The 144,179-nt window shown below is 41.6% G+C and overlaps 1 protein-coding gene and 1 non-coding gene across 2 annotated transcripts; both read left to right on the top strand.

The window, feature by feature from the left end:
- Nucleotides 1-48,704: 48,704 nt before the first annotated feature.
- On the top strand, nt 48,705-103,785 carry PIWIL4 (piwi like RNA-mediated gene silencing 4). Its single transcript, XM_069554937.1, has 20 exons — nt 48,705-48,818; nt 50,468-50,546; nt 52,783-52,914; nt 57,084-57,298; nt 60,517-60,638; nt 62,945-63,025; nt 66,404-66,601; nt 68,439-68,550; nt 73,892-74,015; nt 75,268-75,385; nt 76,126-76,237; nt 83,596-83,780; nt 85,735-85,807; nt 92,178-92,378; nt 93,339-93,442; nt 95,284-95,354; nt 96,711-96,864; nt 102,089-102,214; nt 102,321-102,468; nt 103,142-103,785. The coding sequence occupies exons 1-20, from the start codon at nt 48,705-48,707 to the stop codon at nt 103,256-103,258; spliced, it is 2,586 nt and encodes an 861-aa protein (XP_069411038.1). The 3' UTR covers nt 103,259-103,785.
- TRNAW-CCA (transfer RNA tryptophan (anticodon CCA)) lies at nt 55,069-55,141 on the top strand. Its single transcript has one exon. It is a non-coding gene; the product is annotated as a tRNA-Trp (tRNA).
- Nucleotides 103,786-144,179: the final 40,394 nt, after the last annotated feature.

Genomic DNA, 144,179 nt, shown 5'->3' with positions numbered 1-144,179 from the left:
TAAATGTTACAGATACTCTTCCCAGAAATATGTGCATGTAAAAATATAACATTTAATATGAAATCTCTCTCTCTCTCTCTATATATATATATATACACACACACATATATATATACACATATATATGTATGTATATGTATATATGGACTTCTGCAGTGGCTCAGATGGTAAAGAATCTGCCTGCAATGCAGGAGACCCAGGTTCAATCCCTGGATCAGGGAAATCCCCTGGCGAAGAGAATGGTTACCCACTCCAGTATTCTTGCCTAGAGAATTCCATGGGCAGAGAAGCCTGGCAGGCTATACTGTCCATGGTGTCGCAAAGAGTCAGACATGACAGATATCTGAAGTGTTATGGATCTTAGTTTTTTAATCCTAGCAAGGGACAAGGTGCAAAAGAAGATTTTGAGTGATCATTTCATCATTCCACAATGTCTGTCCACTTATTTGTGAATATAAACTGCAGAAGCCAAAGGCGGACCCAATAACAGACTATCAGGAAGATATGTTGGAAGATGTCATTTATTAGTCACTTGTTCATCCAACCAAACCCCTCATCCCCAGAACCTGTACCCTCTTCCCACACTGGATAATTTAATACTTACTTGCACACTTAAAGACTCTTGGTAGGAGGCAGAGACCACTTCCTTGCATAAGAGAGGAAATCTCACTTTCCCAAGCGTTCTTGCAGATGGGCAGGACATGAAGCCCAACAGGCAGGTGACCACATGCCAGTTCTCTGGCTCAGGACTTGGTAACAGAGAAAGCTGTCCTAGGGCCAAGGCGCAGTGTCCAGCATCAGGGGAGTCAGTGGTGTGAGCACTGGCATCTGGGCCTAACAGCATGGGCAGTGGTGCCTTTGTGGGACCCGACCTGGGGTGAGATTTTGCATCCAGTTCTTAGCTATGTAGTCTTAAGACTATTTTATGGCTTTCCCTGAAATAAATAAAGGCCCCAATACATATGTGTATATATACACATCCCTGAAAAAGGAAATGGCAACCCACTCCAGTGTTCTTGCCTGGAGAATCGCATGGACAGAGGAGCCTGGCAGGCTACAGTCCATTGGGTCACAAGAGTAAGACATGACTTAGTGATTAAACCACCACCTTATATATACACACATATATTTTCACTTATGCTTCAATTAGAACAATTTGGAATCCATTGTTCACACAAGAAGTGAGAAATTCATGTAGGGAATAGTCTCAAAGAGCAAGGATTCTGAGATTTTTCCCCAGATTTATTGAGATATAACATTGTGTAAATTTAAGATGTATAACCTGTTGCTTTTTTTGGGGGGGGGAGGGTAATTGCTTTACAATGTGGTGGTGGTCTCTGCTGTACATCAATACCAATCAGTCTTAATTTATATATATATATATATATATATGTATATATATATATGCTGCTAAGTCACGTCAGTCGTGTTCAACTCTGTGTGACCCCATAGACGGTGGCCCACCAGGCTCCAGTCCCTGGGATTCTCCAAGCAAGCATACTGGAGTGGGTTGCCATTTCCTTCTCCTATCTATCTATCTATCTATATGTATATATATATCCTCTCCTTCTTGAGCATTTCTTCCCCCAACAAAAGAAGACACATAGAGAGCCATTAAACACATGAAAAGATGCTTAGCATCTCTTATTATCAGAGAAATGCAAATTGAAACTACAATGAGGTTATCACCTCTCCCCAATCAGAATGCATGTGTGCTAAGCCACTTCCGTCGTGTCTGACTCTTTGCAACCCTATAGACCACAGCCCGCCAGGCTCCTCTGTCCATGGGATTCTCCAGGCAACAATAGATAAAATGTAAAAAATATAAAATAAAAATATGAAAATATTTTTATATTAAAAAATATAAAAACATCAGGATCTTCCTGACCCAGGGATCGAAACTGCATCTCTTGTACCTCCTGTATTGGCAGGCAGGTTCTTTGCCACTAGTGCCACCTAATCAGAATAGCCCCTAATCAGAAGCCCCCAATCAGAATGGCCATCGTCTAAAAAACTATAAATAATAAATGCAGGAGAGGATATGGAGAAAGGGGAATCCTCCTACACTGTTGGTGGGAATGTTAATTGGTACAACTTGTTGCCTTGATACACTTACATTTTACAAAATTACTACCACCATAGCACTAGCTAAAACCTGTCTCATGTTACATTATTACCATTTCTTTTTTTTTTTTTAAGTTTGTTATTTATTGTAAAACAAACCCATACATAAAATGTTCTAGAAGCATACAGGACAGTGCGGGGAGGGGGGAAGAGCTATTTTTTTGGTCCCAACACCTAAACATTACCTGTTTACATTTCTGTTTACAACCAATGTGATCTTTTGTTATTTGTGTGGGTTCCACAGAATCATCCCTCCTGGCCAATGCTATTGAGGTCCACAGCTTGAACCAATTTAGATTCAGAAATGGCATTCTCTAGTATGTGCAGCTCATGCTGAAACACGTGCATTCATTTGGGTGAATCATTTATACTATTGTTACTCCAGTGTATGTTCCTCGATTCTTTGTCTCATCACAACAAAGATTTGGAGTGACGGACATTAAAGCCCTCTTGGCGTGTCGCAGCTCTCAGCTCTTGGATAGACCGTGTTATAGCTCTCAGGTCTTGAATGGGCCATGTTATAGCTCTTAGACAAATCAGTGTTACAGCTCTATTTTATTTATAAAATAGCAGGAAAATCCATCTTTGAGGCGTGAGGGCACGCCGATCTTTGGCTCTTCTATTTATATGTTTATCTCTCCCTGGGCCTGTCCTATGTAAATTGGGCCAGCCAGGAGTGTTGTTGGTTTTACCTGAGGTCCTTGGACCTTCTTTTGTTTCATTTTCGAAGGCTTTTCCCTTCCTTGTCTTGTAGCCACCGCCATTTTGGACTCCTTTTCTCTGTTCTACATACCTAACATTCCCCCCTCAAGAGATGGGAGGCCCAGTTATTTGGGAATAGGGGCGTCAAGGTCTTTCTGGCTACTTCCTGCTGAACTGGGGCGGCGAGGGGTATTGGGCCTCTCCCTCTTGCTAGTCTCAAGCCTCAGAGTCCTTATAGCAGTGTCCATCTAAGGGTGTGTGATATTTTCTGTGGTCAGCTGTTTTTACATCTTTGTTTTACATCTTTGTTGAACTGGAACTGTATGTTGTAGCTTGTTGCCCCGGCTCTTCTTTTTCCATCCAAGACAAAGCTGCTTCCATCAGTGTACCAGATTTCCTCAGGATTGGTCAGAGGATCTTCTGACAATCCTCGGGGTTTTGTCCAGTGGTCCAAGGTTTCTTAACTGGAGGTCTTCTGGGATCTGAGACTGGGCCGCGTGGGCTTTCCGCTGTCCCGGTTTCCAGAACGATGGGCCTTCCCCTGCGGTGGATTTTCTTCGCGTTCCGCCTCTACTGTGGGAGCTTCGCTGAGTTGGGCTCCGGCTGTGCTTGGCCTCTTCCACGCGGAGGTTGTTTCAGCCAGGTTATATCCGAGTCACGGTACCATAGATGGTACGCGAGTGTGATTCTTTGTCTCGTCACAACAAAGATTTGGAGTGACGGACATTAAAGCCCCCTGGGCATGTCGCAGCTCTCAGGTCTTGGATAGACCGTGTTATAGCTCTCAGGTCTCGAATGTGCCATGTTATAGCTCTTAGACAAATCAGTGTTACAGCTCAGCATTACAGCTCTATTTTATTTAGAAGATAGCAGGAAAATCCATCCTTGAGGCATGACGGCAAATCTATCCAAAGACAGGAGAAGAGCGCCCCAGGGCACGGGAGAGTACCATTTCTTTTTTGCGGGGAGCACATTTAAGATCTAGACTCTTAGCAACTTGAGTTAGCATAAGATTTTTCTTTATGCTGAGCTGATAACCATTTCCTAAATCTTCCACTTACCTCTACCCTACAGTAGAGAAAACAACATACATCCTGTCTTTTTTTTTCCTCTGGAAAAAAAAATTTCCATGTTGATTTAAGACCCCCTCCCTGCCCTGAGTGCTCTTTGATCTCTGAGCTCCCTGGATCCCAATCTGGCTGGATTACCTGTGGGTTTATTACAAAACATTCAGGCCTGTCCTCAAACCCCCTATCTTAGAATGTAGGGCATGGAGCCAGGAACACATAATTTAACAAGGCCTACATAGGAGGCTGATGCACAGCCATGTGGGAATTCTGGTCTACGTTCTTGCTTCTAAATGTGTGACCTGAAGCCCAGCAGCATCAGCATCTTGTTATAAATTCAGAATCTCATGCTCTGCTTTAGACCATCTAGATCTTAATAAGATGTCCAGGTGATTCTTGTACGCAGTAACATTTGGGACTCCCTTGTCATCATCCCTTTAGATGTGATGTCAGAACTGTGCAGTCTGCTTTTGGTGTGTGGTCTGATCAGATCCCTCAGCACAGGGCAGGGGCGTTCCAGGGTTCAGCCCTGTTCCTTTCTCTCTACAGTCATTACTCCCTTGGTTAACCTCATCCATTCTCAAGGCTTTTTTATTTTAAAGCCAAAGTTAATTTATTTCAGCATATTAAATTCAATGGAATTTTACTTATTTCTTACCAAGACTGTACATGAAGATGAAGCTAGAATCAAACCTAGCTTGCTTTTCTTTCTCCATCTTATTATTGTGAACAGTTAAAACCTTTAGAAAAGTTGCAACAGTACAATAAATACCAATGTATCTTCATCTGGATATAGCAGATGTGAAGATTTTGGCAAGTTTGCTTCTCTCTCTCAGCTTTTCTTTCTTTCCCTTCTCAAGGCTTTAGATATAATTTACATGGTATCACCTCCCAAATGTATTTATCCGGCCAGGTTATCTGCCTAAACACTTGTATCCAACTGCTAACCTCACTTGTATTTTCTAATAGATTACTTAGTTTCAGGGCTTCCCTGGTGGCTCAGATGGTAAAGAGTCTGCCTGCAATTCAGGAAACCCAGATATGATCCCTTGGTGTGAATTACCCCCTGGAGCAGGCCATGGCATGACAACCCACTCCAGTATTCTTGCCTGGAGAATTCTGGTGGACAGAGAAGCCTGGTGGGTTACAGTCTATGGGGTCACATAGAATTAGACATGACTGAGTGACTATCACATCTTAGCTTCAACCTTACTAAATTAGATGCCTATGATGTCACCATTTCCACAGAAGTCCTCCTATATTTCTACTCATACTGTCTGAAGCTTTGAGTATCCTCCTTGATTCTTTCTTCTCAGATTTAATCCATCAGGAGATGCTGTAAAGTCCATCTTTAAATATATCCAGAGTTCTGTCACCTTCTGTTATTTTCCCTGCTCACATCCCAGACAGGCAACCAATATCTCCAGCCTGGACACTGCATCTTACAGTTTCCTCTGCAGGCCACTCAACCTTCACCTGTCCATTTTGTGCAGTGGCCAGACTACTGGCCGCTGCTTCTAAAGAGAAGTTGTACTAGATCCGTCTTCTGTTCAAAACTATCCGGTAACTTCATGTCTTACTTAGAGAAAAGTCGAAATCTTTCTAGTATCATTGAGGCCTACGTGATCCAGACATCGGACCTCATCTCAGTTCCTCTCTGCTCTGGCCACTTGAGCCTCCTCACTTTTCTTGAACACACAGACTCACTCCTGCGCTGGTGCACTTGCACTGGAGATTTTTCCTGTCTGGAAAGAACTTCCCCTTGATATCCTCTTGGACAATTCATGTCCTTCAAATCTTTTCTCAGTGGTCATCTTATCAACGAGAACCACACTGACCACACCCGCAAAACAGCCAGCTACACTGTTCCCACACATTTATACTGAGTCACCATCCTCAAAATACTACACAGCCTCTAACATAAGCACTTGCCCATTTACTATGCTTATGGTATAGCCTGCTTCTTACCAATAGAACATGCCCCACAAGGTCAGTAATTTTTTTTTTTGTTTTCAGTTCACTGAGGTTTCCTACATGCAAAAAATACTATGTCATATATCTGACACCCAAAGAGTATCAGTTGAATGAATGATTAGTGTAGAGCACCTCCCTATTCTAGAGATAATATCTTTATTAATGTAGCCTTAGGCCAAATACTGTTGTGAGGCAGCTCTACGGTACAGCAGCCACTTACACTGACATCAGTGCCATCTGTACTTTTCTCGCAAGTGCTGCCTTCTCCTCCCTCCACGAAGCACCTCCCTCCCACACCAACCCTCCTGCACAGTACAGCACACAGTTATATTCATTTATATTTCTCTTTTCAGAAAAGACAAGCCTAGGCTTGTAGGTCCCATTTTCTGACCAACTGTGAGTCAAAATCAGAAGCAAATCCAGGAGTTCACACTGGAGCCAGAAATCAGATTACTAGAGCTAAGGCAGAGAGAAGGTGTAGGTTGCAGAGAAGACAGAAACCCAAGAGGAATTTAATTAAGATGAGAAACTATCAGATCTCTCTTCTCTGCTTGTCTTAAAAAATACATTGGTAAAGAATGAGAAGAAAAATCCAGGGAACACCCCTAGAAATAAGGCAAGAGTTGGATTAGTCTGGAATTCATTGCGATCTCACAGAGATGCCTGTGTGCAGGGGCTGCCCTGAGACTTGTGGGGACAGTGACTGGCAAAATGAGTCCTGCTTCTGTCAGAGAGATGGCAGACCCACAGGAGAAAGAGACCTGAACTCCAAACATGAAAAACCACAGGCACAATCCAAAGAAATACTGCAGGGGAAAAATATGAACACACAAAAGATGGGAGTCAGGGGGCAGGACCCAGGCATGAACCTAGGCTGACCCAGCTACACGAAGCCCTCACTGTCCATGGTCCTGGAAACAAGACAGGGCCTAGGTGATATTCAAGCCCCTGTGACCACAGGTGCAAGTGGGACGAGGCTCTACTGAAGGGACAAGGACAAAGGAGCAGAGAAGATGAGCCAGCTGAGGAGTGACCACACTCAAGCCCAGGATACACTGGACATTGACTAGGCACTCCTGCCTGTCCTGAGAATGTTCAGGGCAATTGGTTTAGAAGGAAGAAGCAGAAAACCCAGATATCAGCCTGGACTGGGGAATCTGGGTTAATCTTCAGCTCCTTGGAAAGTTCTCAGATTAAAGTGAGAGCCCATGGTAGGAGGCCCCAAGTCTCTAAGACAGAGAATACAGACTGCTGGTCCTGATCTGGGTAGAGGGTGAATGACTTAAAAATGCTGGAATGAGGCCTCCAAAGGCATTCTCAGGTAGAGAATAGGCCTTGAGAAAGAAAGTCCTGTTTCCCAAGCCAGCTGCTAGGGTTAAAAGGAACCTCTGATCAGTCGTTTCAGGGACCATCTCTCCCTCCATCCTGAGAGACTGTATCCCTTAATAGTCCCTTAAAGAAAGCCAATGTCAAAAATTATATTGTATTTTTGTTGTTGTTGAGTGGCTAAGTCGTGTCTGACTCTTTTGAGATCCCATGGATGGTAGCCTGCCAAGCTCCTCTGTCCATGCAATTTCCCTGGCAAGAATACTGAAGTGAGTTGCCATTTCTTTCTCCAGGGGATCTTCCAGGGATCAAACAGTCTCCTGCTTAGCAGGTAGTTTCTTTACCGTTGAGCCACCCGGGAAGCCCAACTATTTTGTTTATACAACATTCTCAAAAAGTCAAAACCATAGTGATGGAGAACAGATCAGCGGGTGCTAGGGGTTGGGTGCGGGAGGATGTGAATACAGAAGGGCAGCTGAGAGAGTGTTTCTGGGGTGAAGGAACTGCTCCATATTGGATTGTGGTGATAGTTGCACTAATCTATACATGTGTCAACATTTATGAAACTGTACATCAGAAAGTGCCGATTTTAATGTATGAGAAATTAACTCTGGTAAAGAATCCGCCTGCAATGCAGGCGACCCCCTTTCCATTCCAGGGTCGGGAAGATCCGCTGGAGAAGGGATAGGCAACCCACTCCAGTATTCTTGGGTCTCCCTTGTAACACAGCTAGTCAAGAATCCGCCTGCAATGTGGGCGACCTGGGTTCCATTCCTGGGTTGGGAAGATCCCCTGGAGGAGGGAAAGGCTACCCATTCCAGTACTCTGGCCTGGAGAATTCCATGGACTATAGGATCACAGAGAGTCGAACACGACTGAGCGACCCACACTTTAATGTATGAGAAAAAAGAAAAACAAAAATAGAAAAAAGAAAGAACGGAGGGCCCTCTGGGCCAGTCACTTTCTGGTACAGAAGATAAACGTCCAGACAGAACGGAAGGAGGGCTGTATTCTGACGCTGATTTCACTTTTCCCCCCAGTGGGAAGCTAGCGTCAGCCCAGAGGGAGGTCGGGGAGATCCGCTTCAGCGTCTCCTTCCAGTAGGTTTCTCCAGCTGTCTGGGGTACCAGTCCACGCAGCATGGCCCCTCCAAATAGCTCCTGTGGCGCTTCGCCTCACCGGCTGCGTCTCGCTCGCGTAGGCGGCACGAGCCACCCTGCCCTACGCGACCCCAGACGGCGCCCTCTTTCGGGGCCTGGGAACACTGTTCCCCGCGGAGGAGGCGTCTGTCAAACCGCCTCCACCAATCCCCTGCAGGCTCTGAGGTCCTGCCCACGCCCCAGGGGCCGGCTACGGCCACATAGCCCCGCCCTGACGCCAGCCCCGCCCCCGGGGCGGTGTCTCGGCCGTGACTGAACTCTGTACTTAAAAGGAAACCTAGGGGGAGAGGCCTGGGGCCCCTCCCGCGGGGACGGGGATCGTGACCTGCAACCTGGAGATAACTTCCTCCGCCGGCTGTAGGAGCCGCGGGTGTTCAGGCACCTGATGAAGTACCAGGGCTCTCCGCAACCATCCCCCTCCACAGGGCAGCAACTGGAAAGGTTGGGGCGCCGTAATAGGGATCGTGGGGGTCTGGGGACAATCGGTCCTGGCTGGTGCGGACTTTTAACCAGGAGCCTCGGTGACCCCGGACTTCCCGGGTGGCTCAGTCGGTAAAGAATCCGCCTTCAACGCAGGAGGCCCAGGTTTGATACCTGGGAGGGGAAGATTCCCCTGGAGAAATATTCTTGTCTGGAGAATTCCATGGACAGAGGAGCCTGGGCGAGTCACAGTCCAGAGGCTCCCAAAGAGTCAGACGCGACTGAGCGACTAACACTTTTGGTGACCCGGATTGACAGCCCCAGAAATGGGACAGGGAGTTAAGACCTGGGGCAAAGTGGTGAATACTCTGGCAGGACGATCCGACACAGGTTGTGAGAAAAAATGAAACTCCTGGGAGACGGGGACACCGCAGCACTGAGCTTCCTCTATCGGAAACACCGCCCTGGAAGCCTGAGACCTGACACCCACACCAGGGGGGGGGCCTGGGGCTTAGCCCTGAGCCCTCTCCTCCCGTCTGAAACATTCTTTGTCACACTGTCACCCTGAGTCCTGCCCCAGGAGCTGATTCATCATTCTCAAAACATTTTGGTTCAGTATTATCTATACAGTCTCAGTCAGAAAGTGTTAGTCCCTCAGTCGTGTCCGACTCTTTGTAACCCCGTGGACTGTAGCCTACCCTCCAGAATCCTCTGTCCATGGGATTTTCCAGGCAAGAATACTGGAGTGGATTTCCATTTCCTTCTCCAAGAATTAGTGAGAACCCTAAGGATAATTTTTTTAAAAATTTTTTCATTGAAATATACTTGATTTTCAGGTGTACAGTAGAGTGATTCCAATATACATACACATATCTTCATTCATTTTTAGATTCTTTTCTCATATAGGTTATCACAGAATATTGAGTAGAGTTTCCTATGCTACACAGTAGGTCCTAGTTGGTTATCTTTCCAAGCTCCTGATTTACCCCTCCTCCCTGTTTCCCCTTTGGTAACCATAACTTTCTTTTTGATATCTGTAAGTCTGTTTCTGTTTTGTAAGTAAGTTCCTTTGTAACATTTTAAAAAATTAGATTCCACCTTTGAGTGATATCACATGATATTCGTCTTTCTCTCTCTGACTTACTTCACTTGGTATGATCATCTCGAGGTCCTTCCATGTTAAAGCAGGTGGCATTATTTCATTCTTTTTATGGCTGAATAATATTCCATTGTATATAAATACCACACTATTTTTTTTTCTTTTTTTTGGTCGTCAGTAGCAGCTTGTTCAAATCTGTGATCCCTAAAGTGGAAGTGCAGAGCCCTAACCACTGGACAACCAGGGAATTCCCAGTATATCTTTATCCATTCCACCATTGCTAGACATTCAAGTTGTTTCCATGTCCTGGCTATTGTAAATAGAGACGCAGTGAACTACATGGGGTGCTACGTGGGGTGCATGTACCTTTTCTATTATGGTTTTCTCCATATATCCAGGAGTGGGGTTGCTGGATGATGTGGTAGTACCCTAAGGATAATTTTGTTTATGTAGGTTTTATCAAGCAATATTTACCATGCTAGGAATAAAAGGTTTTTTTTTTTATTTTGTCAATTTACTTAGAATGGTATTAATAACCCATTACATCTTTTTTTGATAGATCTATTCTTTATCGTAATATTTGTAATAAAACATAATTGCAGAAACTTCCCTGGAGGTCCAGTGGTTAAGATTCCCAGCTTCCATTACAGAGGACATGGGTTGGATCCTTGGTTGGGGAGCTAAGATCCCGCAAGCTGCAAGGCACAGCCACGAAATAAAATAAAGTTGTATTAAAAAAAAAAATTGTGGGACTTCCCTGGTGGTCCGGTGGTTAAGAATCTGCCTGCCAATTCAGGGAATCTGGGTTTGATCTCTGGTCTAGGAACTAAAATTCCACATGCCACGGGGCAGCTAGGCATGTGTGTTGCAACTACTGGAGCCCAGGTACCCGAGAGCCCGGGTTTTATAACAAGAAAACCCACCAGAACAAGATGCCTGTGTACCACAACTAAAGAGTAGCCCTCATTTGCCACAGCCAGAGAAACTCTGGGGGCAGCAATGAAGAGCCTAGGAACTGCAACGAAGATCCAGCACAGCCAATAATAATAATAGCAATTGCATTCAAGTTAACTGCCTTTTGTGATATAATTGATGGTGTAATTGTAATGGTTTGGGTGAGCTATTTTTTATGCTTCTCCCTTATGAATGCCAGGCAAAAAGAGGAGAGAATATTTGCGATAAATATATTCTGAAGGAAAAGCAGAGGTATGGCAGTTAGGCTTCTGGTGTCAGCCGTCCGCTTTGATATTTGCTGTCCTGTTGATCCAAAAAGTGGTATTTTGCAAATACTTTTCTACTTTAAGCATGTCCCAGGTAGTACAGTGGGAACCAGTTATAAAACCATCAGTAAATATTCATCTCTAGTACTTTGACACTGATTTCTCTCTCGTTTTTGCAATAACCCCCCATTTCTTTAAGATTTTCATCTCTTCTCCATAGCTAGTTGCCTTCTGACTTTGCCTGTGGGTAGTAGACACTATTCCAGATTTTTGTAAAGTACATTTTTTTTTTTTTTTTTTTTAGCTAACAGTTGTCAATTCTTTGAACTTATTCAGTGATTGATTCATAGATTCAGGAGAACTCATGGAACTGTATTTACTTTAACTCTCTCTATTTACCATTCCCTCCTTTCACTTTCATGCATTGGAGAAGGAAATGGCACCCCACTCCAGTGTTCTTGCCTGGAGAATCCCAGGGACGGGGGAGCCTGGTGGGCTGCCGTCTATGGGGTTGCACAGAGTCGGACATGACTGAAGCGACTTAGCAGCAGCAGCAGCCTTTCAAATAGGAGTTCTAACTGGAAGAGTGCAGTAAAATGTGACTCAGATGGCAGCTTCTCTCACTGTGCCCATGGCAGAGATTTCTCATTGACCTTGGGTCATGGATCTTGAGTCAAATCACAAACTAATACTGTACTCATGATAGTGCACCAGGAATCCACAATCAGTTGTTAAAAACCATTTTGCCATTTTTGCTTTGAAATAAAAGAATGATAAACATTTTTTGTGGTTGTGTTTCTACTGTACATTAAATAATCTTATTGGAGTTTCGTGTGTATCATCTCTAATTCTCACAATAACTATACAAGATAGATTGTAATATTCCATCCTTCAGTTATGGAAATTGAAGCTCTGTTGTTTAAGTAACTGAAATCTAAAATGACTCTTTGTCTTTAAGTGGCTAAGTCATGTCTGACTCCTTGCAGCTCCATGGACTGTGGTACTCCAGGCTTCCCTGACCTTCACTATCTCCCAGAGTTTGCTCACACTCATGAGTCAATGATTTCAAATGAAAATGAAAATGACTCTACCTGACTCTAAAATCCTTCTTGTTCCAAAACAAACCTGTTTGTTTTAAAGGGCCAGGTCTGGGGCAGCTGTGGGCTCAGGGGTTCTTAAGCAGCATGTCTGCTGATGGGCAGGACTATATCTCCACCTGGCTAGTAGCTTGGCTGGAGGCATCCTAGTACTGGCGCCAGCAGGCTGGTGAGGGTTGGGGGGTGGATCCCAATGCTAATAAGCTAGGGAGAGGATTCCAAAATGGCACCAGGGCCAGTATCCGTGTGGTAGAAAAAGTACCCCCAAAATGACTGTTGCCAGTGTCTGTGTCCCCAGAATGAGTTCCAGTTGCTTCCTGCTTCTCTGGGAGGCTTCCTGAAATCAGCAGGTGGATCTGTGTGTGTGAGTGTCTGTGTGCTCAGTCCCGTCCAACTCTTTGTGACCCCATGGACTGTAGCCCACCAGGCTCCTCTGAGCATGGAATTTTCCAGTCAAGAATACTGGAATCGATTGGCATTTCCTCCTCTAGGGGATCTTCCTGACCCAGGGATCAAAATTGTGTTTCATGCAGGAGAAGTGGTGGATTCTCTACCACTGTGCCACCTGGGAAGCCCTATGGTGATCTGACCAAGGTTCATTTCAAATTACTGCTTCTGTACTAGGTCCCAGAGCAGTGAGATTTGATGTGTGCTCTTTAAGACAGATCGTCTATTTCCCACAGCCCTATGGATCTCCCTAAATAAGCCCTGCTGACCTTAAAAACCAAACAGTTTGTGGTCTCTTCCTCCTGGTGCAAGATCCCCAGGCTGGGGAGCCCAATGAGGTGCTTAGACTCCTTGTCACTTGGGAAGAATCTCTAAAGTTGTAATTATCATCCCATTTGTGGGTCACCCTGGTGACTCATATGGTAAAGAAACTGCCTGCAATGCAGGAGACCCAAGTTTGATCCCTGGGTGGGGAATATCCCTGGAGAAGGGGATGGCAACCCATTCCAGGACTCTTGCTTGGAGAATTCCATGGACAGAGGAGCCTGGCGGATTACAGTCCACAGGGTCGCAGAGTCAGACATGACTGTATCATGACTCTACCCCACCTACCTGTCTTCTTGAGGTTCCTTCTTTATATTTTTAGTTGTAGAAGATCCTTTATGCCCGTTCTGCCCGTCTTCTGGTTTTTCTTATCAATAGTTTCTCTGTAAATAGCTGTCATTTTGGTGTGCCTGTGGGAGGAGGTGAGCTCAAGTCCTCTGACTCCACCACCTTGGCCGCTCCTCAACAGTGCTCCTTCTTGATGAATTAATTTGCAACAGGAGTCAGGCATTTCTGTGTTCTCCTTGTGGGCTGAGCAATGGGGTGATGGCCAGTTTGGAACTGTTTCTTTCTTTACTACCATCCTCCTGAGTTCATGAACACAGGGTCTACTGGCCACCTGGTCCAGGCAATCAAGGGGCATCTTCCAGGGAAGTACACCCCGCCCCCCCCCCCCCCCCCCCCCACACACACACACAGCTGGGCACCAGATATATGTACCAGCAGCTGGGACTCAAAAGAGGAGGAAAACTGTGACATAGGACTTGTCCTTTGAGGTCTCAGGATGGATTTACAGTCAGCCCTTAGATGTGTGTTTGATTAGAAGCCTGGCCCTCAGGCCACAGCTGTGCAGAAAGGCTAACAGGCCTTGGGGCTCCTCCCTCAGTCTGTTGCCTCTGTGCTGAGTTCTGAAGGTGTTAGCCGTTAAAAAGCTCTTTCCCTGTTGGTTACAGTCGTGCGGGATCCATAAGCATACGCCCCACTCACCACCAGAACCAGGCCATCTAGAAGTGTCTGCTGGGCTGCAGCCACTAAAGTGGAACTCTAGATGACAGTGCAAGCTCCTCTCTGGGAGATATTAGCAGTATGGAGTAAGACTCAAAAAAAAAAAAAAAGTCACTCAGTCATGTCCAACTCTTTGTGATCCCTCAAGGACTGTAGCCTACCAGGCTCCTTGGTCCATGGAATTCTCCAGCCAAGAATACTAAAGTAACCATTCCCTTCTCCAGGGGATCTTCCTGACCCAGGGATCAAACCCAGGTCTCCTGCATTGCAGGCAGATTCTTTACTGTCTGAACCACCAAGAAAGCCCAGGAGTGAGACCCAGGGAGAATACCAGGATAGCACCCAGCAGCCGCAGTCCCTGAAGACTTCGGCAGCCTCTAAATGTGTACCAAACCAGAAGCCTGCCCCTCAGGCGAAAGCTCCAGGATGAGCAAATAGGCCTCTTTCACAGAAAGGCTGAGCCTGTATTTCAATAAGCGGCCTGTGCTACTACCTGCAGGTGGTAGATGGCTAAGAACTGCCCCTCTGTAACAGCCCCAGGGGACTCACAATCTGAAGCTGAGAGGGTAACAGGCGGGAAGGCCAGGGGTCTCCAAAAGGAGGAAATAACAAGTGTCAGACATTTTTATCTCTCTTAAGGGGCAGGCTGACTCGACGGACGCGAGTCTGAGTGAACTCTGGGAGTTGGTGATGGACAGGGAGGCCTGGTGTGCTGTGATTCATGGGGTGGCAAAGAGTTGGACACGACTGAGCAACTGAACTGAACTGAACTAAGGGGCAGGAGGAAACAAACTAGTGATATTTTTTTCTTCTCTATACAAATTTAAAAGGAGGTTTCTCTTAAAATACTATGTTGCCTTAATAATGCCTGGTTTCACCTGAAGTTAACTATTCTCAAACCTTGAGATAACCAATGCATTTTTCTTCTTAAACTATGCTAATGTGCTATGCATTTACTCCAAACTCTGTCTTCAAGTCAGTTCCGCCTAATGGCTCAGAACCTACTTGACAAACCAGTATGTTATATTCAGATATTGTTTCCCTAATCTATGTAAACAAAACTATTTTTATGGTAATCTGTCCTTCTACGCGATTCAAGTTAATCATTTTATGGCCCAGGATGAATCGTCTGGTGCCAAGATTATCCCAAAATGCATCTTATGGGTGAGGGGCCTGGTGCCATTCTGAGTTTTAAGACATTCTTTTCTTTCATTAACAGACTGCTAGTGACTATATAACATCCAGCTGAAGACTAGCAGGGGGGTACTCTTTCTGCCCCCTTCTGATGCCTATGTCAGAAGCTTTCTCTATCTCCTTTATACTTTAATAAAACTTTATTACACAAAAGCTCTGAGCTATCAAGCCTCGTCTCTGGCCCCAGATTGAATTCTTCTCCTCCAGAGGCCAAGAGTCCCGGCATCTTTTCGTTCAGCAGCAACCTTTCAAAGCTTTGCTGGCCACTGGAGCCAAGTAATCAAAGATCTCACACTAAGCCCCAGCCATAAAAACCCAGGCACAACGCAAGGGTACAAATTCCTTTCTAGGTGGTACCTGGTGGCTCAGTGGTAAAGAATCTGCCTACCAAGCAGGACATACAGGTTCAATCCCTGGGTGAGGGAGATACCCCAGAGAAGGAAATGGCAATCCACTCCAGTATTCTTTTTTTTTTTTAATTTCCAAAATCTAGGTGATTTTTTTTTTTAATTTTTATTTTTACTTTATTTTACTTTACAATACTGTATTGGTTTTGCCATACATTGACATGAATCCACCACGGGTGTACATGCGATCCAAAACATGAACCCCCTTCCCACCTCCCTCCCCACAACATCCCTCTGGGTCATCCCCATGCACCAGCCCCAAGCATGGTGTATCCTGCTTCGGACATAGACTGGTGATTCGATTCTTATATGATAGTATACATGTTTCAATGCCATTCTTCCAAATCATCCCACCCTCTCCCTCTCCCTCCGAGTCCAAAAGTCCGCTATACACATCTGTGTCTTTTTTGCTGTCTTGCATACAGGGTCATCATTGCCATCTTTCTAAATTCCATATGTATGTGTTAGTATACTATATTGGTGTTTTTCTTTCTGGCTTACTTCACTCTGTATAATCGTCCCCAGTTTAATCCATCTCATCAGAACTGATTCAATTGAAAGAGACACATGTACCCCAATGTTCATCGCAGCACTGTTTATAATAGCCAGGACATGGAAACAACCTAGATGTCCATCAGCAGATGAATGGATAAGAAAGCTGTGGTACATATACACAATGGAGTATTACTCACTCCAGTATTCTTGCCTGGAAAATCCCATCGACAGAAGAGCCTGGTGAGCTACAGTCATGGGGTCAGAAAAGAATCAGACGTGACTTAGTGACTAAACAATAACTAGTAAGCTATTACAGAGCAGAGCAGAAAGAGAGCGCTAAAATGGCACACACTAGGCTCTGTCTTTGGAGACTATTTCAGTAGGCCCCTAGATGTATGTTGAAGTAGATGCCTGTACCTCAGGCTAATGGTGTAAGCTGAGCAAACAAGCATCTTTCACAGAAAGTCTGGGCACCTTTCAGCCGGCTTCTGTGCTGGGTCCTGGGATGGGCGAATCTGCATGGGCAAGTCCTTTAAGAACAGACTCTCAGTTCTCTATTCCTTGTAGGTCTCATGACTTTCAAAGCTATATATTTTAGGGGCTTGTCTCTCAGGTATACTTCTTAAAAATTAGAGTGCCAATTGTGGGTTTCAAGCCCTTCACTCCTCAAAGAGAATCCTGGGTTTGTGAGAGTTTCCTCCTGATTGTGGGTGATCGTACCAGTGGGGAGGTTTATGGCAAGACTGTGTCTCAGCCTCTCCTGACCACTTCGAAGTGGGTATTTCCCAGTTTGCCCAAAGCACAGAAGTCACTCAGCTACTTTCAGTTCCTGGTTTTGTTTTTTAGTGTCAATTATTCCATATATAGCTATTCCATATATAGATTTTATGTGCCCACTGGTGGAGGCGTGCGAAGGATCCACCTACGTGGTCGTTGAACCAGAACCTATAGTCTTGATAAAAAGACGCTTACTCCTTGGAAGAAAAGTTATGACCGACCTAGATAGTATATTCAAAAGCAGAAACATTGCTTTGCCGACTAAGGTCCGTCTAGTCAAGGCTATGGTTTTTCCTGTGGTCATGTATGGATGTGAAAGTTGGACTGTGAAGAAGGCTGAGCACTGAAGAATTGATGCTTTTGAACTGTGGTGTTGGAGAAGACTCTTGAGGGTCCCTTGTACTGCAAGGAGATCCAACAAGTCCATTCTGAAGGAGATCAGCCCTGGGATTACTTTGGAAGGAATGACGCTAAAGCTGAAACTCCAGTACTTTGGCCACCACATGGGAAGAGTTGACTCATTGGAAAAGACTCTGATGCTGGGAGGGATTGGGGGCAGGAGGAGAAGGGGACGACAGAGGATGAGATGGCTGGATGGCATCACGGACTCGATGGACGTGAATCTGAGTGAACTCCGGGAGATGGTGATGGACAGGGAGGCCTGGCATGCTGCGATTCATGGGGTTGCAAAAAGTCTGACACGACTGAGCAACTAAACTGAACTGAACTGAACTGAACTGAATCTCTGTTGTTGTTGATGAGAACAGAAGGATAATCAGTGTTCCTTACTTGTGTTCCATGAGGGCAAGTTGTGTTTCCTTTTCTGTTTGTTATGCCCTTTGTCAAGCTTCCCTGGTGGCTCAGACAATAAAGAAACTGCCTGCGATGCAGGAAATGCAGGTTGGATTCCCAGGAAGGAAATGGCAACCCACTCCACTATTCTTGCCTGGAGAATCCCATGGACAGGGAAGCCTGGTGGGCTACAATTCATGGGGTCGCAAAAAATCAGACATGACCGAGCAATTAAGCTTTTTCCCCTATTGCCATTTTTGTAGGCTGTGTCTTCTTTAAGTTTCTGCTTTCCTCTGTAACAAATCTTTACACTTTTAAAAGCCAAACTCCAATTCAAGTATTTAAACCAATGTTTATTAATCGTTTACTGTATTTAAGGAACTATTCTAAATTTAGGATGGTATTAGAAGCCAGACTGGTTCCTGTGCTGGAGGAACTCATGATTCAACAACTTTGAAAAGACAGCCTTACCAATAACTATTGCGCATACATGCTAAGTTGCTTCAGTCATGTCCAACTCTTTTGTGACCCCATGGATTGTAACATGCCAGGCTCTCCTGTTGATGGGGATTCTCCAGGCAAGAATACTTGAGTGGGTTGCCATGCCCTCTTCCAGGGGCTCTTTCAGACCCAGGGATCAAAGATGTGGTCTCTTACATCTCTTACATCAGCAGGTGAGTTTTTTTTTTTTTTACCACTAGTGCCACCTAGGAAGCCCAATAACTATTGTGGTCAGCACTAAAAAAAAAATATATATATATATATACGAAATGTTAACGAAATTAAAGAATGAAAAATGTTTTCTTGGAGATGCAAGAAGCTTTCAAAAAGGAAGAGACATTTGAATTGAGTTTAAAAAAATAAGGTGTTTTAATTAGGAAAGGATTTATCTTCTGTATGTTTGTGCATGTGTGTATTTCTTTCGATTTATTCATTTACATTAGGAAGGGATTTAATTCAGGAATGTTGGACATGCTGAAAGAGTATGTTCTAGACCTTTCTGGCATAAGTCATGGAATAATGCAGAAGTAGCCCAGTAAGACAACAGCTTCCTCTGGGTTACTACTGGAGCTGTAATTTCTTGGCTCAGGAACCCACTGCTACACAGCAACCCTAGATACCAGGAAACCAGGGAAAAGAGAGACAGGTCAAGTAGCCTTAACTACCCTGACAAAGTCTGGGATGTGGTTGTTGAAAAGAACCCGTGCCAGGGAAACTAGTTGCAAAAGTCTTTGAAGAAACTGTTTTGGAAGAGGATGCTATGGCTGTTGGATAGAGGCATAGTAACTCAGATGAGCGAGGCCCTCTCCCTTGAGCTGTTGTTTGTGGGCAGATCTGCGTATGAATATGTCATTACTCTTGGCTGCTTGCTTCGTGTACCTGTTCTTAGTTGGCCAGGGAGAGCTCACTCAGGGGAAGGAGGAATACTACCTCTAGCATAGTCATGTGCTTCTTTTTTTGATGTGGACCACTCTTAAAGTCTTTATAGAATTGGCTATAATGTTGTTTTTGTTCTATGTCTTAGGTTTTTGGCCACGAGGCATATGGGATCTTAGCTTCCTAACCAGGGATTGAACTTGAACCCCCTGCAATTGGAAGGCGAAGTCTCAACCGCTGGACTGCCAGGGTTGGACTGCCACCTAAAATCTTATTTCTAGTCACAAGGTTTTGAGTAAGTATTTCTCCAGCGGACAGATGGGTCTGTCATAGTCAGAAAATGGAAGACAAACAGCTAGTTCCAATTAGCCAGGGTTTTAGCAACTTCTTTAGGGCAGCTAGCTCAGTTTAGGATCTCAATGCGTGCCTGGGACTTATTTTTCAATATTGCAAATGATAGAACCTTGTCCAGTTCATGCTTATCTATAAAATATCTCTGGTAAAAAGAATAAGAAAACAAATGATCACATAGAGACACCTGTCTGGTTATTAAAATCCTATCAAAGCATAAGAAGTATAGCAACATCAGCATCATGTGGTTTGAGTTGTTCTTTTTTTCCCTTCCCTTTGATTTACAATTAACTGGACATTGATAACTGAACAGGAGTCTCTGTGCAGTAAATTAGGACGCCATGGGCTTCCCAGCTGGTGCTAGTAGTAAAGAACTCACCTGCAAATGCAGGAGACATAAGAGGCACAGGTTGATCCCTGGGTTGGGAAGATCCCCTGGAGGAGGGCATGGCAATCCATTCCAATATTCTTGCTTGGAGAATCCCCGTGGGCAGAAGAGCCTCGAGGGCTACAGTCCATGGACTTGCGCAGAGCTAGACATGGCTGAATCGACTTAGCACCCAAGCAGGACCTTGGAGGGGGCTGCAAATCAAAGAGTCAGTAAGCCTGCCCCACCCTACTCACTGTAATTGGGAAAATGGAAGCCTGGAGTGTGCAAAGCTGGGCAGACACCCACAGGAGATATCTTGTGGAGGTCCAGCTTGCCTGTTGGGAGAATCTGACGTGCCATCAGCGCAAGACAGAGATGAGTTTGGCAGCAGAGGAGAGGGAGGAAAGGGCAATCCCCTTCCCTAGGGTGACACAGCAGCACACTGGGCACTGAGCCCCTGCAGCAGCTGCCTCTCCAGCAGAGGAGGTGGAAAGCAAAAGTGGTGAGAGACGGACTGCTTGACTGCACTCCTTGTAGCTGGAGGGACCCACTTCTCTCTAACAGAGCTCAGATTTCTGAGGAGGGACGAACGTCTGTGACTGGAGTGAGAGAAGAAAGGGGAAGGAGTCAGATAAGAATATCAAAGGGCCTTGAAGGAACTCATTTCTTGCTGTATGCTTGGGGCCTTCAGCAGGATGTCTACCTCTGAATTCTGGAAGTACCCTGTGAGGCCTGTGGGTACCCCAGATGAGAAATCCCAGATGAGAAAGCCACACCTCTCCGCATTCTGCTGAGGGTTCCTTGTGTGTGCACTTGAGTGCAGCTCCTAGAACCAGCTCAACAGAAATTTTTTAAATGAGCAATTGCGCCACCTTCTGGAATGCAAAGGTTGAAAGTTGGAAAGTGTTAGTTGCTTAGTCCTGTCTGACTGTGATGCCATGGACCCACCAGGCTCCTCTGTCCAGGGGATTCTCCAGGCAAGAATACTGGAGTGGGTAGCCTTTCCCTTCTCCAGAGATCTTCCCAACCCAGGGATCAAACCCAGGTCTCCCACACTGCAGGCAGATTCTTTACCGTCTGAGCCAAAAGGGAAGGTTTCTAATTGTCAGCCAGTTGAAATGTAAGAACCACTGTAAACAGTATGAAAGCAGAAACTCATACTATCAGTTCAGTTCAGTTCAATTCAGTCGCTCAGTCGTGTCCGACTCTTTGCGACCCCATGAATCGTAGCACGCCAGGCCTCCCTCCTTGTCCATCACCATCTCCCGGAGTTCACTCAGACTCATGTCCATCAAGTCAGTGATGTCATCCAGCCATCTCATCCTCTGTCGTCCCCTTCTCCTCCTGCCCCCAATCCCTCCCAGCATCAGAGTCTTTTCCAATGAGTCAACTCTTTGCATGAGGTGGCCAAAGTACTGGAGTTTCAGCTTTAGCACCATTCCTTCCAAAGTAATCCCAGGGCTGATCTCCTTCAGAATGGACTGGTTGGATCTCCTTGCAGCCCAAGGGACTCTCAAGAGTCTTCTCCAACACCACAGTTCGAAAGCATCAATTCTTCGGAGCTCAGCTTTCTTCACAGTCCAACTCGCATCCATACATGACTACTGGAAAAGCCATAGCCTTGACTAGATGGACCTTTGTTGGCAAAGTAATGTCTCTGCTTTTCAATATGCTATCGAAGTTGGTCATAACTTTTCTTCTATCAAACACTATGAAAAATAAAGGAAATATGATAATTTTCCTTACAAAAAGAAAATGATAATTCTCTAGCAACCAAACTTAAAGACACCGAATATTGGTACCTAAGAGACAGGGAATTTAAAATAGCTGTTATGAAGAAATCTAACCAGCTACAAGAAAACTCAGGCAATTTAATGAAATCAAGAATAAAATTATTGAACAGGAATTCTTTCCCAAAGAAATTGAAGTTATAAAAAAGAAGCAAATGAAGGTTCTGGAACTGAGGAATTCAATGAATGTAATACAGCATGTATTGGAGAACACAGATAACAGGGCAGATCAGATGGAAGAAAGAATAAGTGATGATTCAGTTGGGAGAGGATTAGGTTTCTAAAAAGTGAAGAAACTCTACAAGATTTATCAAATTTGATTGGAAATATAGATAAAAGTATAGATGGTTTACCAGAAGAAGAAAGGGAGAAGGACCCAGAAAGTTTATTTGAAGACGAGAAATTTCCAAACCTGGGGAAAGCATTGGACATCCATAAAGTTAATAAAACACCTGTTTTCTCAATGCAAAAAGACCTTTTCCAAGATGCATTACAATGAAATTGTCAAAAAATAGTGATAAAGAAAATTACCTACAAAGAATCACATTAGAATATCAGTGAATTTCTCAGAAGAAATTCTGCTGAAGCCAGGAGAGGGTGGAATAACATATTCAAAGTGTTGAAAGAGGAAAAGCCGCCAACCAAGAATACTATATCTGGCATAGTTATCCTTTATGCATGAAGAAGAAATAAAGGCTTTTTTAAAGACAAACAAAAGCTGAGGGAGCTCACCACCACTAGATCTGCTGAAGGGAGTTCTTTAATTTGAAATGCAATGATGTGAGTGACATAAAAACAGAGGACAGTACACAACATTCTGGTATAGGTGAAAAAAAGTCAAAGTTAGAAAATTGTAACTATATTAGAATGGTATTTTAATCACTTCATTATAGTAAAAAAGTTCCCTAGTAGATAGATATTAAAGCAAATTATAAACCCATTAAAAGTAAGACATTGTAGAGACTTCCCTGTTGGTCCAGTAGTTAAGACCCTGCACTCACACTGCAGGGGGCGCGAGTCAAGAAACTGTAGTGTTGGCACAGTGAAATAAACAAACAAAAACTTCAAAATAGACTGAAGAATGGAATATAAGATAAAGGAGACTGGTAAACAATTATTTTTTCATAAGTGAAAATAAATTTCAGAACTAAATGTTGAAAAATTTTGAAGTATGAAAAGGAAAAAATTATGCTAAATGTTGCTTTTTGTTAAACATAAAAATACAGATTTGATAACCACAAAGAGTAAAACTATACATTAAAAATGATATAGCCAGACTATAAATCACCAGAAAGGCAGAGATTTTGTCCTAGTCATTGCTTAATCTCCAGAACTTCAAATAGTATCTGATACACTGTAGATTTGTAAGCAATTTACTTTTTCCAAATGAAATCATTTGAGTCCATTCCTTTGGATCAAACATATGCTTTACATTTAAAAAATGGTTTAAAATGTCTACAATTTCTGCCCAAAAAGCCAGCTGAATTGTGATAGGGATTGCATGCAACCTATTGATCAATTTGGGAGGTACTTCCATCTTAGCTTAGCATTAAGTCTTCTAATCAGTGAACATGGGATGCTTTTCAAATTTATGAAGAATTCTATATTTTTATATTACTCGGCCATATAAAGGATTTCCCAGGTAATGCTTTGCTAAAGAATCTGCCTGCCAATGCAGGAGACATAAGAGATGCAGGTTTGATCCCTGGGTCAAGAAGATCCCCTAATGGATGGCATGGCAGTCCACTCCAGTATGCTTGCCTAGAGAATCCCACGGACAGAGGAGCCTGGTGGGTCACAGTCCCCAGAGTCACAGACACAACTAAAGTGACTTAACACACATGTGCGTTCCCTTAAAGAGGAACACATTTGATTCAGCTCTAATTAGGTGGATGAACCTAGAGCATATTACACAGAGTTAAGTAAGTCAGAAAGGGTAAAACAAATTATCATATATTAATGCGAATATGTGGAATCTAGAAATATGGTACTGATGCACCTATTTGCAGGGCAGCAATGGAGATAGAGACAAAAAGAGACTTGTGAATACAGTGGGGGAAGGAGAGGGTGGGACGAGCTGAGAAAGTAGCATTGACGCATATACTTTGTTTGCCCTGTGTAAAGTAGACAGCCAATGGGAATTTGAGGTGTGATGCAAGAAGCTCCAACCTGGTGCTCTGTGACAATCTAGATAGGTGGGATGGGGTGGGGGTTCAGGAGGGAGGGGACATATGCATACCTATGGATGATTCAATTTGATGTATGGCAGAAACCAGCACAATATTATAAAGAAATTATCCTCCAATTAAAAACAAATAAATTTAAAAAAATTAGAAATACCTCAAATAAACAACCTAACTTTATATCTCAAGAAACTAGAAAAAAGAATAAATTAAGCTCAAATTTAGCAGAGGAAGGAAAAGATAAAGATCAGAGTAAAGATAAATGAAATAGAAGACAGAAAAACAATAGGACCAACAAAGTAAGAGCTTTCCCCAAAAGATAAACAAAACTGACCAAGCTTTAGCTTAACTAAGAAAGAGAGAGAAAATACAAATAAAATTAGAAATGAAAGAAGAGACATTAAATTAACACTACAGAAATACATAGACTACTAATAGAAATACTAATACAGAAATAAGACTACTAATAGCAAATATTAGCCAACAACTTGCATAAATTTGACAAGAAGAAATGGGTAAAGTTCTAGAAATACACAACCTATCAAGACTCAATCAAGACAAAACAGAGAATCTGAATATAACAATATTTAATAACCAGATTCAATCAATAATCACTGTGTCCCACCACAGAAAACTGGGACCAGAGGGCTCCCTGGAAAATTTGACCAAATATTTAAAGAAGAATTAACATCAATCCTTCTCAAACTCTTTCATAAAACTAAGAAGAACGGGAGACTTCCAAACACATATTTTGAGGTCAGCATTACCCTGATACCAAAGCCAGAAAAGGAAACCACAAGAAAAGAAATCTATAGACCAATATCTCTGATTACATATGAATGCAAAAATTCTCAACAAAATATTAGCAAACCAAATTCAAGACATATTAGAAGGTTATATGCCATGATCAAGAGGAATTTATCCCTGGAATGGTTCAACATATTCAAATTGATAAAGTAACAGATCACATTAATCAAAGGAAGATAAAAATCACATGATCATCTCAACAGACACAGAAAAACATCGGACAAAATATGTTCTTTCACTACAAAAACCTTAACAAATTGGGTATAGAAGGAACATGTGCTGTGCTGTGTGCTTAGTAGCTCAGTCGTGTCGGACTCTTTGCAACCACGTAGACCTTAGCCAGCTGGGCTCCTCTGTCCATCCAAGGAATTCTCCAGGTAAGAATACTGGAGAGGGTTGCCATTCCCTTCTCCTAGAAGGAACATGTATCAATATAATAAAGATATATCTGTTATATATGACAAAAGCACAGCTAACATTATGCTCAATGAAGGAAAATGGAAAGCCTTTCGTCCAAGAACAGGAATAAGACAAGGATTCCCGTTCTCACCACTGTTACTCAGAAAGGTAATGAAAGTCCTAACTAGGTCTAGTAGGCAAGACAAAGAAATAAAGGACATCCGCATTAGAAAGGAAGAAGTAAAATTATTACTATTTGCAGAAAACATAATTTTTTATAGAGAAAATCTCCAAGATTCAGCCAAAAAATGATTGGAACTAATCAATTTCTGTAAAGGTGGAGAACACAAAATCAAAGTACAGAAATGCAACGTACACTTGCATTTCCATATACAAATGATGAAACATCTGGAAAAGAAATTTTAAAATCTATCCCATTTATAATTACAATCAAAAACAATAAAATACTTAGAAATAAATTTAACCAAGGGAGCGAATGATGTATACAACAAAATTCCAAGGCAAACCATTCAATATCACAGTAATCCAAGCCTATGCCCCAACTAGTAATGCTGAAGAAGCTGAAGTTGAATGGTTTTATGAAAACCTACAAGACCTTCTAGAACTAAGACCCCCCCAAAAAGCTGCCCTTTCCATCATAGGGGACTGGAATGCGAAAGTAAGAAGTCAAGAGAAACCTGGGGTAACAGGCAAATTTGGCCTTGGAATACAAAATGAAGCAGGGCAAAAGCTAACAGAGTTTTGCCAAGAGAACGCACTAGTCATAGCAAACACCCTCTTCAAACAGCACAAGAGAAGACTCTACACACAGACATCACCAGATGGTCAATACTGAAATCAGGTTGATTATACTCTTTGCAGCCAAAGATGGAGAAGCTCTATACAGTCAGCAAAGCCAAGACCAGGAACTGACTGTTGCTCAGTTCATGACTCTTTATTGCAAAATTCAGAATTAAATTGCATAAACTAGGGAAAACCACCAGACCATTCAGGTATGACCTAAATCAAATCCTTTGCAATTACACAGTGGATGTGACAAATAGACTTCAGGGATTAGATCTGATAGACAGAGTGCCCAAAGAACTATGGAATAGGAGGTTTGTGACAGTGTACAAGAGACAGTGATCAAGACCATTTCCAAGAAAAAGACATGCAAAAAGGAAAATGGTTGTCTGAAGAGGCCTTACAAACAGCTGAGAAAAGAAGAGAAGCTAAAGGCAAAGGAGGAAAGGAAAGATATACCCATCAGAATGCAGAGTTCCAAAAAACAAGGAGAGAAAGGGAGAACAAGATGGTGGAGGAGTAGGTGGGTGTGGAGTACTTCTCTCTCCACAGATACTTCAGGAATACACCTTCAGACACAGAAGTGCATGCAGAACACCAGTTGAGAGTGGCAAAGAATATACAGAACCACGCAAAACTCGGTAGGACAAAGGAACAAGGGGGAAAACAGGAGTGTTAGTAGGACTGGACCTGCCCTCGGTGGGTGGGGGAACTGAAGCAGGGGTCTGATCCCCACATCAAGGCAATTATCTGAGTCAGAGGAGAAACATTTGAGGCTGAGAGTGAAACAGCTGATCTGTGGCAGCATAAATGAAATGAGAATCAGACAGTCCTTGTTGCAGCCATACACACCCCGGACAAGGACACAGGTCCCCTGGAAGGCGCAGTGGCTAGGATCTGGAGTTTAGGAATTGTAGAGGAAACCCAAGGCAAGGGCTGCTGTTGACTGTGAAAAGACAGATCAAGGGGATGTGAGGAAGGAGATTGTGGTGGGAAATGCTGGTGGAGGAAAGCCAGGCAGCCATGGAAGCAAGGCGATACTGCTGTCACACGTAGTGGGTGGAGCCATCACCATAGCTTCTCTCTCCCCACACACCAGCATCAGTGGCTGAACAACAGAGAGGCTGGCCCATCAAATGCCTGACACACTTTACAGAATAGGATCCTAGCCAGGGGGCCCCTCTATGTGCCTGATGCACCGAACAATAGAGAAAGATACCAGGCAAAGGAGCCCTCTAAGTGCCTGAATGACCGGAGCTACAGAGAAAGACTGGGCAAAGAGGCCAAACAGTAAAGCTCTCACTGTTTGCAGATGATGTGATACTGGACATAGAAACCCTAAAGATAGTATTGGAAAATTACTAGAGCTAATCAGTGTATTTAGCAAAGTAACAGGATACAAAATCAATACACATAAATCACTTGGATTTCTATATACTAACAATGAAAAATCAGAAAGAGAAATTAAGAGAAATCAATCCCTTTCACCATTGCAACAAAAATAACTAAATATCTAGGAATAAACCTACCTAAGGAGACAAAAGAACCGTACACAGAAAATTAGAAGACACTAATGAAAGAAATCAAAGACAATATAAACAGATGGAGAGATAGTCCATGTTCCTGGGTAGGAAGAATCAACATTTTGAAAATGACCATGCTACCAAACACACTTTACAGATTTAATGTGATCCCTATCAAATGACCAATGGCATTTTTCACAGAACTAGAACAAAAAACTCCACAATTCATATGAAAACACAAAAGACCCTGAATAGCCAAAGCTGTCTCGAGTAAGAAGAATAGAACTGAAGAAATCAATCTCCCTGACTTCAGATTATGCTACAAAGCTACAGTCATTAAGACAGTATGGTACTGGCAAAAAACAAAAAAAAAAAAACCAAAAACAGAAATATAGATCAATGGAACAAGATAGAGAGCCCAGAAATAAACACATGCACCCATGTACCTTTTTTTTGACAAAGGAGGCAAGAATATATAATGGGGAAAAGACAGACTCATCAATAAATGGTGCTGGAAAACTGGACAGCTACATGTAAAAGAATGAAATTACAACACTTCCTGACACCATACATAAACTCAAAATGGATTAAAAACATAAATGTAAGACCAGAAACTATAAAACTCTAAGAGGAAAACATAGGCAGAACACTCGATGACATAAATCAAAGCAAGATCCTCTATGACCCACTTCCTAGAGTAATGAAATTAAAAACAAAAGTAAATAAGTGGGACCTGATTAAACATAAAAGCTTTCGCACACTAAAGGAAACTATATGCAAGATGAAAAGACAACCCTCAGAATGGGAGAAAATAATAGCAAATGAAACAACTGACAAAGGATTAATTTCCAAAATATACAAGCAGCTCATACAACTCATACCAGAAAAACAAATGACCCAATCAAAAAGTGGGAAAAAGACCTAAACAGACATTTCTCCAAAGAAGACATACAGATGGCTAATAAATACATGAAAAGATGTTCAGCATCACTCATTATTAGAGAAATGCAAATCAAAACTATAATGAGATGTCACCTCACACTGGTCAGAATGGCCCTCATCAAAAAGTCTACAAACAATAAATACTGGAAGAGGGTGTGGAGAAAAGGGAATGGTCTTGCGGTGTTGGTGGGAATGTAAGTTGATAGAGCCATTATGGAAGACAGTATGGAGATTCCTTAAAAAACTAGGAATAAAACCACCATATGACCCAGCAGGACCGGAAAAAAATCACTTTTCATTCCAATCTCTAAGAAAGGCAATGCTAAAGAATGTTCAAACTACCACACAATTGCCCTCATCTCACACACCAGTAAAGTAACACTCAAAATTCTCCAAGCCAGGCTTCAACAATACATGAACCGTGAACTTCCAGATATTCAAGCTGGTTTTAGAAAAGGCAGAGGAACCAGAGATCAAATTGCCAACATCTGCTGGATCATGGAAAAAGCAAGAGAGTTCCAGAAAAACATCTATTTCTGCTTTATTGATTATGTGAAAGCCTTTAACTGTGTGGATCACAATAAACTGGAAAATTCTGAAAGAGATGGAAATACCAGACCACCAGACCTGCTGTTGAGAAATCTATATGCAGGTCAGAAAGCAACAGTTATAACTGGATATGGAAAAATAGATGGGTTCCAAATAGGAAAAGGAATATGTCCAGTTTGTATATTGTCACCCTGCTTATTTAACTTATATGCAGAGTACATCATGAGAAACACTGGGCTGGATGAAGCACAAGCTGGAATCAAGATTGCCGGGAGAAATATCAATAACCTCAGATATGCAGATGACACCACCCTGATGGAAGAAAGTGAAGAAGACCTAAAGAGCCTCCTGATGAAAGTGAAAGAGGAGAGTGAAAAAATTGGCTTAAAGCTCAACATTCAGAAAACTAAGGTCAAAGCATCTGGTCCCAACACTTCATGGCAAATAGATGAAGAAACAGTGGAGACAGTGGCAGACTTTATTTTTCTGGGCTCCAAAATCACTGCAGATGATGACTGCACCCATGAAATTAAAAAACACTTGCTCCTTGGAAGAAAAGTTATGACCAACCTAGACAGCATATTAAAAAGCAGAGACATTACTCTGCTGACAAAGTTTCGTTTAGTCAAAGCTATAGTTTTACCAGTGGTCATGTACGGATGTGAGAGTTGGACTACAAAGAAAGCTGAACATTGAAGAATTTATGCTTTTGAACTGCGGTGTTGGAGAAGACTCTTGAGAGTCCCTTGGACTGCAAGGAGATCCAACCAGTCCATCCTAAAGGAAATCAGTCCTGAATATTCACTGGAAGGACTGATGTTGAAGCTGAAACTCCAATACTTTGGCCACCCGATGCAAAGAGTTGACTCATTTGAAAAGACCCTGATGCTGGGAAAGACTGAAGGCGGGAAGAGAAGGGATCGACAGAGGATGAGATGGTTGGATGATATCACTGACTGAATGGACATGAGTTTGAGTAAACTCCGGGAGTTGGTGATGGACAGAGAGGCCTGGCATGCTGCAGTCCATGGAGTTCCAAAGAGTCAGACATGACTGAGTGACTGAACTGAACTGATGACCCAGCAATCCCACTCCTAGACATATACCCTGAGGAAACCAAAATTGAAAGAGACACATGTATCCCATTGTTCATTGCAGCACTGTTTACAATAGCTAGTACATGGAAGCAACCTAGATATCCATTGCCAGATGAATGGATAAAGAAGTTTCGGTACATATAAACAATGGAATATTACTCAGCCATAAAACAGAATGCATTTGAGTCGGTTCTCAGGAGGTGGGTGAACTTAGAACCTATTATACAGAGTGAAGTTAGTCAGAAGGAGAAAGATAAATACCGTATTTTAATGCATATATGCAGAATCTAGAAAAATGTTATTGAAGAATTTATTTACAGGGCAACAATACAAAAACAGACATAGAGAATAGACATATGGACATGGAGAGAGGGAGGAGAGGGTGAGATGTATGGAAAGAGCAACATGGAAACTTACATTACCATATACATGTAAAACAGATAGCCAACAGAAATTTGCTGTATGGCTAAGGAAACTCAAACACAGGCTCTGTATCAAACTAGAGGGGTGGGATGGGGAGGGAGATGTGAGGGACGTTCAGAAGGAAGAGGATATGTTCATAACCCAGATGATCACGATGGTGTGATCACTCACCTAGAACCAGACATCCTGGAATGCAAAGTCAAGTGGGCCTTAGGAAGCATCACTATGAACAAAGCTAGTGGAGGTGATGGAATTCCAGTTGAGCTACTTCAAATCCTAAAAGATGATGCTGTGAAAATGCTGCACTCTATATGCCAGCAAATTTGGAAAACTCAGCAGTGGCTACAGGACTGGAAAAGTCAGTTTTCATTCCAATCCCAAAGAAAGGCAATGCCAAAGAATGCTCAAACTACCCCACAATTGCACTCATCTCACATACTGGTAAAGTAATGCTCAAAATTCTCCAAACCAGGCTTCAACAAAATGTGAATCATGAACTTCCAGATGTTCAAGGTGGTTTTAGAAAAGGCAGAGGAACCAGAGATCAAATTGCCAGCATCCGCTGGATCATTGAAAAACCAAGAGCATTCCAGAAAAACATCTATTTCTGTTTTATTGACTATGCCAAAGCCTTTGACTGTGTGCATCACAAAAAACTGTGGAAAATTCTGAAAGAGATGGAATACCACACCACCTGACCTGCCTCTTGAGAAATCTGTATGCATATCAGAAAGCAATAGTTAGAACTGGACATGGAAAAACAGATGGGTTCCAAATAGGAAAAGGAGTACGTCAAGGCTGTATATTGTCACCCTGCTTAGAGTACATCATACAAAATGCCAGGCTGAATGAAGCACAAGCTGGAATCAAGATTGCTGGGAGAAATATCAATAACCTCAGATATGCAGATGACATCACCCTTTTGGGCTTCCCTGGTGGCTCAGAGGTTAAAGCATCTGCCTGGAATGTGGGAGACCTGGGTTCAATCCCTAGGTCAGGAAGATCCCCTGGAGAAGGAAATGGCAACCCGCTCCAGTACTCTTACCTGGAGAATCCCATGGAGAGAGGAGCCTGGTAGGCTACAGTCCACGGGGCCGCAAAGAGTCTGACACGACTGAGCGACTGCACTTTCACTTTCACTTCACTTTCACCTATGGCAGAAAGCAAAGAATAACTAAAGAGCCTCTTGATGAAAGTGAAAGAGGAGAGTGAAAATGTTGGCTTAAAACTCAACATTCAAAAAACGAAGATCATGGCATCTGGTCCCATCACTTCATGGCAAATAGATAAAGAAACAGTGGAAACAGTGACATACTTTTATTTTGGGGGGGGGGGCTCCAAAATCACTGCAGATGGTGACTGCTACCATGAAATTAAAAGATGCTTGCTTCTTTGAAGAAAAGTTGTAACCAACCTAGACAGCATGTTAAAAAGCAGAGATATTACTTTGCTGACAAAGTTTTGTTTAGTCAAAGCTATAGTTTTACCAGTGGTCATGTATGGATGTGAGAGCTGGACTATAAAGAAAGCTGAGCACTGAAGAACTGATGTTTTTGAACTGTGGTGTTGGAGAAGACTCCTGAGAGTCCCTTGGACTGCAAGGAGATCCAACCAGTCCATCCTAAAGGAAATCAATCCTGAATATTCATGGAAGGACTGATACTGAAGCTGAAACTCCAACACTTTGGCCACCTGATGTGAAGAACTGACTCCTCGGAAAAGCCCCTGGTGCTAAGAATGATTGAAGGAGAAGGGGACAACAGAGGATGAGATGGTTTGATGGCATCATCTGACTCGACGCACATGAATTTGAGCCTGCTCCAGGAATTGGTGATGGACAGGGAAGCCTGGTGCTGCAGTCCTTGGTGTCACAAAGAGATGGACATGGCTGAGTGCCTAAAATGAACTGATAAGACTTTGCTGAAAAAACTGAAGAAGACACAGATGGAAAACATTCTGTGTTCATGGATCAGAAGAATTAGAACTGTTAAAATGTCCATATTTCTCAGAGCTATCTATAGATTCTGGAGTAGGAAATGGCACCTCACTCCAATATTCTTGCCTGAAGAACCTCATGGACATGTAGCCTGTGGGCTACAGTCCAGAGGGTCACAAAGAGTTGGACACAAGTGAGATGACTTAGCAGCATGTCTATACATTCAACACAATCCCCATCAAAATACCAATGGTATTTATCAGAGAGATAGAAAAAGCAATCCTAAAATTTGTATGGAACTACAAAAGACCTTGAATAACTAAAGCACTCTGGTGGAAACAAAACCAGAGGTATCACACTTCCTGATTTAAAACAAAATTATCAAGCCATAGTAATAAAAACTGAATGATACTGGTCCAAAAGCATATGGGACTACATCAAGCTTAAAACATTTTGCATAGCAAAAGAAATAATTAACAAATTTAAAAGGCATCCATGGGAAAAGATTTTTTGCAAAGCATATTCAGATAAGGAGTCAATATTCAAATGTATTAAAAATTCATACAATTCAATAATAAAAAAGCAAACAATTTGATTTCAAATTGGCAGAGGACATTTTTCCAAACAAGACACCCAAATAGTCAGTGGGTACATAAAAAAATGCTCAGCACCATAAATCATCAGGGAAATGAAAATCAAAACCACAAGGACATATCACTTCACACCTGGTAAAATGGCTATCATCGAGGAGATAAGAGACAACAAATGCTGGTGAAGGTATGGAGAGAAAGAAATGCTTGCATAGTGTTGGTGTAAACTTAAATTGGTTCAGTCACTATGCAAAGCAATATTGAGGTTCCTCAAAAAATTGAAAATAACCGATCACAGTTCAGTTCAGCTGCTCAGTCATGTCCCACTCTTTGCAACCCCATGAATTGCAGCACGCCAGGCCTCCCTGCCTGTCACCAACTCCCGGAGTCCATCCAAACCCATGTCCATTGAGTCAATATGCCATCCAACCATCTCATCCTCTGTCGTCCCCTTCTCCTCCTGCCCCCAATCCCTCCCAGCATCAGGGTCTTTTCCAATGAGTCAACTCCTTGCAGCAGGTGGCCAAAGTATTGGAGTTTCAGCTTCAGCATCAGTCCTTCCATTGAACACCCAGGACTGATCCCCTTTAGGATGGATTGGTTGGATCTCATTGCAGTCCAAGGGACTCTCAAGAGTCTTCTCCAACACCACAGTTCAAAAGCATCAATTTTTCAGTGTTCAGCTTTCTTTATAGTCTAACTCTCACATCCATACATGACCACTGGAAAAACCATAGCCTTGACTAGATGGACCTTTGTTGACAAAGTGATGTCTCTGCTTTTTAATATGCTGTCTAGGTTGGTTATAACTTTCCTTCCAAGGAGTAAGAGTCTTTTAATTTCATGGCTGCAATCACCATCTGCAGTGGTTTTGGAGCCCAGAAAAATTAAGTCAGCTGCTGTTTCCCTATTTATTTGCCATGAAATGATGGGACCGGATGCCACGATCTTAGTTTTCTGAATGTTGAGTTTTAAGCCATCTTTTTCACTCTCCTCTTTCACTTTCACCAAGAGGCCCTTTAATTCTTCACTTTCTTCCATAAGGGTGATATCATCTGCATATCTGAGGTTATTGATATTTCTCCTGGCATCTTGATTCCAGCTTGTGCTTCTTCCAGCCCAGCATTTCTCATGAGGCATTTTGCATATAAGTTAAATAAACAGGGTGACAATATACAGCCTTGACGTACTCCTTTTCCTGTTTGGAACCTGTTTGTTGTTCTATGTCCAGTTCTAACTGTTGCTTCCTGACCTGCATCCAGGTTTCTCAAGAGGCAGGTCAGGTAGTCTGGTATTCCCATCTCTTTCAGAATTTTCCACAGTTTATTGTGATCCACACAAAGGCTTTGGCATAGTCAATAAAGCAGAAATAGATGTTTTTCTGGAACTCTCCTGCTTTTTCAATGATCCAGTGGATGTTGGCAATTTGACCTCTGGTTCCTCTGCCTTTTCTAAAACCACCTTGAACATCTGGAAGTTCACAGTTCACATATTACTGAAGCCTGGCTTGGAGAATTTTGAGCATTACTTTACTAGCGTGTGAGATGACTGCAATTGTGCAGTAGTTTGAGCATTCTTTGGCATTGCCTTTCTTTGGAATTGGAATGAAAACTGACCTTTTCCAGTCCTGTGGCCACTGCTGAGTTTTTCAAATTTGCTGGCATATTGAGTGCAGCATTTTCATAGCATCATCTTTTAGGTTACGAAATAGCTCAACTGGAATTCCATCACCTCCACTAGCTTTGTTCATAGTGATGCTTCCTAAGACCCACTTGACTTCACGTTTCAGGATGTTTGGCTCTAGGTGAGTGATCTCACTGTCTTGATTACCTGGGTTGTGAAGATCTTTTTTGTACAGTTCTCCCATGTATTCTTGCCACCTCTTCTTAATATCTTCTGCTTCTGCCAGGTCTCTACCATTTCTGTCCTTCATTGAGCCCATCTTTCCATGAAATGTTCCCTTGGTATCTCTAATTTTCTTGAAGAGATCTCTAGTCGTTCCCATTCTATTGTTTTCCTCTGTTTCTTTGCATTGATCGCTGAGGAAGGCTTTATTATCTCCTCTTGCTATTCTTTGGAACTCTGCATTCAGATGCTCATATCTTTCCTTTCCTCCTTTGCTTTTCACTTCTCTCCTTTTCATAGCTATTTGTAAGGCCTTCTCAGACAGCCATTTTGCTCTTTTTGCATTTCTTTTTCTTGGGGATGGTGTTGATTCCTGTCTCCTATACAATGTCATGAACCTCTGTCCATAATTCATCAGGCACTCTATCAGATCTAGTCCCTTAAATCTATTTCTCACTTCCATTGTATAGTCATAAGGGATTTGATTAGGTCATACCTAAATGGTCTAGTGGTTTTCCCTATTTTCTTCAGTTTAAGTCTAAATTCGGCAATAAGGAGTTCATGATCTGAGCCACAGTCAGCTCTCGATCTTGGTTTTGCTGACTGTATAGAGCTTCTCCATCTTTGACTGCAAAGAATATATCAGTCTTATTTCAGTATTAACCATCTGGTGATGTCCATGTGTAGAATCTTCTCTTGTGTTGTTGGAAGAGGGTGTTTGCTATGACCAGGGCGTTCTCTTGGCAGAACTCAATTAGCCTTTACCCTGCTTCATTCCGTACTCCAAGCCAAATTTGCCTGTTACTCCAGGTGTTTATTGACTTCTTACTTTTGCATTCCAGTCCCCAATAATGAAAAGGACATGTTTTGTGGGTGTTAGTTCTAGAAGGTCTTATAGGTCTTCATAGAACCGTTCAACTTCAGCTTCTTCAGTGTTACTGGTTGGGGCATAGACTTGGATTACCATGATATTGAATGGTTTGCCTTGGAAACAAAGGGAGATCATTATGTCAATTTTGAAACCTACCACATAATTCAGCAATTCCATTTCTGGGTATATACGCAAAGGACATTTTTTAAAAACCAAGATATCAAAGATATATATATATGCATTCCTACATGTATTGCAATATTATTCACAATAGCTAAGATATGGAAATAATCTACTAGCCAATCAATGAGTGTATAGATACAAAAGATGTTGTGTGTGTGCAATAGTACTAGTGCTAGTTGCTCAGTCATGTCCGACTCTTTGAGACCCCATGAACTGTAGCCTGCCAGGCTCCTCTGTCCATGGAATTTTCTAGGCAAGAATACTGGAGTGGATTGCTATTTCCTCCTCCAGGGGTCTTCCAAACCCAGGAATAGAACCTACATCTCTTTCATCTCCTGAATCGACAAGTGGATTCTTTACCACTGATCTATCTGGGAAGACTTAAATATACACAGTGTTGCATGTCAGATATATTTCAATAAAAATATGTTAAAACCACACACACACACACAAAACAGAAAGTGTACAAGACAAAGACAGGAACAAAGAATGACTGCAATAAAAAAAAATCAGTAGATATAACATGGTCGATATTAATCCAACTATGCCAATAATTACTCTGAACATCAATAGTCTAAATGCATCAATTAAAAAAACTCTGTCTGAAAGTTTTTTTTTAAAATGAGATCCAACTATTTATATGTTGTCTACAAGAAGCCCACTTTAAATATGAAGACATATATAGACTAAATGTTAAATGGATGGAGGAAATTGTACCACGCTAACATTAATTTCAAAAAGCAAGCGTAACTGTATTAATTTCAGACAGTGAAGTGAAGTGAAAGTCGCTCAGTCATGTCTGACTCTTTGTGACCCCATGGACTATACAGTCCATGGAATTCTTCAGGCCAGAATACTAGAGTGGGTAGACTTTTCCTTCAGACACAGCAGACTTCAAAGCAAGGACAGTTATCAGAAATAAAGGAGCACATTCAGTTCAGTTCAGTTCAGTTGGTCAGTCATGTCCGACTCTTTGCGACTCCATGAATTGCAGCACTCCAGGCCTCCCTGTCCATCACCAACTCCCAGAGTTCACCCAAACTCTTGTCCATCGGGTCGGTGATGCCATCCAGCCATCTCATCCTCTGTCATCCCCTTTTCCTCCTGCTCCCGATCCCTCCCAGCATCAGAGTCTTTTCCAATGAGTCAACTCTTCACATGAGGTGCCCAAAGTACTGGAGTTTCAGCTTTAGCATCATTCCTTCCTAAGAACACCCAGGACCGATCTCCTTCAGAATGGACTGGTTGGATCTCCTGTAGTCCAAGGGACTCTCAAGAGTCTTCTCCAACACCACAGTTCAAAAGCATCAATTCTTTGGCACTCAGCTTTCTTCACAGTCCAACTCTCGCATCCATACATGACCACTGGAAAAACCATAGCCTTGACTAGACAGACTTTTGTTGGCAAAGTAATAAATAGCTCTGCTTTTGAATATGCTCTCTAGGTTGGTCATAACTTTTCTTCCAAGGAGTAAGTGTATTTTAATTTCATGGCTGCAGTCACCATCTGCAGTGATTTTGGAGCCCCCCAAAATAAAGTCTGACACTGTTTCCACTGTTTTCCCATCTATTTGCCATGAAGTGATGGGACCAGATGCCATGATCTTCATTTTCTAAATGTTTAGCTTTAAGCCAATTTTTTCACTCTCCTCTTCCACTTTCATCAAGAGGCTTCTTAGTTCCTCTTCACTTTCTGCCATAAGGGTGGTGTCAAAGGAGCACATTACATAATGATAAAAGGGTCAATTCTAGAGAAGACACAACAATCCTTAATGTGTGTGCACCTAACAACAGACCATTAAATTATATGAGGCAAAAACTGACAGAACTGCAAAGAGAAATAAATGAATCCATTTTCATGGTGGGAGACTTCAACATCCATCTCTCAGAAATGGAAGACTGTAGGGAGAAAATTATAAGGCTATAGCTGAACTTAACAGCATTATCAATCAACTGGACATAATTGACATCTATAGGCTTCTTCATTCAATAACAGAAAAATATACATTCTTTTCAAGCTCACATGGAACATTTGCCAAGATGGACCATGTTCTTGGCCATGAAACACACTTAACACGTTAAAAACAATAGAAGTCATACCATGTCTGCTCTCCAACCACAATGGGAATAAAGAAGAAATCAGTAGCAGAAAGATAATTGTAAAATCTCCAAATACATGTAGGTTAAACAACACACTTTAAAATAATACATGTGTAAAGGAACAAATCTCAAGAGAAATTGAAAAATGTTTTGAACTAAATAAAAATGAAAATATAATTTATCAAAATTTGTAGGATGCAGTGAAAACAGTGCTGGAGAGAAATTTATGGCATTGAACACATACATTAGGAAAAAAGATCTTAAATCAATCACTTAAATTTCCCCCTTAAGAAACTAGAAAACAAATAGCAAATTATATCCAAAAGAAACAGAAGAAATTAGAGCAGAAATCAATGAAATCAAAAGCCGGAAATCAACAGAGAAAATCAACAAAACTAAAGAGTTGCCATAATTAAAGAAAATAAGCTGACATACAGCTCACACCAAGGGGACTGCTGTAAAGGAAATCTGACCTGGAGGACCCATATCTGCCCTTGACTATTAATCTTTGGCCTGGGATCCACCCTCACCCACCTTCTGTGTACTCCTGGTGGGAGTCAGGGGCCATCCCTAACTCTGCTGATGTAGGACCTGAGTATGCCTCCACATGAAATCATTCAATCTGGCAAGCGCATATGGATTTGAGAGTTGGGCTGCCTCATCCATTAGATGCAGGAAGCATAGTGTCTAAAGCCCACAATAGTTTGGTGGGGGGGGGGGGTGCTTGAAAGTGTTTCATTTCTTTTAAATTGGAAAAGGTAAAATTTGAGTTCCAAGAAAATGTTTTAATATATAATGTTGATATATTCATCTTTATATCATCTAAGTTTTAAGATATAATTTTAAATATCTTTTAAGTGAAAAAGGAGCCCACCAAGGTGAAGGTGCTTTTTGCCAAGGAAAGTCAAAATGATGCTCTGAAATCACTGGGGTGCAGTTTCTTATTGGACGGATTTTCTCAACCAAACAGTGCTTTAGGTGAAGGAAGTCTGTAAAGCTTATGGCTAGAGAACTAGGGTAGGAACTAGGAAATAGAGATGCTCTCCACTGTAAACATTTTCCTTTTTTTTATCTTGTGCATGGATAAGTAATCTTAAATCCTTCCTGGAGCACAACAGGGCACACAGAGATTAAAAAAAAAAAAAAAAAAACCTCTGCAGCATGGGACACTCAGTGCGAATCAGTTTGTGTCTCCAGAAGGAGTTCATTGGCCTTAGAGCATTCACTGCAGACCAAGAGGCAGATGCAATGTGTTGGAAAGATTCCCATCACAGTGGCTAAGCAGTTAACACACATAGTGGGAATTTTTCTTTCTCTGGATATTTTAGTAATGACAGTAGTGTATTTTTTACAATTTGCTGAGAGAGGGAGAGACAGTGAGAGGCAGTTCACGTCACAAATAAAAGACTGAGACAGGGACTTCCCTGGTGGTCCAGTGGCTAAACTCCATGTTTCCAATACAAGGGACAAGGGTGGGTTCAATCCCTGGTTGGGGAACTAAGATCCCACACGCCACATGGGGTGGTTAAAAAATGACAATAAAAGGAAAAAACTGAGGCATAACAACCAAATGCATCGTGTTACCCTTACCTAACTGTACTCTGGAGAAGCGAAAAAAAAAAAAGTTTTAAAGGACATTTGGGGAATATTGTCTAAATTAAGTATTGATGATACTTGGAGAACAGTATTTTATCCATGTTACATTTGGGGATTGGACTGGTAGTTATACAAGAAAATTGGAAGATACTATTATTCTTAACAAACACACACTAATATTAGGGGATCAAAGGGTGTGATGTCTACAGCTACTTTGTAAATGGGTCAGCAACACACACACACACACACACACACACACACTGATAATGAGCAGGGCCCTATGGGACTCCTGGGCACAAAGCTTTTCTGTATTCCCCCATTTCTTCGATTACAGAAAATAGTCTTCCTTCAGCATGACTTTCCTGAGTTCCAATGGGTAGACAGAAGAAGTTGTAAATTAGGGAAGAAGAGGGGATGTGGGACAAAGGAGAAACAAAGTCAAGTGAAACAATATTGCAGCCCTGGGACAAGGTCCTGGTTCCCCATCAAGGGATTCAGACATCAAGAATTTTTGAGCTGTCTTGCAGATACTGAAATCCCTACTAGGTGGAAAAAATTAATGGCTGAGGACGGTATGCCATAGACCCCAGGCTGGTTGGAATCAGAAGGTTAATGATGCTGATTCCCACTTAGCTCACCACCAATAAATCAGAAGAATGTCCATCAACTGATCATGCTCTCTTTGAGCCTTTACTGTGAAACTTCTCACTATCCCCTCCAAGTTGGGGGACTCACAATTTTGAGGGCATTAGCTCACTGTGACCCCCTTTGCCTGGCCAAGCACTAAAGCTATTCTTTCAGTTTTGAACTTCACCTAAAACTCTGCCTCTAAGATTTAATTTGACCTTGGGACACAGAGGCCAGATTTAGCTTCAACACGATAAGAAAAGAATAAAACAAATATGTCAAAATATTAACTGGTGAACCTTGGTGAAATGTTCTTTGGGCTAGCCTTGCAACTTTTCTGTAAATGTAATACATTTAAAAATAAGAGGTTAAAAAAATGAGACTGTTTAAAATTAATCCAGTGTTTAATTTTAAAGTGTTGAAATAAGGTCCAAAGAAGACAACACCACTAATACACTAATTTCACAGGTATTCAACCACGTATCTGTACTAGTAGGTTGTCATTGTTTGCAGGGCTTTCCTAATAAAAATCATTTCAAAAATTCAAGCTACAACTACTGGAATGAATAACTGAAAAATAACTAAAAAACTTTACGACTGACTTGCAGGATAAAATTCAGATACCAATGCTTGTGTTCAGAGTGCGCATGAAACATGTTTTAAATGAATAAATACTGCATTTGCTTTCTGAATGAGGCTAGCCTAGTTTGAATAAAAAATGTTGCCTAAAAAAAGAGAAAGAGAGAAAAATGTTGCCTGATATATCAGTAAACATAGAATGTTACAGCCATGAAGTCAGCGTGTGTGTTCCTTGCTCAGTCGTGTCGAACTCTTTGCAATCCCATGCAGTCTGCCAGGCTCCTCTGTCCAAGGGATTTTCCAGTCAAGGATACTGGAGTGCATAGCCATTCCCTTCTCCAGGGGATCTTCTCAACCTAGGGATGAAATCTGGGTCTCCTGCATCCCAAGTGGATTCTTTACTGTCTGAGCCACCAGTGAGGCCCAAAGAACAGGATAGTGGCCCTAAAAAGTTAAGGGGCATATCAAAGGAATAGTTTCAGTGAACACAGACTCTTGAGAAAGCTCATAGGTAAAGCAAGAGGGTTCCAGAAAAAATCTACTTTTGCTTTATTGACTATGCCAATGCCTTTGTCTATGTGGCTCACAACAAATTGGAAAATTCTTCAAGAGATGGGAATACCAGACCACCTGACCTGCCTCCTGAGAATTCTGTATGCAGGTCAAGAAGCAGCAGTTAGAACTGGACATGGAACAACAGACTGGTTCCAAGGAATATGTCAAGTCTTATATTGTCACCCTGCTTATTTAACTTACATGCAGAGTACATCATGCAAAATGCTGGGCTGGATGAAGCACAAGCTGGAATCAAGATTGCTGGGAAAAATACCAATAAGCTCAGATATGCAGATGACACCACCCTTATGGCAGAAAGCAAAGTGGAACTGAAGAGACTCTTGATGAAAGTGAAAGAGGAGAGTGAAAAAGCTGGCTTAAAATCCAACATTCAAAAGACTAAGATCATGGCATCTGGTCCCATCACTTCATGGCAAACGGATGGGGGAACAATGGAAACAGTGAGAGACTTTATTGTTTTGGGCTCCAAAATCACTGCAGATGGTGACTGCAGCCATGAAATTAAAAGACATTTGCTCCTTGGAAGAAAAACTATGAACATAGACAGCACATTAAAAAGCAGAGACATTATTTTGCTGACAAAGGTCCATCTAGTCAAAGCTATGGTTTTTCCAATAGTCATGTATGGATATAAGAGTTGGACCATAAAGAAAGCTGAGTGCCAAAGAATTGATGCTTTTGAGCTGTGGTATTGGAGAAGACTCTTGGGAGTCCCTTGGACTGCAAAGAGATCAAACCAATCAATCCTAAAGGAAATCAGTCCTGAATATTCATTGGAAGGACTGATGTTGAAGCTGAAACTCCAATACTTTGGCTACCTGATGTGAAGACCCCAATGCTGGGAAAGGTTGAAGGAGAAGGGGACAACAGAGGATGAGATGGTTGGATGGCATCACCGACTCAGACATGAGTTTGAGCAAGCTCTGAGAGTTGGTGATGGACAGGGAAGCCTGGAGTGCTGCAGTCCATGGGGTCACAAAGAGTCAGAAACAACTGAGCGACTGAACTGAACTGAACAGACTCTTGATACCTCTTCTCTTAGGAGCAGTCCCTCTGAGCTGAGAGACTGCCTCCCAGGCCTGAAGTCGGCAGAAAGACTGCTATCTAAAACAAATTCTCAGCTGTTAAACTGTACTTTTTTTGTTTCAGTTGACACTAGGTTCCATCCAAAATAGAACCTGAGACAAGGGTTTGCATGCAAGTAGTCTATTTAGGGAAGTGATTGCAAGACACAGTAGAGAGGGAGAAGGAAGAGTGAAACAAGGGAGGATGGAGTCCACAGAAGAGTGAATTACCAGGTGGCCACCACTGTGACATTTGATACTTGACCCCACTCGAACCTTCTGTGAAGCCATAGAAGGCACCACAAAACAGTCTGCCCAATGATGGAGAAGGGAGTATTTACCCATCATTTCCTATGACACACTGGCCAAGTGTGACATGAGATGTGAACTTCTTCACACTTCCAGGTTTGCTCCTCTGTTGGAATGGCTGGGTGAGTTCCTGTGGGTATCCTGCAGTAGCAGAGAAGCCCCAGGATAGAAGCTGCGGGGAGAGAGAGGTACGGTGCATCTGAGGTTACACGGTGTGTAGCTGATCACCACAGCAAGGGCTGGAGCTAAAAGGTGGGCAGAAGAGAATGTGATGGGTGGCACAAGGTAAGACTTGTCCAGCACTAGGAACATTATGAGCCAGTATGTGCACATAAACAGACTTGACACAGATATGAACCATGGCAGAAATTATATTAAACAAACTTTTGTAAAATGTGTTCCTCACACGTGCTTATGATAATAATGTCAAAGGAGGCAGTTAGCTAGACATGAGCAGAGAAAGGGGACATGGGCCAAATGGCAAGAACCCACATGCTTTGCAAACAGTGGGGGTCAGTGGGGATCCCTGGGCGGACAAGGAAGAGCAGGAATCTCTAGACACCATGACAATTCCAATCAAGACTAAATAAGAACAAAAATTCCTGCATCTCTCAGGAAGGTGGAGCTGGGATGAAAATCAGGGAATATGACTCCCAAAACCTCCCCTCCCCAGTGAATATTCTACGTCTTCATTTCTACAATCCACATAACCAACCTGCCAAAGCAGCTCAGGACAGCCACTCACCTGAGTCTGCCTGCTTTCCCCTAAGAGCATATCCCCTATACAAACCCTCATTTTGCTTTCCTGACCTCCTTCTCTTATCTTTGAATTCTTTATGCCATGATACAAGAACCTACTCTCTGGTATCAATAATAACTAATTATACAATTTGTTATTGTTGTTCAGTTGCTCAGTTGTGTCCGACTCTTTGAGACCCCGTGGACTGCAGCACACCAGACTTCCCTGTCCTTTACCATCCCCTGGAGCTTGCTCAAACTCCTGTCCATCAAGTCGGTGATGCCATCCAACCATCTCATCCTCTGTCGCCCCCTTCTCCTCCTGCCTTCAATCTTTCCCAGCATCAGGGTCTTTTCCAATGAGTTGACGCTGCATCTGGTGGCTAAAGTACTGGAACTTCAATGTTTACTACATGCCACATACTACACTGTCATTATTATTATTTCATTTAATCCTCAAAACAGTCAAAACAACTTTAAGAGGTAGCCGTATCTTGGTGGGTCTTCATTTGTGTGTGTGTCTGTGTGTGTGTTTTTAAGATTTTTTTTTTGATGTGGACCATTTTTAAAGTCTTTACTGATTTTTTTTTACGGTAATGCTTCTGTTTTAGGTTTTCGTTTTTCAGCTGTGAGGTATGTGAAATCTTAGTTCTCTGACCAGGGATTGAACCCACACTATGTACACTGGAAGGCAAAGTCTTTTTGCTGGGGGTGGGGGGGGGGGAGGCGTTGCTCTGGGTCTTCATTGCTATTCATGGGCTTTTCTCTAGTTGTGATGAGTGGGCGCTACTCTCTGGTTGCAGGGCTCAGAATTCTTACTTCGGTGGCTTCTCTTGTTCCAGAACATCAGCTCTAGAGAGGCGGCTCAGTAGTTGTGGCATGTGGGCTAAGTTGCCCCAAAGCATATGTGATCTTCCTGGATTAGGAATCAAATCCATGTCCCCTGCGTTGGCAAGTTGACTCATAAACACTGGGCCACCAGGGAACCCTCAGTGGTTCTTAATCTAGGGCAATTTACCCTGCAGGAGACATTTGTCAGTGTCTACAGACATTTTTGGTTCTCACAATAACAAGAGATACTGGTGTCTAGTGAGTAGAGGCCAAGATTACTACTAAACATCCTATAATGTATAGGACAGGTCCCCCTCCCCCCAAATAATGCATTATCTGGGCCAAAATGTGAATAGTGCCAGGGTTGAGAAATCCTGGCATACCTTTATCTCCATTTTACAGCTGAAGAAACTGAGGCTAAATGGGATTAAGTACATGTTCTTTAGACAGAAAGCTAGTGGGTTGAAGGAGTTAAGATATAAATTCTAATCTTTAGAACTCTAAAGCCCACGTGTGCTTGTAACCATGCTGTGAATTCTCGGTTACAGGGAATACACAAGTGCCTTTAAAAATCATATGTGGAGGTCACAGTGTGAATTTGTATGTCAGTTATTGTAATAATTATAGTAGAGAGTTGAAAATGCAGATGATGATTGGAAATAATCAATGTTTTCGATTTCATAATGAGTTACTATTTGGAAAATTGAAAGGATTTGACTGTTTGAAGTTGTCTGTGGTGTTCTCAGCGTTTCTTGTCACTGTTAGTGTTCTCACATCAATACAAGTTAAATTTATTTGAGGTGATCAATTTGGAAAACATTACATAAGGATTATTTTTATATTCACAACAAAGCTCAGATTTTTCAAAAGTAGATTCCTTGTCCAGATTCTGTTCTTCACCTGCCTTATTTTTTTAACATGCAGTTCATGATCATTCACAACTTTCAGACTCATTCATTTTCAAAGAAACATATTTATTACAGTGGCTTCACTAAGCCAAGACTAGACTGGTCATCTCTGTCCAAGGCTACTATACCTCTTGCACTGCCAGCCCTCAGGGCTAATGGTTTCCCAAGACAACTTAATAAAAGAATATTCTGATGTGAAACATATAAATAAATAACTTCAATAAAACATCTATACAATAAGCAGTCTATAACCTCTGCACAAGCTTTCAATACATCCATAGATATATTTAATAAAGTTCTACACATATTCATGATTTAAGTAATCTTTGAAAATTAAGATTAGAGAGGAGCTTCCTTAAAATGTGAAAGATTATAAACCTGATATTTATGGCAAACTCAGAATGGAAACATTTCAGACAGTCTCCTTAAAGTCAGGAAGAAAACAATATCAGCTATCACAGTCACTTTCAAAACTATACAGGAAAACTTGACCAACATGATAAGACAAGTAAAAGAAATAAGAATAAGAAGGGATGAGATAAAATTACTATTATTCATAGATGACATGATCATCTAAATGCAACCTTAATGAAATCAAAGGACAAGCTATATAAACTAAAGAGTTCAGCAAATCGGATAAACAATATCAACTTACAAAAATCAATATCCTGTATCTATATTAATAATAACCAATTAGAAAACATGATGAAAAAAGATATGCTTCAAACTAGTAATAAAACTATGTTCCATAAATTAAATAATATACAAGGCTTTTATGAAAAAAAGTTAAATTCTATTACAGGATATAAAGAGACACTTGAATAAATGAAGCAATATAACACTATAAGAGTGACAGTTCTTCTCAAACTAATTTATGTATTCCATACAATACCCACTGGAAATTAATCAGGAATTTTAAAGAAGCTTGACAAACTTATTTTAAAACTTATATGGAAGAATATAGTTTGCAAAAAATAAATCAGAGAATCAAAAAAAATATCAAAGAATAAAGACTAACCCCACCAGATTTTAGGAGTAATGTAAAGAAACAATGCCGTCTATGGGGTCGCACAGAGTCAGACATGACTGAAGTGACTTAGCAGCAAAGAAACAATAATTAAAAGAGGTAAAGTACTGGGACTTCCCTGGTGGTCTGGTGGTTAAGATTCTGTGCTTCCACTGCAGGGGCTGCAGGTTGATCCCTCCTTGGGGTACGAAGATCCCACATGCCATGCAGTGTGGCCAAAAAATAAAAATAAGTAAATGCTAAAGTCATTGAAATTCTTTTAAAGAGGTAAAGTATTGATTCTCTGAGCAGATATAAATAAGTAGAATAGAAATGGAAGATACAAAATCAGATCCAGATACATATGGGAATTTGCTATTTCTTGACAATGCCTCCAGAAACCATTACATAAATTTAATATATGATGTTAGGGGTAAACAGCTTGCCATAATGAGATAAAGTTAGATCCCTACCTCACAGTATACATATCATATAAATAAATATTTATATGTATAAATATAAATTCTTAAAGGATACAAGGTAGCTTATGTGACTAGAAAACATAAAATTAATAAATGTCATATGAAAGTGAAAGAAGTGAAAGTGTTTGTTAGTCCCTCAGTCATGTCCAACTCTTTGCAACCCCATGGACTGTCCATGGAATTTTCCAGGCAAGAATAGTGGAGTGGGTTGCCATTCCCTTCTCCAGGGTATATTCCCAACCCAGGGGTCAAACCCAGGTCTCTTGCATTGCAGGCAGATCCTGTACCATAGGAGATACCAGGGAAATACAATGTCCTATGAAGTCCTTGTAAATTCAAGGCAGGGAAAATTTTCTTTCAAGAAAACCTGAAAAGCATAAACAATAAAATAAAACATTAGTAGATTTGACGACATTGAAATTAAGACTTGATTAGATAAAGAACGTCATGGTTAAAATTAACAAGTGATAAATCAAGAGTAGGTATTTGCTATGTTATGAAAAAATGTCTTCCAAATGACAAGAAAAACATGAGAAGTACAATTTAAAACAGCCAAGGATATAAACAGACAATTCACAGAACAATAACAGAAAAGCCTCACATCTATCACATAGATGAAGAGATGGCTACCCCCCCTTTTTTTTAAAGCATTTCTGCACATTTTTCTATTAATTTAATTTTAAATGAATTCTCCCAGTGCCCCAGTAGGCTAATCAGATACTTCTCAGAAACAACACTAACATGAAATATTCAAAGACATCAAGAAGCAGAAACAGAAGTGAGCAGATAACACAGACAAAAAAGTGTGATGCAACTTTATATACACATCTGATGGGCAAAAACTAGAAAGCTGGATAAATTTGAGGAGGGGCAGTTCAGTTCAGTTCAGTCGCTCAGTCGTGTCTGACTCTTGGCGACCCCATGAACCACAGCACGCCAGGCCTCCCTGTCCATCACTAACTCCCAGAGTTCACTCAAGACTTATGTCCATCGAGTCCATGATGCCATCCAGCCATCTCATCCTCTGTTGTCCCCTTCTTCTCCTGCCCCCAATCCCTCCCAGCATCAAAGTCTTTTCCAATGAGTCAACTCTTCGCATGAGGTGGCCAAAGTACTGGCGTTTCAGCTTTAGCATCATTCCTTCCAAAGAAATCCCAGGGCTGATCTCCTTCATAATGGATGGGTTGGATCTCCTTGTAGTCCAAGGGACTCTCAAGAGTCTTCTCCAACACCACAGTTCAAAAGCATCAATTCTTCGGCACTCAGCCTTCTTCACAGTCCAACTCTCATATCCATACATGACTACTGGAAAAACCATACCCTTGACTAGACGGATCTTAGTCAGCAAAGTAGTGTCTCTGCTTTTGAATATGCTGTCTAGGTTGGTCATAGATTTTCTTCCAAGGAGTAAGCGTCTTTTAATTTCATGGCTGCAATCACCAACTGCAGTGATTTTGGAGCCCCCAAAAATAAAGTCTGACACTGTTTCCTCTATTTCCCATGGAGTGACGGGACCGGATGCCATGATCTTCGTTTTCTGAATGTTGAGCTTTAAGCCAACTTTTTCACTCTCCTCTTTTACTTTCATCAAGAGGCTTTTGAGTTCCTCTTCACTTTCTGCCATAAGGGTGGTGTCATCTGCATATCTGAGGTTACTGATATTTCTCCCGGCAATCTTGATTCCAGCTTGTGTTTCTTCCAGTCCAGCGTTTCTCATGATGTACTCTGCATAGAAGTTAAATAAGCAGGGTGACAATATACAGCCTTGACGTACTCCTTTTCCTATTTGGAACCAGTCTGTTGTTCCATGTCCAGTTCTAACTGTTGCTTCCTGGCCTGCATACAGATTTCTCAAGAGGCAGGTCAGGTGGTCTGGTATTCCCATCTCTTTCAGAATTTTCCACAGTTTATTGTGATCCACACAGTCAAAGGCTTTGGCATAGTCAATAAAGCAGAAATAGATGTTTTTCTGGAACTCTCTTGCTTTTTCCATGATCCAGCGGCAGATGCAAAAAGTCTCGCTGCAGTCTCCCACCCCTTCCGGCCCACGCGCTCCCCGCCCCCTCTGGGCGCCCGGCTCCACCCACGCGGGAGCCCCAGCTGCGATTCTGCGTAGATCCAGATCCACCCCCTCCGCCCCTGTTGGTGCTGTGCTGTCTGGACGCCGGTGAAGAAGCGCCCTCACGGAGACTTGGCTGCCTCTGGGCTCCGCGGGGACATGAGCGGCCGCGCCCGCGGGAGGGCACGGGGCACGGGCCGGAGCCCCGTCGCCACGGAGGTGGGGCGTGCCCGGGGGCCTCCAGCTGAGCTGTCTCCCTCCCTCCGCGCCTCCGTGGACACTGCCTTTCTCTGCACATATCTTTCCCTCTTTGCTAGAAAGCAAAGACTTCTCTTCTCTTCTCTTTCAACTTTGAGTCTTTCCAGGGTTTCTCATATATATGTATATGTATTTCCCGTTGGGAAGCTTATCCGAGTAAGATGTTAATGTAGATGTTTTGGCCGCTGAAAAGGACTGAAAGTGGGAGGCGAGTGGATCACTCTTTTCTGTTTTCTGAGTTTTAATTACTTTATTCGTTTGCAAGTCTCCTGGTGAAAAAGACTATACCTTTAAAAGTACTATTATTTGGTATGTAACTTAATATGACCCATCTCCCTAATTTATATAAAAAAGAAATAATTTCAAACACAAATGGCTGGTGCACTGGGATGACCCAGAGGGATGATACCGGGAGGGAGGTGGGAGGGGGGTGCAGGATTGGGAACACGTGTACACCCATGGTGGATTCATGATGATGTATGGCAAAACCAATACAATATTGTAAAGTAAAATAATAATAATGATAATAATAATAATATAATTTTTAAAAAAAGAAATTTAGAATCAGCCACTGTGCATAGGGCTTCTTATTAAACTTAGGCAGCTTGGTTGGATTGAGAAGCCTATCTGCAATTTCTGAGTGATGTTACACTTAGTATTTGGAGCAATACTTAGCAAAAACTTAGTATTTGGAGTAACATCTTAGACCAGAAGTGCCGTGTGAGTAGTATGTCTTTATTATGGCTTTACTTTCATAAAGAGGTCTTCTGTTGATTTTTCCCTTTTTTTTTAAAGTAGACTGATTTATACCTTCTTCCACAGAGAATTACTGTAAAGAGAAAATATTAATGGTTCTCTTCATCTGTTTTGTGAACTAGTTTTGGACCAGTTTTTTCAGAAGTGTCATCATCAGACTGGTGGCCCAGATCCTCTGGGCTCAGTTTATTTTCTTGCTACAAACTTGTTCACATCAGAGTCCCTATGTCTGAGGGCTACAGAAGTGTGAGGTCTTTGATCATCTGTGTGTGTGTTAGTCACTTCAGTCGTGTCCAGCCCTGTGCGATCCCATGAACTATAGCCCAGCAGGCTCCTCTGTTCATGGATTTCTCCAGGCAAGAACAATGGAGTGGGTTGCCAGTTCCTTCTCCAGGGATCGAACCTGTGTCTCCTGCATTGCAGGCAAATTCTTTATCGTCTGTCACCAGGAAGCTTGTGACCACCTGTACCACCTTCCATTTGGTGACCTTCTTGGAGAAGGAAATCCAACCCACTCCAATATTCCTGCCTGGAAAATCCCATGGACAGAGGAGCCTGGTAGGCTACAGTCCGTGGGGTCCCAAAGAGTCGGACACGACTGAGCAACTTCACTTTTGGGTGCAAGGCTCACACCTTTGCCTCTGGAGGCTAAAGGCCTCTGGCTCACAGTTAGCATTGAAATCAAAGTTTAATGAATGGGGAAAACTGTGGCTCTGCTTTATCTTCTTTTCTAAAATGGGCAGTCTTTTCTCCTCTCTCAAGCATCTTACCTGCAAACCTTTTCTTTTCCTAGCTCATGGTACTCTAGTGACATAGGACATGATGCCATTCTCATTCTCGTCTCGTGATAAGGTTTTAGTTTATGACTTAATATCTTAACTCTGACCAAATGTCTTTACTCATTTCAGCCTCCATCTATTGCGCTAATTGATAATGAAGCATCGTCTAGCAGTGACTGTGCGAGAACAAGCAGGATGTCACAGAAATGTAAGTGCAGCTCCGTCTGTTCCATTCAGTTCCATCCCATCTGAATGAAATAGGAGTGACTCAACCGAGCCTCTGAGCAGCAGATTCGCTTCTTGAGCATCCTGTCTTCCTTTCCTTGAAGCATCCCTCTGTGTTTGTTGTGTTTCTTTGAGACCTCCAAACACAGAGTCTGCCACTGAATTTCCTGATAGTGTTCGGCAGCTGGGAACCCCCAGACATTAGGAAGCGAGTTTTTCTGATTTCTGTTTCTACTGAATAAATTTGGAAAAAAAATCTTTAAAAATACTTTATGACATACAAATGTCAATACTATTGCCTTGCAGAGATGGTAGAAACCTGGCATGCCTGTTTCCCATTCTGTCTTCCTTTCCCACCTGTGGTAGACATCACCCTTTGATGGTAGCCCTCTTCCCTGCAAGTCCAGATTTGACCTCAAGATACTTGTCGACATGCTACGCTAAATAGCCCATAGCACACAGTGCGAGTTGGCTGCCCAATAGGCTAGTTTCCCAGGGCCACTGTGATAGAGTACTGCAGACCAAGTGACTTAGACAATGTAAATGTATGGTCTCATAATTTCAGCCCTGTTGCCATCATGCAAGTGTTATTCCAGCTTTTTTTTGAGAATTTCTTTCCACATCTGCTGCACATCCTTGTGACTAGCAAGTGATGGAAACTGTTCATTCGTTGAGGGTAGACTGAATATTTTTACTTTTAAAAATTGTGGTAAAATATGTGGAATGTAAAATTGACGGTTTTAACAATGTTGAAGTGCACAGTCCAGTGGTATTAACAATATTCACACTGTTGTGCAACCATTGCCATTACCCATCTCTGGAACCTTTCTGCTCTTGCAAAATTGAAACTTTGTACGAATTTAACAATATTTCTCCATTTGCCCCTCCTCCTCAAACTCTGGTGGTCTTCCCTGATAGCTCAGTTGGTAAAGAATCCGCCTGCAATGCAGGAGACCTGGGTTTGATCCCTGGGTTGGGAAGATTCCCTGGAGAAGGGAAGGGCTACCCATTCCAGTATTCTGGCCTGGAGAATTCCAGGGACTGTATAGTTCACGGGGTCGCAAAGAGTCAGACACGACTGACTGAACGATTTTCACCAGACTCTGGCAACTACCATTTTATCAGTTCAGTCCCTCAGTCGTGTCTGACTCTTTGCGACCCCATGGATTGCAGCATGCCAGGCTTCCCTGTCCATCACCAACTCCCGGAGCTTGCTCAGACTCCTATGCATCGAGTTGGTGATGCCATCCAACCATCTCCTCCTGCCTTCAGTCTTTCCCAGCATCTATGGTAGACTGAATTTTTAGAAACCACCAGACAGTATTTGAACAGTAAGTTATATGGATAATTAGCAAGAATAATCAAATTTTTAAAAATGAAATAAATTATGTTATTCTCCTGGAAGACTCCGACTCCACTGAAAAGGGTATGGACAGCAGTTTTGGGTGAGTGGGTAGTGCCATTTGGGGTAGTTGCATATCATGACTATATCAAAGGAAAGAAATTTGTATATTAATAGTCATGTTACTTTGTAGTAATTATTTTGTGATGTAAAATTTATATTTTCATATTATCTTCAAAGTGTCAAAGTTATATCCAAAATCGGCATCGCTATACTCGTTTAACAAAGGAAATAGTCATCTGGAAATAGACTTCAATTTCATGTTTTCTAGATCCTAAAACACTGACATGCCCCAAGGTGAAGTGCTGACTTTCATTCTCAGAGGAATGCTCTAGCATAAAAACTGATGACAGCCTCTGGGCATTTCTCTTCCTGTGGTTGGGAAAGTTGGGAGATTTTCAGCCTCAATCTGTGCAGAAGTTGATGTGGACAGTCTTAATTTGTAATTCTTCAGGTGTTATACAAGAGCTACAGGAGGGAGACAAACCCTCCATCAGTGGGCATGGAGCAGAATGTAGGGGAAGAGAGCCTCCTCCTTAGTCAAGAGGAGAATCACAGCAGCCCCATATGTTATATGAGGTGGGACTAACCCAGGGTCCGTTATTCTTAAGAAAACATACCATGCTTCCTTCACAGTTTTCAATTTTCAGGCCGCAGACTTCTGTGCATTCCCCATTGTTTTCAGCAGTATCGGTCAGTTTTATTAAAAGCCACAAAAAACTGAGTTTTGGTTCTAGATGCACTTTTTATATAATAGTTGTAAGCAGTATCACTAGCCTGAAATATGAGATGTTATGGTGTTTTCTTCATACTTTAGATGCAGGTGGTATATCTTCGAGTGATCCTGGATGTACCTCCGAGGAAAGAGGTGGGAAAGTCAGACGAGACGTCATGGATTTGTCTGTCTGTACCAGGGAGAAACTGACCCATGTGAGAGACTGCAAAACAGGTACTCACTCTTCACGTTACTTACCTTTCTTTCTTTTTAATATTACCAAATCTTGCCTAAGGAATTTTAATTTCCAGATCTAAAATAAATTCATATCTTGACTTCAAAGATATGTATTGAACATCTGCTATATTTAAAACATTATCTAAGGGTGGCAGGAAGGTTTAGGAGGGAAGGGACATATGTATACCTACGGTTAATTCATGTTGACGTATGACAGAAATCAAACCAATATTGGAAAGCAGTCATCGATCAATTAAAAATAACTATAGAAAAAGAAAGGCAAAAAACCCAAACCAAACAAAAACATTATCTAGACACTCGTTGTTTTAGCCTTAATTATCTCTTTTATTAATAGGAAGAATAACATTTTCTGTAAAACTACATTTCATACATTGAAAACATTTTCTCCTTACCTCTGAGGTAGGGGCCTGCAAAGATGCTTTGTCCCTTTCTCAACTTTTTCTTATATGGGGAAAAATAACCTTTCTGGACTTAAGCTCTAAAAAGAAAAATGTAGCCTGTTTGGGGAATTCTTTACGATGATTCTAGGTTTACCCTTGAAATTGCAACCTAAAATTTTATGTGTATTTTTGGAAAAGTAGGCCTACTGTTTTTATAGGATCCTCAAAAGACTTTGTAATTCCCTCCAAAAAAAGACTCAGTGATGCAGAAAGCCTGCAGATCAGTCTTTTGCAAACTCTTTCAAACCATGCAACAGACATAAGTAGATAAATCCTTATCCATCATACACACAATTGAAACAAAGTTTCATGCAGCAGTGTTGCCCTTCCAGTGGCAGGGCTCTTGGATCCATTCTGTTGTATCCTAGTCTTTCTATGAAATGTGATGCTTTGCCTCACTTATTTTCATAACTGGAGCACTAATGAGACAGGATTACAGTTTGAACACACTTGGTTAAGTCATCTCAAAGGGTTGCTTGCCCACTCGGACATTGTAGATGACTTCTCTTTGTCCGTTAATAGGAGCAGCTAAAATATGTTGGCATGACCTTTGGGAGGACAGTGACAAAAAAGCTTTCCTTTGAATAAAATAGCACAATGATTCCTTGTTCCTACTGGGTATTTACACATGTCAATGAAAAAAAGCATTGCCTACTGTATCAGTAAATTAAGGATGTTGTTAATTTACATTAAGGATGAGGCTGCCCACTGCTAAGCCCTTAGTTACTGCAGCCACTCTCCAACAATGTACCCTAAGGAGACTTGGGGTGGGAAAGAATAGGATACTGGCCCCTGTAGCTGAGGTGCATGGCAAAGAAATGATTTCAGTGAACCCTGACCTTTGCATCTTCCCATGTAGAAAGAATCCATCTGCAATGCAGGCAACCCAGGTTTGATCCCTAAGTCAGGAAGATCCCCTGGAGAAGGGAACGGCAACAACCCACTCCAGTGTTCTTACCTGGAGAATTCCATGGACAGAGGAGCTGGGGTGGCTTACGGGGTTCACAAAGAGCTGGACATGACTGAGTGACTAACACTGTCACTTTCATACTAACACTGTCACCTTTCATAGAAAGGTGCTAAAGTCATTAACACAGGATGTCTGGCTTTCTTTAATTACAATCATCTTTAGAGCTTCCGACTCCCTGGTCTTTGTTGCAAAAACTCCTATCTGGCTCTTCCCTTGCCTCCTTACAGGCAGACTCTCAGGAGTTATCTCCTGAGATATGTATCCCAAGCTTAAGCCCTCAGTTTTGCCCACTGAATAAAACATAATTCTCATCTTTTAAGTTGTGTGTTATTTTTCAGTCAATACACGTGTCAAAACTGAGGGAATATTTCCTAAGGTACACAGGATACTCTTTTATCCTCATGACCTCAGGGTTCATGTTTCCACTTCCTCCATGAGAAATGCAAAACAGTGACTCTTTGGTAATTCTGTCTTGTTAGGCAAACACTGGATAGTTCCGTCGGAGGAGAGGTGAGAGTATTTCCTTTGTGCCCTCCTAGAGTCACTCCTGGTGGAGTTTACAGCATCCTGGGCACAGACCACTGTGTCACGGCCATCTCTGAATTTGTCCTGTAGAGTTTTTTAAAACAATTTTTAAAATGTGTATTTATTCTTCGGCTGTGCTGGGTGTCTTCATTGCTGCATTCAGGATCTCTGGGTGTGACCTCTAAACTCATGGCTTCCCTGCTGGCTCAGAGGTTAAAGCGTCTGCCTCCAATGCAGGAGACCCGGGTTCGATTCCTGGGGCGGGAAGATCCCCTGGAGAAGGAAATGGCAATCCACTCCAGTATTCTTGCCTGGAGAATCTTATGGACGGAGAAGCCTACTAGGTTACAGTCCATGGGGTCGCAAAGAGTCGGACACGACTGAGCGACTTCACCTTCACCTTCACCTTCTAAACTCTTGGTTGTAGTGTGTGGGATCTGGTTCCCTGACTGGGGATGGAACCCAGGTACCCTGCATTGGGACCTGGAATCTGCCACTGACCCAGGGAAGTCCCTGTCCTCTAGATTTTGAGGAGGTGAATAAAAGTTCTGTAGGGCCTGGAGTTCCAGGAAGCTCACATGACCTTCCTATGCCTGCAAAAAACAGAAGCCCAGAGTCCTGTCTGTTCTCACACAGGGAAGATGTGAAATTTCTTCTTCTGTTCCTTCTCTGGGGCTTACAGAGCCATCTAACCACTGACTGTAGTGTTTCAATATTTTCTGAAATATGGTGAACTTTTTATTATCTGAATTTCCAAGAGAATGGGGTGGGGGGCTATATTCATGGTAAAAACTGGAGAGTTTCTTTCTAATCTGAGAGCAGCATCTAAAGCTGTTATCAGACCAAGCAGGTCCCCTCACCCACGTGTAGTAAAGTCAATCTACTGACACACTGTGTTGTAGTGAAGGAAATTACAGTGTTTATTGTGAGGCACTGTACAAGGATCCATTGACTACACAGTCCATGGGATTCTCCAGGCCAGAATACTGGAATGGGTAGCCTTTCCCTTCTCCAGGGGATCTTCCCAACCCAGGGATTGAACCCAGGTCTCCTGCATTGCTGGCAGATTCTTTACCAGCTTAGCTATCAGGGAAGCCCTATAATTTCAGAGCAGCATCTGAAACTTATCAAACCAAATGGGTCCCCTCACCCATGCGCAGTAGTCAATCTGCTGACACACCAGGTTGCGGTTAGGGAAAGTGCACTGTTTATTATGAGGCACTGAACAAGGAGTCTAGGACAGCTAATGCTCAGAAAGCCCAAACTTCCTGGTGTGTGTGTATGCTCAGTCGCTCAGTGTCCGACTCTTTGCAACCCCATGGTCTATAGCCAGCCAGGCTCCTCTGTCCATGGGCTTTTCCGGGCAAGAATTCTGGAGCAGGGGATCTTTGTGACCCAGGGATTAAACTCATGTCCCCTGCGTTGGCAGGCGGATTCTTTACCACTGAGCCACCTGGGAAGCCCTATTAATCCTTAGGTGCCAGTAAGTCTAGAAGCTACATGATCACTTTTAGCATCTGTAAAACAGTTCAGGAAATGTGCACTAGATACTATTATCTAGGTACTTAGAGAGGAGCGAAAGCAGACGATAATGGAAGAAGGGTCTGTCCCAGGAAGGCCCCATGGGGTCTTGCTCAGTTACAAAATTTTCACTTGAATGATTTGAATTGCACAGAATCAGCGGGAAGGCAGTATTTGGAAAGAGTTCTAGGGTAGTTGAATTCAGATGTTTCTCTTCTCCCCAAACAAGGTCACTTCCTGCTCTTTGGTTCTTATGAGGCCTGCTTTGCCAGTGTGATCCTTTTGTTTGTAGGACTCTGCTTTCCAGGTGGCTCTAGTGGTAAAGAATCTGCCTACTGATGCAGGGAACATGAGACATTGGTTCCATCCTTGGGTTGGGAAGATCCCCTGGAGGAGGGCATGGCAACCCATTCCAGTATTCTTGCCTGGAGAATCCCATGGACAGAGGAGCCTGGTGGGCTACAGTCCATAGGATCCCAAAGAGTCAGACACGACTGAAGTGACTTAGCATGCATGCATGTAAGGTTATCAGGCTGCTGGTTACTCAAGCTTACTTCGTATCACTGAACAAAAGTCCTTGCTTTCCAGTAGCAATTATGCATATGCACATAAATTTTTGAATGCCACGATTAATATGAACATGATGCATTTTTTTTCATTAGAAAATATTTTCTATTTGTTTTCTTCAGGTTCCAGTGGAATACCTGTGAAACTGGTCACAAATCTCTTTAATTTAGACGTGCCCCAGGACTGGCAGCTATACCAGTATCATGTGACATATAGTCCGGATATAGAATCTAGAAGGCTGAGAATTGCTCTGCTTTATAGTCACAGGGAACTCTCCAACAAAGCAAAAGCATTTGATGGTGTCATCCTTTTTCTCTCACAAAAGCTAGAAGAAAAGGTATAGTATGGTTAATTTTTAAACACACACATATGCATATATTTATACTCCTCCATATAGATCTTAGAGGTTAGCTGATTTTCATGACAGCTGGAATAAGTGGGTCACTCGCTCCTTTTCTTTCCTATTCCCATGCCCGAGAGCAAAAGACTTCTTAATTAAGACCTCATCAGCAATTGATTTCCTAATTAAGAAGCTGCTGGTCAGGCATTTCAGAAAGAAGAGCTGTAATACAAATACTGCTTTTTTGACAATTTTTTTTCAAGGCAAAGTGTCCTTGAGAGAGGAATCTTTTTTAAACTTTTCCCAAAATAGGCAAGAGTTTAAGAAACAGCGTTTACCCTGTGGCCTCAGACCTTTAAATTTACTTTTTTTTCCTCTCCTGTGCATTCTGTCCATCTGTCCAAAGGACTGACTTTACATCAATCCTGATTCTAAAACTGTCATTTTTCATGACTTGTTCCATCATATGAAATAGCAGTTACTTATATCAATCTTGCTCCTTGAAAGAAAAGCTATCACCAACTTAGACAGCATATTAAAAAGCAGAGACATTACTTTGCCAACAAAGGTCCATCTAGTCAAAGCTATGGTTTTTCCAGTAGTCATGTATGGATGTGAGATTTGCACTATAAAGAAAGCTGAGCGCCGAAGAATTGATGCTTTTGAACTGTGGTGTTGGAGAAGACTCTTGAGAGTCCCTTGGACAGCAAGGAGATCCAACCACTCAATCCTAAAGGAAATCAGTCCTGAATATTCATTGGAAAGACTGATGCTGAAGCTTAAACTGCAACACTTTGGCCACCTGATGCAAAGAACTGACTCTTTGGAAAAGACCCTGATGCTGGGAAAGATTGAAGGCAGGAGGAGAAAGGGACGGCAGAGGATGAGATGGTTGGATGGCATCACTGGCTCAATGGACATGAGTTTGAGCAAGCTCCGGGAGTTGGTGAGGGACAGGGAGGCCTGGTGTGCTGCAGTCCGTGGGGTCGCAAAGAGTGAGACAAGACTGAGTGGCTGAACTGAACTAGCTGAACTGAACTGATGTCGATCTTAGGGCTGCCCTGGTAGCTCAGCAGAAAAGAATCTGCCTACAATGCAGATGTAGGTTCCATCCGTGGGTTGGGAAGATCCTCTGGAGGAGGGCATGGCAACCCACTCCAGTATTCTTGCCTAGAGAACCCCATGGACAGAGGAGCCTGACAGGCTATAGTCCATAGGGTCGCAATGGGTTGGACATGGCTGAAGCAACTGAGGACACATGCGTATATCAATCTTAAGGATATTTTTGAATGGTTATGACCTTTGGATATGGCAATTGCATGATTCATATCTATTTTTTTACACCTTCCCATTTTTAGTCCTAAAATCAAAATACAAATATTGAGGTTTTTATCATATGCTTTGTTCTAAGGCAATAGTAAAATTATTACAAAGAAAAAGAACCAGTTTCTGTATGAAAAACTAAAGCAGAGTATTGAATTAAAACTTGATGCTTCTGTCCGTTGGAAAGTGTAATCATTTTAGTTCAGCATCTTGAACAGGATGACAGCTAGAGCATAAATGTAAATTTCTAGATTCCCTGTTAACCTTTGTGAATTTCCTCAAGAAGTGCTTTTCTGAACACTCTTGGAGCCTTTATCGGTTCATGAAATTCTATTTTTAGGAGCTACCTGAGTGTTTATTTCATCTGAATATGGAATTTTAAATTATACCATATGATTAGATTTAAGAACATGTAAAATCTGGGTCTATAAATTTAGAAACATTTTCATTCATCCTAAGTCCTTATTGGTCCCTCAATATTTTGTCCCATGACAGATGTTGATAGCCTGCTAGTATAGTCTCATACTTAAATGACATATTTCAAGGGTATTACTGTCATTGAAGATCGGCAGATTCTTAATCACTGGACCACCAGGGAAGTCCCAGACTTTTGTACAGTTTTACCTGAGGCAAGAAACACTTCAGTGAAGTATCTCATCACTTGTGAAAGGGTGCATTTCTCTTTGTTTCCATCCCTAACCCTACATTCTTGGTTCAGCCTGAAAGCCATTAAAACTACACTTTCACTATAGAAAATACATAAATGCCTGCTAATGAACTGGCCTCTTCTAATTCCTCACCCTTCTGAAAAATCCTCGACCATTGATTCTACTGGCTGATCTATTCATTCTTTTATTCCGAAAAAAATCTCTACTGAGCCTTGCTTGGTCTAAGGAGCTTTACATTTAGTTAGGCACCTGGTATAAAGACCATGCATTCACTATACTGTTAGCATGTGGTTCCGGATTATTAGAGCTCTAGGGCTTTCTCTAGACCTTTTAAAAATGAAATCAGATTTCCTGTCTAAACTGTCACGGTTTTCTTCTCTCTTTCCACACTTACTTTCCCTATGGTCTGTTCTCTATCCTTTGCTTTCTTTTCCTCTGCTCCTCTGTTGTTTTTTGGTTTTTTTTTTAATGAACTTTTGAGAGGCTTCTTTCTGAAATCCATGAACTCAAAGTGGGCAGTGTGCAACATGCATGCGTCCTCAGTCGTGTCTGACTCTTTGTGACCACATGGACCATAGCCTTCCAGGCTCTTCTGTCCATGGTGTTCTCCAGGTAAGAATACTGGAGTGGGTTGCCATTTCCTACTCCAGGGGATCTTCCTGACCCAGGGATCAATCACTCGTCTCCTGCATCTCCTGCATTGCAGGTAGATTCCTTACTGCTGAGTCATGGGGGAATCCCCAAGATGAGCAGGACACTTTATTAGTAGGCTTTTGGGCATCCATGAACTCTTATAAATGGGTACATGATATGCCTTGCTGTGGTATTCAAATACGTGACATTTTCTTGGGAGAATATCTGTAACTTTCATCAGACTCTCAAAGTAGGTGGTGATCTGTTTTCCTGTACCTCCCCTTCCCCCCAAAAGGTCAAGAACCCTATTCCTGAATTCTCTTTGGATTGAATCTTTGAACCTTGAGTCCGGTTTTGATTCTCAATTAAGAAATCTGAGACCGGAGAGGTGTGTTGCTTTTCTGGGATTAGCAAAATACAGAGGAAAAAACCTTCCAAACCTAACCCGATGATTAGATTATCACTCCCATCACTAACAGCTGCAGCTTTGTTTTTGGTAGAGCTTGTGAAGTTTTGACGGCTTTAGCAGAGCCACATTCTGTGCATTGGAGGATAAGCTATAGAGTCCATTTTAAGTACTTCTTTTTCCAGGTCACGGAGTTGTCAAGTGAAACCCAAAGAGGCAAGACTATAAAGATGACTATCACTCTGACGAGAGAGCTGCCGGCAAGTTCTCCTGTGTGCATCCAGGTCTTCAATATCATCTTCAAAAAGTAAAGTGCCTCCAATGTGAATTTAATTTAGGCCAATGATGCCTTTCCGCGTAGAGCCTGGGTATTAAAAGTATTTGCAATTTTGTAGGTGGTGTGCCAGCAGCAATGTCCTCTTCAGGGCAGTTTTCTGTGTACTTCTGTGTATTACTGCAGTAATACTCACCACAGCCCATCACAGCCTTGAACTGGCACCTCTGTCATTATTCAGTATCATCTGTGTTGAGACAAGGGCCTCAAGGGTTGTGATGTCTCGGGGACCAGGGCAGGTGCCTTTGCCCTTTTCCTGTACCCGCTCCCAGCCTCCATCCCCAGACTTAAAAACTGGGTCAGTAAACTGAAGGAGTGGCTTTTCTCCTGGCTGATTTGTTTTAGGTGTGAAAGGTCATCACCGTCTGCTTTCAATGCTTTCAGACCCCTTCCTTTCCCCACTTGTCCCTGGGGACAGAGGAAGGGTGTCACTAAGCTTTTCAGTGTTCTTCAGACTGACCTGAGGATCACTTGCTTCAGCGTCAGCTTGGGTGTTAGGTGCAACTTGACAAAATGCAGGTTCCCTAGCCCCTCACTGGACCTAGTGAACACAATTTTGTGAGTGGGGCCTGAAAAATCCATATTTTTGGCAAGCTTCCCAGATGGGAGCTCAGAAGCTTGAGAACCCCTGTTTTCCATGCTGTTGGTGTGGATCACTAGGGTGATATGTTAAAAACCTAAGATTTTAGCCCTTTGCTCTGGACAGGATGAGAGGAGTTTGGGTTTACTGAGTAGAACACATAGACGAATTTCCATCACACAGATACACTGATTCCTAATTCTAGTCAGAAGTCTAGGCAAGTGTCTTCTGATCTTATCTGGGTCTCAGCTCAGCACTGTAAAAAACGCTCTTCAGAATCCATTTTTTGCATATGCCGCCCTGATTATTTTAAGTCAGCTGACATTTGGAAGGTGCTTTGCAGTGATAGAGCTCTTTCTCTGGCACTAGAGTTTCCTTGATCTTTACTCAGTTGCCCTGAGGCAGGTATGATTAAACTCCCCATTTTACAGATAAGGAGGCTGAGGCTCAGGTGACTGTGGGTAGCCAAAAAGCACACAACTGAAACCTGTTTTCAGACTCTTCCGTTTCCCCAATGCACAGGGCAGCTTCAGATAGTAATGTGTCTCGTTCCAAAAGCAGCCAGAGTTAGTCGCTGAAGAGGCAGCCTTGTCATTTGGTAGCAGTGAAGAGCTAGAATAGACTCATTAGAAACAAACTCCTCAGGAATGTAAATTGGTGCAGATACTGCGGAGAACAGTATGGAGGTTCCTTAAAAAACTAAAAATAGACTACTGTATGATCTGGCGATCCCACTTCTGGTATATACCTAGTAAGAACTCTTAATTCAAAAAGATAACGTGCACCTCAGTGTTCATAGCAGCACTATTTACAATAGCCAAGACATGGAAGCAATGTAAATGTCCATCAGCAGATGAATGGATAAAGAAGATATGTACATGTATGCAATGGAATACTATTCAGTCTTAAAAAGAATGAAATAATGCCATTTGCAGCAATATGGATGGATCTAGAGATGATCATACTCATTGAAGTAAGCCAGAGAAAGACAAATATCATATGATATCACCTGTATGTAGCATTTAAAAAATGATGTCAATGAACTTATTTACAAAACAGAAATAGGCTCACAGACAGAAAATAAACTTATGGTTACCCAAGGGGATGGGGAGTTAGAGGTAAATTAGGAATTTGGGATTAACATATACACAATACCGTATATAAAATAAGCAACTAGGACCTACTGAATAGCACAGGGAACTGTATTCAATATCTTGTAATAACCTATAAGGGGAAAGTATCCGAAAAGGAATATACATGTATAACTGAATCACTTTGTTGTACACTGAAACCAATACAACATTGTAAATTAATTACCTGTACAAAAAGAAAGAAAGAGGAAACAGCGTCCTCATTTCAAAATAAGAACGGGGCCAGAAGAGCCTGTGGACATGGCTTTTCTCGCCTCAGCCACGGCAACCAGAATATTACCGTCGCAGTCATATCTGCTAAGGGACCACTTCCTTTTGCAGTTAAACCCAGAAGAATAGAACTATTTTCAATTGTGTCATTCCCAAATATGGAGTGATAGTTCTTGTATATACCCTCATAGGTATATACAGTAGCTAACCTTTCAGCATTATAACAATAAGAGTTCCGGGCTTTTCTACTAGTTTTTATTTCAGCGTGGGTAACAAACTTAGAAGTATACTGTTATAGACAGATGTTTAACACAGATTTAAAATATATATACTTTCAGGGTCTTAAAAAAGTTATCCATGTACCAAATTGGACGGAACTTCTATAAGCCTTCTGAGCCAGTGGAAATTCCCCAGCACAAGTAGGTTTATTTATGTTTTCTGTTACTCTGAAATTGTTATAATGTGAGCAGTATCATTTATGATGCAATATTATACCATTATGCCTCCTCTGAGAGACTCCGTGGTAAGAAAAGTCATGGATTTTTTTTAATTTTCAAGTTTTTTTTTAATAGAATGGTGAATGTCAAAAGGTAGCAGTCTGTTTTCTTATATTATTGTGCTAGATCATTATCATAAATCCTAGAATTTAGAAACTGAGCTTCCTGTGTGTGACAGTAATCATGAGAGCAAAATAAACTCTCTTATGTTATGCCTCATAACTTGGGCTCTGTTTTCCGGCTGACAGAAAGTTAACACAGGCAGGGTGGTAGGTAGGAAATTATTGGGTGAAAAGATGTCAGATACCCAAGCCAACTAAGCTGCCCTAGTGAATGATAGAACCATTAGGAACTCTTGCAGAATCTTCATCCTAAACTAGGGAGTAGAGACTGCAGCGAAGGTGGTCTTGAGCTTTCCAAAACATGTGGTTGAGCCCAAAACAGAGGCAACCAGTGACCCAAAGGGAGAAATACAGATGTTTCCACTTAATGACATTTTGGCTTTACAATGGTGTGAAAGCGATACACCGTCAACAGAAACCACACTTGGAATTGCGGATTTTGGCCTTTTCCGGGGCTAGCGATACGCAGTATGGTACTATCTGGTGATGATGGTTAGCTGCCACAGCCACAGCACCCAGGCAGCCACCCAATCCCGAGGCTAAACGATTGATACGCTCACAACCCTTCTGAACCCATACAACCATTCTGTTTTTCACTTTTAGTACAGTATTCAGTAAATGACACAAAATATTCAACACCTGATTGTAAAATAGGCCTTGTGTTAGATCATTTCATCCAACTGTTGGCTAATGTAAGTGTTCTGAGCACACAAGGTTGGCGATGCTCTGATGTTCAGTAGGTTACTGAAGAAAAGGTTGGGTGTATTAAATGCATTTTCAACTGAGGATATTTCAACTTATGATGGGTTTGTGAAGATAAAAACCCATTGCCGAGGAAGGTCTGTTTATAAAAGATAGAAAATGGATGCAGGGTGTTTGGCTTCTGCCAGGTGGAGGAAAAGGGCAGGGTGTCTGTGTGCTGGTTCAGTGGGTCAGACTGTTCTGTGTAAAGCACCTAATCATTCACCCTGTCACTTATATCTCCACCTGGATTAGAAATTCTTGGGTCCATTGTTGTGACGAGCTGTCGTTGGTACTGTTACCAACCAGGATTCTTTGTCTCCTTAATCAATAGAAATTGATCGGAGACCAGACAGAAAATTCAGGCAAGGCTTTATCAGGGACCCTGCTGCAACAGGGAGGAACAAGAACAAGTAATAGGTTCCCTTGCTCACTTACTCACTGAGGGGAGCAGCTGATTGCTTATGTGGGGTGAAAGTAGGGATATGTCCAGAGGTCGGGCCAGAGGGTTGGCTTAGGTGGTTTGCCCATCCCTTTGGTGGTGTTGAGTGTAGTGGGCACGCACAGTACCCTGATTTTGCTCCCAGCTCTTCAGAAGAGGCAGTTGGCTTTTTGGTACATTTTTGTATGTTATTGTCCATAATTTGCCTCAACTGTGCACGCATCCAATTACTTTTAGTCCATGATAGTTTCGCTGCATTTTGTTGCTCGAGGAGATGTTTGTCCAGGTGCCAGAATTGCAGCAAAAGGCCCCAGATCCCAGCTTCTCTCAGTGCTAGTGCATATGCTGGTCCTGAAGCTGATATTTGGGGCTTCCCTGGTGGTTCAGATGGTAAAGAATCTGCCTGCAACGCAGGACACCGGGGTTTGATCCCTGGGTTAGGAATATCCCTTGGAGAAGGGAATGGTTATTCACTCCAGTAGTCTTGCATTAGTATCACAGTCAATGAAGTCCACAAAAATATCAACTGAAATGATTAAAAAAAATAATTGTTCTTTCTTGCCAGCTCCTGTAACTTTTTCTTATTCAAGACTTCAGACTATGATGTTCATAAATATGGAAAGGAGATGTAGCCACTGCTGCAGTTTCTCTTGTGTGTCCATATGTGACGTCACTTAGATTATTTCTTTCTTACTGTGAAGTCTCGTCACTGTCTTCGCCATTGAATCAGTGTGCTTTTTTGAACCTAGATGTTTGCATGCTGGGACAGATCCCTCCATAAACACTTCAGTCTTAACAGCTATGCTCTCAGCCAGGGGCGATTTTGCTCCCCAGTGGACATTTGAAAATATCTGGAGATATTTTTGGTTGTCACAGCATGGGAGTTGCTGCTGGCATCTAGTGGGTAGAGGGCCAGGGGTATGCTACACATTCTGCAATGCCCAGGCTTTCCCGGTGGCTCTGGTAAAGAATCTGCCTGTGAAGTAGGAGACGGAAGAGATGCAGGTTTGGACCAAACCCAGGGATCCTAGGTCAGGAAGATCCTCTAGGGGAGGAAATGGCAACTCGCCTGGAGAACCTGGTGAGCTAGAGTCTATGGAGTTGCAAAGAGTCAGACATGACTGAGCACACCACACCACACCATACCCCCCCCACACACACATACACACTGCAGTTCACAGAACAGCCCCTAACACACACACACACACTCACACACACTGCCTGGAGAACCTGGTGAGCTAGAGTCTGTGGAGTCACAAAGAGTCAGAAATGACTGAGCACACCACACCACACCATACCCCCCCCCCCACACACACATACACACTGCAGTTCACAGAACAGCCCCTAACACACACACACACACACACACTGCCTGGAGAACCTGGTGAGCTAGAGTCTGTGGAGTCACAAAGAGTCAGACATGACTGAGCACACCACACCACACCACACACACACACACACACACACACACTCACACACACACACACTCACACTGCAGTTCACAGAACAGCCCCTAGCAAAGAATTATACAGTTAAAAGAAACGAAGCTCTAAAGAAATGTATTTTATCCTAAATATATGTTTAAATTTTACCCTTATTTGCTTCCCTTGTGTCTCAGCTGGTAAAGAATCTGCCTGCAATGCGGGAGGCCTGGGTTTGATCCCTGGGTTGGGAAGATCCCTTGGAGAAGGGATAAGCTACCCACTCCAGTATTCTGGCCTGGAGAATTCCACATGGGGTTGCAAAGACTCAGACATGACTGAGTGACTTTCACTTCATTTCACTTCATATGTTTAAAGACACTCCAGCTGGAAATAGCTGAAGTGTTAAGTCAGCCGCTGAAAGAAATCAGATTTAAAGAAAAATTGTTTCATAAAATTGAGAGAATTAGAATATAAAGTCACCATTTTAAAACATTTATTGTTATCCTGATATAACATTTAAAATATTTATTTAAAAATTTTTATTTATTAAAAACATTTTATTTTTTTGAAGATTGTCCCTTTGGCCTGGGTTCACCATTTCTGTATCACATTTTGAAAGCAAACTCCTGTTGAGTGCTGATGTGAGTTACAAAATACTCCGGAACGAGACAGTTCTGGAGTTCATGACAGATCTCTGCCGCAAAAGTAGCGTGTCCTGCTTTACCCAAACGTGTGAGAAACAGCTGATTGGGCTCATTGTCCTGACAAGGTAAAAGCCTGCCTTTAAATAGACTTTCCTCTCAAGAATGCATTATGTATGCCACGTAGGACGAGGAAGAGCTGCGGGCACTGGCTGGAGCCCAGATCTGATGAGTCTGCTCCCTGCTGTCAGTTGCCTAGAGCTGAGGCTCCCTGGAGGGGTGTGCTGGGCGCCCGCCGTCTCTCCTGGTCCTTCCTTACCTCCTCCAATACCCTCCCCTCACCCCCAGTGGTCTGCACTTTGCTGCTCCAGCCCCTCTGCCTGGGTCCCCTGCCTCTATTTCTGCCTTTTAGATTTCTGCTCCCACAGAGTCCACTCAAAGGTCCACTCAGCTGGAATTCATTTCTCTGCTCTATGCTGCTCCGGAAACTCAGTGCTTATCATCACCTCTTTAGGGCCCTTTTATTTCATTTTATTACATCACCGTGTAACTGAGCAGGACCCTGTGGGGCCTTCCCGGGCAGACCCCTGCCCCATATCCTCTGCTTTAGCTCCTCTCTGAAGTACCCACATAGCAGAGTCTGATGCACTTTCCTTCACCACAACCTGCTGTCAGGAGACTGGCTTTACTGTGCTGGGCAAGCTGACCCAAATTTGGTTCGGTAGCAACAAGACAGAGCATCAGGTCTGCGTCTCATTTTCACTGTAAAGTTATGAGGTCCTTTTGGCTGAGGACTTTCAAGCCTCTCGCTGTGTCTGTGTATAATTTGCCCGCAGTGCCTATTGAAGCAAATGAAACATGGACAGTTAGGTGACTTCCTGAGGAACAAAAGTCCACTCTACGCTGCTGCCAGCCCATGGACACTTTTTACGGAAGACCCTCTCGCCTTCTCCTAGTCTAGGTTGCAATTTCCACTTGAAGTTGTTTTCCTGGGTTGTAGAGCAGAGAGGTGGCACCGGTTGAGTTCCCTTTATCCTCTTGTCATGAGCTCTGTGAATTAGCTTACCACACTATTTCCAAGTCAGCTTGCAAGGTACTGAGAGCCTAGGAGAAAAGTGACAAGGAGGTTTCTGTCCCACGGCTGGGTTGGCATGAGAAGATGTTCCAGGCCACATGGTACCTGATGAAGGGGAGAAAGAGCTTAGAAAGATCTTAGCTGACCTGTTTTGCAGTTTTGCCCAGGGCCAGCCTTAGATGGAAGATGAGTCAGGCTGCCAGAATAGCATGGTTCATCAGCCTCCTTAGGATTTTTTTTATGAGAAAAACTAGCTGGGAGTTCAAAAATTCTGAGTTGAAAACAGAAGCTGACAGGAAGGTTTGGAGCCATACTTCAGCTTTTGAACATTTAAGCATGATTTACCTGAAGCTACAGTGTCTCCTGGGCGTGCCTCAGTTGGCTCAGCTGGTAAAAAACCTGCCTGCCAATGTAAAAGATACAGGAGATGCCAGTTCAGTCCCTGGGTTGAGAAGATCCCCTGTAGAAGAAAATGGCAACCCACTCCAGTATTCTTGCCTGGAAAATCCCATGGACAGAGGAGCCTGGCGGGCTGCAGTTCATGGGGTCACAAAGAGACTGAGTGCACGCACACACACACACACGCGTGCACACACACACACAGACAGTGTCTCTCAGCAGAGACAGTGTCTCTCAGTGAGAAAAGAGATGGTGGGCCAGCGATTATTCCTTTGGTTTTGTTGCGATATGGGGGTCCTCTCATAAACAGAAGAGTTCATCAACGCTCTTAGATAAAAGCTATCTTTTTTTTAAGTGACTATTCTTGAGTTATTATCTTTCATAATATCTGAAATTCTGGAAGATAACACTTTGAATTAAAGTGTAGTGAATTAGCCACTTACCGTGTAGGATTTCAGAGAGGAACTTAAAAGATTTCTTGTATTTGCCAGATACAATAATAAAACCTATCGCATTGATGACATCGACTGGTCGGTGAAACCCACACACACCTTCCGGAAGCGGGACGGCGCTGAGATCACCTACGTGGATTACTACAAGCAGGTAGTGCTTGTTTCTTCTTTCAGCCTCATCTCCCTCCTGCCTCGCTCGGGGAAGGGCTATGGTCTGACTCCTGCCCGCCTCTTGAGCCGCATCGCATACCATCCTGTTTTCTTGGAAGGTTCTACTGTGCTTATGGTTCATAGTTCCTCAAGTCCATCACTCCCCTGTGCATTTTCTCACACCCCGCTTCCTCGTCCTTGACACCATTCACAGTTGGCCAATTACTGAACACCCTTCAAGACTCAGCTCAGCAGTCAACTCTTTTTTTTAATAAGATTTTTTTTATGTGGACCATTTTTAAAGTCTTTATTGAATTTGTTACACTATCGCGTCTGTTCTGAGCTCTTGGCTCTGAAGCGTGTGGGATCTTACCTCCCTGACCAGGGATCCAACCTACACTCCCTGCTTTGGCAGGTGAAGTCTTAACTACTGGACTGCGAGGGAAATGCCCCTAGCAGTCAAGGGAGCCCTAGGACTTTCTCCCCCAGGTCCCCTCTCTGTACTTAATTTCTTGCAGTTATCACAGGCAGGTATGAATGGTCCGACTCTCCCTCTTCAACTTTGAGCTCTTGATTTCTGGACACCTAGGGCTAGCATCTAGTAGATGCTCAAACACTTACTGATGAAATCTCGTGCTGACTCTGGGAGCTGGGTTCACAGTGATGAGAATTTCCCCATCCCCACTGTCCAACTTCAGTCCCTTTCAGAGGCGCCTTCTCTTTATTGCATAGTCAGTCATATTTCTGTCTCCAAAATCTCACCACTGTTTTACAAACAGAAAGAGAAAGCAAATGTGTTGACCTTTCTACACTTTCAAGAAAAATGATTTCCTTTTCCTCCTTAGCTTATTTCTTTAGAAGTTTCTCTAAACTAGCTCCAAGCACCTCTTCCATTCTTCCTTCAGGAAGCCTCAGCAATCTGGTATCCGGTTCTGCTGCTATGGAACTAGCTCTCCAAGGTCAAAGTCAGCTACTGACCTTATTCGAAGGAGCTTTTGGTGGCTCTGGACGCTAGTGACAGCTCCTGTGGGCTGAACTCCTCTTCCTTGGGCCCACGGCACATCCCTGGTGGTTCCCTGCCGGGTTTCAGGTGGTTTCTTCTCAGCCTCCTTCAACATTTTACCCCTTAACTTCCCCCAAACATGAAATTCTGTACCTCGCCACGGCCCCTTTGCAGAGGATCTTTTCTCCATATTCTGAGATAGCTTCCAATATAGTATTTTTGTCTTGCCGTCCTTCCTAAATTATATCCTCCTCTCCATTTTCTGGCTGCATTTGCATGAGTATCCTGCAGGCATCTCAAACGAACAAAACTCAGACTGAATTCATTGTCTTTCCCACGCCTGTCTCTCCTTGGGAATTCTGCGTCTCAGGAAATCATTTTGTATCCTTCTTTGTCTTCCCCCTGTCCACCTCATTCAGTTGTCCTTACAGAACACATATCACTTTGGGCATTTGGCAAAGCTTTTTGTGCAGAAAAGTGTTCTCCATTAGTGTTTATTAAATACAGAGTTTGTTAAACATTTGGGATTTTTCCTGCATGGTTAAATTCATTTTTCTTTGATGTGTTTGAGAACCTGTGACATTCTGAAAAGGGAATCATGATAAAAATCCTTCTCACTTTCTTTGTAATGAGTTGTGATTCCCTGCATATCTATTGTAATTAGGGAGAAAGTAAAAGAAAATGGCACCAGTTTCTAGAATGCTTTCCTCTTTGTCTCAGGAAAGGAATGATAAATTACCATATAGTCTACTCTCAAAGTGGAAGACATCCTTTTTTTCACTTCAGCCATAATGTTTTAATTTTTTCTATTATTTTTTGTGTTTTAATTTTTTTTGGTGTTGGTTTTTGCCAGTATTTGTTTGTAGATTTTTTAATGACCATTCTGACTGGTGTGAGGTGATAACCTCATTGTAGTTTTGATTTGCATTTCTTTAATAATTGGTGATTTTGAGCATCATTTTATGTGTTTATTTTCCATCTGTATGTATTCTTTGGAGAAATGTCTGTTTAGGTCTTCTGCTCATTTTTGATTGGGCCGTTTGTTTCCTTGATATAGAGCTGTATGAGCTGCTTATATATTTTAGAGATTACGCCTTTGTCAGTTGTATCATTTGCAATTATTTCTCCCATTCTGAGGGTTGTCTTTTAATCTTGTTTATTGTTTTCTTTGCTGTTCAAAGGTTTTTAAGTTTAGTTAGGTCCTATTTGTTTGTTTTTATTTCCATTACTCTAGTAGGTGGGTCAAAGAGGATCTCACTGTCATGTATGTCAAAGAGTGTATTGCCTATATTTTCCTCCAAAAGCTTTCTGGCTTTACAGTTAAGTCTTTAATCTATTTTGAGTTTATTTTTGTATATGGTGTTAGGAAGTTAGTTTCATTCTTTTACATTTAGCTTTCCAGCTTTCCCAGCACCACTTATTGAAGAGGCTGTCTTTTCTCCATGATGTATTCTTGCCTCCTTTGTCAAAGATAAGGTGCCCATAGGTGCATAGGTTTATCTCCCGGCTTTCTACCTTGTTTCATTGGTCTGTATTTCTGTTTCTGTGCCAGTACCATACTGTCTTGATGACTGTAGCTTTGTGTATCGTCTTAAGTTGGAAAGGTTGATTCCTCCAGTTCCATTTTTCTTTCTCAAGATTGCTTTGGCTATTGGGGTCTTTTGTGTTTCCATACAAACTGTGAAGTTTTTTGTTCTAGTTCTGTGAAAAATGCCATTGGTAGTTTCATAGGGATTGCACTGAACCTGTAGATTGCTTTGGGTTGTATGGCCATTTGCACAATATTGATTCTTCCAGTCCAAGATCATGGCATATCTCTCCATCTTTGTGTTGTCTTTGGTTTCTTTCATCAGTGTCTTATAGTTTTCTGCAGGTTTTTTGTCTCCTTAGGTTGGTTTATTCATGGGTATTTTTGTTGTTGTTGCTGTTGCAGTGGTGAATGGGGTTATTTCCTTAATGTCTCTTTCTGGTTTTTCATTGTCAGTGTATAGGAATGCAAGTGATGTCTGTGTATTGATTTTATAGCCTGTAATTTTACTGGAAGACATCTTGATATTGACCTTTATACTTCTCTATTTTATCTTATCACAAAAATTATTGCCAAATGCTAAGAAAATTAGGGCATGAGAGACAGTAAAATTCACCTGATTACACAGCATAGTGGGTAGAATTCTTAACCATACTCCAGGTAAATAGTAGAATACCCTCTTCTTGGAATATGTCCCAGTTTTGCTTGAGCTGTTCCCAGAACTTATAATACTTATGCATTTTCTTCAAGGTGCTGTCTTGGATTCTGCCTCCTTCATGAAGCGTTCCTTGATTTACCAGCCATAAATTGTTTTCACTACCTTGCTCCCTATTCCTTGTGAGGGACCCAGCCTTGAGCGGTGTAACAAGCAGAGGCTCCCAAGTCTTAAGTGATAAATCCTGGTTTAGCTAATTTTCCGTTACATGACCTTGGGAAGTTATTTAATTTCTAATGATGTTTCCTCATCAGTGAAGAAGATGGTAATAGTATTTGACTCACAGTCCCGTTATTAAGAGCTTCCCAGGTGGCTAAGTGGTAAAAAAAAAAAAAATCTGCCGGCCAATGTAGGAGTCACAGGTTCGATCCCTGGGTCAGGAAGATCCTCTGGAGAGCACATGGCAACCCACTCCGGTATTCTTGCTTGGATAATCCCATGGACAGAGGAGCCTGGCAGGCTAAAGTCCATAGAGTTGCAGAGTCAGACATGACAGAGCATGCAACAGTCACACTCTGTTAAGAGTAAGTGAGGAAAGGGTATTATTTACCAAAGAGAAATAGACTCACAAACATAGAAAACAAACTTATGGTTATGAAAGGAGAAGTGGGGGATAAAACAAGAGTTTGGGATTAACATATACACTACTACTGTTAATATATATGTAGTAGGTATCCAACAAGGACCTACTATATAGCACATGGAAGTCTACTAAATATTTTTATATTTAGTATTTAAAAAAAGCTATACTAAATAACCTATAAGGGAAAAAATCTGGAAAGAATATCTATCTAAAACTCCATCACTTTGCTGTACAACAACATGACCTTGTAAATCAATTATAGTTTAATTTTAAAAAACACAGTACTGATCCATTAAAAAAAAGACTAAATGACGAGAAATATAAGTGCTTAGCGTTGATGTATTATTTGTGCTTCTGATCTACCTTGCTTTGTAGATAATGTAGTTATGTGTAAAGGCAGGGACTGTGCCTCTTTTTTATTTGTATTCCCTTCAGTCCCTGGAATATAGCAAGCACAAGATGTGAATTAATGAAGTCATGTATAAAAACTCTTTCTACCGATGCTTCTTCAAGCTTTTCAGCCATAGCATTGTTGGCTGAATGTTAATCACCACTTTAAATTGCTGTTTCCTGAATTGTTTTTTATTTTAATGACTTAAAGTCTTTATTGAAGAGAGAAGCCCTCACTGCTGACTTCCTGCATTGTAATTATTGATGTCAGCATCACGTGGTCCCCAGGCATTTTGTAAATTATAATTCCAATTGTTCTGTCATCAGTGTTGAGTAAGCTATACTGGTGTTAATGGAAACTTTGCCTTTGGAAGGTAAATGAACTCATGGCAAGGTGAGAATGTTGAAATTCAAGTTTATGAAGGGAAAGGGGGTGGGGAAGGAACTAATGATGGCCGAGGACTTATTATAAACCAGACACCGAGCTAGTGGTTTACATGGGACATGTCTGGCCTCTTGTTCTCCTCATTTCATGGAGGAGGAAAGGTAAGCCCCTTCCCCAGCGTCACGGTACAAGTAGATAGACTATCTGTGCACCAAATTTACATTTATCAGAGTTCAAAGCTACTTCCCTGTAACATCATACTATCTTGGAAAGTAAGGACAGTGATGCTCTTTGGGAAAGTCTGAGGTTGACTCAGTATGACCATTGCCTCCGACTTGTGTAGGATATTTTCACAATGCACACAGGTGCCAGAGCCAGTTAGTTGCACATGGGTCAGCTGGCCTCAGGCTCCAGCGGCAGTGCTGCGCTGGTCATGGTACTGTGGATTTCATCCAGCTTATGACTCTGGATGAAACTCAGAAGAGAGCAATAAAATGACTGGGAAAAAAAAATGGTATTGAATTATAAGAGATAATAATTAAAATCATGAAGCTGGCTCTGAGATGTAAGAGATAAGTCACAGGAAGGGAGTAGAAATGAGTAGGTTACCGTGGGGACTTTTTTTTCTCTTCTATTGAAAAGATTTTCTTATCTATTCATTTGTTGCTTATAAGCAAGGATGCTCATTGTATAGTGTTTCCATATTAACTTTTCCCTCATTAATCTTGTATTCTGTAGCAATATGATATTACCTTATCTGACCTGAACCAGCCAGTTCTTGTTAGTCTGTTGAAAAACAAGAAAAATGACAACTCTGAGGCTCAGATGGCCCACCTGATTCCCGAACTCTGCTTTCTAACGGGTAATGTTTGTATTTTATTCTCTCTCAAGTTCTTGTGACACTTTGCAATGCACAAAACCTCCTTAAGTTAGATGAGTGCCAGAGCTCTAATTTAACCCAGGGAGGATGACTCTTAGGTAATCTATTTGATCACAGAGGAAGTGGGAAGGTAGAGTGCCCTTTGGAAATTGGTCAACACCGTGAAGGTTATCTATTTCCTTTATCTCGTGTATTCCATTTGTTACTTTGACGTTAAATTGGTTGCTAGATGTTTTCCTAAAACCAAGCTATCTTCCCCCTGTTTCACTAGGCTAGGTGTTGCCAGTGCAGATGTAAGACACCCAAGTTCAGTCCCTGGATCAGGAAAATCCCCTGGAGGAGGGCATAGCAGCCCACTCCAGTATTCATGCTTGGAGAGTCCCATGGACAGAGGAGCCTGGAGGGCTTCGGTCCCTGGGGTCGCAAAGAGTTGAACATGACTAAAGCGACTTAGCACGCATGCAGGCTAGGAAATCGTGTGATTTAACTTTCTTCAGGTGTATTCTTTGAAAGGTGCCAAAATACTCTTTATTTTCTTTTTGCATGAGCTCCAGAAGGTAATCTTCACTCTACACTAGAATTTAAAAAAAAAAAAAAAAGACTATCTAAGATTCTTTTAATCATGTTCATCTGATTACCAGGGTGAGACTAAGATGGGAGGACTTTGTACATTTTACACTTATGGTGCTCAAATGAGTTTGAGGTGCATGCGTTTATCCTGCAATTAGAGAAGTTAATAAGGATACCCTCATTGCAGAGAGGGATGAACGCTCTTAGTGATCCTCTGGCCTTTCACATCTGCATAGTCCTCTTGGTGGTCTCTAGCCACACTGGCCACTGAGCACTTGACGCATGACTAGGGCGACTGAGGGATTGGATGGAGCAGTGCCGGAAGTGTAAAAATACAGACTAGACGTCTAGGACGTAGTGTGAAACAAAAGAGAAACTATCTGATTAACTCACTTTTTATATTGGTTACGTGTTGAAATGATAATATTTTGGATATACTGAGTTAAATAATATATACTGTTTGAATAATTGCATCTGTTTCTTTCTGGCTCTTTTTAAATGTGACTACTAGAAAACATTTTGAATGAAAAGGTGGCTTGCATTGCTGTCAGATGGTGAATCTGATTCAGTTTAAGTTCAGAGTTTTATTACTCTGTGCCTAAGATGGGCTGGATTACAGTGAGGACTGTTCATTTTTCACTTTGTTTTCGTTCACAATGTATAGGGATGCCTGGCCAGGCGACCTCTGATTTCCAGCTGATGAAGGCTGTGGCTAAAGAAACTCGTCTCGATCCTTTGGTAAGGCAGCAGCACCTGGCCAGGCTTGCGGATGACTTCCAGAGGTATGGGGACATCTCCACATCCAGATGCTCCACAAAATCTCTTTATTGATGTTTGTTATCAAGAATCATATCTTACCTATACTGAGCACCTAGCATGTGCCAGGCAGTGTGGTGACACTGTCTGTGTATTACCATATTTAACCTTTTCATTACCCCTATGAAATAGCTAGGTTAGTCCTACATTTTGTCAATCAGGAAACCATGACTTTAAAAGATTTCAGAGTTTGCTCAAGGTCCAGAATTTGTATTTGAAGCCTGACCTATTTGGCTCAGGGGCTTCTTCGGTGAGTCAGTAGTAAAGAATCCACCTGTAGTGCAGAAGATGCAGGAGACTCAGGTTCAATCCCTGGGTCAGGAAGATCCCCTGGAGGAGGGCATGGCAACCCAGTAGTCTTGCCTGGAGAATCCTGTGGACAGAGGAGCCTGGCAGGCTATAGTCAATAGGGTCACAAAGAGTCAGACATGACTGAGTGACTGAGTACATATGCAGACACTGTTTGGCTCAACGGCCCATTTTGTTTACTGGAGGGCCACACTGGGAGCCTTTCCATCCCTTGGAGTCCCCCATGGGTGCAGTCCTCCCTATAATTCCTTGGAGCAGAGAAAAATGGTGAATAGAAATAAAAGTCAGGAACCCTAAAAAAATCAGTCTCTGAATAATTAACATGATTTTATCTCTAATGAGTACAATTTTTAGATAGTAAGCATTTTTAATGCTTAAGACTCAACTCTGTCAACAGAAACAAGGATGCTCGTTTTGAGCTGGAGACCTGGGGGCTGCATTTTGGATGCCAGATGTCTCTGACTGGCCGCATTGCACCTGCAGAAAAAATAATAATGCAAGACCACATAGTAAGTTCTGTGATTTTATTTTCATTTAAAAGTATTTTCTTGAATGTATGTCAGTTTGATCATAAGTCAGAGTGGGATTATAATATAATGTTCATATGCTTTTTCCGTGGCCTCTTCCCAGGTGGTACTAGTAGTAAAGAACCCACCTGCCAATGCAGGAGACGTTAAGAGATGTGGGTTCCATCCCTGGGTTGGGAAGATCCCCTGGAGAAAGTCATGGAAACCCCCTCCAGTATTCTTGGCTGGAGAATCCCATGGACAGAAGAGCCTGGCGGGCTACAGTCCATAGGGTCGCAAAGCACTGGACATGACTGAACTGACTTAGCACAGTATATTTCCCCACCCTCCCTTTGTCCTAAACCCCAAGACCCTCTGTTTTCCTTTTTAAGGTGCGACAAGTATTTAGTGGCACCCAGCAGATTTAGGTTAGTGTGATATGGTGGCACATTTACAGATGCATTAGAAGACTTCCCTGGTCGTCCTTTGGTTAAGAATCCACCTGCCAAGGCAGGGGACGCAGGTTCGATCGCTGGTCCAGGGAGATTCCACATGCTGTGAAGCAGCTAAGGCCACATACTACAATTACTGAAGCCCATGTGCTGTAGAGCCAGTTCTCTGCAACAAGAGAAGCTTCCTCAATGAGAAGCCCCACACTGCAATGAAGAGTAGACCCCGCTTGCCACCACAAGAGAAAATAGAAAATCCGCACACGGCAGCCATGACCCAGTGCAGCCAAAAATAAATAAATAAAAGATGCATTAGAAAATGGTACTTCACGCCATTGCAATCAAAAGTTATAACCTATTATTGGGTGTTGTTGTACTCTTATATCGCTTAAAAAATTTGTGGAACCTGAAAACGTTGTTTTAACTGGTGGAGGCTAATTCCAGTAGACTGTGTTTCCTGATACCAGAGTTCTTTATCTTCCCCCAAATAGAATGCTGCTCATTTGGCATAAACATGAAGAAATTCTCCCACAGCTCACCTGGCCATAGCAGTTAGGCAGAGAGGCATTCCAAAACCTGGAGAGACAAATCATTGCCTCTCTGGGGTTTCCACTGGAAAAAAAAAATATGAACCAATTATATGCAAAAATTGTACATCCTCTGTTTTGCCCGTTTTAAAAGTGAGTTACGTTTCATTTCATTTTTAGAGGTGTTCTTCTTGCCCTTATTTGATGCAGGGAAGTCAGCATATTGAAATTAATGATTGAGCAGCAAATGGTTTTTTTTGGCAGGATGGGGTTTCTTTTTTTTCATTATTGCTTTCTGATAATCTATTCAAATAACCAAAATCCTTGTTGGAGAAGCTAAGGAAAAATTAAACACAAAACAGTGTCAAGTCCTAAAATGTACACCCCCATTAAGATCTTGGTCAGGAGTCAGTAAAAAGAAGCTCAGTTTTAGTTCTACACATGAAGTGAGATGTGAAATATTTTAAATGGTCTGTTTCATCATCTGTAGGTAATCATACTTGTTAGAGTTTTGTTTGCATATTTTGGCCCAGAATCAGATCTCCATAGGAGTATTGTGTGCTCAGTCATGTCCGACTCTTTGCAGCCCCATGGACTTAAGCCTCCCTGGCTCCTCTGTCCGTGGGATTTCCCAGGCAACAATACTGGAGTGGGCTTCCATTTCCTGCTCCAGAGATCCTCCTACTCCAGGGATCCAACCCGCATCTCTTTCATCTCTTGCATTGGCAGGTGGATTATTTACCACTAGCATCACCTGGGAATCCCCCCTTCATAGAAGGGGCACTAAAGTGGAGAACCCGCCCCCTAGAGGTGGTATTGGGTAGGTTAGAACTGTCTGTGTCAGCGACTTCTCAGCTGAACTGCTTTTTTAAAACTGGATTTAAGAAACCGGTGCTTCCCTGATAGATCAGTTGGTAAAGAATCTGCCTGCAATGCCGGAGACCCCGGTCCAATTCCTGGGTCACAAAGATCCCCTGGAGAAGGGATAGACTACCCACTCCAATATTCTCTGGCTTCCCTTGTGGCTCAGCTGGTAAAGAATGCGCCTGAAATGCGGGAGACCTGGGTTTGATACCTGGGTTGGGACGATCCCCTGGAGAAGGGAAGGGTACCCTGCCGGGGTCCAGCCCCGGTGGATCCAGGGAATTCGAAGGGTGGACGGTGTTGGCGTGAGAAAAACTTACTTGTTTATTAATATAAGATTAGAGTAAGAAACAATAGTGTAGTAGGAGAATTAAGTGGAGGAAGAGGGCTGATTAACTTGGGTTACATGGAAAACCAATAAAGTTCCAGACAAGGAGCTTGCACCGTCTACGTTAGGCCGCCGGCGCCCGTTTGAATATCGGAGAGTGCCCCGCCTTGGGCTCTCTCTCTTACGGATCTTATAAGATCCGGGGCAAGTAAGTAGACATAGTGAGCCTCCACGCCCCAGATGGGAATTCAGCCTGAAATTAGAGTAAAGAGGAGACACGGGGGAAACCAGTCCAGCGACTGGCTCTGTTTCTATTGTCCTTCAAGGCCTTTTATACTTTTGATTACACATAGAGATCAATGGGTAATACAAATTATGTAGTGTTCACAGCCCAGACTCTTTCTGTATATCTTTTTGTATACAAAAGGTCTCAGGTGATTTACATTATCTTCTGGCCAAGAGGCTTGTTACCACTTTTTAGCTCTCTTCCTTAATGAATGTTAATTTTGTTTCCCCTGAAGTGTTTTTCTTTAATCTGCATCTCCTTAAAGCATTAAAGTTACATCTCTATAGAACAAAGGTGCAGTGGGTTATAACAAAGAAGGTACCTAACTCAAAGATCTAATGTTGGTAATACCAGGTCTACTACTTGTTTTTCTATATACCAACTATATCTAAAAATAAAGGATATGAAAATTTGGCAGCAAGTATTGACTCAACAAATGAAACTTTTAATCAGTCCTATTTTAAAGATTTTGACTCCTCAGAAGCCCCTACATTCCTAGGATGTTTTAAGCTTCCTATGCCTCCTGCGGTCAGGAGGCCTCAAACAATCACACGCGCAGCTGTACGAGTCCTGCAGGCAGGCTAGAAAGCCATCAGAGGGGATTTTGGATTGAAACACTCTTTCAAATGCAGAAGACTAAAGCCCTGAATTAACTTTTTCCAGAGAATGCCAGAAGAGTGGAAAAGCAGAGCACAAAAACCGGCAGATTTTTGTTGGGGTACATGCTTAGGAATTTCCAGAGGGGCCCCTGAAGTCTGAGCACGCCTTGCGTATGTCAGCTTCCTTCCTCATGACCTTGTCACGGGCGGGATTCCTCACACTGGCTCCCGGCAGTACCCATTCCAGTATTTTGGTCTGGAGAATTCCATGGACAGTATAGTTCAGTTCAGTTCAGTCACTCAGTCATGTCTGACTCTTTGTGACCCCATGGACTAGAGCACACCAGTCTTCCCTGTCCATCACCAACTCCCGGAGCTTGTTCAAACTCATGTCCATCAAGTCGGTGATGCCATCCAACCATCTCATCCTCTGTCGTCCCCTTCTCCTCCCGCCTTTCATCTTTCCCGGCATCAGGGTCTTTTACACTGAGTCAGTTCTTCACATCAGGTGGCCAGAGTACTGGAGTTTCAGCTTCAGCATCAGTCCTTCCAATGAACACCCAGGACTGATCTCCTTTAGGATGGACTGGTTGGATCTCCTTGCAGTCCAAGGACTCTCAAGAGTCTTCTCCAACACCACAGTTCAAAAGCATCAATTCTTCGGCGCTCAGCTTTCTTCACAGTCCAACTCTCACATCCATACATGACCACTGGAAAAACCATAGCTTTGTGTAGATGGACCTTTGTTGGCAAAGTAATGTCTGCTTTTTAATAAGCTGTCTAGGTTGGTCATAGCTTTTCTTCCAAGGAGCAAGTGTCTTTTAATTTCATGACTGCAATCACCATCTGCAGTGATTTTGGAGCCCCCCAAAATAAAGTCTGTCACTGTTTCCATTGTTTCCCCATCTATTTCCCATGAAGTGATGGGACCAGATGCCATGATCTTAATTTTCTGAATGTTGAGTTTTAAGCCAACTTTTTCACTCTCCTCTTTCACTTCCATCAAGAGTCTCTTCAGTTCCACTTCACTTTCTGCCATGAGAGTGGTGTCATCTGCATGTCTGAGGTTAATTCTCCCGGCAATCTTGATTCCAGCTTGTGCTTCATCCAGCTTGCATTTCACATGATGTACTCTGCATATAAGTTAAATAAGCAGGGTGACAATATACAGCCTTGATGTTCTCCTTTCCCAGTTTGGAACCAGTCTGTTGTTCCATGTCCAGTTCTAACTGTTGCTTCCTGACCTGCATACAGATTTCTCAGGAGGCAGGTATGGTGTTCTGGTATTCCCATCTCGTTCAGAATTTTCCACAGTTTATTGTGATCCACACAGTCAAAGGCTTTGGCAGTCAGTACAGCAGAAATAGATGTTTTTCCGGAATTCTCTTGCTTTTTTGATGATCCAGCAGATGTTGGCAATTTGATCTCTGGTTCCTCTGCCTTTTCTAAAACCAGCTTGAACATCTGGAAGTCCATGGTTCATATACTGTTGAAGCCTGGCTTGGAGAATCTTGAGCATTACTTTGCTAGCATGTGAGATGAGTACGGTCGTGTGGTAGTTTGACGATTCTTTGGCATTGCCTTTTTTTGGGATTGGAATGAAAACTAACCTTTTCTAGTCCTGTGGCCACTGCTGAGTTTTCCAAATTTGCTGGCATATTGAGTGCAGCACTTTATAGCATCATCTTTCAGGATTTGAAATAGCTCAGCTGGAATTCCATCACCTCCACTAGCTTTGTTTGTAGTGATGCTTCCTAAAGCCCACTTGACCTCACATTCCAGGATGTCTGGCTCTAGGTGAGTGATCACACCATCATGTTTATCTGGGTCATAAAGACCTGTTTTATATAGTCTTCTGTGTATTCTTGCCACCTCTTCTTAATATCTTCTGCTGTTAGATCCATACCATCTCTGTCCTTTATTGTGCTCATCTTTGCATGAAATGTTCCCTTGGTATCTCTAATTTTCTTGAAGAGATCTCTAGTCTTCCCATTCTATTGTTTTCCTCTATTTCTTTGCACTGATCACTGAGGAAGGCTCTCTTATCTCTCCTTGCTGTTCTTTGGAACTCTGCATTCAAATGGGTATATCTTTCCTTTTCTGCTTTGCCTTTAGCTTCTCTTCTTTGCTCAGCTATTTGTAAGCCCTTGTCAGACAACCGTTTGCCTTTTTCTTGGGGATTGTCTTGGTCACTGCCTCTTGCACAATGTCATGAACCTCCATCCATAGTTCTTCAGGCACTCTGTCTATCAGATCTAATCCCCTGAATCTATTTCTCACTTCCACTGTATAATCATAAGGGATTTGATTTAGGTCATACCTGAATGGTCTAGCGGTTTTCCCTACTTTCTTCAATTTAAGTCTGAATTTGGTAATAAGGAGTTCATGATCTGAGCCACAGTCAGCTCCTGGTTTTGTTTTTGCTGACTGTATAGAGCTCTCCATCTTTGTCTGCAAAGAATATAATCAATCTTATTTCGGTGTTGACCATCTGCTGATGTCCATGTGTAGAGTCTTCTCTTGTGTTGTTGGACGAGGGTGTTTGCTATGACCAGTGCATTCTCTTGGCAAAACTCCATTAACCTTTGCCCTGATTCATTTTGTGCTCCAAGGCCAAATTTGCCTGTTAGTCCAGGTAGCTCTTGACTCTCTACATGTGCATTCCAGTCCTCTATAATGACGAGGACATCTTTTTTTGGTGTTAGTTCTAAAAGGTTTTATAGGTCTTCATAGAACCATTTGACTTTAGCTTCTTTAGCATTACTGATAGGGGTGTAGACTTGGATTACTGTGATATTGAATGGTTTGCCTTAGAAATGAACAGAGATCATTTTGTCGTTTTTGACATTGCATCCAAGTACTGCATTTTGGACTTTTTTGTTGACTATGATGGTTGCAAAAAGTCAAACATGACTGAGCGACTTTCACTTTGAGAAACTGAGTACAGAAAAAGTTCACAGGCCTCAGAGTGACCTTGGGTGTGTGTCCTGAGTCACCTCCCAGCTGGTAAAGGCGAGTGTAAGTGAGAGGGCTGTGGTTCTCCTCACACTGGCTGTAACAGGAAAGAATGAATCCTGGCTCAAGACAGAGCCCTTCTGGAAGCCAAACCCTGCCCCTTGGTTCTTAGGTGAAGGTTGTCCCCTGAAGCTGAGCCCCTGCCTGGCCTTCTGTGACATGGCACTGAGAGAATGGCTGGGGCCGGGTAGTCAGAGCGCTTAGTGGAAAATGCTCTGCCTGCAAAGTCAAGTCCACTGCCACCAGCTGGCTCCATAACCGCTTTCATCCATCGCTTTTCAGTCTGTAAAACAAGGGGATTGCAATGCTTCTTAAACAGTACTGTGCGGACGAATCACTGGGGAACCTGTTAACATGCAGAGTCTGGTTCAGTGGGCCTGGGATGGGGCCCAGGACTGCATTTCTAACGAGCTCTCAGGAGACAGTGCTGCTACAAGACGACACTCTGAGTAGCAAGGGATTAGCTTATAGTGTCCTTTTAAATTCTACCAGTGGTTCTTCCTGCCTCACACACCAGGGACTTTTGATTTGATTTCAGAAGGCTGGGGACTAGTCCGAAGTCTGCCCTTTTCAATGTTGGGAGATTGTTTTTCCTGGTCACCTGGGGAACCGCCTAAGAATAAGATAGGGGCCTGTGTCTTGGCTTCATCTTTGCTTCTGAATATAGCTACTCCTAGTATAATGTGTAGTCTTAATTGTAGGGTCTGTTCATCTCAGTATGGTGACCTGGAAGGTCAGTCATCAGCATTTCCCACTTAGGACCTCTAGATGCCTAAAGCAAAGAGAACAAACTGGACAGTCACTCACATGAGCCTTTGTAGTAAAGATCTTAGGCTTTTAGAGCTGGAAGGGAACCTAGAGATTTGTGTGGGGTTTGCTTTTGGGGTTGTTTTTTTTTCCTCTTGGTCACACTGTGCAGCTTGTGGTGTCTTAGTTCCCCTACCAAGGATTGAACCTGTGTCCTCCACAGTGAAAGCTTGGAATCCTAACCACTGGACCACTAGGGAATTCCTGGGAACCTAGAGATTTGAACCTGACACTTGCCTTTGCCATGACAGAGCCCCATGAGGTGAAGGGACTTGCCAAGGATCTACAGGCAAGGAAGGGTTGACCTGGGGTGTCATTCAGTTGCCTCCAGTCCCAAGAAGTGTGTGTTGTGTTCAGATGTGAAGTACTTAGATGTGTGTTTTAAGTCTGTGAGTAGCAAACTGTACTGAATTGTTCTGTTATGACAAATATGAAATATCTCCATATTATCTTTTTTATTTAATTATTCTCTGTTATTTTTCTCAGTGTCAACCTGCCTCTGCAGCTGACTGGTCCAAGGATATACGAACTTGCAAGGTTTTAAGTGCACGGTCTTTGAATAAATGGCTGGTTATATGTAGTAACAGAGCCGAAAGTGTGACAGAGAACTTTCTGAACTGCTTGAGAAGAGTTGGAAATCCCATGGGATTTAATGTGGACCACCCCAAAATGTGAGAAGATGCTGAAAATTCTCATTTTTTTCATATGTTAATATGGTTTGATTAGAAAGGTAATAGGAGTTAATGGCTGAAAGAGCTACAAATGTTTCTTTATGTCAGTAAAATTTCCTACTATAGAGTCCCAAGAAAATATTTATACATAGAGTTGGCAATGATTAAAATTTTATCCAGTTAAGATGTATTTTATGTTGGTTTTTGTAAAACTTTATTTTCATAATTCTTCCTAGGCAGTAGTCTCATTACCTCATGTCTTTCTAGTACTAGTTGAGATATGAATTCTTAATAAATCCATATATTGCCTTCTCAGCTTTTTTCTTAATTCCTCCATATCACTTGTTTATAAAACTTAACAGCAGTCAGGATATTAACAAAAGTTGCATTTCCTGATTAATTTGATAGATTTTATGATTTAAAATTTAATGTAAAAATAGATCTGAAACAAGTTTTCTTCTTCTGTTCCTGTGGCATAAGATTAATCATCTAGATAGTTTGCTGATAGAACCAGGTCATTCATTTAGCCTTTGAACATTTGTTGAGTATCTACTGCTACATAGTAAATGCTATGCTGTTTGCATGGGATGAGATAAATATGAGCTTTCTATTTAGCAAGGGGTCCATTCATATACAATCACACTCAAAGCTGAATACTGTTTCAATTTAGAAAAGCCACAAAGTTGGTCACGCCTTACTTCATTGCTTAAAAAAAGAACAACAGATACTTCTTCCTCTTTGTTGTAGTGGAGGCAGCAAATGTCCTAATTGCCAGGGTGGGGAGTTATTCTTTAAATACATGGTTACTAATTAATTACATCATCAGCGCAAGAATTGTTGTAAACCATAGCTGTTCCCGAAGTCTCATTTTACACTCTCGTCTAGAATTCTCTTCTTATCAAATCTGTTAACAAATCGCCTGGGTTGAGTTTCACCTGCTCTAATTTCTCTCAACCCATGAGGTAAGAAGACAGGAAAAGATTAAAGAAAGAAGCTACAGTCTCAGACCTGGACTGGCATCACAGGCTCTTTTTCACCCGGATTCCAACAAGTCTGTGCTGTTGTTCTGTTCTTGGCCTGTTTTATTTGAAAGCTCATATTTTATTCCATCCTTTTTCCTCTCCTGTGACGTATCTATTTACTTATTATATTTATATGCGTAGTTTCTCCCATCTGAAACAGCATTGCTGGTCACTCCTGCTGTAACCAGCGCGAGGCAGATAGTGGTCCTGCCACCTGGTGGGCAAGCTTTAAAAGGCCCCTGGGCACTGGGACCGTTCCAAGCATGTATACATATGAGAGGTTGAACCCATGTCAAGAAAACAGATCTATGAATTCCTCTGAGTGGAATCATTTTCTGTAACCTCTGGCCCCTAATATACTGTAGCCACAGAACAGGTAATTGATAAGTACTTGTCCACTGATTGATTGATTAATCAAGGCTAGATATTCCAGGCTCCATGCAAGGTGCCACAAGGAAAAAAAATCTTTTAGTTTGAATCATACAGATTAACTGGATATCTTGATCTCATTAATCTGATGATTTTTATTTTAGAGTTCCCATGGAGATTCAGATTTCAGAATTTTTAGTCCCGATTTAACTTGAACTCTGTTTCAAACATTTGATAGTAAGACTTGTAGATTCAAAAGTATGCCTTCAATTCCATTTTGAACAACAGAATTGTGGTTTAGATAGAATCTCTGGGGACTCTATACAATGGAGAAAATTTTAGTTTTCACTAACCTGTTTTTTGTGTTAATAAAAATAGTAGTTAAATGTTTCTGGCATATCTTGTTTGGGAGAAGCAATTTTAGATGCAAAAGGTTTCAGTTTAATGATTTTTTTCCCCTCAAATTATAGTCTGTTATAAAAATCGACTGCTATTATTTTTAAGGCTATATCATTATGTGCTACTAAAATTTATACATTTTCAAAATTAATATTTTTATGTAGCATAAAAGTACAAGAAAATCCAGCTGCATTTATTCACGCTATACAGAAGTATGTTAAATACGAGGTTCAGTTGGTAAGTATAGGATAGTTTTTTGTGTTTTGAGGTATAATTTTTATTTTTCTTCATATCTAACAGTCTTGAAAGAAGGAATTTGAACATATTCTCCCACATCTTTTCAAATTGCTGTGCATTTCCCCAAACACCCAATAAAGTATTAATCTTGGTATTTTAACCAGATATTTTATTTTCCTTTCATATTTCTAATATTACTTTTTAACCCAGTGGCACTAGTGGTAAAGAATCTGCCTGCGAATGCAGGAGACACAAGAGATGTGGGTTTGATCCCTGGGTCGGGAACATCCCCTGGAGAAGGGAATGGCAACCCACTCCAGTATTCTTGCTTGGAGAATCCCATGGACAGAGGAGCCTGGTGGGCTACAGTGCATGGGAACCGAAAAGATTTGGACATGGCTGAGAGCCCACCCCTTTGTCAGCTTATTGGATATCTGCATATTTTCAGCTTGTTGGTGGGGGTCATCTTTTACTTAAGGTTTAAGATAAATCGACTCTCATCTTATCCCATAAGTGTTGGGGCACCCAGTTTTCTTCTCATGTTTCGGGGGTTCTTGGAAGGTGTAAGTTTTCACGTCGCCTATGGTCCCATGTTCCTCTTCCCCTGAATTCTTGTCCCCCTTCATGGGTGCCCTTTCCTTCTGCTTTATAACACCCTGAGGGATACCCACAATTGCTTCATTTCCCAAAGTATCGTGTGTGTGTGAGTGCATGTTGTGTGTGGTGAGTGTGTGTATGTGTGTGTGTGTGGTGTGGTGTGTGTGTGGTGAATGCATGTGTGTGGTGAGTGTGTGTATGTGTGTGTGTGTAGTGAGTGAATGTGTATATGGTGTGTGTATATGTGGAGGGTGTGTGTGTAGTGTGTGCATGTGTGTGTGGTGTGTATGTGTGTGTCATGAGTATGTGTGTGTGTGATGTGGTGTATGTGTGTAGTTAGTGTCTGTGTGTAGTGAGTGTATGTGTGTGTGTGTGGTATGGTGTGTGTGTGTAGTGAGTGCATGTGTGTGTGGTGTGTGTATATGCATGTGTGGGGGGTGTGTGTGTGTGGTGTTTGTGTGTAGTAAGTGCATATGTGTGTGCTGTGTGTATGTGGTGAGTGTGTGTATGTGTGTGTGGTATGGTGTGTGTGTGTAGTTTGTGTGTGTAGTGTGTGTGTGTGGTGAATGCATGTGTGTGGTGAGTGTGTATATATGTGTGTGTGGTATGTGTGTGTGGTGAGTGTGTGTGTGGTGTGTGTGTAGTGTGTGCGCGTTGTGTGTATGTGTGTAGTGTGTGATGAGTGTCTGGTCTGTATCTGTGTCTGTGGTAAGTATGTGTGTGTGTGTGTATGTGGTGAGTGTATGTGGTGAGTGTATGTGTGGTGAGTGTATGTGTGTGTGTGGTGAGTGTGTGTATGTGGTGTGGTGTGTGTGTGTAGTGAGTATGTGTGTGGTGAGTGTGTGTGTGTGGTGAGTGTGTGTATGTGGTGTGTGTGTGTAGTGAGTGTGTGTGGTGAGTGTGTGTGTATGTGTGTGTGGTGTGTGTGTGTAGTGAGTATGTGTGTGGTGAATGTGTGTGTGGTGTGTATGTGTGTGTGTGTGTTGTGTAGCTGACTTTGCTGAGGGTTTGGGGCCAAGGCACAATTACATCACATACCACCATTCCAGACAAGTTAAAATTGACTTGTATTTTCGTAAAGGATCTCTCAACCCTTCCCGTGTCTTGGAAATGTTCGCTCAGCCTCTCACTGCACTGCAGTGCTTCTCTGCCCCAGCTGTTGTCTTAATCCCCTGGCTTGTTCATGCCAGCTGCCAGCCTTGCTATTCATATCTCACACAAAGCAGTTTAGTTAGCTATCTCTTTCCACAAAAATTTACCCATAAGGATGTTATTTTTTTATTTTATTTTTTAAATTTTTATTTTTACTTTATTTTATTTTACAATACTGTATTGGTTTTGCCATACATTGACATGAATCAGCCACGGGTGTACATGAGTTCCCAATCCTGAATCCCCCTCCCACCTCCCACCCCATATCATCTCTCTGGATCATCCCCGTGCACCAGGCCCAAGCATCCTATATCCTGCATCGAACATAGACTGGCGATTCATTTCTTACATGATAGTATACATGTTTCAATGCCATTCTCCCAAATCATCCCATCCTTTCCCTCTCCTAGAGTCCAAAAGTCCGTTCTAAACATCTGTGTCTCTTTTGCTGTCTTGCATACAGGGTTATCATTACCATCTTTCTAAATACCATATATATGTGTTAGTATACTGTATTGGTGTTTTTCTTTCTGGCTTACTTCACTCTGTATAATCGGCTCCAGTTTCATCCACCTCATTTGAACTGATTCAAATGTATTCTTTTTAATGGCTGAGTCATACTCCATTGTGTATATGTACCACAGCTTACTTATCCATTCATCTGCTGATGGACATCTAGGTTGTTTCCGTGTCCTGGCTATTGTAAACAGTGCTGCGATGAACATTGGGGTACATGTGTCTCTTTCAATTCTGGTTTCCTTGGTATGTATGCCCAGCAGTGGGATTGCTGGGTCATAAGGCAGTTCTATTTGCAATTTTTTAAGGAATCTCCACACTGTTCTCCATAGTGGCTGTACTAGTTTGCATTCCCACCAACAGTGTAAGAGTGTTCCCTTTTCTCCACACCCTCTCCAGCATTTATTGCTTGTAGACTTTTGGATCGCTGCCATTCTGACTGGTGTGAAATGGTACCTCATTGTGGTTTTGATTTGCATTTCTCTGATAATGAGTGATGTTGAGCATCTTTTCATGTGTTTGTTAGCCATCTGTATGTCTTCTTTGAAGAAATGTCTATTTAGTTCTTTGGCCCATTTTTTGATTGGGTTGTTTATTTTTTTGGAATTGAGCTGCAGGAGTTGCTTGTATATTTTTGAGATTAGTTGTTTGTCAGTTGCTTCATTTGCCATTATTTTCTCCTATTCAGAATGCTGTCTTTTCACCTTGCTTATGGTTTCCTCTGTTGTGCAGAAGCTTTTAATTTTAATTAGATCCCATTTGTTTATTTTTGCTTTTATTTCCAGTATTCTGGGAGGTGGATCATAGAGGATCCTGCTGTGATTTATGTCGGAGAGTGTTTTGTCTATGTTCTCCTCTAAGAGTTTTATAGTTTCTGGTCTTATGTTTAGATCTTTAATCCATTTTGAGTTTATTTTTGTGTATGGTGTTAGAAAGTGATCTAGTTTCATTCTGTTACAAGTGGTTGACCAGTTTTCCCAGCACCACTTGTTAAAGAGATTGTGTTTAATCCATTGTATATTCTTGCCTCCTTTGTCAAAAATAAGGGTGTCTATGCTGCTGCTGCTGCTGCTAAGTCGCTTCGGTCATGTCCAACTCTGTGCGACCCCAGAGATGGCAGCACACCAGGCTCCCCCGTCCCTGGGATTCTCCAGGCAAGAACACTGGGGTGGGTTGCCATTTCCTTCTCCAATGCATGAAAGTGAAAAGCAAAAGGGAAGTTACTTAGTCGTGTCCGACTCGTAGTGACCCCATGGACTGCAGCCTACCAGGCTCCTCTGTCCTTGGGATTTTCCAGGCAAGGGTGTCTATAGGTGCATGGATTTATCTCTGGGCTTTCTATTTTGTTCCATTGATCTATATTTCTTTTTTTTTTAATTTTAGTTTTTTATTTTTTAAATTTTAAAATCTTTAATTCTTACATGCATTCCCAAACATGAACCCCCCTCCCACCTCCCTCCCCATAACATCTTTCTGGGTCATCCCCATGCACCAGCCCCAAGCATGCTGCAACCTGTGTCAGACATAGACTGGCGATTCAATTCACTTGATAGTATACATGTTAGAATGTCATTCTCCCAAATCATCATATACCATTCACTCAGATTCCCTGATTATTGGCGTTTGATTATGTTGATTATCATTTTCTTGTGATTTCCTCTCCTCCCTCTCTCCCTCCCTCTTTGCCTTCCTCCCTTCCTATTTATTTATTTTTTCCTGAACATTTGAGAGTAAGTTACAGGCATGATGCACATTACCCTTTTAATACAGTTACGCACATTTCCTACAAACAGGGTCACTCTTCTACGGAACCACAGAACAACCATCAAAATCAGGGAGCTGTACAACCAGCTAATCTACCAACTCCATTCACATTTCTCCATTTGTCCTGAGAATGTTTTCCCTAATGAATAGATCTAATATATTGCATTTAGTTGCCTTTTCTCTTTAATCTCTCCTTCAGTTTGTAACAGTTCCATAGTTTCCGTTGACTTGGATGACCTTCCAGTCTTTAAGAGTATAATAGACCAGTTATTCTATACAGTGTCTCTCACTTTGGGTTTGTCTACTGTTTCTTTATCATTAAATTAAGTTTATGCACTTTGGGCAGCAATATCACAGGAATGATTCTGTGTTCTTACCAGAGGGTACTCCATTACTAGGTGGTTTCTGTCAAGCTTCTTCTTTATGAAGTTACACTTTTTGGTAATTAGGATTTTTTTTTTTGGTAGGGAGATACTTTGAGACTATGTAAATATCCTGTTCCTCATCCAACTTCACCCACTAGTGTTAGAGTCCATTGATAATTCTTGTCTGAATCCATTCCTACAGCCTATGTGCATGCGCCCAGCCGCTCAGTTGTGTCTGAGTCTTTGAGGCCCTATGTCCAAATTGTCCTTGGTTTTGCCAGTAGGAACTCCATTCAGTATGGCTTCTGTCTTTTTGTTGTTTTCTTATCTTTCGTGGAACACTTCCTTACTGTCTGGCACAGTAAAATATTCCAGGTTAATTTAAGTTTTTCTGCCCAACTCTGGAATTGTATATTTCTCCAATGAGCCCTGACTCCTTTTGGAAGAGATCAGTATGACAAACCAAGATCTGGGCACTGGGTGTGCTTATTTATACTGGGATGTCACGGCCCCTAGGCTTTCCCAATGGGCAAAGCTAGGAAATATGTGTATATGTGTGTGAGCATGGGCTTCCCTGGCGGCTCAGTAGTGAAAAGTTTGCATGCGGTGCAGGAAATGTGGGTTCAGTCCCTGAGTGGAGAAGATCTCCTGGAGAAGGAAATGACAGTCCACTCCAGTATTCTTGCCTGGGAAATCCAATGGACAGAGGAACCTGGTGGGCTAGTCTGTGGGGTCACAAGAGTTGGACATGACTTAGCGACTAAACTACCATTGTTGCATGGGTGTGCGTATATATACAAGAACACTTGCATCTATTTTATTACTGTATGTATCTATTTATATATTAAGATATTTTATCAAATTTTAAATATGAAACGTGTTCAGGTCCCCAGTTGCAACCCAGTGCCACAGGAGATGGTTCTCCCTTTCCATATCTGTACCCCTTATCTCTGAGAGTGAGAAGCATGGCCCTTATTATTCTCCACATACGTGCTTACTTCTCATCGCTGGTGTGTAACCAGTCTCACTTGGCTCTCACCTTCTTATGGTCCTGGTTCCCATTGGGCCACTCCTTGCTTAGCCCCAAATTCCCGGGATGCAAGGCAGGAAGGCCCCTAAGATAATTTTTCTGGTACTTTAAAAATATTTTCTTCTGCTTTATATGATTAAGTGTAAATGATTTTAGCTTTTGATGTTGTGATATGGAACAATTCTATAGGTGAAAGAAAGTCACTATATTTGTTTTCTGTTGATTATGACAGTGCCTATCTTTTCTATAATTTGGGGGATGGGGGTGGTTGAAAGTAGAGAATAAAAGATAGGAAGGAGATGGAGTTAGGCCAGGAGAGGTCCTTCTGTGAGGGAAATACCTGATGGTAAGTGTAGGCAGTAACAGAGAAGACTGGAATTTACCAGGGCACCTGAAGCGTCTTTCTCCTTATTTTCCCTCCTGTCATACCGTACATTCAAGTCTGAGTAAACAAACAAAAACAAAAACTGTTGTTTTTTGTTTAATTTCGGATGTCCAGTGCCTAATGGGGAAAAGACTACAATTTAAGGGAATTCTCCGCTTTGCTTGTCTGTGGATGCAGTTGGGGAGTGGGGAGGGGGGCGCTGGAGAGCCACAGGGAAGAGTCACTGCAAAGGAGAGAGGTAACTGGAGGAAAAGCTAGGTTGGAAGGGAATTTGAGGAAACTGACTGAATCACATCAGGAGAGAAGCAGAGAGGAAGGAAGAGCCCAAGGAGGTGGCAGGATTGGAGGGCGGCTTGCTGATGAGATGGCATTTCAAAAGGCTTAGATTCATTGTCTTCTCTTTAAAGACCATTTAAGAAAATTGTAGGTGTGCTGTTTGCTTCTTGGGAGTGTAAGGGCGAAAGATGTTTTGGAAATTCATTGTTTTTTTAAAGCATCCTCTCAACATAAGTAGATTGACTTTCTTCTTTTTGATATTGCTGCTGTCTGTTTTGTTTATAGGTGATGTGTATTCTGCCTTCTATTCAGACGAACTACTATGATTCCATTAAAAAATACTTGAGCTCTGACTGCCCAGTCCCCAGCCAGTGTGTGCGTGCTCAGACGTTGAATAAGCAGGGGATGATGCTGAGTGTCACCACCAAGATTGCTATGCAAATGATCTGTAAACTCGGGGGTGAGCTCTGGGCAGTGGAGATCCCGGTGAGGAACTGCCTCTCTTTTCCTTTTAGTCACCAATCAGTTATGAATTTTAAAAAGTGAATCAAAGTAGGAGATATTTTCATGTGATTCTGGAAATATTTGCACTGTTTGTTTATTGGGTCAGTTTATTGCTTATGTTTGTCTGCTCTGCGTTCCATTATACACCAGCCACTGGGAAGTGGCACGTTAGTCAAGCTGGTAGCAGACTATTTCATGAAAGAGAATCTAGTCTGGCATCGACTTGGAGGGACTTGATTTGGAACCATCATTTAAAATCTGGGTTCTGTGGCCCCTGCCTTTCCCTGCTTTTAGCAGGGCACTACCTTGCAGAGGACCCTTGCACCCTAGATGGAACGCCTCTCCCCCCACACTCCAAGAGCTTAAGGAAGTAGCAGCGCCTGTGATGTAAACCTCCAGTTTGTGTTGGGAACTGAAAAAATGCTGTTCTCTTTCCTGAACTATGGGCACTGTGGAAGGAAGTGATGAAACAGGAATGAGAGCCCATTGCTTGTTCCCTTGATCAGGATATACGAGGTTACCCTCAGCTGCTCCTTCTGGAGGCATGCAGACAAGTGAGGATTCCTTGGAGAGCTAAAGAATGGGGAATGGAATTTCCCTTCAAATTCCTTCAGCTCTGAGGCAAGGGATAAATGATGGACCGACCGCTTTACCGGAACCCTTAAGCCATCAATGGCCCTTGCCTACCCCAGCAGTGGTTGGTGGCCATTTTGGATTCAGTGTGTCTCTTAATCAAAGTATGTACTATATTCTTCCCTCTGTCTTTAAGTTTCTCTGGTTGCTGGTTTAATAACCTGCCTCATCTGGACCTTGATCTCCCTGGCAGAGTTTAATTTAAATAATTTCATAACCACGGAGAGTCTTTTAAAAATTGCATATTAAGTCATTGCTTGGGAAAATAATACCTCATTCCATTAAATCATGAAAAATCTAATTTTACAGTTAAAGTCTCTGATGGTGGTCGGTATCAATGTCTGTAAAGATGCATTCAGCCAGGGAACGATGGTGGTTGGATTTGTGGCCAGTATTAACCCCAGAATCACCAGGTACTTTTAAAACTACCCTAACATAGTCTTCAACTGTTTGGACTTTTACTACAGTTTAGTTTGATTTAACTAAAGGCTATACAGCAAGGAATAGTTTGTATTCTTCATTCATTTTTAAAATATGAACACTTGTGGTCACAAATTATATTCACATATATAAATGTGATGGGTTATATTGGGGTAAAGTTTAGCTTCAATAAAAAACTACTTTTATATGTACATTAGGACGGGCTATTTCTTATATGCTCTGTACTAGAAAGTTTACGTTCAAGATGTCACGCAGTTGAGAATCAGGTTGCCTGGATTTATATCCTGATCTACAACTTACCTATTCTGTGTAAATGTTCAAGACATGCTTGTTAATATTTTTAATAGTCACAGAAACTTGATATGGTGGTTGTTTATTTACACAGCTTTTAAAAACACAGGCAGTGGACTTCCCTGGTGGTTCAGTGGTTGAGACTCTGCTCTTTCACTGCAGGGGACACGGGTTTGATCCCTTGTTGGGGGACTAAGATCCCATATGCTGAGACACACAGCCAAAAGTAAATAAATAAGAAATCATCATCATCTTTAGAAAGAAGCAAACATAGGCAGGATGAGGGATAACATATTAAACATTGACTCATAGTATACATTAAATTGTAGTTCTTAGAATTGTTTCAATATATATAACTAAACAATGTGTTTTGAGGCTGTTTGCAACAGGTTTTCTTCCTAGAAGTAAGCTCTTTGATTTACTCCATTAAATTTGTGATCAGGTATATATTTGGGATTGTGGGAAACAGACAAAGCAACAGTTTGCATGCCTCCAACTTCATTCCGGGTTGTATGAGATCCCTGTTCTGAGTGTCACTTCCTTAATCAAACACCTAAGGGACTTCTGGCTTCTTAGCAACATTTCTAATTGCACCATGATTATTGCACATTTTTAGAGAACTAGAGAAATGGAGATATTAGGTATCACTAAGTCATTATCTTCATGTTATAAGTGCTTTTAATTAATAATTTTAGCAAGAGAACTTGCTTCTGAAGTCTAGATTAAGTTAATCATGTTAAGATTTCAATTCCCCAAAGCTTACCTATAGAAGTGAAGTTTATCCTTGAGAAATATTTGAATAATTTGAAAGTAGAAAGTCTACTGCTAAACTAATACATTTCCTGAATAATGTAGTGGCCTGTATTAAGCAGTGCTTATTATGTATCAAATGCCAAACCAAGTACTTTGGGTATTTTATCTAATTTTTACAACAACCCTATGAGATACTAACTACTTTGCATGCTAAGTCACTTCAGTCGCATCTGACTCTTTGCAACCCCATGGAACCCCATGGGGAGCCATGCAACCCCTCCAGGCTCCTCTGTTCATGGGATTGTCCAGGTAGGAGTGGTACTGGAGTGGGTTGCCATTTCCTCCTCCAGGGTATCTTCTGATCCAGGGATTGCACCCAAGTTTTCTGTGGCTCCAGCATTGGCAGGCAGATTCTTTACCACTGAGCTACCTGGGGAGCCCACTAACTACATTACTATTTTGTAAATTTCCTTGGCACAAATGAGGAAACTGAAGCTTAGGTTCATATAATAAAGTCACACAGTTGGTGAATTTACCAGCCAAGACTTGAACCCAGAGACATCTGATGCTTTAGTTTCTAGTATCAGTAAATTTTATTGAGTGGGAGGGGGGTGAAGGAGAGCATTTTAATATAATAGTGATCATATAGTGTATACAAAGTTATGAACATTGATTTAGCTATAATGTCTACTTCTTAATTTAATACATATGCATGTTGATAGCAGAACTTTCAAAGGTGAACTTTACTTTGGTTCTTTGCTTACTTTAGGTGGTTTTCCCGCTGTATCCTTCAGAGAACAACAGCTCATGTTGCAGACTGCTTAAAAGTGTTCATGATCGGTACTAAACTCATAGCAGTGGGGTGGGCTCCAAGAACTGCTCCTTCAGACCCAAAGTCCATAAGCTTCTAGCAGATCAGACAGGTGGAAACAGACTCCTTAAGTCTCCCTGAGTCAGTTGACACCTAGTTGGAGACCCCAAAGCTGTGGCCTGACTCAGGCTGATAGATAGGCGCTGTGGAATTTCGTTTCTGTCTCTGTGTGAAAAACTGAAAGCCAGGAGGAAAGAAAAGTTTGTAGTTGCTGGTGGCTCTGGCAAGCAGTTTGAAGGCCAAAAGAAACTTAGCCTGGAGGAGTAAGGATTGTGACAGACCAGGTCTAGAAACAGGAGAGAAGACTGGGGGACTGGCGTGGGGATGCTGGCAGGTCAGGTGTAGCATCAGAGGAGAAAATGGGGAAGACAGCAGATGGGGCGGGTGCCCTCCTCCCAGAGGAGTGCAGTGGAAAGAGGGGTCTGGGGTTCCCATATCTTTTCCAACCCAGAAAACTGGCTTGGCCCCTGCCTAGCAATGTGTACAACTCCCTCCGCCCCCAGTCTGCACCATCACAACTATAAACTCTGAGGGGTTGTAAATACTTGTTTCCCAAAAAGGTGCATTTGGTGATATGTACTGGTAGTGGACTTATACATATGGTCATCTTCTATCAAACTAAAATTAATCTCCAGGACCATAAACTCTCCTAATACAATGGTGCCATATATGCAGGAAAAGAAATATTTTATTATGTTACTTTCCCTTCACTTCAAAACCTGGTCAATTTTTTAGCAGCAGTTATGAAAAGTTTCTGTTGGGTAGGAGTCTCTGCTCTTTAGGCAGTTTCTTAAAGTGTGTGGAAATTTTTCAGAGTTCATATTGTCAGCAAGACTTATGGGTGAGTCGGTGTGAAGAGACGTTTTTTTACAGGAGCAGCCAAGTCTTTTCCTTATGTTTTCATATTTATGCTCATTAGAGAAGAAAATTATATAATATTATCCAGGCTTTCCTTATTGAGAGGATTTAAAGATTGAAAGAAACTAAATGAGAATTAATTTGGCTTGGGGGAATTTGTATGTCTATGGAATAAGTTGAATTTTAATTTATTGCTTAGATATTAACATTTTACTGAAGAGATATGCTGAGTTTGAGTATATATTATGCCACAGAAGCCATTATGATTCCTTAAATAGCAGAAATGCAGCAATGTTCCAGAAAGTTATCCAATTTTATATTATTGCAAAAACAACCCAAAATAGGTATTACCCTATCTCACTGCAGTCTGAAATAGCAAGCTATTTAAACATTGAAATATATGGGAATGATATTCTTTGTTGGCATCGGACAAGTCATCCTTTTCTTACTAACATCAAATCCCGCAGGGGCACTGAACAGGTGGTATAGGGATAACCACGGTTTGCCAGCACGGATAATTGTGTACCGTGATGGTGTTGGCGATGGTCAGCTCCAGACACTCGTCGACTATGAAGTCCCACAACTGCTGAGCAGTGTGACCGAAGCAAGTTCAAAAACCAGGTATCAGTTGAGTACTCTTTTCCTACTTCCAATTCTAGCACATTCATCGTAACTATTAAAATTATTGTGTGCATCTGTCTCTTTTAATTTTCATGCAGTTAAGTTTTCCTCCATTTCTGCCTTATGCGAATGCAACCACCCCTAGATTGGAGAGTGGTTGGGATAGTCTTATGTAAATGGTCTGGGTGCTGTGAGTTTTGGGGGGCCCTGGGTAGGGGTACCGGAAGAAGGCAGGAATCTCCAGAGCAGCTGACACTGAGATTCAGCAGGAAGCTTGCAGGGCTGCTGGCAGCTAAAGATGCTTCGTAAATATTAACATGCTGGGGGGAAAACAAGCTCTGGTTTCAAATTCGAGGCCCAGATCAACACAAGGGTGAAAGTCTCTGATGTGCAGGCACTGATCTGCAGCTCAGGTGTGTGGAAGATGCTGAGGGCAGTGTGGGTGCTGTGAAATCAAGGCTGAATTTGGAAATCAGGCCATTCTAAACACCAAGAACCTTCCTCTACTTGTCAGATTTCTAGATTCGATGTCTTGGTCCACTTTCCTCCATGATTATATCTGGTGGTAAGTGCAAGAAAAATGTTAGAACCGGGAAAATGGAGAAGTATTATGATCTTAAGATGGCTTCTTAAAATCCTCAGAAAGCCTTATATTCCAAGTTGTGCACGGCACTCCCTCTCCTCTCTGGAGTTAGACCATCATACAACTGTCAAGGCTCAAAGGAGCCAAACCTTGACCTCATCAGTGACCATCAGAGAGGAGGGTGAGCATCATAGCTCAGTGGCAAAACCACCTTTAGCTGCATTCAAACTGTCAGAGCCAAACTTTCTCATTCCCCACTGACCTTGCGTCACTTCAGTTCAGTCGCGCAGTCGTGTGTGACTCTTTGTGACCCCATGGTCTCGAGCACACCAGGCCTTCCTGTCCATCACCAACTCCCGGAGCTTGCTCAAACTCATGTCCATCGAACCCATGATGCCATCCAACCATCTCACTCTCTGTCGTCCCCTCTCCTCCTGCCTTCAATCTTTCCCAGCATCAGGGTCTTTTACAATGAGTCAGTTCTTCACATCAGGTGGCCAAAGTATTGGAACTTCAGCTTCAGCATCAGTTCTTCCAGTGAATATCCAGGACTGATTTCCTTTAGGATTGAGTGGTTGGATCTCCTTCTCCAACACCACAGTTCAAAAACATCAATTCTTCAATGCTCAGCCTTCCTATGGTCCAATTCTCACCTCCATACATGACTGCTGGAAAAAAACCATAGCTTTGACTAGATAGACCTTTGTTGGCAAAGTGATACCTCTGCTTTTTAATATGCTGTCTAGGTTGATCATAGCTTTCCTTCCAAGGAGCAAGCATTTTTTAATATCACGGCTGCAGTCACCATCTGCAGTGATTTTGGAGCTCAAGCATATAAAGTCTGTCACTATTTCCATTGTTTCCCCATCCATTTGCCATGAAGTGATGGGACCAGATGCCATGATCTTAATTTTCTGAATGTTGAGTTTTAAGCCAACTTTTTCACTCTCTTCTTTCACTTTCATGAAGAGGCTCTTCAGTTCCACTTCGCTTTCTGCCATGAGAATGGTATCATCTGCATATCTCAGGTTATTGATATTTATCCTGGAAATCTTGATTCCAGCTTGTGCTTCATCCAGCCAGGCATTTCACATGATGTACTCTGCATATAAGTTAAATAAACACGGTGGCAATATACAGCCTTGACATACTCCTTTCCCAATTTGGAAACAGTCCATTGGTCCACGTCCAGTTCTAACAGTTGCTTCTTGACCTGCATACAAATTTCTCAGGAGGCAGGTCAGTTGGTCTGGTATTCCTATCTCTTGAAGAATTTTCCACAGTTTGTTGTGATCCACACAGTCAAAGGCTTTAACATAATAAATGAAGCAGAAGTAGATGTTTTTCTGGAACTCTCTTGCTTTTCTATGATCCAACAGATGTTGGCAATTTGATCTCTGGTTCCTCTGCCTTTTCTAAAACCAGCTTGAACATCTGGAATTTCTTGGTTCATGTACTGTTGAAGCTTGGCTTGGGGAATTTTGAACATTACTTTCCTGGTATGTGAAATGAGTGCAATTGTGCGGTAGTTTGAACATTCTTTGGCATTGCCTTTCTTTGGGATCGGAATGAAAACTGATCTTTTCCAGTCCTGTGGCCAGTGCTGAGTTTTCCAGATTTGCTGGCATGTTGAGTGCAGCACTTTCACAGCATCATCTTTTGGGATTTGAAACAGCACAGCTGGGATTCCATGATCTCCACAGGCTTTGTACATAGTGATGCTTGTTCAGGCCACTTAATTTCGGACTCCAGGATGTCTGGCTCTACGTGAGTGATCACACCATCATGGTTATCTGGGTCATTAAGATACTTTTTTGTCTAGTTCTTCTGTGTACTCTTGCCACATTTAATATCTTCTGTTTCTGTGAGGTCCATACTGTTTGTGTCCTTTATTGTACCCATCTTTGCATGAAATGTTCCCTTGGTATCTCTAATTTTCTTGAAGAGATCTCTAGTCTTTCCCATTCTACTGTTTTCCTCTATTTCTTTGCATTGATCGCTGAGGAAGGCTTTCTTATCTCTCCTTGCTATTCTTTGGAACTCTGCATTCAGATTGATATATCTTTCCTTTTCTCCCTTGACTTCAGCGTCTCTTCTTTTCTCAGCTATTTGTAACACCTCTTCAGACAACCATTTTGCCTTTTTGCATTTCTTTTTCTTGGGGATTGTCTTGATCACTGCCTCTTGCACAATGTCACAAACCTCATTTCATAGTTCTTCAGCCACTCTATGAGATCTAATACCTTGAATCTATTTGTCTCTTCCACTATATAATTGTAAGGGAGTTGGTTTTGGTCATACCTGAATGGTCTAGTGGTTTTCCCTACTTTCTGCAAGTTAAGTCTGAATTTGGCAATAAGAAGTTCATGATCTGAGCAACAGTCAGCTCCTGGCCATGTTTTTGGTGCTTCTCCATCTTTGGCTGCAAAGAATATAATCAATCTGATCTCAGTATTGACCATCTGGTGATGTCCACGTGTAGAGTCTTCTCTTGTGTTGTTGGAAGAGGGTGTTTGCTATGACCAGTGCGTTCTCTTGGCAAAACTCTGTTAAGCTTTGCCCTGCTTCATTTTGTACTTCAAGGCCTAACTTGACTGTTACTTCACTTCCTATGTTTGCATTCCAGTCTGTTGTGATGAAAAGAACATCTTTTTTTGGTCACATTTTCTGGTTAGTTCTAGAAGGTCCTGTAGGTCTTCATAGAACCATTCAGCTTCAACTCTTTGGCATTAGTGTTTGGGGCATAGACTTGGATTACTGTGATATTGAATGGTTTGCCTTGGAAACAGAGATCATACTGTTATTTTTGAGATTGCATCCAAGTACTGCATTTTAGACTCTTTTGTTGACCCTGAGGGCTACTCCATTTCTTCTAAGGGATTCTTGCCCACAGTGGTAGATACAATGGTCAACTGAATTAAATTCAACCATCCCAGTCCATTTTAGTTCACTGATTCCTAAAATGTCAGTGTTCACTCTTGCCATCTCCTGTTTGACCACTTCTAATTTACCTTGATTCATGGACCTAACATTCTAGGTTCCTGTACAATATTGTTCTGTACAGCATCGGACTTTACTTTCACCACCAGTCACATCCACAACTGGGCATTGTTTTCGCTTTGGCTCTGTCTCTTTATTCTTTCTGGAGTTATTTATCCACTCTTCTCCAGTAGCATATTGGGCACCTACCAACCTGGGGAGTTCATCTTTCAGTACCTCTCTTTTTGCCTTTCTATTCTGTTCATGGGATTCTCAAGGCAAGAATACTGAAGTGGTTTGCATTGGGTCAATCTAACTGATCCAAGAGTCACCAGCATGCAATTTGGGGATCTCAGAATACATTCTACCAGCTGACAATGCTAAAGAGTTAGTTCTCCTGCAGGATGACATTAACTTTTAAAAAGTTTCGAGATTGAAAACATTAATAAAGTATTTTTAAGATAAAGCGCTTAAAGTGAATTTTCGGTGATCTGGAGGTTTCTTCCATAATGGCAGATATTTGTTGTTGTTTAGTTGCAGTCATGTCTGACTCTTTTGAGACTCCATGGGCTGTAGCTCACCAGGCTTCTCTGTCTCTGGGATTTCGCAGGCAAGAATACTGCAGTGGGTTGCCATTTCCTTCTCCAGGAAATCTGGATGCAGGGATTGAACTTAAGTTTCTTGCATTGCAGGTGGATTCTTTACCACTGAGCTACCAGGGGCAAATATTTGGATTTTATCTATTAACACTTAACACCTGGTCATTCAGCATTTGGCCCCAAGGTGTATGTGGTCTGTCCATTCACCCTCCCAGGCATGTGTTTTGCAGGATTCAGAAGCAATGACTGGAGGAGTAAAGAGAGCTTCGTTTTCCATTTTTAGAAATTGAGAAGAAGAGTGAAGGTGAAACAGGGAGATGATTGCTAATAGAAAAAAGAATCTTGTCTCTGTGTATAATTCTACAGATGCTTTCTTTAGAAGTGTTAATTGTAATTTATTGTCCCATGAACCATTCTTGAAAGCTCCTTGGACTGCAAGGAGATCCAACCAGTCCATTCTAAAGGAGATCAGTCCTGGGTGTTCTTTGGAAGGAATGATGCTAAAGCTGAAACTCCAGTACTTTGGCCACCTCATGCGAAGAGTTGACTCATTGGAAAAGACTCTGATGCTGGGAGGGATTGGGAGCAGGAGGAGAAGGGGACGACAGAGGATGAGATGGCTGGATGGCATCACTGACTCGATGGACGTGAGTTTGAGTGAACTCCAGGAGTTGGTGATAGACAGGGAGGCCTGGCGTGCTGCAGTTCATGGGGTCACAAAGAGTCAGACACGACTGAGCAACTGAACTGAACTGGTGAACCATTCTTCCCTATCCCTTTTCAATGATGGAAATTGGTCAAGTGATTGGACATACCACACTTTGGCAACAAATGAAGATGATCCTTAATTTAAAGACTGGTTATATTTCAGGGAGGAGGGGAGATTAGGGGTAATTTTAATTTTCTTTGTTTTGCAGCATTTTGTGAATGAATGAATTTATTTCATTTTAAAATTACCAGGAATATATAAATAAATAGAAAAGGCTGCATGGCTTGGTTTTAGTTCTCTCCGTCTTCTTATTATTATTACTGTTATTTTTTACTTTGCCTCTCTGGTCTTAAGCCCCACACTGTCAGTGATTGTGGTCAGGAAGAAGGGCATGCCACGATTCTTGGCGGAAACTGGCCGAAATCTGCAGAACCCACCACTTGGCACTGTCGTGGATTCAGAAGCAACACGGCCGAAATGGCAAGTCTGTTAGAAAATCTATTTTTAACAAAGCTTTGACCATGTGTGGTCAGGTTTGGCCCTGTTCTGCTTGCCTTCTTTCTCACAATCCTTCCTTTCCCCTCAGGTATGACTTTTACTTGATCAGCCAGGTGGCCTGTCGGGGAACCGTTAATCCCACCTACTATAACGTCATTTATGATGACAATGGCCTGAAGCCCGACCACATGCAGAGACTCACATTCAAACTGTGTCACCTGTACTACAACTGGATGGTGAGTGTCAGCTCTGTACTTAGTTGCAGAGTAGAACTTGGGGTGCCCACTTGGAAGTTGTCACCCAATTCACCTTTGGCACAATGCCTGAATTTCCACGAAGGAGGGATGAATGAATGGACGGGTGGGTGGATGATTTCTTAGTCCACACTGGATGAAACCCACTCTATCACAGACAGAAAATACCAGTAACTATTAGAATGCATTAGCATTGATCATTTCTCGAAGACTTGACTTTATATATTATTTTATACCAGTCTGGGAGGAAATCAGGGTATTGTTATTTCCCAGTTACACATGAGACAGTTGAAGGCAACTCAGATATTGTGTCTGGTGGGAAAACAATAGGCATGACTCTATTCCAGAGCTGCTGTCAAGGTCCAAAGCCAGGATTTGATCGCAGCCCCTCAGAGTTTCAAGTTGTAGGAAACGTAGGTCAGCCCTCAGTGTGTGGCTCACAGGTCCGGGCGTCATGAAATCTCTCGGCTCCCCCATCCTGCCCAGTGAATTTAAGTTCTCATTGAGCAAGGTTGCCCTTTGTTGGTGAGTTCTTACTGATTTACGCACATTCTAACATATGTATAACTAGTGGATGAAAAAAACCTCAGGAAAAAGTACTGCTTTGAAGAGTAAGTTTTCCTCTTAATTACTATCAATACATTTTCCTCCTCAGGGCCTAATCAGTATTCCAGCTCCCTGTCAGTATGCACGCAAGCTGACCTTCCTAGTGGCACAAAGCCTTCATAAAGAACCAAGTTTGGAATTAGCCAATTCTCTCTTCTACCTGTGATAACATGAATGGAGGGCATCGCTGGTGGAGGATTCTGAGGAGCCCTTGGTGTACTCTGTACAAATCTACGATAAGCTCGAGGCTGTGGCTCCGGGAAACAGATTGAGTGTAGTTTTAACATCTGAGGAAAAAAAAAAAAAAGCCATAGCCACTGAATCTGAAATGGTTCAGAAGAAATGATGTTTTATTTGTATTTTTATTATTTTTTTTAATTGAAGGATGATTACTCCAAAATATTGTGCTTATCTCTGCCTTTCATCAACATGAATCAGCCACGTGGTATACACATGTGTTGTTTTATTTTAAAGAGTTTTGTGCTCGGGGTGAATTCTGTGGTATATAGAATTAAAATGTACCATCACCTGTAAGGTATACCAAAAAGTTAAATAAGTGCTTGCGTGACTTTTGAATGGTAGGGTCTAATTTCCACCCTAAAATTTGCAGAAGTTTTCTTAAAATTATGTTGTAGAGTGTTTTGTTGAGTGGTTTAAGTAGTTGTCAGAAAATAAAGAAAATTGAGAGCATCACATGTGTGTTTATCGTTATTTGAATTTTAGTTGACATTTCATGTGAACTTCATTATCTAAGGGTTTTCAGCAACAACTCTTAGCCCCTAAACCACCTCACCATCACTCTTTGATGTTATATTTCCAAAAGAGAACATTTCACTTATTCTTTCTTTTTTAAGATTGAAGTATCGTTAATTTACAATGTTGTGTTAGTTTCAAGTGTACAGCAAAATGATTCCGTTATACATGTATATTTACACATATATGCATGCGTGCATGCTCAGCCACTTAAGTCATGCCTGACTCTGCGATCCTGTGGACTATAGCCTGCCAGGCTCCTCTGTCCATGGGATTCTCCAGGCAAGAACAGTGGAGTAGGTTGCCGTGTCCTTCTCCAGGGGATCTTTCCAATACAGAGATCGAACCCACGTCTCTTAGTCTCCTGCATTGGCAGGTAGGTTCTTTACCACTAGTGCCACCTGGAAGCCCATATATACACACACAAATATATGTATTCTTTTTCAGATTTTACTTATTCTCTCATGGAACTTTATTTCACTTTGTAGCAGCTTCTCTCGTTGTGATCTTGTCTCCTGTTGCTTCCTAAACAATAGGTGCCATCAGAAGAGAACTCAACTCGCACAGGCTCCCATCCATCTGCCCACCTGAGGGCATCTGTGCGCGTAGACCCTGCCCCTCCTCTCGTTACTGTAAACAAACTGTGCTCCTGCGGAATCCCTCCACCTGTGTACTAACTCCTGTTCCCTCTGGTCTATCCAGGATGCTTCTCTAACCATTCCTCCCTCTCCCTTCTGTATCATCAATTTCCCTCTCACACTGGATTCTTCCCACTCATCAGCATTATCAATACATTCTTATTTCTTCCATATTAAAAAAGAAACATTTGTCCTCAAGCTCCTACCTCATTTCTTTGCTCCTCTCTACAGAGAAATTTCATCAACTTAAAAAATAGTCGCAGTCCTAAAGTTGGGAGGTATGTTTTATCCAGTGGGAATTTTTAGGACTTCACGCCTGGGAGACGGCATCTCAAGTGACCCCAAGAAAATTGCTCTGAGGAGAGGGGTGGAGGAGTCAAGTTGTATAGGTTTGCAACAAAGGGCAGGTAGTCTGAATATCAAAACTAATTTTTAAGAATTCCAGAAATAAGATATCTCAAGGTATTTGGTGCTTTTCTATGTCTGGGAAGATGCAAGAGTCTGGACTCACTGAAGTCATTACTTTCATAGGCATCTCAGCTTTCTGGGGCCAGTATCCTGTGTTTTTCACAGGGCTCCCTGTAGGGAGTGGCTGCAGCCTGATGGCTTCTGATGGCAGAGATTCTTCTCCTTCCTGAGTGCCCTGGAGGGCTGGAATCCGGATGACTGTAGCATCCTTGTTTATTGAAATGACAGGAAATATTCCAGTTCTCAGCTTCTCAAGAGTCGTCCATGACTGATGTATCCAATTTCATATGCCACACAGAATTTCACCACAACCATTACAGCAAAAATCACTTTGGTCAAAGAGGCAGTGACTTCCGCTTATTAAATCTGATGGTCAGTTCCCTGTCCTCATCTTCGCTGACCTGTCACCGTATTTGACCCAGTTGGTCATTTCCTCCATCTTGCATCACTCCAGGAGGCCTCTAGGGTAACACTCTCCTGTTTTCTCTCCTGCTGCGTCCAACACTCATTCCGTTTCCTTTGCTGCTTTTCCCTCATCTTCTATCCTTTTCATGTGTGAATGCCCCAGGGGTGGCATGCAAAAATATTTTGATGCAGGAAAGACTGGAGTCCAAATTCTCTCCCAGGGGAGCGAGTGTGTAGAAGGCTGCAGAAGCAGAGAGGGGAGAGCAGGCACTAATGCAGATCGTATAAGAGGGCACCAAACACAGGCTTTTCCTAATTGAGAGCGTTTGTCCAGGCTGGGCCCAAATGCACCCAACATGAGATCTTTTCTAGTAACAAAAACCTTTGCTGGAGTGTAAGGGATTCAGTTCAGTTCAGTCGCTCAGTCATGTCCAACTCTTTGCGACACCATGAATCTCAGCACGCCAGGCCTCCCTGTCCATCACCAGCTCCCAGAGTTCACTCAAACTCATGTGCATCAAGTCGGTGATGCCATTTAGCCATCTCATCCTCTGTCGTCCCCTTCTCCTCCTGCCCCCAATCCCTCCCAGCATCAGAGTCTTTTCCAATGAGTCAACTCTTCACATGAGGTGGCCAAAGTACTGGAGTTTCAGCTTTAGCATCATTCCTTCCAAAGAACACCCAGGGCTGATCTCCTTCAGAATGGACTGGTTGGATCTCCTTGCAGCCCAAGGGACTCTCAAGAGTCTTCTCCAACACCACAGTTCAAAAGCATCAATTCTTCGGCGCTCAGCCTTCACAGTCCAACTCGTAGTTAATGCACTGCAGACACAGTACCAAGACTTTACATACATATTTAATCTTCATGACAACTGTACGAATGAAGCATTATAATGACCATTCTACAGATGATAAAACTGAAGATTAAAGATACCATGTGGCTCACCAAAATTTATAAAATTAGTAATTGTGAAGGGAGAATTTTCCTCAGGTGTTTTTGACTCCAAAGCCTGAGAGATGAACCATAAGACTCTACCACCTTAATAATAAGTACTAAAAGATTAAAAAACTTCTCCCAGAGTTCTTAGATGAGGGAGTACCTCATACACTTTAAAGTTGGCATTGTATATAGCAAGTCTTCAGAGGGAAGTTCGGTTCAGTTCAGTCACTCAGTCGTGTCCAACTCTTTGCGACACCATGAATCGCAGCACGCCAGGCCTCCCTGTCCATCACCAGCTCCCGGAGTTCACTCAAACTCATGTGCATCAAGTCGGTGATGCCATTTAGCCATCTCATCCTCTGTCATCCCCTTCTCCTCCTGCCCCTAATCCCTCCCAGCATCAGAGTCTTTTCCAATGAGTCAACTTTTCACATGAGGTGGCCAAAGTACTGGAGTTTCAGCCTCAGCATCAGTCATTCCAATGAACACCCAGGACTGAGCTCCTTTAGGATGGACTGGTTGGATCTCCTTGTGGTCCTAGGGATTCTCAAGAGTTTTCTCTAACACCACAGTTCAAAAGCATCAATTCTTTGGTGCTCAGCTTTCTTCACAGTCCAACTCTCACATCCATACATGACCACTGGAAAAACCATAGCCTTGACTAGATGGACCTTTGTTGGCAAAGTAATATCTCTGCTTTTTAATATGCTATCTAGGTTGGTCATAACTTTCTTTCCAAGGAGTAAGCGTCTTTTAATTTCATGGCTGCAATCAGAGGGAAGGCACTGTACAAATCCAGAGTGGTTGTGTTTTTGTGTTGATAATGTGGTTTTCTTTCTTCTAAGTACAATGATGATGTAAAGTGCCACTAAGTAACAGCCAGCATGTATAGACCTACATGTAGCATGTTGATGAGGCAATGCTAAGGTTTACAGAGCTCCTCATTCTTTTACCTTGTTAAATAGTGGCCAAGGTGGTGGCTCTTTACCATTTTAACCCACCAGGGGGCACACAAGGACTGTTGGATGAGCTGAGTCCTTTGATTTTGCCCTTTGCTCAGTAGTGTCTGACTCTGCGACTCCATGAACTGCAGCATGCCAGACTTCCCTGTCCTTCACTATCTTCCAGAGTTTGCTCAGACTCATGTCCACTGAGTCGGTGATGCCATCCAGCCATCTCATCCTCTGTCGTCCCCTTCTCCCCCTGCCCTCAGTCTTTCCCAACATCAGGGTCTTTTCCAATGTGTCAACCCCTCCCATCAGGTGGCCAAAGTATTGGAGCTTCCGCTTCAGCTTCAGTCCTTCCAATGAATATTCAGGGTTGATTTCCCTTAGGATTGGCTGGTTTGATCTTCTTGCAGTCCAAGGGCCTCTCAAGAGTCTTCTCTAGTGCCACAATTCGAAAGCATCATTTCTTCAGTGCTCAGCCTTCTGAGAATAGCCAACCTCAAGTGAGCTCCCAGAGGGCAACATGGATTAGGAGACTCAGCATTTGAACTTTGGTTCCAACTCTTTCGGCTGAGGAATATAATAACTTTGCTTCTTTAAGACTCAGTTACCCGATCTGCAATATGAGAAGAGGTTGGATTAAATCAGTGGTGCTAAACCTCGGAAACATCAGAACTTCCTATATTTAACGACTATTAAAAAAAAAAAAAGCAGACACCTGGGCCCACCTCTAAACATAGTGATTTTATTGGTCTGAGGTGAAGCCTGATCTTCATCAGGTGGGATCCTGATGATTACCCAGAGTTGAAGAAGGGTGGGTCTAGGGCACTGGGTCTGAATTCCAGAAGCACCATTTCCTAGCTCTACAACTTTGGGCAAGTTACTTAACTTCTCTGAGCTTCAGCGTATCTACCTGTAAAGACATCTAACAGTGTCATGTTGTCGGGTTGTGGTAAGGATTAGAAATGTCCAATCTAGGGCATCTGGGTTTAATCCAGAATGCCATGTTATTTCACTTCATGAGGAGAAAAGGATCAAGTGATACAATTTAGGCAACAAGTACTCACAGGTCCACGTAATGTGCCAGATGCTGTAGCTCTGGATTCTGAAATCTTGCTTAAGGAAATGCTAACATTTTCTCTAGACACACTCAATCTACCAGTTGCTGTTTTAGGGAGAAGGCTTTCTGGGTTTGCTTTTATTTGGGGAGTGGAAAGGAGACTCTGGAAGAGAGTACACTTTAAATACATTTCTACGGCAGCCATGAAGTACACGAACCACACCTCCCACAGATGACTGATGACCTCCAGCTGCTACACTCAGGGTCCACCGCAGTGCTGACTTTGAGAGCAGGCTCTCCCCAGGCTGCTTCTTGCCACTGACCGAGCACAACAGAGGCGCTAGATTTGGGTCTTTTCTGCCCAACATGGGACTCTACTGTTGAGCAGTCCTCTTTGACTGCTCTCAGAGCAGTTGATAACACGCTAATGACAGAAAGTGAAGAGGAACTTAACAGCCTCTTGAGGAAGCTGAAACAGGAGAGTGAAAAAGCTGGCTTAAAACTCAACATTCAGAAAACGAAGATCGTGGCATCCAGTCACATCACTTCTCAGCAAATAGATGGGGAAACAATGAAACTTTTGACCAAGGCTTTCTCAGCACTGCCCTGTTGTCTGGAGCTCTTCCTGCCCATCCCCTTCTCCTGCCCATCTCCTGTCATGGACCCCTGTTGGCATCTTGGTCTGTATGCTCTCCTTGCTTGTCCTACTTTCTCTCACCTTTGTCCTTCGTGGGCTTTTCTCACAATTGTTGCTGTTTATTCACAAGTTGTGTCCAACTCTGCGACGCCATGGGCTGCAGCACACCAGGCTTCCCTGCCCTTCACTGTCTCCTGGAGCTTGCTCAAACTCATGTCCATCAAGGCGGTGATGCCATCCAACCATCTCATCCTCTGTCAGCCCCTTCTTCTCCTGCCCTCAATCTTTCCCACCATCAGGATCTTTTCCAGTGAGTCAGCTCTTTCCATCAGGTGACCAAAGTATTGGAGATTCAGCTTCTATCAGTCCTCCCAGTGAATATGCAAGGTTGATTTCCTTTAGGATTACCTGGTTTAATGTCCTTGCAGTCCAAGGGACTCTCAAAAGAGTCTTCTCCAACACCACAGTTCAAAAGCATCAGTTCTTCAGTGATCAGCCTTCTTTATGGTCCAACTCTCACATCCATACATGACTACTGGAAAAAAACATGGCTTTTACTACTCAGACCTTTGTCAGCAAAGTGATAACTTTTTTAAATATGCTGTCTAGGTTGGTCATAGCTTTTCTCCCAAGGTGCAAGCATCATTTAATTTCATGGCTGCAGTCACCATCCACAGTCCACATCCACCATCCACAAAATTACCAGCCTCCTGATTTTGGAGCCCAAGAAAATAAAGTCTGTCACTGTTTCCATTGTTTCCCCATCTAGATGGCATGAAGTGATGGGACCAGATACTATGATCTTTGTTTTTTGAATGTTGAGTTTTAAGCCAGCTTTTTCACTGTCCTCTTTCACTTTCATCAAAAAGCTCTTCAGTTCCACTTTGCTTTCTGCCATAAGAGTGGTGTCATCTGCATGTCTGAAGTTGTTGGTATTTCTCCCGGCAATCTTGATTCCAGCTTGTGCTTCATCCAGCCTGGCATGTCACATGATGCACTCTGCATATAAGTTAAATAAGCAGGGTGACAATATGCAGCGTTGATGTAGTACTTTCCCGATTACTCACAATGAATCTCTGAAGTCTAACTCTGCCCTGGTGCCTGTCTCTTGAAGGACGCAAACTGACACAACTTCCATGAACATTATGTTGTTTTTAAGTTTTTAATAAAAATCAGCTGATTCTTAATGTTAGGAATCCACTGGCTACAACCTGAAATTTAAAAGAAAACTATGTACCTTGAGATGTCATATTTTAAAAATATTGGATTTCAAGTTAGCGATTTTCCATGGCAGTTTACTCTTAAATCTTCCTAACAAACTTCAGCATGTCAGACATGAAGTAGAAACTGCTTTTGAGAAGTGCTGTCAAAGGCCTGAGTCTTGTTGCTCGGATTAACGTGAACTTTTCACTTCAATTTGACCCACTGCTTCCAGCCAAGAAAATCCTACAGTCCAGACAAGAATGATGAGGAAAGGACTCCTTTTGAAGGAGAGAGTGAGGACAACTGAAGAACAAAAGATGAGATCAAGTTCCCTGAGAAAGCTTTTTTTTTTAAAACCCTTAATTATTAATTTTAAAATTATAAAAAATAATAGATGTTCATTATGGAATATTTGTGGTGGAAAAAATACAATGTTGTGGAAAAAATCTTCAATACAGCTACTACTCTGAAGTATATTCTGTCAACACTTTGATATATGCTTTTTGTCTAGTCTTCAGCTATACCATATGTATAGTTTTATATACTTCATTTGTACATAAGATTATAACATGAGTTTTTTTCCTATTCAGTTAAAAATTTTGTAAGCGTAAGTTTTAATAATTGAATAATATTTTACAGGTGTAACAATTTACTTGTTTCCCTCTCTTTTTAAAAATTTACTTCAACAACAAGTGATTTATATATACACACATTCTTTTTCATATTCTTTTCAGGATATTGAACATAGCTCCCTGTGCTATATAGTAGGACCTTGTTGTTTATCCAGTCTATATAGAATAGTTAGCATCTGCTCATCCCAGATGCAAAACTGTTATGTATAGTTCTCTTTATTATAGTGATAGGTTGTTTCCAATTTTTCTTTGCTATAAAAAGATAGCATAGTTTTTATTCACAGTATTTTGGGTTGCTTCCTTGGGTTAGATTACTAAAAGTGAAAATTCATAAATTCAAAGTTAGAATAGTTTCAAGGCACTTGATTTATGTTGCAATTTTTCCTCCAAATGTCATATGTTACACTCATGTAGCTCATAAGCTTCATATATTCTTATTAGAGGCAAAATATTAATACTTTGTTAGTATGGTAGATGCCAGATAGTTTGGTTTTTTTTTTAATATTTATTTGATTATTGATATAGGTAAGCAATTTGAAAATGTTTATTATTAGCCTTTTATATTTTCCATTTATATTTTTTTAATGTCTATAAGGCTTTTATATTTTAAAGATATTAATACTTTGTCATACTTTTGTTGGAGAAGGCAATGGCAACCCATTCCAGTACTCCTGCCTGCAAAATCCCATGGACGGAGAAGCCTGGTAGGCTGCAGTCCATGGGGTTGCTAAGAGTCGGACACGACTGAGTGACTTCACTTTCACTTTTCACTTTCATGCATTGGAGAAGGAAATGGCAACCCACTCCAGTGTTCTTGCCTGGAGAATCCCAGGGACGGCAGAGGCTGGTGGGCTGCCATCTATGGGGTCGCACAGAGTCAGACACGACTGAAGCGACTTAGCAGCAGCAGCAGCATACTTTTGTAGCTATGCCTCTAATTTATTATGTGCTTTTAAATTTTGTTTATGCATTTTTTTTAGCTTCAGAGATTTAAGGTTTATATATTCAAATTATCACTGTTTTCTTTTAAGATTATGAAAGCACAGTGGGCTTTGAGACCTAGAAAATTTATCTCTATCTAGAGATTTGACAAATATGACTTTTTTTGTTTTAATTTCTTTTTCTGTAATGCTGTAAAGCCATCTAGATTATTTTAGTGTAAAGTGAGGATCTAAACTGTTTTTGCCCAAATCTGGAAAAGAATTGATGGATTAAAAGAGAACCAAATCGAAATCCTAAAAATGAAAAATAGAAGCATCAAAACAAAAATATCAATAGACTTGTTAAGTAGTAGACTAAAAATAGATGAACAGAGGATGAAGAAATTGGAAAGCAGACTTTAGGAAAATCACTTCAAATGCAGTACGGAGAGATAGATGTGGAATGTAAAATGAGATACTGCACCACACATTTGGTAGAAGTTCCAGAGACAGGAAATACAAAGTAAGAGGTAGAAGGTGGAGGCAATTTCAAGAGATAATGCCTTCAGATGTTCCAAAATCGAAATATACATTCTTAGAGTGAAAAAAAAAATCACAAATCTTCCTACCTCATGCAGTGGGATGAAATTGTAGAACATCAACTATAAATATAAAGGGAAAATCTTAAAACCATTCCTGAGAAGAAGTATACACATGCAAATTGCCTGCAAAGAAGGACTGACACCTCCTGTAGACTTCACATTTTAAGAATAGATGAGTATGACAAAAATCATAACAATATTGTAAACCAATTATCCTCCAATTAAAATAAATTAATTAGTTAAAAGAAAGAATAGATGAGAAAAATTGAATAGTGTCTTTAAAGTCTTGAGAGAAAAGATTAATGAAGCTAGAACTCTATGTGCAGCTAAATGATCATTGAAGAATGAGTGATGAATTAAAAAATTCATAGATCCCCAGACCCTTGCTGAAAGAACTACTAAAGAATGTACCTCAGCATGACAGAAAATAAACCCATTGAGCAAAGCAAAGATGAGTAAAGAATATTAGTAAAACATATTGTAAATTTAAGTTAATATTGGCTGTCTATGAAAACACATTTTTTATTTCCTGTTAATAAAAGTTGGAGTCCATTATAGGCAACAAGAACCCAAATGAGATGAAAACATTTAGGAGGAAGTCAGGTTTTACTCATGGCAACCCACTCCAGTATTCTTGCCTGAAGAATCCCATGGATGGAAGAATCTGGTACAGTCCACAGGGTTGCAAAGAGTTGGACAAGACTGAGCGATTTCACTTAGGTTTTACTCAAGTCCTTATCTTATTAGGAAAGAGATTAGAGATAATCTCTAATTAGAGATAATTGCTTCCCTGGTGGCTCAGAGGTTAAAGTGGCTGCCTCCAATGCAGGAGACCCAGGTTCGATCCCTGGGTCGGGAAGATCCCCTGGAGAAGGAAATGGTAACCCACTCCAGTATTCTTGCCTGAAGAATCCCATGGATGGAGAAGCCTGGTAGGCTACAGTCCACAGGGTCGCAAAGAGTCGGACACGACTGAGCAACTTCACTTTCTTCTTTCTTTCTTTAGAGATAATAGCTTTGCACATGATTAGAAAATAATATTTAAATGTATGTAGATTTCTTCTAAAAGAATAAAAATACCATCCAAAGGAACTTCCCTGGTGGTCTAGTGGTTAACATTCCCTGCTCCCATGAAGGAGGCCCAAGTTTTATCTCTGGTCAGGGAAGTAGATACTGAATGCTGCAACTAAAGATTCTGTATGTTGCAGAAAGTTAGTTTCTTGCAGAAACTAAGATCCGGTGCAGCCAAACACATATGGCTACTATGAGACACTATGGTATGGGGATCCCATAGTCGCATCCTGCGTGGCATGGCCAAAGGGGGAAAAAAAAATACTGTTCATTACTTTGAATCAGTAGAAGGGAAGAAAACAGGATACTTCAGTTCACTAGAGGACAAGAAAAGAGGAAGAGTAAAGAAAACGAACATGGCACAGAAGCACTAAATATGGTACATATACACTCAAAAATAAATTTAATATACTATATATTAAAACTATTTATTACTGGGGAAGGTGAGATTTTATCTAAAAAGTCTAGCAATATGTTATATATAAGAGGTACATCTAAAATGGAACAACATAAAAAGTTTGAAAGTAAAAAAATAAAGATGACTTTAATTTAAATAGCCAAAATAAAGCTATTGGTATCAAACAAAGCAGAATTTGAAGGTAAAGGTAAGAATGGTGCATATTTATAAAAGTAGCAGAATAAAATATCCAAGTAGATATTATCATGAATGAGGAGCCATGCATTAGTATAATTTTGAAATATAAAAATAAGAGTAAAAGAATTACAGAAAAAAATTTACCAATTTCTTTATTCAGCTAAAAGAAGAGACTCTAACATGTGTCTCTCAAAAACTGATCAAAAAGACAAAATCATTAGAAATTTTATAGGTTAACTGAAAAAAACTGACACATATCATTTAACAATAGGCACAAAGCAAATCTGTACAAATTCCAAACAGCTGATATCATTTATGGACACTGTTCTAAACAGTTTGGAATTTAAAGGAAATCACACTGGAAAAATATTTTTAATTAGAAAAGAGTACTACATAATAAAAGACCTGAAGGATAAAGTCAAATTGATATTTATAAGGAAATGTATGGCTTAAATGTGCATACTAGAAAACAAGACTAAAAATTACTTGAGTAAACATATAACTGGAGAAAGCTAAAGAGCAGAGAAAACCCAAAGAATGAATTAGAAATAAATATAAAATTACATATTAATGAAAAATAGCACAAATTTAAAAGTTCAATGGATTATGAGAAAAACCAGTTTTCTCTTTAGAGAAAAACGAAATCTAATTCTTTAACTTATTTTATTTTTTATTGCAGAAATTTTCAGAAATGGATAAAAGTAGAGAATGGTATAAAGAGCCTTCATTTCTCAAACTTCAACAATTATCATGCTACTCTCAATCTTGTTTCAAATATACTGAGTCACTGTTACACGACTTACTGTATATTTTAAAGCAAATCAAGACATCTTACAATTAAAATCTGGCTTTTTGCCTGGAAAGACTGGTAGAAAGAAGTTTTAGTCATAAACAAAAGTTTTAGACGTAAACAAAAAGAGAAGACAGAAATAAAGCAATATTAAGGATAAAAAATCACAATAGATATTTTTAAATATCATGACTATTTTAATACCTTTATGCCAATACTTTTGAAAATTTGAAAGAGAGGTATAATTTTCTAGGACTATGAAAAGTAAGACAATTTACTCCTAAAGAAATAGAAAAATTTAATCTAGTATGGTGGTTAAGAGCATAGATCTTGCAGTCAGACTGCTTGGGCTTGATTTTGGCTCTTCCGTTACTGTGTAAGCTTCAGCAAGATAACCTAATCTCTTTTTGCGTAAGTTTCTTCACATGTAAATGGGAATAATAACTACACTAGGTCAGGACTTCCCTGATGGTCCAGTGGTTAGGACTCCAGAGAGAGAGAGTTAGGACCAAAGATGGGGAGGCCCTCTCACTGCTGAGGGCCTAGGTTCCCTAGCCAGGGAACTAAGATCCCACAAGCCAAGGGACATGGCCAACCCCTTCCCTCTGCCTCTTCCCTGCCAAAGCCCAAAGAATGTACTTAGGTCATAAGACTGTTGTGTCAATTATATTTGCTATTGAAATGCTTAGATTAGAACAAGGGCCTGGCACCACGTAAGTATTTGTTGTTGTTTAGTAGCTAAGTCATATCCGACTCTTTGTGACCCCATGGACTGTAGCCTGCTAGGCTCCTCTGTCCATGAGATTTCCCAGGCAAGAATGATGGAGTGGGCTGTCATTTCCTTCTCCAGCATAAGTATTACCTACTGCTAATATGGTAGTAACAAAATAACAAGAGTTCACTATTAATAGCCAACACTGTCCTCCCTAAAAAGGAAACAGAGCCAGAAAGATTTACAGCTGACTTGCTACAGTCAAGGAACAGATAATTCCTATCTTATACAAACTGTTCCAGAGGGTACACAAAGAGACAAAGCCATTCAGTTTATTTTATGAGACAATATAATTTCATTCCCAAGGGAGTCACAGCATAAAAAAGCAGACTACATACCAAACTCACCATAAACATTGGTGTAAAAAGTCTAAGTAAACTATTAACAGATCCAGGTTAGCAGAGTAGAATATATTTTAAAAATATAACCCAGCATGATTTATCCCAGAATGTACTGAAGCTTTTTTGAATTTAAATTTATTTATTTTAATTGGAAGCTAATTACTTTACAATATTGTATTGGTTCTGCCACACATCAACATGAATCCGCCATGGGCGTACACGTGTTCCCCATCCTGAACCCCCTTCCCACCTCCCTCCCCATACCATCCCTCCAGGTCATCCCAGTGCACCAGCCCCAAGGATCCTGTATCGAACTGGACTGGCGATTCGTTTCCTATATGATATTATACATGTTTCCATGATATTCCCCCAAATCATCCCACCCTCTCCCTCTCCCATGGAGTCCAAAAGACTGTTCTATACATCTGTGTCTCTTTTGCTATCTTGCATACAGGGTTATTGTTACCATCTTTCTAAATTCCATATATATGTGTTAGTATACTGTATTGGTGTTTTTCTTTCTGGCTTACTTCACTCTGTATAATCAGCTCCAGTTTCATCTACCTCATTAGAACTGATTCAAATGTATTCTTTTTAATGGCTGAGTAATACTCCATTGTGTATATGTACCACAGCTTTCTTATCCATTTGTCTGCTGATGGACATCTAGGTTGCTTCCATGTCCTGGTTATTATAAACAGTGCTGCGATGAACATTGGGGTACACATGTCTCTTTCAATTCTGGTTTCCTTGGTGTGTATGCCCAGCAGTGGGATTGCTGGGTCATAAGGCAGTTCTATTTGCAATTTTTTAAGGAATCTCCACACTGTTCTCCATAGTGGCTGTATTAGTTTGCATTCCCACCAACAGTGTAAGAGGGTTCCCTTTACTCCACACCCTCTCCAGCATTTATTGCTTGTAGACTTTTGGATCTCAGCCATTCTGACTGGTGTGAAATGGTACTTCATTGTGGTTTTGATTTGCATTTCTCTGATAATGAGTGATGTTGAGCATCTTTTTATGTGTTTGTTAGGCATCTGTATGTCTTCTTTGGAGAAAAGTCTGTTTAGTTCTTTGGCCTATTTTTTGATTGGGTCATTTATTTTTCTGGAACTGAGCTGCAGGAGTTGCTTGTATATTTTTGAGATTAGTTCTTTGTTAGTTGCTTCATTTGCTATTATTTTCTCCCATTCTGAAGGCTGTCTTTTCACCTTGCTTAGAGTTTTCTTCTTTGTGCAAAAGCTTTTAAGTTTAATTAGGTCCCATTTATTTATTTTTGCTTTTATTTTCAATATTCTGGGAGGTGGGTCATAGAGGTTCTTGCTGTGATTTATGTCAGAGAGTGTTTTGCCTATGTTCTCCTCTAAGAGTTTTATAGTTTCTGGTCTTATGTTTAGAACGTTTAGAAGTTTTAACTTAAGAAAATCTATCATGTCATTTACCACATTAGCAAGCTAAAGGAGACAACCGACATGATCACTGAAAAGATGCCCACTAAGCTTTTAAGAAAATTTAGAACTAATTTGTGATTTAAAAAGACATTCTTAATGAAGTATAGACAGAAGAAAACTTGAACATCTTTGGCTTGGAAAAAGGCATCTAACAAATACATATATCATATCATAATAAATTTTATCATATAAAATAAGTGCTTAGAAGCTTTTCTATTAGAGTTAAAAAGACAAAGATATCCACTACCACATCATCAATACTGTATTATGTATTACACCTAATATAATATGTAAATACAATATATAATACTATATAATTATTATTTATTATAAAATATATGCTGTTGTTCAGTTGCTACGTCATGTCTGACTTCTTAGGATTCTATGGACTGCAGCACTCCAGGCTTCCCTACCCTTCACTATCGCCCTAAATTTGCTCAAACTCATGTCCATTGAGTCAGCAATGTCATCCAGCCATCTTATCCTCTGTCAGCCCCTTCTCCCCCTGCCCTCAGTCTCTCCCAGTGTCAGGATCTTTTCCAACATATATATATATGTTACAACAGATACATACATATATACACATATAAAACAGAATATATGTTATATAATATGCAATAATAATATAGCATTTAGCAGTACTGCATTAAAGTTTCTAGCCAATAAAGCAATGGAAATACATGGATCTAAAAGAGAAAAAGCTATTGTTATTTGTGCTTGGTATGATTGTCTATTTAGAAAACCTAAGAAATTCTACAGAACTGATAAAATTATTCAACAGGATAAGTCATATAAAACTACTTTCAAAAACAAATAGCATTTTCACAGGCTGCTGCTGCTGCTAAGTCACTTCAGTCATGTCCGACTCTATTCGACCCCATAGACGGCAGCCCACCAGGCTCCCCTGTCCCTGGGATTCTCCAGGCAAGAACACTGGAGTGGGTTGCCATTTCCTTCTCCAATTTTCACAGGCTAGCATTACATAAAGAAACTGAAAAAAATTCTGGTTTAACAATAAAGTGATTTGATGTCTAAGAAAAAATAAAAACTTTGTAAAATTTTTTGCTGAGAAAATTTCAAGAATGGTATTGAAAAAATATAACAAGATTTTTTAAAGTATACAAACAGTACTCATGATTAAGAAGATTCAGTATGGTAAAGATGGCAACTGTTTTCCAAATAAATATGAAATTTTAGTAGAATTCTAGTAAAAATCCTAATGTAGTTTTCCATAAAACTTATAAAGTTATCTCAAAATTCATGTAACAAAATAAAAGCCACCATATATCTAATTCCATTCTAAAAAAGAATCACAAGAAAGGAATGCTTATTCCACCCTGTATCAAAGTTTATTTTGAAGCTAAATGAGTAAAACAGAATGGCTTTGGTTGAGTCATAGATAAAGGTCAGTTGTGCAAATGAGAAATTCCAGAGCAAGTCACTACATATATGGACATTTATTTAATGGAGCTGGCACTACAGGTCTGAAAGGAAAGGATTAAGGAGTCAATCAAAGGAACCAGGTGGATGGGCTTCTGACACTAACAAAAGTGGATTTTCATCTTATATGAAAAACAAAAATAAATTTCAAGTAGATTAAAAATCTAACAATTAAAAACAAAAATTATAACAACCAGAAGAAAACATAGTGAATATTTTTAAGATATTGAAGTGAAGTGAAGTTGCTCAAGCATATCCAACTCTTTGCAACCTCATGGACTGTAGCCTACCAGGCTCCTCTATCCATGGGATTTTCCAGGCAAGAGTACTGGAGTGGGTTGGCATTTCCTTCTCCAGAGGATCTTCCTCACCCAGGGATAAAACCCAGGTCTCCCACATAGTAGGCAGATGCTTTACCATCTGATCCACCAGGGAAGTCCAAAGTGAAAGCTGCTCAGTCGTGTCCAACTCTTTTTGACCCTGTGGACTGTAAAGTCCATGGAATTCTCCAGGCCAGAATACTGGAGTGGGTAGCTTTCCCTTCTCCAGGGGATCTTTCCAACCCAGGGATTTAACCCAGGTCTCCCTCATTGTAGGCAGATTCTTTACCAACTGAGCTATGAGGGAAGCCCTTTAAGATATTAGAGTAGGGAAATTTCTTCCCTTAGAAGAAATGGAGTAGCCCTCATAGTCAACAAAAGGGTCCAAAATGCAGTACTTGGGTACAATCTCAAAATTGACAGAATGGTCTCATTTCGTTTCCAAGGCAAACCATTCAATATTACAGTAATCCAAGTCTATCCCCCATTCACTAACCCTGAGGAAGCTGAAGTTGAGTGGATCCATGAAGACCTACAAGATCTTCTAGATCTAACACTGAAAAAAGATGTCCTTTTCATTATAGGGGACTGAAATGCAAAAGTAGGAAGTCAAGTGATACCTGAAGTAGCAGGCAAGTTTGGCCTTGGAGTATGAAATGAAGCAGGGCAAAAGCTAATAGAATTTTGCCAAGAGAACACACTGGTCATAGCAAGCACCCTCTTTCAACAACACAAAAGAAGACATTACACATGGACATTACCAGGTGATCAATACAAAAATCAGACTGATTATATTCTTTTCAGCCAAAGATGGAGAAACTCTAACAGTCAGCAAAAAGAAGACCAGGAGCTGACTGTGGCTCAGATCATGAACTCCTTATTGCAAAATTCAGACTTAAAGAAAGTAGGGGAAACCACTAGGCCATTCAGGTATGACCTAAATCAAATCCCTTATGGTTATACAGTGAAAGTGACAAGTAGATTTATGGGATTAGATCTGATAGACAGAGGGCCTGAAGAACTGTGGATGGAGGTCTGTAACACACAGGAGGCAATGATCAAGACCATCCCCAAGAAAAGAAATGCAAAAAGGCAAATGGCTGTCTGAGGAGGCCTTACAAATAGCTGAGAAAGGAAGCGAAGTGAAAGGCAAAGGAAAAAAGGAAAGATATACCCATCTGAATGCAGAGTTCCAAAGAACAGCAAGGAGAGATTTTTTTTTTTTAAGCCTGTTTAAGTGAACAATGCAAAGAAATAGAGAAAAACAATAGGATGTGAAAAACTAGAGATCTCTTCAAGAAAATTAGAAGTAGCAAGGTAACATTTCATGCAAAAATGGCCGCAATAAAGGACAAAAATGGTATGGACCTAACAGAAGCAGAAGATATTAAAAAGGGGGGGGGGGGGCAAAAATACACAGAAGTGTAGAAAGAGGAACTTAATGACCCAGATAACCACAATGGTGTGATCACTCACCTAGAGCCAGACATTCTGGAATGTGAAATGGGCCTTAGGAAGCATCACTATGAACAAAACTAGTGGAGGTGATGGAATTCCAGCTGAGCAATTTCAAATTTTAAAAAGAAGATCCTGTGAAAGTACTGAACGCAACATGCCAGCAAATTTGGAAAACTCAGCAGTGGCCACAGGACTGGGAAAGGTCTGTTTTCATTCTAGTCTCATAGAAAGGCAAGGCCAAAGAACGTTCAAACTACTGCACAATTGCACTCATTGCACATATTAACAAAGTAGTGCTCAAAATCCTCCAAGCTAGGCTTGAACAGTATGTGAACTGTGAAATTCCAGATGTTTAAGCTGGATTTAGAAAAGGCAGAGGAACCAGAGATCAAATTGCCAATATCCTTTGGATCATAGAAAAAGCAAGAGAATTCCAGAAAAATGTCCTTTTCTGCTTCATTGACTACGTTAAAGCCTTTGACTGTGTGGATCACAACAAACTGGAAAATTCTTAAAGAGATAGGAAAACCAAACCACCTGAACTGCCTCCTGAGAAATCTGTATGCCAAGAAGCAACAGTTAGAACCAGACATGGAACAATGGACTGTTTCAAAATTGGAAAAACATTACATCTAGGCTGTTTATTGTCACCACGCTTATTTAACTTCAAAGCCGTGTACATCACATGAAATGCCAGGCTGGATGAGGCCCAAGTTGGAATCAAGATCATGGGGGGTGGGAGAGGGAATTTCAATAACCTCAGATATGGAGAATACACCACCCTTATGACAGAAAGTGAGGAGGAACTAAAGAACTTATTGAGGAAGGTGAAAGAGGAACATGAAAAGCTGGCTTAAAACTGAACATTCAAAAAACAAAGATCATGGCATCCAGTCCCATCACTTCATGGTAAATAGATGGGGAAACAATGGAAACAGTGACAGACTTTATTTTCTTGAGCTCCAAAATCACTGCAGATGGTGACTGCAGCCATGAAATTAAAAGACTCTTGCTCCTCGGAAGAAAAGCTATGACAAACCTAGACAGCATATTAAAAAGCAGAGACATTACTTTGCTGACAAAGGTCTGTCTAGTCAAAGCTATGGTTTTTTTCCAGTCGTCATATCTGGATGTGACAGTTGGACCATAAAAAAGTCTGAGCACCAAAGAATTGATGCTTTCAAACTGTGGTGCTGGAGAAGACTCTTGAGAGTTGTTTGGACTGCAAGGAGATCAAAGCAGTCAAACCTAAAGGAAATCAATCCTGAATATTCATTGGAAGGACTGATGCTGAAGCTGAAGCTTCAAATCTTTGGCCACCTGATACAAAGCGCCAGCTCATGGAAAATACCCTGATGCTCAGAAAGATTGAAGGCAGGAGGAGAAGGGGATGACAAAGGACGAGATGGTTGGATGGCATCACCAACTCAATGCACATGAGCTGAACAAGCTCTGGGAGATGGTGAAGAACAGGGAAGCCTGGCGTGCTGCAGTCCATGGGGTTACAAAGAGTTAGCATGACTGAGTGTCTGAACAACAGGGTAGGGAAATATATTTTATACATTCTTAAGCATTATATAAAATAACATAGATTGAAAAAATTTATAGCTTCTAGCATGTCAAAATGTATTCCTAACGACAAATGAGATGCTAATTTAAAAAGACAAGCAGCAGATTGAAACAATATATTAGTAAAATACTCATAAGAAAAAGATTGCTACTCAAAACATGTAAAAAACAAAAGGCTATCAAGCTAATTTAAAAAAAAGAAAAGAAAAAAGCACTCAATAGAAAAATGAGAAAAAAGGTGAACAAGAAATTCATGGTAAAAGGAGTCAAATGACTAACGAAGATATGAGATGATGCTCAAGCTCACCAGTAGTCAGGAAAATTTGAAATAAAATGTTAATGAGGTTTAATTTCAAGTTTATATGTTTGGAAAAATTCAAAAGTCTGCTCATACTAACTGCTGTTGAGAATGTAAGGAAACAAACATTGTTTTTATTTTAGAGTGTAAAGTCATACAACCATATTGGAAGGCCTATACCCTACAAACCAGTAATCGTATTTGAGAGTCTCCTTAAAGGAAGAGAATGTATAAGATATACTTCATCAGACCATAGAATGCCATGCAGCAGTTAAAGGCAATAGCTGCTGCTGCTAAGTCCCTTCAGTCGTGTCCGACTCTGTGCGACCCCATAGACAGCAGCCCACCAGGCTAAATTTACATAAATCGTTCTCAAAATAATTTAGGTTTTTTTGTTCACCTTCATTGAAGTATAACTGACAAATATAAGATACTTAAAATGTACACTGAGGTGGTTTCTTAAGTGTATACATTGTGAAGGGATTCTCACCATGTAATTAAGTATCACTTTCATCACCTCAAATTCTTGTCTTTTCTCAAAAACAATCTTTTTGAGAGAAAGCAACAGAAATCAAGACATAGAATGATGTGTATATGATGCCACTCTTGGAAAATATTTTAAATACAGTGAAATGCCATATATTTTCCCGGTTGTATAGGTGTGAGCATACACACATATAAAAGGGAAAAGTGGAGATGGGAGATGACACATTAAATTGAAGACATCTCTGAGGCTGGGAGGATTGCGAGACCGAAGCTGTGCATGTTGAATGACAGAAATCACCTTTAAAAAATATTTTTATTGAAATATAGTTGATTCACAGTGTTGTGTTAGTTTCAGGCGTAGAGAAAAGTGATGGAGTGATATCTTTTTTTAGATTCTTCTCCACGTTAGGTTTTTACAAGATATTGAATATAGTTTCCTGTGCTGTGCAGTAGGTCCTTGCTGGTTGTCTATTTTACATTTCATGTATCAGTTCAGTTCAGTTCAGTCGCTCAGTCGCGTCCGACTCTTCGCGACCCCATGAATCGCAGCACGCCCGGCATCACCATCTCCCGGAGTTCACTCAGACTCGTCCATCAAGTCCATGATGCCATCCAACCATCTCATCCTCGGTCGTCCCCTTCTCCTCCGGCCCCGAATCCCTCCCAGCATCAGAGTTTTTTCCAATGAGTCAACTCTTCTCATGAGGAGTAGTATGTATATTTTCATCCCAAACTTCTAATTTATCTTTCCCCAACTTCTTTCCTTTTTGATAACCGTAAGGTTGTTTTCTGTGTCTATGAGTCTATTTCTGCTTCGCAAGTAAATTCATTTGTGTCATATTGTAGCTTCCATATATAAGGGATATCATATGGTATTTGTCTCTATCTGACTTACTTCACTTAGTATGATAATCTCTAGATCCATCCAAATTGCTGCAAATGGTATTGACTGAAGAAAACCTAATTTCCATTCTATTTTTTCTTAAAAATGAATCAAATATCATAAAATGGTAACTAACAGCTGTCAATTCTGGGTTGAGGATACCTGTGTATGTAGATCCCAGGTTGATAATGAGAAAAATATCAGATAAACCCCAGTTGAAGGAAATTCTAAAAAATGTCTGACGGTACTTCTCAAAACTGTCAAGGTCATCAAAAACAAGAAAAGTCTAAGATATTGTAGTAGTCAAGAGGAGCCTGACAGAATCTAATAACCAAGTATAATATGGTATCTTAGATCTGATCATGGACAACACAAGGACATTAGGAAATGATGAGGGAAATTTGAAAGAAATATGGATTTTTGTTAATGATAAAGGTTAGTTTTCATTCCAATCCCAAAGAAAGGCAATGCCAAAGAATGCTCAAACTACTGCACAATTGCACTCATCTCACATGCTAGTAAAGTAATCAAAATTCTCCAAGCCAGGCTTCAGCAATATGTGAACCATGAACTTCCAGATGTTCAAGCTGGTTTTAGAAAAGGCAGAGGAACCAGAGATCAAATTGCCAACATCCACTGGATCATGGAAAAAGCAAGAGGGTTCCAGAAAAACATATATTTCTGCTTTATTGACTATGCCAAAGCCTTTGACTGTGTGGATCACAACAAACTGTGGAAAATTCTGAAAGAGATGGGAATACCAGACCACCTGACCCGCCTCTTGAGAAACCTACATGCAGGTCAGGAAGCAATAGCTAGAACTGGACACGGAACAACAGACTGGTTCCAAATAGGAAAAGGAGTACGTCAAGGCTGTATATTGTCGCCCTGCTTATTTAACTTCTATGCAGAGTACATCATGAGAAACACTGGGCTGGAAGAAGCACAAGCTGGAATCAAGATTGCTGGGAGAAATATTAATAACCTCAGATACGCAGATGACACCACCCTTATGACAGAAAGTGAAGAACTAAAGAGCCTCTTGATGAAAGTGAAAGAGGAGACTGAAAAAGTTGGCTTAAAACTCAACATTCAGAAAACTAAGATCATGGAATCTGGTCCCATCACTTCATGGCAAATAGATGGGGAAACAGTGGAAACAGTGGCTGACTATTTTTCTGGGCTCCAAAATCACTGCAGATGGTGACTGAAGTAATGAAATTAAAAGACGCTTACTCATTGAAAGGAGAGTTATGACCAACATAGACAGCATATTCAAAAGCAGAGACATTACTTTGCCAACAAAGGTCCATCTAGTCAAAGCTATGGTTTTTCCAGTGGTCATGTATGGATGTGAGAGTTGGACTATAAAGAAAGCTGAGCGCCAAAGAATTGATGCTTTTGAACTGTGGTGTTGGAGAAGACTCTTGAGAGTCCCTTGGACTGCATGGAGACCCAACCAGTCCATCCTACAGGAGATCAGTCCTGGGTGTTCATTAGAAGGACTGATGTTGAAGCTGAAACTCCCATATTTTGGCCACCTGATGCAAAGAGCTGACTCATTTGAACAGACCCTGATGCTGGGAAAGATTGAGGGCAGGAGGAGAAGGGGATGACAGAGGATGAGATGGTTGGATGGCATCACTGACTCAATGGACATGGGTTTAGGTGGACTCCGGGAGTTGGTGATGGACAGGGAGGCCTGGTGTGCTGCGGTTCATGGGGTCACAAAGAGTTGGACACAACTGAGCAACTGAACTGGACTGAATGTATCAAGACTGGTACATTTGGGAAGATGCCCATGAGAAGGAAATGATAACCCATTCCAGTATGCTTGCCTCGAGAATTCCATGGACAGAGGAGGCTGGCGGGCTACAGTCCATGGGGTCACAAAGAGTCGACACAATTGAATGCACGTGCACCCACATGCACACACACACACTAATACATGAATCATGACAAATACATGATACTGATGTAAGATTTGTCACAATTCATGTACTGGTGGGGGGGGTGGTATATGAGAACTCTTTGTACCATCCTGTCAACATTTTTAAAAGAAGGATGGGTACAGTATTATTCCAATATTTTGTGTATATGTGTAAAAAAAGAAAAAGACAAGTGAGATAATTGTCAGAAGTATCAGACAGTGATTAGGTCTAGATGGTGGGCTTAGGTATGGCCTTTCATTTTCTCTTTCATTCTTTCACTTTTATTAATTTCTCACTTTCCTAATTAGCTTTGCTATCAGAAAAAATTCATAGTTTTCAAGCTCCTACCACTTATTCAATGGCAGATGATGTGTTGATACATATCAGATACCAGGGGTTTCCCTGATAGCTCAGTTGTAAAGAATTGTTCTGCAATGCAGGAGACCCTGGTTGGATTCCTGGGTCAGGAAGCTCCACTGGAGAAGGGATAGGCTACCCACTCCAGTATTCTTGGGCTTCCCTTGTGACTCAGCTGGTAAAGAATCCTCCTGCAATGTGGGAGACCTGGATTCAATCCCTGGGCTGGGAAGATCCTGTGGAGAAGAAAAAGGCTACCCACTCCAGTATTCCGGCCTGGAGAATTCCATGGACTATACAGTCCATGGGGTCTCAAAGAGTTGGACACGACTGAGTGACTTTCACACTTTCACTATCAGATATCAGGAGCATCAAGACTTGACAATTTTCCTACCTGCACATTGGAGTTATTGACTCCATCCTCCTAACATCTTTTTCCTAGATTTGCCACGGGTACTTGCTAACAGTGGAAAACTCTAAGATCTGTACCAGGAATTTCCAAGGAAGAAGCCTGAGAATTTACTTTTTAAGAAGCCTCCAGGGGATCATTTTTTAAAATGTTGTTCCTTTAAGTTTAGAAAACTGACTCAGCTAGTTCTCTAACTCTAAGACTCAGCTCAGCATGAGCTCTGCTGTTAACCTTTCTCTATCTATGTCAGGCGCTTAGGAGCACACACATAGAACTCCATCACCACTTTCCTTGTAATATATTCTAGTTAGTTGTTTACACTTTACCTAACTGTTCTGCATATTTTTTGTGATCTCAGTGAGGGCATGAGGTTGGTTCTCAATACATGTTCCTTGGGTAAATATGTGTGAAAGAATAGATAGAAGGATGGGCTGCTTTTACATTAACAGAATGATTCTGAGAATTCTACCAGCATCAGTCTTCAAGCCCCTCAAGAATAGTGTCCCTGGTTGCTTTGTGATGGGTGGGGTGAGCTCTTTTATCACCTCTGTAGAGTGAAGCATGATAATATTCATTTTATTTCAAACTATTGAATTGGCCAAAAAGTGAGTTGCACAAGCTATTACAGAAAACTTGAACAAAAATTTTGGCTAACCCAATATATTGATGTAGGCTTGGGTAATTATCAGAGAAACAAAGTGTAAATATGTTACTGAATATTTGGGGAACTGTCAAAGCCCAAACTCATGTTTGGTGAATTGTGCTTACAGTGGGGCTTGTATGTGTGCATGTAAGTCACTCAGTCACATCCGACTCTCTGCAACTCCATGAACTGTAGCCAGGCTCCTCTGTCCATGGGGTTTCCCAGGCAAGAATATTGGAGTGGGTAGCCATGCCCTTCTCCAGGGATCTTTCCAACCCAGGGATTGAACCCGGTCTCCTGCATCACACACTGATTCTTTACTGTCTGAGCCACTGGGGAAGCCCACCCAATGTTCAGTATGAAAGCTTCTAGTCAAATGTAGCTGCCGGGGTCCAGCCCTGGTGGATCCAGGGTAATTCGAAGGTGGGGACGGAATCAGCGTCCTAGGAAAAAACTTATTTAATTACATATATATAGACAGATTAGAAACAGATAGTGTAGTAGGAAATATTAGTGGAGAAAAAGAGGCTGAATAACTTGGTTTACATGGGATACCAATAAAATTCCAAGACAAGGAATTTCGGAAGGCGCCCCTCCTTGGGCTCCTTCTCACATGGAACTTGAAAACTGGGGCAAGTAAGTAGACATGGTGGGCACCCACGCTCCAGATGGGAATTCAGCCAGAAAAACGGGCAGCAAGAAAGAACGACATGGGGGAATTAGTCTTTCCAGAAACTGATCCGATTTCTTTATTTTTTAGGTTTGCTTATATACCTTTTGTTATACGTAGGGATGAATACAGAGTCATGTGGGGGTCAGCAGACCTGACCCTTGTAAATGTATAAAAATATGTCTTAGGGGTTTTACATCATCTTCTGGCCATGAGGCCTGCTGACATTTTATGATCCTTTCTTTCTGATAACCAAAAAACTTATTTTTTCCAAGGGTGTTTTTTCTTAAACCAGGCACCACCCTGCAAATAAAGCTACATTCCTATAGGGTGAGGGTGTAGTGGGTTACAATCAAGAAAAGAATTTATTTAACCTAAGGTCAACATGATTAATCTTAAAGGTTAATACTTATTTCTCCTATATGCTAGTTATAGTCATTATAAGGGCAGGGAATATGGAGATTTAGCAGCAAACATCAGCCCAACAAATGAAAACCCTTCACCAATGTTCCCCTTAAGATCTATTTAGTCTTAAGATAGTGATAAAGTTACATTTTTACATAGCAAGGACACAGTGACTTATAACAAAGTACAGTGATCTATAACAAAAGAGAAAATTCATTAACTCAAAAAGTCTAGTATTGCTAACATCAAAAACTACTATGTTTCCTTTTCTATATTCCAAATACATTGATTAATATATTCCCAGGTGCCTAAGATATGGAGGCCTGGTGGCAATCATTGACTCAACAATGAGAAAAGCCCTATGCTAATTAAGACTTTCAAAATACTCCAAACTCTCTGCGCTGTTTATGATTGAGAGGTAGTAAACAATCATGTGCATAGTGGCAGGAGTATGGATAATCCTGTCACACAAGCTAGTCTGCCAGCAGAGAGGTTTGACCTGAGACACCCTTGTCACACCCAGGGCAGGGAATTAGCAGCAATTATTGGCACAACAAATGAAAAACCCTTCACCAATATAATTCCTAACCAACCCACTATACTAACAATTTCCAGCTTCCCCAAAGAATCTACCTTCAGTAAATCCAAAACATCTCGTGCCTCTCACGGCTGGGAGGCCGCAAACAATCACATGTGGCCAGACGAACCTGTACAGGCAGGCAAGATAACCTTCAGAGAAGTCCGTAAGTTGAAACGCTCTTGTCACACCCAGGAATTTTTATTGACTTGGAGCTGTAAGTTAACTCCTTCTCCAAGAGAGGTAATGGGGGTCAGCCCCCCGTAAAGTCAGAGGTATAGGTGAGAGCATAAAACAGTAAGGTAGGCAGACCTTGGTTTTCAGGGTAGATGCTCAGGAACAGGGGGTTTCCTGAGGCTCGATCCCACCTTTGCGTAATGCCTAGCCTCCTTCCTCATGACCTTTGCCAAGGGTAGAGCTCCTCATGAGGGCTCCTGGCATGTAGCCTTGGAAATTTAAAGTCATTAAAACTAAATGAAATTTAAAAGCCAGTTTCTTGGTCACACATTTCAAGTGCTCAAAGGCCACATGTGGCAATGTTTATTGTATTATTAAGTATATAGAGTATCTCCATGATCGCAGAAAGTTATGCAGGAGACAGCTGACATATAGTATTCTTCCCCATTCTTCAAAATCAAAATCCAGTAGTTCTCTAACACAAAGCCTTTTCTCATCCCTCCAAGCAAAGTTCTGTCTGGTTCACAGTGCCAGGCATGTCCGGGACACTAAGAATCAGAGAGGAAAAGAAAATGTGGCCGCTGCTTTGCTAGAGCTGACAACAGGCTTCTCAACTGGGGCAATTTGGCTGCCAGAGGACATTTGGCAGGAGACTCAAGAGACACAGGTTCAATCCCTGGGAAGATTTCCTGGAGTACGAAAGAGCAACCCCCTCCAGTATTCTTGACTGGAAAATTCCATGGACGGAGAAGCCTGATGGGCTACAGTCCAGGGGATTGCAAAGAGTCAGACATGACTGAGCATACACACATTCAATGTGTGTGTGACTGTGTGTGTATGTGAGGGAGATACTGGCATGTAGTGAGTAGGAGTCAGGAATCCTGCTGAACATTCTGCAAATACCAGTACAGCCCCTCCCCTGGTCAAACATTTATCTGGCCCCAAATGTCAGTAGTATTGAAGCTGAGAAACCCTGGCTCAAAGCCTTGCTGGGGCGAGGGACCCACGAGCAGACAATGCCAGTATAATTGGGGAAGTGAACGAGGGGAGGTACAGCAATGCGGTAAGAAGGTTCCCAAAGTGAGTCTAGAAGGAGCTAACTCCTATGGCCCCACAATGCTGTGCACAGTCCTTTCTCAAACAGAAGTGCCGCTTAATGCATCCTGATGTGAGTTATTTTGCTGGCTGAAGAAGCAGCTTCTAGAACAAGATGCAGGAATCTGTTGAATTAAATTTGACACCAGAGTCTTCAGAGATAGCCCTGTCCTCGAGCAGTTGTTCCTGCGAGATGAATTGGAGGATTTAGTTCACGTACCTTAGTGGTTTAAGTTACGTCTCCCTGGCAGCATCGAGTCATCATGAAGCATATTGTCAAGTCAGAACAGCCCACTCTGAAAACACAGTCACAATTTCATTTCCCCCCTTGATGCCATACATCTGGTACCAGGGAACATGGAAATAGCAACTCCGTGGAGAAAAGATAATCAAGGCTTAATTTAATGCAGTCATTCCCTCTGACTTTTAGAGACTTTGTTACCATCCAGTATGTTGGGGAAAAAGTCCTGAAGCAATGTGAGTAAATACCACCTTGCCTTTTTTTTTATCCCTTGAGAATGTTTTCACCTGTTAAGCTCTTGATTCCAATTTTTATAAAACCTCATCCTGAGCTAATTAGAAGTGTCTTGGGTTGCACATCACATTTTACACAAAGATTTAACATCCAAGATAGACTTAAAGGCTTCCAACTCACAAAGAAAGTTGTAAAAGTTTTATAGTTTAGTAAAATGTAGGCAAAGGATAGAGGCAGGCAATTAACAGAAGAGGAAATGCAGATGGCTAGTAAATATCTGAAAAAGTTGCTCACCGTCACTAATGATCAGGAAAATGCCAGTTAAAGCAACAGTGGGATACCATTTCATGCCATTATGTAGGCAAAAATTAAAATCTGAAATGCAGAGAGTTAGTGAGAATGTGGGGAAACAGGGCCTTCATATGTTGCTGGTGAGAATATAAATTAACAGAACTATTCTGGAGAGTAATTTGGCAATTTCTGTTAAAGTTGAGCATGTTCAGATTCTATGAGCCCTGGTACCATGCTATTTGAAAAGTGAATATTGTAAACAAGGTAAATATCCATCAGTAGAAGAATAGATAAATAGAGTTAAATACTATTCAACAATTAAGATGATGAAATATATTGATATATGCTGTTGTTTAGTCGCTAAATTGTGTCTCTTTGGGACTGCATGGACTGTAGCCTGCCAGGCTCCTTGTCCACGGGATATCCTAGGCAAGAAAACGAGAGTGGGTTGCCATTTGCTTCTCCACGGTGTCTACCTGAGCCAGGAATCAAATATATGCCTCCTGCTTGGCAGGTAGATTCTTTACCACCAAGCCACCTGGGAAGCCCATACTCATATATACTAATGTACAAATCTCTCCGAAGCACACACACCATTGAATGAAAAAAGTAAGTCACAGAATTATATGAAAACATATATAAAAATCTCAAAAAACCAAAATAATGCTATTCGGTACTTATTGATATTTAGGTAAAAAAGGTTAAAAATATACACAAATAGCATACACCAAATTCACAAAATTGTCTCTGATGAGGGGAGAATGGAATACTGAGGTGAACAAATAAGAGGCCTAACTCTATCTTGTTAAGTTCTTTTTTTAAAATGAGGAGCAAAAAGAACAAACTGTTCCCACTTGTTACTTCCAGATGGAGGGGTGTGGGGGTTATTTCCTGTCGCCCTCTGCATCCGCACTTTACCCTTCTCCACCCTGATGATCCAGGAGGCTGGTCCCTCTGCTTGACTTCCCAGTCCTCTGGCTCCCGCTGGGTTCATCCTGCTGGGAACAGGGGCAGAGATGGGAGGGAGGGAGTCTGGGTATTCATTCCTCTACGCCATCCCTCTCTGCAGAAATGAAAGCTCCTATTAGGAAGCCTTCTCTTATCAGGCTCTGGTAACAGCACCCCATCTTGTGCCTTTAAGATGCTAAGGTTTCCTGAATGCTTGGGGTACAGCAGCATTTCTTGTGGTTTTCTTGCACCTCACTTACTCCTTTGCCATGTATTTCCTATCAGGACCCTTCTTAATATAGGTATGTAAAGTGTTTGCTATTTTTCTGCAATCTTTGTATTTTTAAACCTAAGCAAACAGGAAAAAAAAAGAAATATTAGAGATGTAAGGAGTTGAGAGGGAAGAAGTCAAAAAAGTAGGAAAATCTTCTCAAGAAACTGAGATGCTTTGGAGATCTAGGCGTTTGGTAAATGAGGACCTTCACACTAGTATTATATGTGAATTGTGTTCCTTGCTTCTCCTCTCACAGCTGTCCCATCCTCCTGTAGAGATGCAGCCTGCAGCACTCGCCCCCACCCTGTCATCAACTTGGCAAGTACAAAGACATTGCTTGAAGCCGTCAGTTTACGCTCCCTACTCGATTTTGTTTGATAAATTTGCCCGAGTGTCTCTGCTCTGTCAACCATTCAGCCAAAGGCTGGAGGTACAGTCATTAGCACCAGCCTACCTCTCAAGGGCTTTACAGCCTGGAGCTGGACAGGGCTGCACAGGATGGGCTATTTTTCTAGGAAGCAGAAACTTGTTATTTTATTTTATTGTGGCAAGAACACATTTGTTAATGTACCCTCAACAAACATTTAAGTGTACAATAAATAATTTTTGACGATAGGCACAATGTTGAACAGCAGGTCATCTTGCTTAACTGAAACGATGTCCATTGATTAGTAATTCCCCACTTTCCCCTCTCTCCAGCCAAGTGAGCACCATTCCACTCTTATTCTGTGTATATGACTGTTTTAGATACCTCATGTAAGTGGAATTGTACAATATTTGTCTATCTGTGATTGGCCTATTTCAATTAGCATAATATCCTCAAGGCTCATCCATACGGCTGCATATGCAGACTTTTCCTCTTTTTAAAACCAAACATTATTTCTATTGTAAGTATATATCATATTTATTCGCTTGTTGATGGACATTTAGGTTGCTTCCACATCTTGACTGTTGTGAAAAGGGCTGCAATGAACTTAGGAGACTAATAGCTCTTCAAGATTCTGATCTCAATTATTTTGGATAAATACACACAAGTGGGATTATTGGAACATATGGTAGTTCTATTTTTGATTTTTTTAAAGGACTTCCATAATGTTTTACACAGCTGTGCACCATTTTGCATTCCCATAAAAAGGTGTGCTTTGCTCCAATTCTTCACATCCTTGACAACACTCATTATCTTTTGTTTTCTCAATTATAGCATTCTGACAGGTGTGAAGTGATATCTCATCTTGATTTTGATGTGCATTTCCCCGATAATTGGTGACTTTGAGCACTCTTCATGCACTTTTTGGGCATTTGTATATCTTCTTTGGAGAAATGTCTGTTTGAGTTCTTATTGGGGTTATTAGAGGTTTTTTTTTTTCCTTTGCTGTTGAACTGTAAGAATTCCTTGTATATTTTGGAGATTAACCCTTACCATATTATATATAGTTGCAAACCATGCATATGATTTGCAAATATTTCCTCCCATTCCATAGGTTGCCTTTTCACTGTCGATGGTTGGTTGATGGTTCCTTTGCCATGCAGAAGCTTTAGCTCGATGTAGTCTCACTTGTTTATTTTTGGTTTTGTTGCCTGTGCTTTTGGAGTCATATTCATGAAATCATTGCCAGTATTAATGGCATGGAGATTTTCCCTAGTGTTTTCTTTCAGAACTCTTACAGTTGTGGGTTAAGTCTTTAATCCATTTTGAGTCGATTTTTGTGTACTGTGTGAGGTCAGAGTCAGAATCTGACACACTAGGGATTCACCTCAGTCTTGGGGGGAGCACAGCATAGAACTCAGTGGGATCTTCGTGCAGAAATGAAGGCTAGGCTGAGATTACCAGGAGAGTCTAATGGCCATTAGTTCAAGAAATGATGGTTGAACACTATGTATGCACCCTGATACAGATTCTGTGAGGGAAACTGAGGAAGTCTCTGCCTTCGAGAGCAGTGCTGGCCAATAAAACTCTGTACTGATGGGAAAGTACTATTTGGAACCACTTGCCACATGCGCTTACTAAGCACTTGAAATGTGGCTATTACAATGAAGAAATTGAATTTTAAAACTTTATTTAATTTAAATTTAAAATTCTGTATGTGGCTCATGGTGACCATCCTAGACTGTGCAGTTCTAAAAAATGACAGTCTACCAGGACAAAGAGCAGGTTATAATTATAATGATTATATGATACAAAAATCCAGAATAATTTTTTTTTCATTCAATAAACATTTATCGCCAAGGTGGTGGGAGAGAGAAGGATTGGAAGTTTGGGATTAGGAGATGCAAGTTTTTGTATATAAGAGAGATAAACAACAAGGTCCTACTGTATAGCACAGGGAACTATATTCAATATCCTGTGATAAACCTTAATGGAAAAGAATATGAACAAGAATATATATAGATACATATGTATAACTGAGTCACTTTGTTGTACATGGAAAGTTAACATGACATTGTCAATCAACTACAATAATTTTTTTTTAAACCCAACATTTCTTGAGGATGTGATTGATTTGTGCTGGCACCACAAGACAGAGATAATTTGGTTTTGGTCTCTGTCACCTCGTGGAACTTAAACACTAGCCAGGTTCCATCTCCAACTTTGAGAATCTTTTTGTAACATGTAGAACAGTGTGTGCACGCTAAGTCACTTCAGTCGTGTCCAACTCTTTGCGACACTATGGACTGTAGCCTGCCAGGCTCATCTATCCAAGGAATTCTCCAGGCAAGAATACTGGAGTGGGTTGCTGTGCTCTTCTGCAGGGGATCTTCCTGACCCAGGGATTGAACCTACTTCTCTTATGTCTACTTGCATTAGCAACCGGATTCTTTACAACTAGTACCACCTGGGAAGAACATCTGGATATAAATAAACCTCACTGAAACTAAGGTCTTTAACAGCATGGAACTGGCGAGTAATTAATTAGTTGGGCCCACTCTGAGCCTCAGAATCTTGATTGTGATCATCAGTTGTGATCATCAAATGCTCATCTACACAAGTATGACAACATTGGGAATGATCTTTTAACTTGGAACTATAGGAAAATCACGGAGGATTCGATGGTGATGCACCCACACCCGAAGGTAAGGACCACCCCCAGTTTACACATCACTGTGTACCTGAGTATAAGCCAGCTGTAAGACGAACAGAGATTCTGATACTGATTTCTCATAACTAAGAGTTGACGAGAGCTCTCAAGCAGCACGGCTGGGTTTAAACAATAGGCCCCATCTGGATTACCCTCTCTGAGTCTCACTCTGTTAGCAGAACTTGAGCTGTATAGTCTGTGCTGGAACATCCCCTTCCTCCTCCAGAGCTTTCGTTACTCAGATCTTTTTTGCTCTGTGCACTTACTCAAAGCATGAGCTTTCTCAGCCGTTTCCAGGAAAGGTTTTGTCAGACATGACTGTGGCTCTGTCCCTAACTTGGGCCCTCCGAGCCTGCACCTACATCCTCTGCTGCTCCCGCATTCTTGCAGTGGGATGACTTTTCCTCTAAGTGCTGTGGTCTTGGGAGCGTCATTTTAAACACATTAGCAATTAAACATAACCTCTCCTGCCTCCTCCACTGCTACCTGAGGAGCCTTGCTACTAAATCACGTACAGGAAGATGGGGGAATGTGCAGACTGGCCACTGACAGTTCCTTACACCACGCAGTGGGGCCTCAGCCTCTTTGAGGACTAACCCCCTCTTCTCCCGCTACATGTCACCATGGATGGCGGCTATGGTTGGGACGTATATCCCCACTGTGGCCAGAGATGACTGCTCTGAAGGTGAGCAGACGTTAGAACTAGAGGCAGCAGGAAGAGAGGGAGAGAGAGAGAGAGAGATGGATTCCACTGGACACCAGAGACAGCATGGGCTTGGAACTGCAGAGTCAAGCGGGGATCAGATAAAGTCGGTCCACAGAGAGTGACAATGATGAAGTAAATGTACAGAGAAACACAGCTTTCCTTACAACATTCCACAGCCTAATCCCTGTTTTTGTCCAGGCCAAGCTGCATTACTTCCCCTGGTCCACAAGGCATCTTTATTTCCTTAAGACAAATTTCCCTGAGTTTGTTGAAGTGAGTTGGAGCAAGTTGATTTCTGTGAGCACGCACGTGTGTATATGTGCACACACACCCCACAGAAGCTCAGTGAATGAAAGATGTGGTTGGTAGAACTTTAATATGACCTCCTTTGATGTCTATCCTTGGTATCTACACTTCTGTGTAATCCCCTCACCTTGAGTTGTGGGAAGCAGGGAGCTGTAACTTGGTTCTAACCTATAAACCACAGATTGAGGGAATTTTGCAGTCCCTAATAAGCTGATTTTAAGTTAATCAAATAAGAGCTTATGCTGGATAGGTCTGACCTAACCAGGTAAATTCTTTTTTTTTTTTTTAAACATTTTCATACACACATTTATTTATTTTTGGCTGTGCTGGGTCTTCACTGATGCGCGTGGACTTTCTCTGGTTCCAGCGAGTCAGGGCTACCCTCTAGCTGGGGTGCACAGGCTTCCTCTTGCAGTGATTTCTGTGGTTGTGGAGTGTGGGCTCTAAGGCATGAACTCAGTAAGTGGGGTGCAGCAGCTTAGTTACCTCTTGCCATGTGGGATTTTCCTGGGATTGAACCCATGTCCCTGCATTGGCAGGTGGATTCTTTTCTTTTTAATTGATTTTTTATTGAAGGATAATTGCTTTACAGAATTTTGTTTTCTGACAAACTTCAACATGAATCAGCCATAGGTACACGTATGTCCCCTCCCTTTTGAACCTCCCTCCCATCTTTCTCCGCATCCCACCCCTCTAGGTTGATACAGAGCCCCTGTTTGGGTTCCCTGAGACATACAGTAAATTCCTGTTGGCTATCTATTTTGCATATAGTAACACGAGTTTTCATGTTACTCTTTCCAAACGTCTCACCCTCTCCTCCCCCCTCCCCATGTCCATGAAAGCAGGTCTACAAATCAGAGACTCATTGTTCCTTGCTGGCCTTAAAAAAATGAATGAGTTCTATAGCTACAAAAAAACTGAATTCAACTTTAGGGAAACAAAATTGGCCACCCTCCAATGTCTCTTTGGCATGTGGGTTATTTTGAATTGAAAACAATCAAAGCCTAAAAGACTCAGAAAGAAACTTTGACCTTCCCCCTTAACTGCCTAAAGGATTTAGAGGGTTTGCTCCCAGAATAGAGTTATCACCACAGATATCCGCAAAGAATATGGGTCAGGGCTGCTGCTGCTAAGTCGCTTCAGTCGTGCCCGACTCTGTGCTAGCAGGGGAAATTCTAGGCAGGGTGTAGAGATCAGAGTCCATTTTGTGTCCCATTGTCTCTGCCTGGTCCAGCAAACATTTATTTGCCAAACATTTGCTTTTCCATCTTCATGTGAATTGCTTTCCTCCCCTGTGAAGTCCCAAAACACTACCTTCAACATCCTCTTTGGTCTTTAGCTGAAAGTAGTATTTAAGGTGAGGGTTTCAGCCATTTTGGTGAGTGCCTCATTTTTTTAATTCTTCAACCAGCCACAAAAGCCTAGAAGGATAGAGGAAAGTTTTTTCCTCCCTGAAACTACCAACTACAATCACATGAGCTTGGAAGAGAAACCCCAAGCCTCAGATGAGACCCCAGGTCTGGTTGAGACCCCAGGCTTGTGAGACCTTGGGCAGAGGACCCAGAATACATCATGCCTGGACTTCTAAACTAGGGAAAGTATTTTAAGTTTTAAGCGGTTGGTTTGTGATAATTTGTTACACAGAAATAGAAAACTAATACAGAATGGGAATGAACAACTGTGTTTTTGTTTTTATTTTTCATACTTGTCTCCTTTCCCCACACTTTCTGCTTTAAATAATGACCAGCACTTTCTCCTTTAAATAATGATCTGTAATTGTCTAGATGAGCCCTAAAAGGTCAGATTAGCTATATTCCTAGCTCCTATTTTTTTATATATTTTTTTAGGCTTCCACTTCAACAAAATCTTATGAAGATCTTACTTGGCACTGGCTGTCCCAGAACTGATGGCTTGTCGTACAGAACAGCTCTGCTGCTGGCAGCAGTGAAGAGAGTGGGAGATGGAGATTTTTAGGAATGCCTGGTCCCTGGACAAAAACCCACAGAACACGGTGCTTCGCTGACACAAAACTCAGGCCCGAGGCTTACTGATGAGCCTTCCCTCGTTTCTTTGTGACATAGAGTTCTCTGGGGAAACTGGGCAGAGATTCTGCTTTCTCGGGAAGAATCCTGGTTCATTGCCCACCTCTTTATCCCCCATTGGTCTGAATTCAGAAGTTATGGGCACCAGTAGGATCCTGGCCATTCAGAACTTTCCAGAAACCATGAAGCCTAAGAGGTTTGAGATTTGGGTGTTGGGGCTGTTGAATCCTCTAGAAACCAGCCCAACTGTGCATGAGTGTGTGCTGAGTCATTTCAGTTGTGTTAGACTCTGCGACCCTATGGACCCTAGCCCGCCAGGCTCCCCTATATATGGGATTCTCCAGGCATGAGTACTGGAGTGGGTTGCCATACCCTCCTCTAGGGGATCTTCCTGACCCGGGATGGAACCCACATTTCTTATATCTCCTGCATTGGCAAACGTGTTCTTTACCACTAGCGCCACCTGGGAAGCTCAAGTCAACTGTAAAAGGACAGGCATGGTCCTGAGCCATCAAATAAACAACCACAGAAATGATTAGTTAAAATGTGATCACAGAGATGTATAAGGTTCTGTGAGGGTTATTAGGGGGCTCCCTAGCCTAGTTTGCAGATCTGGGAAGGTTTCTTAGGAGGTAATATTTAAGCTGAGATCCAAGAGTCAGCGATTGTTATCCGGGAGAAGATTGGCCCTGGGGACAGAATTCCTGACAGAGGGAATAGTCTGGCTTCTTCATGAAAGCGTAAATTATGCTAATGTGGCTGCAAGGCAAAAATAGGAAAGAGTTGGGCAAGACGAGGATGGGGACGTGGGCAGGGGCCGGACCACAAAGTGCCTAAATACTGATTGAAGGCTTTTGCTTTCAAAAAGCAATGGGAACATATATCAAAGACAACTAACTAATAGGGATCTATTGCATAGCACAGGAAACTCTACTCAGTGCTCTGTGGTGACCTAAATAGGAAGGAAATCCAAAAAAAGAGGGGTCGATAAGAGTCGGACACAACTGAGCGACTTCCCTTTCACTTTTCACTTTCATGCATTGGAGAAGGAAATGGCAACCCACTCCAGTGTTCTTGCCTGGAGAATCCTGGGGATGGGGGAGCCTGGTGGGCTTCCGTCTATGGGGTCACACAGAGTTGGACACGACTGAAGCGACTTAGCAGCAGCAGCAGCATACATATACATGGGCTTGCCTAAATGTCTCAGAGATGAAAGAATCTGCCTGTAACGTAGGATACACAGGTTCAAAGAGTTGGACACTTAGCGGCTAAACAGCATATGTATACGTATGACTGATTCACTTTGCTGTACAGCAGAAACTAACACAACACTGTAAATCAACCTTGCTCCAATAAAATGTTAGTTTAAAAAAAAAAAAAAGCAGTGAGAAGCTTTGATGGGTTTAACTAGAAGAGTTACGCATACAGATTTGTGTTCTGAAAATATCGCTCTGACTCCTATGTAGGAAGCTGCGTGGGGGTAGAGGATGGCAAGAGAGGAAATGGGAGACAAATGAGGAGCTGCTGTCATAGTCCAGGCAAAGGGGGTGCTGAGAATGATGGCAAAAGGGATGCAGGGAAGCACATGGGCTCCCAGACTGACTACAGTGGAGAGGGAGACACACCATCAAAGATTTCCCGCTCTCTGGGTGTTATCTCCCAGGCGAGGCTTCTTGTGTTTGCTTTCCCTTCTTACAGAACAAAGACAAAACCAGGCCCATCCACACAGCAGCTGGAAGACAAAGGCAACCCAGTCAGGCTTTAACTTAGTCTCAGAAAACCTCTCCAAATACCCCATTGTTAGGGATTCCCACAGTATCCAGAGAGGAGGCACAGTGTTTCCCCTTGATGCTCACCTGTTTGATCAGAGTCTTTGAAAAAGACATTGAATTTCTCCCTAGGGAGGAAAAAGAAATAACTTGTTAGATAACATGAAGGGGTAAATGTCACGTTATATAACATGTTCAAAACACTAGATTGATGTGAACCCATTGGGCTTAGCACAGTTTCTGAAGCCCAAGGGGGCTGGGTTTGGCAATGATAAGAGAATTATTCGGAATTAGAAAAAAAAATTGTCCTTACATTTTCTAATCAAAAGTCGAGGTTGGAAGGGACAGTTTGAAATAAGAAGAATCAGGGCAACATTGAGAGTGAAAAAGTGGAAAGAAAGGATTTGGGGGACATTAAGTCTATGTCTGTTTTTAAGGACATGTATTAATTTATTTTATTTAGGCTGCGGCACATGCCATCTTTGAGTCACGCAGGCTCTTTCGTTGGGACACTCGGACTCTCAAGCTGTGGTGTTCAGGCTTAGTTGCTACGTGGCATGTTGGATCTTAGTTCCCCAAACTTGAGTCTGCGTCCCTTGCATTGCAAGGGGGATTCTTAACCATTGGATGACCAAGGGAGAACCTTCCAGTTTGTGTCTATTAAAGAGTGATGTAGTAGAAAATACTGAGTTTGGTTGACATTCTGCTTCTTTCATTTCTGATCTGCATAATGTTGAATAAATGTTACCCTTTCTGTATCACAGATTCCTTGGGTCGGGAAGATCCCCTGGAGGAAGAAATGGCAACCCACTCCAGTATTTTTGCCTGGAGAATCCCCATGGACAGAGGAGCCTGGCGTGCTAAAGTCTGTGGGGTTGCAAAGAGTCAGACACAACTAAGTGACTAATACACTTCTCTGTATCACGAATGGTGATAAAAAAAAAACCCTCTATGTCTCAGGTTATTATGTAAAGTAAGACAATGAATTCAAAAGCAATACAGATATAAAGTTAACTATAAAAATATGTTGTACAACATGGGGAATATAGCCAATATCTTATAATAACTATAAATGGAGTATTCAGTTCAGTCACTCAGTTGTGTCTGACTCTGCAACCCCATGGACTGCAGCACACCAGGCTTCCCTGTCATCACCAAATCCTGGAGCTTGCTGAAACTCATGTCCATGGAGTTGGTGATGCCATCCAACCATCTCATCCTCTGTCATCCCCTTCTCCTGCCTTCAATCTTTCTCAACATCAGAGTCTTTTCCAGTGAGTCAGTTCTTTGCATCGGGTGGCCAAAGTATTGGAGCTTCAGCTTCAGCATCAGTCCTTCCAATGAATACTCAGGACTGATTTCCTTTAGGATGGACTGGTTGGATCTCCTTGCAGTCCAAGGGACTCTCAAGAGTCTTCTCCAAATGGAGTATAATCTTTAAAAATTATGTCACTATATTGTGCACCTGTAACTTACAATGTACAGCAGCTGTACTTCAATTAAAAAATATCAGCTGGCACAGAGTAAACATTCAATAAATGTTAGCAGCAGTTTTGTCATGCTTATGCTTAAAGGAAAAAATATTTTGACTCTTGGAACTGAATGGAAAATTCTCCACTTTCACTAGTTCTGGTGGAAAAGATAACTTTAATTTGAAATCTAGTGCTCACAAAACAGTTTGATTTTGAAAAAAACTCAGCAAATTTTTATTGAGTATCTTTTGTGTGTTAAGCATTTTGCAAGATGCTGTGAAAGGACCCAAGGGGCATAAGACAAACACACAGTGGGTGAGACACTAAGTAGGACCCGGAATGGAAGCTCAGTTAGGCCCAGGTGGGCTCAGCTGCAGGCGAGGCTGGAGTGGGTGGGGGTTCCCATCAATGACTATTGCTCTCTGGAAGGAGGGGTGGGGCTAGAACAATGGCTTGTGATAAGACCTACTTTCCCTGTGTTTAAATGCTAGTTCAGAAAAAAATAAGAACATTTTCACCAAGCAATTAAGAGTTGATATGAAATGCACTGGAATAAAATACGGCAACTTTAGAATGTGTGAGATTGCTCTGACATTTACCAGCAAAGCTGGAGCCTTCTGACCTATATCTAAGAGGCATACAACTCCATGAGTTTTCACCAATAATTAAAAAAAGAAAATCTGCTTTAGAAATAGCTGCCAGAGAAACCTAGCCTGCGCAGACCCCATTGTGAGAGATCTGAGGACTCCAACCAATTTTCGATTTATTTCAAATTCACACATATGCTCTGAACTTCTTTTCTGTGGCAGTCCTGTGGGGTGCGATGCTTTGTTGATGATCTCCTGGGCGAGTGGAGGGGACAGGCATGTAAACAAACAGATTATGAAAGAACATGCAGAGTATAGCAGTACAGAGGGGTTCTAGGTCCTGAGGGCCCGCAGAGAAGGGTGTGATGCTGGGAGCAGGGGAGGATAGCTAAGCTGGGTTTGACAAGAAGAGAACAGTAGGATTCATAGAAGGGTGAGGGAATGGGAAGGTGTGAAATAGTCTGCAGGAAATATAGGCAGTTGAAAACTCCAAACAAGCATCACCTCTCCCCACTCAGGAGGAGACAGCTGTGGACAACCTTTCTAGCTTTCTGACTCACAGTATGTGGAGCCAACTTTGCCCCAAATACCTTCACATTGTTATTCAGTGTGTCTACTTTTAGCTTCATGTCTTGATCCTTGTTCAAAAACAGATATATTTTAATCTGTAGCTGTTCATTTATACTTTACTGCTGATGAGTTCCATGTGTTGTATTAAGAGATGGTTTATCATACTTAAAGAGCAAGAATGTCTGAATTCCAGCTAGGAAGCTCGGTTGTGGTCAGCCTCTCCCCGCCCCTCACTCCCATTGGCTTCAGAACCTTTGCCCAGTTGCTTGTATATTTAAAACTTTACCAACCTGCTGGCTTTTAATGATGCTGACTTTGCTATATTTGTTTTCAATTACATTTTCTCTTTCTTGGATACATTCCTAAGACCCTCTAGCAAATATCAAGATGAGTCTTTTAATCTTAACATTAGCCACAAGTTTATCTTTACCTATAGTCTGTTTCTTCCTTTTAGATACAACATTCTGAGACAATCAAAGAAAGAGATTTCTGTCTTCCTTTTCTTTTTTAAATTAAACTTAAAAAAATAAAAATAAAAATAAATTAAACTTACCTGGAAATGCACAAACTGTGCTCTATTCCTCCTGTGGCTCAGACCCAGCTCCTCAGAGGAGATCATGTGCCTGTCTCTATAATTGCTTAGGTTGCTATGCGAGTTTCCAAGCCTTTCTCCCAGCCATGCAAATACATATTTTGTGTCTTGCCAGGTATTGTGTGCTGCTGTTCTTGGCAAAATATTTTGTTCCATTACTCTCCTGCCCAGAGGCAGAAGGAACAGAAGGCCCTCTAAAAGTCAATCTGGCAATTCTATTCCTCCATGTAATTCAGAAGGTTCTGAGAATAGGACAAGGTGTCACTGAAGTAGAACTTTAATGAGATATTCAGTAGAAAGGAAATATTGAAGTTTGGGGGAGATAAGAGACTTGGAAAGCCCAAAATCTCAGCAAGTTTGGCCATGTCTGAGCAGCGGTTATTGGAAATATTGCTAACTTCAGAGAAGGTCTCAGAAAAGAGACTGTTAGTTGACTTCAGGTGTCTGGAGATGGCCATGGATTTTCTAATTATGAGTCAAAACATATCTGAGATTTGGTGAAAAGAGGGTGGGGGGAAAAATGAAGGGAACTGACCTTCAGTAGAAGGTCCAGAGCAGCGGTCCCCAACATTTTTGGCACTAGGGTCTGGTTTTATGGAAGACAATTTTCCATGGACCCTGGTGAGGGAGTGGTTTGGGGATGATTCAAGTGCGTTACATTTCTTGTGCACTTTATTCCTATTATCATTACATCAGCTTTCCACTTTGGACCATCAGGCATTAGATCCCAGAGCTTAGGGACCCCTGGAGAAGATCTAAAGCTGTATGAGGCCAAGGACAGTGCATCCTTGCTCTCAGCAGTAGCTTGCTGAGCAAAGGGCAGCCGGAGCAGGTGTGGAGAAGCACCTGTGTCTCTCTGGGGCTAAGAGAAGGTGGTAGCCTGCACGTACAGACCGGCAGGGCCTCCGAAGAGATGCACGTGCTTGTGTGCTAAGTCGCTTCAGTTGTGTCCAGCTCTTTGCAACCCCATGGACTGTAGCCCACCAGGCTCCTCTGTCCATGGGATTCTCCAGGCAAGAATACTGGAGTGGGTTG

Source organism: Ovis canadensis, chromosome 15 (assembly GCF_042477335.2).
Source record: "Ovis canadensis isolate MfBH-ARS-UI-01 breed Bighorn chromosome 15, ARS-UI_OviCan_v2, whole genome shotgun sequence".
In the NCBI taxonomy this organism is placed as follows: Eukaryota; Metazoa; Chordata; class Mammalia; order Artiodactyla; family Bovidae; genus Ovis; species Ovis canadensis.
Note: the sequence above shows the minus strand (reverse complement) of the source record. Positions and strands in the feature narration are given on the sequence as shown.

What these genes read in the sequence shown, in the direction of transcription:
- PIWIL4 (XM_069554937.1), top strand. Translation starts at nt 48,705, where the DNA reads ATGAGCGGCCGCGCCCGCGGGAGGGCACGGGGCACGGGCCGGAGCCCC. An exon ending in TGTGAGAGACTGCAAAACAG is followed by an intron (nt 52,915 to 57,083) that starts GTACTCACTCTT and finishes TGTTTTCTTCAG; the next exon opens with GTTCCAGTGGAATACCTGTG. An exon ending in GAAGCAAGTTCAAAAACCAG is followed by an intron (nt 96,865 to 102,088) that starts GTATCAGTTGAG and finishes TCTGGTCTTAAG; the next exon opens with CCCCACACTGTCAGTGATTG.